We start from the raw sequence: 144,179 nt of genomic DNA on the forward strand, positions 1-144,179 counted from the left end.
TGCCTAGGCATCATGTCTACTAGTTGTTGCCAGTAATTCTGCACAACTTACATAAATACATATATATAAGTACATAAGCGTTGCCATAATGGGACAGACCAAACATCCATCAAGCCCAGCATCCTGTTTCCAACAGTGGCCAATCTAGGTCACAAATACCTGGCAAGATATTTGTGATTTGAATTGGCTTAGCACTGCCAGAACATATGACTTAACATAGCATTATTTTGTTGACACTTAGGGCAGGAATCTGTATCCTTTAGTTGTGTCCTATACACCACCATCGTAACACATAATCTCATCACAAGTTTACATTGAGGCATATTTTCAAAGCACTTAGCCTTCAAAGTTCCATAGAAACCTATGGAACTTTGGAAGGCTAAGTGCTTTGAAAATGAGCCCCATTGTAACTTGGAGTATTGTGTTTAGTTTTGGAGGCTGTATCTTGCTACAGACGTAAAAATACTGGAAGCGGTGCAAAGAAAAGCTACAAAAATGGTATGGGATTTGCGTTGCAACCGTACAAGAGACTTGCCGACCTGAACATGTATACCTTGGAGGAAAGGAGAAACAGGGGTGACATGATACCGATGGTCAAATATTTGAAAGGTATTAATCCGCAAACCAACCTTTTCCGGAGACGGGAAGGTGGCAGAACTAGAGGGAATGAATTGAGGTTGAAGGGGGAGCAGACTCAGAAGTAATGTCAGGAAGTATTTTTTTCACGGAAAGGGTGGTAGATACATGGAATACCCTCCGCAGGAGGCAGTGGAGATGAGAACGGTAATGGGAATTCAAACATGCGAGGGATAAACACAAGGAATCCTGTTTAGAAGGAATGGATCTACAAATCTTAAGAGGAGATGGGTGGCGACGCCGGTAATTGGAGAGTAAAACCAATGCTGGGCAGACTTCTACAGTCTGTGCCCTGATTGTGGCTGAATAGATATGGATGGGCTGGATTGTAAATTTTAAGGAGCTTCGACGTTAGCTTTCAGATCTTTTAGTACAGGAACAGTGGTAGGCAGACTTTTTACGGTCTGTGCCCTGAGAAAGGCCGGGACAAATCAACTCGGGTACACATATAAGTATCACATACCATGTAAAATGAGTTTATCTTGTTGGGCAGGTCTTTATTCCGTTCAAGTCTTTATCTGCCGTCATTTACTACATTATTATGTAACTACTACTATTGTATATCATCAGTAACTCCTCTCACTCCCATCACACAAGATTCGACTGTTAGCTCCACTTGCAGTTTCTCTATCCACAGAGTAACCAAAGGGGTGTAATTTATCTCCGGCATTGTCTCCTGTAAATATTGCCAGCAGCACTTTCAGTTGGGAGCCAAGGATATAAGCTGCAAATAATGTTACCCAGTTCAAGCGTAGATGCAAACATATCAGTTCCTAGAATGGAATACTCTTGTTGTAGGTTTTTGGAAAGGTTTTATTTCCCTGGTTATTGCCTGGTACAAATAACATATTCCTTTCTCCTCTCATCTTTGAAACACTCTGGAGAAAGGCAAGGTTGTGTCTTATAGACAAAGAAAGGGGTTACCGCTGTGGAAAACCGATGTATTTTGCAAAATCCAACTCCACCAGTGCTCACAGGGAACACAAGATCACATAATCTTTCAGTATTTTCGTGGAACTCCTGCTAAGTGAGCAAAATAGACAGTTGAAGTGCGCTTTAGCAGACAGCCTAGTCTCAAGCTGCATGACCAAAAAGTCACATTAATGACTGGTACAGAGGCACCCGTATCTCATACCTCACACTACTGTCAAATATCTCAAATTCAACAACCCCAAACCTCTCTGGTTGCCTTGCAATAAATATTTTTGGAGCGCCCTATGTATTATCTTGTCATCTTTAACTTTTAAAAATAAGGGGAGCAATTGAAATATATAAAGCCAATGGAGGCATCACTGTCATATTAAATAAGCTTACTCGTCCCATGAGCATTAAGGGGTAAACTTGCCATTACTTCAGTTTCCTTAAAAAACCCCCGAGTAAGGGTTGTGCATTTTGATCATATAATGTGGACAATTCAGTCAGGACCAAAGCTCACAGATATTTTAATGCATCTATCTCTCAAGATAATGGGAACTCCCTCATCCAATTATCTCTTACCTTTGGCAACAGAAGAACTTATCCTTTTGTGGTAACGTGAACAATGATGTGCCCAGAGTCCAGGTAAGACAGACCCATGCAGCAGTAGCAGTTGAAGGAAATTGGCAGGCGAAGAAAAGTAACATTCATTAAAGCAATTAGGTCAGGGGAGCTGTTCCATTCACAGGTAGGAGAAAAAGAAATGTAAAAAAACTAGTCCGTCAATGTAACAATGTCCTTGTGTGGCCAGCTCCTGCAGGGCCACTCTGTACTTTACTGCCTCTCAGCACAGCAGCACATTACTTGTCCCTGGCCTGGATCCTCAAAGCTACCAGTCTAGTCTCTAGCAACTACTCTGGTCACAAATACAAAAGTCTACAAGGTTCCAAGTGGAGTTGGCCTACCTGTCTGTAGCAGTTGCAGTTAACACTTAGGTGGTGGAGGTGTAATGCCCTATGGTGTTGTTGCTGCCCTCTGGCCTCCTGCCTTGGCTTATATACTTCCTGGATCCAGCCCTCTGCCCTTGGTGGGACTGTAAGTTTTAAGGTGACTCTGACACTGAGGGAGTACCATCAAGGAAGAGGAGCAGAGCCCTCTAGACTCCCTCAAACTCTCCTAGACTCCAGAAAATAAGACGATTAACCCCGACACTTGCAGCAGGTAAATTATAAAAGCCATGGCGCAACATTCAACCATTACAGCCACATCTAGGCGACCAAGCTCCGCCCAGGTAGACTGCTCAATTAATATCCCTCCATTTTCATGGCATCAACATGGTGCCATTCTGAAGTGCTGTTGCTTTGACATCACATACCATAATACAAATTGATATCCTTACCCTACAACCATTGTAAAAAAGGAGTATAGCACAGCATCCCCCTATCCAAACAGCCTCTCCCCTCCCCCACATACTCACAGAAACCAATCCCTTTAAAATCCCTATTAATTCCTCTGCCGCTCATGTGTACAGAGAGTCACACTATAAACCATGCCCCCCAACCTCAGCTATCTCCATTATGTTTTCAATATAAGCACATCAAAAAAGCAACCGTTTCATTTCCCACAAGTGTGTTAACTGCAAACCCCAAGAGAAAAATTTTAAAATGAACATAGACAGACATTTGAGTAAGACACAAACCCAAACTATTAAATCTCATTCGTTTATCAGCAAATTGACCCTGAATGTAACGCTTCCATTAACACAATGGTTTAAGCTAAACCTGTTTTGTTTAATTTTGTTTAAGATTGTTTTGCTGGTTAACATATATAGTTCGCTATTAATTTGTAATTGGAGTGTTTTGGGAATACACAATATAAAAATCCAAACAAAAATGTTTCCATATGTTTTCTTTACATCTGTTCCAGCTTCCTGGTGTGAAGCATAACGTTAATATGTAATTATCTGCCCCCCCCCCCCCAGTAAACTCTGCAAAGAAATATGAGAAAAATATAGCTGATAACCTACAAATTAATAATGAGTTATGCATCTTTTTGTTAATGATCATGATTTATTAAGATATTAGTGAAAAAGGCCCATTTCTGACAGAAATGAAACGGGCGCTAGCAAGGTTTTCCTCGGAGAGTGTATGTTTGAGAGAGTGTGTGTGAGAGTGTATGTGCGAGTGTGTGTGTGTGTGTGTGTGTGTGTGTGTTGTGACAGAGAGTAAGAGAGACTGGGTGCGAGTATGTCCGCGAGAGAGAGAGTGTATGTGAGAATCAGAGTGTGTGCCAGGGGCCCCGCTCTCCTCCGTTCCAGTTCCAGGGTCCCCCCCATCCCTCCCTCTGAGTTCCAGGGTCATCCCCCTCCCTCCGAGTTCCAGGGTCATCCCCCTCCCTCCGAGTTCCAGGGTCCCCCCCCCCACCCTCAGTTTCAGGGTCCCCACCCTCCCAGTTCAAAGGTCACCTTCCCTCCCTCCCTCCCAGTTCCATAGTGCGCCTCCAAGTTCCAGGGTCCCCCTACCAGTTCCAGGGTCCCTCCCCCTCCCTCCCAGTTCCATGGTCCTGCCCCTCCCTTCCTCCCTCCGGAGGTGCTTGGTGGTGTGGGGGAGTTGCTATTTGCTGTCAACCTAAGGAGACACTGCTTCTGGCGTCTAGCAGCTAAGTCCTGTCGTGACCCACAGGCATCTGGAGCTCCCTCATACTCTTTCAGTGACACACATTGACAGGGAACGGCTGGATAAACTGTTTTAGTGATATGTAGTTTAGATTTTCATGATATTGATATGTACAGATGTGTAGCTGTCAAATAAATGAAAAAGGTGTGCAGTAAGAAACCAAAAACAAAAAACTTTGTCCTTGACCTGTAAGGCGCAGTTTATCCAGTAGAAACAGCTTTAGACATGTTTCAGATGGAAGAAGGGAAAAAAACAACAATGTGTATCAGCAGCTCATAGGTGTGCTTGGTTTTGACTGTATGGGAATGACGGATGTGTTGGGGAGTGGAATAGAGATTAACCAATGGGCCTCGTTGCTTACATTGTAGTTTGATTAGGGTCAGTTCCACTCGTGTGTAGTAATCGTCCTGCTGAATGGGCAGAGTCGGAGAGGAGAGGGGGGTGCGGCGGAACGGTGAGCGAGCGGCTGCAGTAGGGTGGGGGGGGGGAGTGTGGGCGGGGGAACGGGTGCAGTGGCGATTTTGTTTGGTTTTGAGTGAAAACGACAATGTGTATCAGCAGCTCGTAGGTGTGCTTGGTTTTGAGTGTATGGGAAGACGGGCTGTGTTGGGGAGTGGAAATAGAGATTAACCAATGGCTTCCTTGATTCGTTGAGTGTGTTTGCTCCGCCCTCGACATCATCACGTTGTAACGCGAGGACGGGCAGACACTCATGGACAAACCGGATATCTCGGCCGCCTCAAGTTTCCGGCTTGAGGCTTCATTCGAACGTTGGAGGTGCCTTTTATATATAGAGATATTTTATTTAGATTATTTGTAACTAGCTGGTATATTTTTTAAACTTTTGTATTGCTAAATTATAACTGCTTAGGTAAATTTACTAATACGGTCCTGTTTAGTAAGCCGCACTTTTTTAGTGCACGCTAAACGCAAGAGACACCCAAAGGAATACATAGATGTCTCTAGCGTTTAGTGTGGCCAAAAACAAACGCTAGTGCACCTTAGTAAACAGGGCCCTTAGTTTTTGTGGATTGGTTATATTTTAAACTGCTTTGGTGGCCTGTGGTGTAATGTGGTATATCTAATTATTAAATGAAATGTAAGAAAAAAATGTTTTGAGGTATAATGATTACAAAGAATTTTTAGGTGCTGAGAAGATATACTTCAGACCTGTTGAGCAATAAAGTTTCTCTACGGCATGCACTTATATAATGCCTCTTTATACAGCATTTGGAATGTAGATCAGTAACTTCCCAAGTTGTAAAAACCTGAAGTATAAATCAACATACGCATCAAGTTTCTCCTACATATGCACACTGCTCTGGAATACACTACCAAACGCTTGAAATCCACGAATAATCACCTTGAATTCCGAAAATAACCTAAAAAGACTCACCTTTTCAAGAAGGCATACCCCACAGATTTGACATAAATACCGAATAATGTAATATGGCAATTTAATCAGGAAATGGACTAGTACTCAACCCTGACACATGATCATTCCCTAGCATTTTGATTGAGATGAACCACCCCAACCTATTTACTGATATTTCTTTACTGTATTGTCACTGTAACAGTACCCCAAAACTGTATTTGTTCAAACCGGAGTCTGTAACCACCTCTCCAGAACTATGTAAGCCACTTTGAGCCTACTAATAAGTGGGAAAAGGTGGGATACCAAACGTAACAAATAAATAAATAATCTTAAAGATCATTAGAGTGGAAGAGTGGCCTAATTGTTACTGCTGGATACAACAACCAAAGATCCACGCAATATGAAATAGGCTAACAGCACACCAAAAGTAAGGCACTTAAAAAAATGCTTATACTCCAATGCTCACGATATATAATGGCAAAACTTTAATATTTTTTGTTAAGAGAGTACCCTTAAAAAAACCACCAATTTTAAGGGTATATGACTGATTTCAACCCCGGTGGTATAGCACATCTTTCATAGGGCTAACTCTCAATTATGAATATAAGTGCTATTGTTACTGCAGCATGCTTTGATCCTGGCATTCTGGGTTTGACTCCCACTGCAGCTCCTTCTGATCCTCTGCAAGTCACTTAACCCTCCATAGCCTCAGGTACAAAAACAGAGATTGTGAGCCCTGTAGGGACAGAGGTAGTACCTGCTTATAATGTGAGATTGCTCTCTGCTTTGGAACTTGATGGTTAAGGGGATTATAAATGCCAGAATTCAATTACAACATTAAAAATTTTTAATTCTTTTTTTTTTTTTTTGGGGGGGGGGGGGGGGTTTAGACTACATTAATTACCCACATCATCAGTGATGCTTCTTTACTTTGAGATGAGATTTTGAAATTATAGTGCAGTAACAGCCAGAATTAATGCATAGTAACTGTACAGGATCTGTATCAACTCCTGGGACCATTCCCAGCATCTTCATAAACAATGAAACCAGAACAAAGGGGTCCTTTTACTAAGCTTCAAAAAAGTGGCCTTAGCGCACCCTTACCTTACACCGAGGCAATTTTTATTGTAGCTATAAAAATAGCTTTTTTTGTATTAATAACCATGTGCTAATGTTAGCACACAGCCATTTTGAATAATTACTACATGTGCATTACTGCCACCAATTTGGAGGCAGTAAGGTTCACACAGTATCAACGTGGAGTAACGTAGCTCCACTGTGTAGAGTAGGAATGCCCACTCTCTGCCCCTGATGTGTGAAGGCACATTTGACACTTGCTGCAGGATGCCCGAGCATATCCACAGTATTCCATTTTAAGCTGCATTAAGCGCAAGTTAGCACCTAACACGCTTATTAAAAGGACCCCAGAATTCTTTACCGCACCTTACCTGCACTGCAGAGAATATGGTTCAGTTAGCTACATTGACCAGTGGCGTAGCTATATGGGGCCACGGGGGCTGGGCCCCACAAATTTCCTTCTGGGCCCCTGGTTTTGCTGGTGTGGGTCCCCAACCCCCACCAGCTAAAGCCTTTATCCAGCGCCTGTCTCCGGTGCCGCAGCGTTGCCTGTCCTGCTCTCTTCCCCTCACATCCAGCATGCTCCTTTTAGTGAAACTGAGAATGCTCATTTCACTAAACGGAGTGTGTAGGACGTCAGGGGAAAGAGACAGCAGGGCAGGCAATGTGGCAGCGCTGGAGACTGGCACTCGACAAAGGCTTGAGCTGATGGGGGTTGGGGACCCCCGCCAGCCAAGGTATTTGCAGCGGCGAGGTGGCAGGGGAGCGGCAGGGTGGAACACCAAAATGGGTCGCCCTCCCACCGCAAAGTCTGGGTATGCCCTGACATTGATGTTAACACCACCATGTTATCTGTCACAGTTAAGGCACAAGTAGCTGCCATGCATAACAGGTTAACACAATCAACATGTGATTCAGGTAAAGCAGGATACTCACAGATGTACAGAACACCTTTTAATCCACTCTCCCCAAAGACCATTTTTACTTTCACAGATATCTTCTGCATACTTTTTTTTTTTTCAAATTATGCTGCACCATTCCTCTGACCTATGACTTCATATATGCTCTTTAAAGTGTTTCTATGCTTCAGTGGTGTAATTGGTTTGGTCAACATGAATGTCTGCTATTCTGTTTGCTTGTTACAAAGCATTTCTCGTCCTCTGAAGAAGCTATTCTGCTTTTCAAGGCAGCATTTAAAATCACATCATAATCAGCATCTTATGGAGCTTTTCCACTTAACAAGATTTACACAGTGATTACAGTCCCAAAAAACCCACAGTAGTGAACTCTGATCAGATATTTTGATTCCTCTTTAAATTTTCTACATTGGCTAAACCTTAGTAGACATTCAGATGCCTCCAAAAAAAAGCACAGGCTACTGAATGCTGAAAGTGACAGGGAGATAATCAGAAGCAAACGCCGGGGCAAGAGGCTGTTAGCGCCATACTAGCGCCGACGTTTGCTAATGCCCCATGATCAGAGCCCTCGAGTGCGTGAAACAACGCGCTTGAGGGCTCTGAATGCAACTAGCATGTAAATGCATGCTAAACACGGCTAAACATATTCATCCCCAATGATCAGCGGCCAATTCGCCAAAGATTGGGTCGCTGGCCGTAGCAAACCCTATGCCAGCTCCGAGCTGGCGTTAGGGTTTGCAGATCATTGGGGAGGAATGGTGGGCCCTGTCCAGCATGCATTTGCATGCTGGCAGAACCCCATTTCCCCCAACAGCAAACCTGCCAGCGACAGGGGGCTGGAGGTCCGGTGGACCTCTGTCCCCCCCCCCCCCCCAGGTTCAGGGAGGGCCGGAGATCTGGTGGGTCTCCACCCCCCCCCCCCCAACTCCCCAGCAAAAGGTCCCTGGTGGCCTAGTGGGCAACCAACCAACCAACCCCCCCCCCCCCCCCAGCAACAAGGGGGCTGAAGGTCCGCTGGACCTCTGGTCCCCCCGATCTCCCCCCCCCCAGGTTCAGGGAGGGCTGGCGATCCGGTGGGTCTCCAGCCCCCCCCCTAACTCCCCTCCAATACCGCCCCCAGGTTCAGGGAGGGCTGGAGATCCGGTGGGTCTCCAGCCCCCCCTAGTCCCCCAGCAAGGGGTCCACCAATACCCCCTACCCCCCCTACCTTGTGTGTTGGAGGAGGGAGGGTAGCCTGCCTCCCTCCTCTTCCTGTGACGCTGCAAAATGGCGGCGCCCAGCCCTGCCCAGCGTATCCTGGGATGCGCTGGGCGGGGCTATACATCATATAAGGGAGAAACTCTTATATGAGAGCTTAACATGGGAGCCTAATTAAGATCTCTTCCTACAGACACAAAATGTGCACAGAAAAAAAAAAAAACGTGCATTTGAGAAAACTGAAGAATCAGAATGAAAGATTATTTTTGACTAAAGTTAAGTGAAATCTATTTTGGCTGTTTTTTTTCTGTGCAGTTTTTTTTTTCAGGGAAAATATTTAAGTGGTTTGGTAGCAATACTGTTGGACATTGTGGCTGGGATTGTACTTTTTAAAAGAGGCATATTTTCAAAGCACTTAGCTTTCCAAAGTTTCATAGAAACCTATAGAACTTTGGAAGGCTAAGTGCTTTGAAAATACGCCTCATGTAACATTTATTTCAAACTCTAATTTTCTCAGAAGTCTCTCATGAGGAACTTGGTCAAACGTTTTTTTGGAAAATCTAGATACACTACAATCAATCGGCTCACCTTTATTGACATGTAATAAAAGTATAATTGAGCTCTGGAATTAGTTACCGGAGAAAGTGGTAGGGGCAGTTGGCTTAGTGGGGTTTGGGGAAGGTTTGGATAACTTCCTGGAGGAAAGGTCCAAAAGTCATTATTGAAATGGACTTGGGGAAAATCCACTGCTTATTTCTGGGATGGGCAGCATGGAATGTATTGTACTGTTTTGGGATCTTGCTGGGTGCTTGTGGCCTGTGTTGGCCACTGTTAGAAGCAGGATGCTGGGTTGATGGACCTTTGGTCTGTTCCAGTATGGCAATACTTATGTACTTATATATGTTTATTCAGGCCTTCAAAGAGAAGAAGCAAATGTTAGACAAGACTTCCCTTGGCTGGATTCATGCCGGCTCTGTCCCATTAAACCTTTGCCGGAGGATGTGGTAACAGCAATTAGCATATCTGGGTTTAAAAAAGATTTGGACAAATTTGTGGAAGAAAAGTCCATAGTCTGCTATTGAGACAGGCATGGGAAGCAACTGCTTGCCCTGGGATTTGTAATACAGAATGTTGCTACTCTGAGATTCTGCATGGAACCTTGTCACTCTTTAGGATTCCAGAATCTTGCTATTATTTGGGGTTCTACATGGAATGTTGCTACTCTGAGATTCTGCATGGAATCTCTCTATAGGATTCCAGAATCTTGCTATTCTTCGGGGTTCTACATGGAATGTTGCCACGATTTGGGTTTCTGCCAGATACTTGTGACCTAGTTTGGCCACTGTTTGGAAATGGAGACGAGTTCCTGAAGGTCCTCCTTATGAAAAATCCGGACCACCGAAAGATCTTCTCCTGGAGGCAAGGGAGCCACCATGGGATCGGAAGGTAGCTGGTCTTCCCAAAACTCTTCGTATAATCCTTCCTCCTCTCCCAGGAAAGGGTCCAGATCCTCTTCCAGGTCTAAGCAGACTCGAGGTCTTTTAGGGGGAGCAAAGGGTCTAGAGGTCAACTCCCCTATCCCTGCAACTCCCATCCCTGCCTTTTTCATGAGGAAAGTCTGGTACATCTGGAGGACAAACTCAGGGGGAAATCCTCCCCCTGAGACCCTCCAGACACTGCCTCAGGCTGAACTGAAGGCTGTGCAGCAGATGGGAGCTTGCGTGCTGCAGAGGCTGAAGTTGCAGGCAAAATGGCCATCTTCCCTGCCACACCCGACAGGCCAGCCAGCTCCGCGGATGAATGGGCGGACGCTGAGACAGGCGAAGCCTGAGAAGCGTTCCAGGGAAGGGGCGGCTGTGGTACAGCAATTGTGGTGCAAAATTTACACGCCCCGAGCGAACCTACTCCCCTGCGCTGGCACACAGCACAACGCTTTAACTTTTCTGCCATAGCATCGTTCGCTCCGTGCCCCTAAGTTTGTTTGTTTGTTTTTTTTACAAATACAGCCAACGCTGAACTCAAGGAAGAGAGACAGCTGAAAAGAAACCTGCAATCACAGCAGAGCTGCTTGCTCATTCGTGCCACAGGGTTTTTTGGGGTTTTTTTTTTTTCAAAACAGGAGCCGAGAGACGAGAGGAACTGAAGCAGACTCACAAAACAGTGCAGCATGACGGAGCTGCTTGCTCGTTTGTGCCTGGGAGAGAGGAAAGGTAACAAATGGTGCTGCTCTTTTTTTTCCCCAATCAAAAAAGAAAGTGGCTGCCTCTCCCAAAGGCTAAACACCTTTCCTCCAAAAGAGTTAGCCCTTCCCTGCACCAAAGGGAGATGGGGAGGAAGTGGGGGAGGGACCCGGGACCCCTGTGTTTAGCACCCTAGAGGTTGGAGAGGAAAAAATTGCTCTCTTCCTAGCCTCTATTCAGGATTCCCCAGGCCCAGAAGGGCAATCTTATTTTTTTTTTCCAAGTAGAGAAAAAGAGACTAATGGGCTCACCTCCTACCTGCTGGAGACTGAGAAAATACTGGGGCTAGGGTCACATGGCCATGGCTCTTATTGGCTCTCTAGAGTCAGAAGTTTCTCAGTCTCCACCTGCTGGAAGGTGTGCACAACCCATCAGTTCAATCCTGAACCGGTCCGGAGGGACGCTAAGGAACAGGATACTGGGCTAGACAGACCATTGGTCTGAATCAATATGGCTACTCTTATGTTATGACCAGCTGGTTTTTCTCTCATTGAAGAGTTTTTTTCCCCCTACTCTTTTTCCCAGTGCCTATTAAGACCTATGATAGTAATGGACTCCTACAGGCGGTTCCAGTTTTGTTGTGGTGCCTGTGGAGATTTGAGGTCTTGTTTACTATATTTATGCTTTCTGGCCCCAACTTCTTACAGTAGTGCATAGCAAAAATATTTTTTGGAGTGCAATGAAAATCTGGATACAGCTTTGGTCAATGGTACTTGTTCTGGCAGTAGCAGGTAAGGCCATACGTTTTTAGTTTAGGGTTTTTGACATGGTTGATCTATAACATTAAAAAAGGACTTTTATACTTTGTGTTTAATGTGCAATTCTTGTATCTGAGTGGGTTGTAACATTATATTATGCATGCTTCAGTTGGTCGCAATTCACCTTGAGACAAATGTATAAAACAGCTTCCATCAAATATTCTGTCATTTGGATAAAACATTCACAGGGACTCTTCATAGGACCTAAAAATATGGCCAAAAATAGAAAAAAAACACTTCTGATTTCGAAGGCTGAAGAACAATGTTGGACAGTACCGACAGCAAAGTTTTTACGTACCTATAAAAAGAAAATGCTTGCAGGATGAATATTCGAAAAGGGACCATAGACATGTGGAAATATATGTGCTGCAGAAGCCTGAATGTCAAAAAATTTACAAAGGTGTATGTGATAAAAAAAAGGTGTGGGGTGCTGCTATGCATATCACAAGCAATTTAAGATAAAAAACACATTAAGAGGCCCTTTTATCAAACAGCAGTAAAAAGCAGCTTTGGCACACCCTTACATGGGTCATTACCGCACACTAAAGCCTTTCTTACCACTGGGGTAAAATGGCCAAAATTCAAATTTTTAGTATTAACAGCCATGTGCTATTTTTGCGGGGGTGACACGAGCGATGATGCAAAAACAAAACATCCAATGGACTCAGAGTTCACATCAGAAGCTTTTTATCATTTATAATTTTTCATTTTACAAGGGTCACTTGCAAACAGTAATACAGAGATGACTGTACATTAATACAATATTAGAGGAAAATAATCTCAACTAGATAAATGGATTATATACAATCTTTCTCTTTCTTAGACCACAAAATAAATAGGGAGAGTGAAACAAGACAAGGAGATCAATTAAACAGCAGCATCAGAAGCTTTTTTAAAAATGTAACGGACTGAACAGGAATCGTGTTTCGGCCAGAGAGGCCTGCTTCAGGAGTCCCTGTAAGTCATAGTAACATAGTAGATGATGGCGGAGAAAGACCTGTACGGTCCATCCAGACTGCCCAACAAGATAAACTCATATGTGCTACTTTATGTGTATACCTGACATTTTTGAATTCTGTTACTGTTTTCATCTCCACCACCTCCCACGGGAGGGCATTCCAAGTATCCACCACTCTCCCCGTGAAAAAATACTTCCCGACATTTTTCTTGAGTCTGCCCCCCCTTACCAAGTCTGGTAATATGGTTACTCAGCGCTCTTACAGTATAGAGAATGGGGTAAAAGCCAGTAAAAAAGTGCGTTGGTAGCTAGAGTGCTAACATTTAGAGTCGCTGCTAGACAAACGGCATACAGTATAGGCTATGCTGTTTGTTTCTGCATCATCGCTGGTGTCACCACCGCTGTGTTTGCTTGGCTTGGATTCCCTGTGTGGACATCTTTTGTATTTTGTCGACACATGCTAATTTTGCCATTAGCGCACGGACATTAAAACAGATTAGTGTGTGAGCCCATACCAGCACCCATTATGTATGCGGTAAGGGCTCACGCGCTAAGCATGTGCTATTCAGTTACAGGCATGTTTACTAAGGTGTGCTATAGGCGTGTTAGCGTTTTTAACGCATGTTAATAGCTGATGCACGTTAAACGCTAATGTGCCCACAGGAACGTATTGGTGCGTTAGCGTTTAACATGTCTTAACTTTAAAGGCACGTTAAAAATGCTAACGTGCCTTAGTAACATACCCCTTAGATTGGGCAATGTTGATGTTAATTCTATATTCCCATCAAACACCTTATAGGTTCGGAATGGATCACAATTCAACTTTAGCCAAATCAATAGAACTGGGAGCTCACATTTATAAAACAGAACAAAGTTAGCATGATATAATATCACATCAATGTTTAACTATATTACATAAATCTTCTAAATAGCACTGCTTTTAGAAGTTTAGAAAAAGTCAAATAAGATTGAGATCTCACCAAAATTGGTAAAGAGTTCCAAATTTGAGAGGCTTGACATGAAAATAAAGCTGTAAAACATTTCTTTGAACATAAACCTCTATATGATGGAACAGAGAGGTTTAAATTATTTCTGGTGTTAGACTTAAAAGTCATTATATTCATCATGGTGCCGTGCCCTTCAGAATCTTATGAACAAAACAGCAACGATTATAAAGAATTCTGGCCTCCACTGGCAACCAATGGAGCCTTTCATAACATGAAGAAACTATCAAATCTGCCCAAGCCACATATAAGACGAACTGCTGTATTTTGGACTAGTTCTAAGTCATCTCAGTAGATTTTTCGTACAACCAAGATATATAATATTGCAATAGTAAGCTTTGTAAGAATTAATGCTTGCACTAGCAGCTGAAAAGACTCTTAGGTAAAATATTTCCGAATACGTCTTAATGTAGCTGAACTAACCAACTACCACAGAACACACCCACTCTCTGCCAGAATCCCAGGGGAGAGCAGTCTTTCTACATGAGCAACCGGTGATTTCACTTAAGAAGCCATTGGCATCAGGTTGCTCCAACCGGGGATCACAAGGTAAGTAACAATACTTTTGAACAATGTTCTGTGTATTTTGAATTCCTATTCCTTATTACAAAAGCTGGCTATTATGGTTTTTATTACTGCCTGATGAGTGGTCAGGGCACATTAAGCACTACTAGCACATTAAGAACATAAGAAAAGACATACTAGATCAGACCAATGGTCCATCTAGCCCAGTATCCTGTTTCCAACAGTGGCCAATCCAGATCACAAGTACCTGGCAGAAACCCAAATAGTAGCAACATTCCATGCTACCAATCCCAGGGCAAGAAGTGGTTTCCCCATGTCTTTCTCAAAAGCAGACTATAGACTTTTCCTCCAGGAACTTGTCCAAACCTTTTTTAAACCCAGATATGCTAACCACAGTTACCACATCCTCCAGCAACAAGTTCCAGAGCTTGATGCACTATATCACAAAAGAGAGAGTGGCCCAATGAATGAAGTGCTATGTCACCCGTTAGTGGTCTGGAAGGACTACCACGTGAGTGTTTGAATCTCTGAGGGCGCTCCTCTTAATATATATATTTGTTAGATTTGTCTGCATAAGTACACTTTCCTGGTTTTATTCAGTATCAGCTAGGAATCTTACCAGTGAAACTGAGGGGGGGGGGGGGTTAGCACTCTCTGCCCACGACATGCCCCCTGTGCCAAAAACAAAAATATTTTTTCATATATATTTTTATTGATGACCACAGAATTTGTAAACAGAAAGATAAATACTGTTACATTGTATACTTTAGACACAAAGTATCCTGTGGTCCTCAAACTAACAACAAACATCTTGCAAAATGCACCCAAAATAAACTCCCCCCATCCTACCCCACCACCCCTTCCACCAACTCAAAATCTACTCCAAACATGAGAACTATTATCCATTCAGTATTCTACTACGAACAAATGGAGTCAGAGTATCCCAAAATGGGGACCAACATTGCAGAAAGCGGTTTCCCTGCATCGAAGTCAAATATATTTTTTTAAGAAGTGGGTAGCACATGCACATGGCAAAATTACTGCGGAAGACCTCAGCGCATCCCACGGTACGCCCTGTTTTTCTGTGGTATTAGTGCTTACTACAGCTTTGAAAAAGAGCCCCTAAGAAAGATGAATCCAGTCCAAAAGGTACCAAGATCCCCAAAGGAGGCCAAATGAATAAAGCTCAAGCCATTGACACCATCCAACATTCATTCATAACACAATGTTTTACAAAACAAAATACCTCCTAACAAAAGGGTTCTCTTATGAACACACAGATGAATTATTAACTTTTTGAGTACCTGCTGCTGCTTTTACTATACAAACAACTTGCCTTGAGTTTAGTTAACCATCAAATTATCCCAACTGACTCTCTAACACACATCTTGTTCTCATCATGTATCTGCTCTTGGCCCCTCAGCTATATGGTAAGCCGTATTATAGAAAATCTTGAGCATCATATCTATGTTAGTTGAATGTTCTAATGCTTATTAGCTGTATCATTAGTATTATGCTAACACTGTATTATGTCTCTGGTATTTGAATTCCAGTGCTGTTATGTATATGTTTGATACTGTTTCACTGTAGTTCTGTTATTAGGTTTCAATTTACTGTTTACACGTTTACCTCATTTATTATATTTATTCTTGGTTATTTTACTATTGTTATGCTGTTAACAAAATTGTAAGTTTTATGTTAAACTGTACCTGCTGTACATTGCCTTGGGTGAATCTCTTCATAAAGGCGCATAATACATCCCAATAAATAAATAAATATTTTCTGTGAAACAACCTCTGAACATTATATGCAACAGCAGCCCTGGAAATCTAAATGAGATAGAATGTATACTATTAAATAAAGAATCAAAAACAACAAAACAAGGCAGTTGCAAGATGATATGAGAACAACATCTGAATGCTTTGGGAATCAGATATAATGCTCAGGAATCAGAAATGTACAATTAAATTTGTACTGCACACCACAATGAGTAGTTTGTGTGGTATATAAAAATAAAATTGGAATTGACATTTGTTCTGAAAAGCCTGTGGCTCTGTAAATAATCCATTAAAGATTTATAGCCTGCTTTTTCAAACTGTGCTTAACTGCTGAAATTTTAGTAAGTTTCAGCTGTAAACCAAAGCTATAGCTGTGGGTGATATAGCGAGTTTGATAAATAAAACTAACACACATAACCCAATATTCAGTAAAAGAAATACATACAAGAAAATCTAAAAACAGGAATTGAATGAAATACAGTACAACACCGATTTTCCGAATGTCCAATTATCTGGACCGGCACTCAACAGAGTACTGTACATACCGATGAGCCAGAGTGGGAACAGTAGCAGCTCGTCATCTCCCTGTCTCCATTTCCCCAGCACACAATATACCTGTTATACTGTGTGCTCTATATGTTCAACCATCTGGATTTGTGATTATCCAGACCACCACCCCCCTGCCAAGGACAGTCCGGATAATCGGAATAGTACTGTACAAGCCAAAATAAACCCATCAAGCAAAAATCAAAAGAAAAAATATATACTTTCAAATTAGTTTTCTATAAACAGATCGAATGGAGTGGTAGCCGTGGGTAAAAATACAAATTTAAAAAAAACAAAAAGATACCTTTCTTTATTGGACTAGCTTAGGGTCTCTTTTACCAAACCGAGCTAGCGATTCCCACACAACAATGCCGATGAAGCCCATTTAAAGTGAATGGGCTTTGTCACCTTGCCACACCAGGAATCACTAGAATGGTTTAGTAAAAGAGACCCTTAATGTTTTGATGTTTTTTGTTTTTTTAACTAGCTTTTGAAGGCAATACCTTCTTCTTCAGATCAGATCCGAAAACAGTGATCTCATCTGATGGTGTTGCCTTCAAAAGCTAGTTTTAAAAAATGATGATTGTCTAATAAAAAGAGTATCATCTTATTTTCGTTTTCTTTTTTTTTTTAAATTCATTACCTACAAAAGATAAATGCATCCTTGCTAAACAGCCTATAGGGGGAAGTCAATAACCTACAGTAAAAGCTGCCATTTGATCACAGATTAATTAATTTAACATAACAGACATGGCTTAACTAGGCCCGGATGGGCCCCGTGCAGAAAAATTGAGATAGGCCCCCTATATAACACCATTGCTCTCAAGGTAGTGGGGACCGGGAAGGGAGGTGGAGAAGGATGCACATTTCCCAAAGCTGACGTATTACAATTAATAAATTCAGAAAAAAAAATACTTGCTGTCTGGGCATTGCTTTGCTCCTAGTGCCTTTCTTGCTTTTCTCTATTTTTAATTTAACTCTCTCCAGGGTCTCCTCTCAGTTTGACATTTCTTCTCTCTCTACAAACAGCAAACTTTTCTATGTGTTCCTATTCAACCTGTCCAAGGTCTCTCTCCTGTGTCCCTGTCCCTATGCTCCCTCCACAACCAACATCTCTTTTGTGTCCCTGTCTGTCCCCTATCCAGCTTCTCTCTCTCTTTCCTTCCTCCTGCACCCCCCCCCCCCCCTGTAGTCCGGAATCTCTCTCCCCCTCCACTGGTCCAGGATCTGTCCCCCTGGTCCAGTCTCTCTCTTCCCTCCACTCCCACCCTTCCCCCCACAGTGCAGTAGTGCTCCTTCTCTTTCCCCTCCCCTTTTGTCCAGGTCTCTCTCTTCCCTCTGCTCCCCACCCAGGTCATAAGTACGTAAGTAATGCCATACTGGGAAAAGACCAAAGGCCCATCAAGCTCAGCATCCTGTCCCCGACAGCAGCCAATCCAGGTCAAGGGCACCTGGCAGCTTCCCAAATGTACAAACATTCTATTCATGTAATTCCCAAAATTGTGGATTTTTCCAAGTGCATTTAGTAGCGGTCTATGGACAGGTCCAGCATCTCTTCCCTTGTTTTCCCCTCCCCCTTTGCTCTAGGTCTCTCTCCTTTATCTGCAGTCTGCGCCCACCCTCCAAAGTACAGTATCTCTCCATCTTTGCCCTCTCCCCCAGTAGGTCTAGCGTCTTTTATTCCCTTTGCCCCCCCCCCGATGGTCCAGCACCTCTCTACCCTCCCCCCCCCCCCCCGAAATGGTGCAGAGACACTGGTGAAACTGGCCAGCGAAGCCTTTCCTCTGCTGTGTCCTGCCCACAGGAAGCAGGGCCACCAAGGGGGGGGAGGGGAGACAAAATTCCCCGGGCCTGGGCCTCCAAGGTGCCGCAGTCCCACCCGCCCTCGCTCGGCTCCGTCGTCAACCATCGGCCACCGGACAGGGCCCCCTACACTGAAATCACAGTGCCTCTCACCTCCGTGTGAAAGCGCTGCAGGCAGCAGATCGTCTCCCTTCGGGCCTCCTTCCCTCCCTGTGTCCCGCCCTCGCGGAAGTTACATCAGACGAGGGCAGGACACAGGGAGGGAAGGAGGCCTGAAGGGAGGCGATCTGCTGCTGCCTACAGCGCTTTCACACGGAGGTGAGAGGCACTGTGATTTCAATGCAGGGGGCCCGGCCCGGTGGCGGAGGGAGGGGGCCAGGGGTGGCAGCGACCTCGGGGGGGGGGGGGGGGAGAGTGGCAGCCTTGCCCCGGGCCCAGCCCAGTCTCTTGGCGGCCCTGACAGGAAGTTGCATCAGAGAGGTGAGATGCAGGAAAGGAAAGGCTCCGCCGGCCAAGGCAATCAGTTTGTAAGGCTGCCTCTACCAGCAACCCGCTGCAGCGTTTCGAGGAGTGGGGGAGGGGGGAGAAGCTAGAGAGCTGCTGGCATAGGGGCCAGGGTGGGAGTTGAGGAAGGGATGAAAACAAAATGAGAAGGTTATAATGTCTTTGTATCACTCCATAGTGAAACTGCACCTCGAATACTGTGTGCAATTCTGGTCACCGCATCTCTAAAAAGACATAGCAGAATTAGAAAAGGTACAGAGAAGGGCGACGGACATGATAAAGGGAATGGGACGACTTCCCTATGAAGAACGGCTAAAGCAGCTAGGCCTCTTCAGCTTGGAGAAGAAACAGTTGAGGGGAGATATGATAGAGGTCTATAAAATACCGAATGGAGTGGAACAGGTAGACATGAATCGCTTTTTTACTTTTTCCAAAAATACTAGGACTAGGGAGCATGCAATTAAGCTACTAGGTAGTAAATTTAAAACAAACTGGAGAAAATATTCTTCACTCAACATGTAATTAAACTCTGGAATTCGTTTCCAGAGAATGCGGTAAAAGCAGTTAGCTTAGCAGGGTATTAAAAAAAGGGTTTGGATAATTTTCCTAAAAGTCCATAAGCCATCATTTAGATGAACTTGGGAAAGTCCACTACTTATTTCTAGGATAAGCAGCATAAAATCTGTTTTACTGTTCTGGGATCTTGCCAGGTACTTGTGACCTAGATTGGCCACTGCTGGAAACAGAATACAGGGCTTGATGGACCTTCACTGTGTCCCAGTATGGCAACATTTATGATCTTATGATGCCCGACCCAGGCAGAAGGTGGGGAGAAAGGGTGCAACTTCAGGTGGCCTTTACTTTTGTGTGGCCCTGGGCATTTTGCCGGGCTTACTCAATGGTAGTTATGCTCCTGTAGAAGAGTCACTAATCTAGAGACACTCAGTACCAGAGGTTAATGACTCTCACTGTTAAGAACAACTTGTAATCAACATTGCCCGATGTTCTTACAAAGCTAAAGATGCCAGAACCCCTCACCCCAAAACATCCCTCGCCCCAAAAGAACACCCTAAAGCACCCTTAGACCTACCTGATCCAATCCCTGTTGATTCAGCAAAACGGAGTAGGAGCAAGCCCTAGTCGCGGTTCTAATTGGTAGCTGCAATCCCTAGCAGTAATCTCTCAGTACTACTTCTAGGGGGTCAGGCTGGAAATATAAGAACATGGCAGCATGACCTCCCTAGTGGTAGGACCACAAGACTACTACTACTGTTTGTGGCCGCTATTTTGAAAACAGAGACACAAGGGATTGCTCCTACATAGTCCCATTAGACCTGCAAAGGACTGGATCATATAGGCCAGGGTAGAAAGTGAATGATACATACCTGTAGCAGGTGTTCTCCGAGGACAGCAGGCTGATTGTTCTCACGACTGGGGTGACGTCCGCGGCAGCCCCCACCAACCGGAAAAAAGCTTCGCGGGACGGTCGGCACGCAGGGCACGCCCACCGCGCATGCGCGGCCGTCTTCCCGCCCGTGCGCGACCGCTCCCGCCAGTTGAATGACTAGCAAAAGATGAAACACACAACTCCAAAGGGGAGGAGGGAGGGTAGGTGAGAACAATCAGCCTGCTGTCCTCGGAGAACACCTGCTACAGGTATGTATCATTCACTTTCTCCGAGGACAAGCAGGCTGCTTGTTCTCACGACTGGGGTATCCCTAGCTCTCAGGCTCACTCAAAACAAGAACCCAGGTCAATTGAACCTCGCAACGGCGAGGGTACAACAGAAATTGACCTACGAAGAACAACTAACTGAGAGTGCAGCCTGACCAGAATAAATTCGGGTCCTGGAGGGTGGAGTTGGATTTACACCCCAAACAGATTCTGCAGCACCGACTGCCCGAACCGACTGTCGCGTCGGGTATCCTGCTGGAGGCAGTAATGAGATGTGATTGTGTGGACAGATGACCACGTCGCAGCCTTGCAGATCTCTTCAATAGTGGCTGACTTCAAGTGGGCCACCGACGCTGCCATGGCTCTGACACTATGAGCCGTGACATGACCCTCAAGAGTCAGCCCAGCCTGGGCGTAAGTGAAGGAAATGCAATCTGCTAGCCAATTGGAGATGGTGCGTTTCCCGACAGCGACCCCTAGCCTGTTAGGGTCGAAAGAAATAAACAATTGGGCGGACTGTCTGTTGGGCTGTGTCCGCTCCAAGTAGAAGGCCAATGCTCTCTTGCAGTCCAATGTGTGCAACTGACGTTCAGCAGGGCGGGTATGCGGCCTGGGAAAGAATGTTGGCAAGACAATTGACTGGTTAAGATGGAACTCCGACACCACCTTCGGCAGGAACTTTGGGTGGGTACGGAGCACTACTCTGTTGTGATGAAATTTGGTATATGGAGCATGAGCTACTAGGGCTTGAAGCTCACTGACCCTACGAGCGGAAGTAACTGCCACCAAGAAAATGACCTTCCAGGTCAAGTACTTCAGATGGCAGGTATTCAGTGGCTCAAAAGGAGGTTTCATCAGCTGGGTGAGGACGACGTTGAGATCCCATGACACAGTGGGAGGCTTGATAGGGGGCTTTGACAAAAGCAAGCCTCTCATGAATCGAACGACTAAAGGCTCTCCAGAGATGGCTTTACCTTCCACACGATAATGGTAAGCACTAATCGCACTAAGGTGATTCCTTACTGAGTTAGTCTTGAGGCCAGACTCTGATAAGTGCAGAAGGTATTCAAGCAGGTTCTGTGCAGGGCAAGAACGAGGTTCTAGGGCCTGGCTCTCACACCACACGACAAACCTCCTCCACTTGAAAAAGTAACTCTTTTTAGTGGAATCCTTCCTAGAGGCAAGCAAGACCCGGGAGACACCCTCAGACAGACCCAACGCAGTGAAGTCTACGCCCTCAACATCCAGGCCGTGAGAGCCAGGGACTGAAGGTTGGGGTGCAGCAACGCTCTGTCGTTCTGCGAGATGAGAGTCGGAAAACATTCCAATCTCCACGGTTCCCCGGAGGACAACTCCAGAAGAAGAGGGAACCAGATCTGACGGGGCCAAAAGGGCGCTATCAGAATCATGGTGCCGCGGTCTTGCTTGAGCTTCAGTAAGGTCTTCCCCACCAAAGGTATGGGAGGATAAGCATACAGGAGGCCGGTCCCCCAATGGAGGAGAAAAGCGTCCAACGCTAGCCTGCCGTGTGCCTGAAGTCTGGAACAGAACAGAGGCAGCTTGTGGTTGGTCTGAGAGGCGAAAAGGTCCACCGAGGGGGTGCCCCACTCTCGGAAGATCTTGCGTACCACTCTGGCGTGGAGCGACCACTCGTGCGGTTGCATGACTCTGCTCAGTCTGTCGGCCAGACTGTTGTTTACGCCTGCCAGGTACGTGGCTTGGAGGAGCATGCCGAACCGACACGCCCAACGCCACATCCCGACGGCCTCCTGACACAGGGGGCGAGATCCGGTGCCCCCCTGCTTGTTGACGTAATACATTGCAACCTGATTGTCTGTCCGAATTTGGATAATTTGGCAGGACAGCCGATCTCTGAAAGCCTTCAGTGCGTTCCAGATCGCTCGGAGCTCCAGGAGGTTGATCTGCAGATCCTTTTCCTGGAGGGACCACAGACCCTGGGTGTGAAGCCCATCGACATGAGCTCCCCACCCCAGGCGAGATGCATCCGTCGTCAACACTTTCGTGGGCTGTGGAATTTGAAATGGACGTCCCAGTGTCAAATTGGTCCGGATGGTCCACCAGAGCAGTGAAGTGCGGCAACTGGTGGAGAGGCGGATGACATCTTCTAGATTCCCGGTGGCTTGGAACCACTGGGAAGCTAGGGTCCATTGAGCAGATCTCATGTGAAGACGAGCCATGGGAGTCACATGAACTGTGGAGGCCATATGACCCAGAAGTCTCAACATCTGCCGAGCTGTGATCTGCTGAGACGCTCTGGTCTGCGAAGCCAGGGCCAGGAGATTGGTGGCCCTCGCTTCGGGAAGGTAGGCCTGAGCCGTCTGGGCATTCAGCAGAGCTCCTATGAATTCCAGAGACTGGGTTGGCTGGAGATGGGACTTTGGGTAATTTATCACAAACCCCAGCAGCTCCAGAAGCTGAATAGTGCACTGCATGGACCGGAGGGCTCCTGCCTCCGAGGTGTTCTTGACCAGCCAATCGTCGAGATATGGGAACACGTGCACTCCCAGCTTGCGTAGGTAGGCCGCTACCACCACGAGGCACTTGGTAAACACTCGTGGGGCAGAGGCGAGCCCAAAGGGCAGCACACAATACTGAAAGTGCCGTGCGCCCAGGCGGAATCTGAGATACTGTCTGTGAGCTGGCAGTATCAGTATGTGAGTATATGCGTCCTTTAAATCCAGGGAACATAGCCAATCGTTTTTCTGAATCATTGGCAGAAGGGTGCCCAAGGAAAGCATCCTGAACTTTTCTTTGACCAGGAATTTGTTCAGGCCTCTCAGGTCTAGGATGGGACGCATCCCCCCTGTTTTCTTTTCCACAAGGAAGTACCTGGAATAGAATCCCTGCCCTTCCTGCCCGGGTGGTACGGGCTCGACCGCATTGGCGCTGAGAAGGGCGGAGAGTTCCTCTGCAAGTACCTGCTTGTGATGGGAGCTGAAAGACTGAGCTCCCGGAGGACAATTTGGAGGCAGGGAGGCCAAATTCAGGGCGTATCCGCACCGCACTATTTGGAGAACCCACTGGTCGGAGGTTATGAGAGGCCACCTTTGGTGAAAAAATTTTAACCTCCCTCCGACCGGCAGATCGTCCGGTACGGACACTTGTAGGGCGGCTATGTTCCCGTGGATCCAGTCAAAAGCCCGTCCCCGGCTTTTGCTGTGGAGGCGCAGGGGGCTGCTTAGGCGCACGCTGTTGACGAGAACGAGCGCGCTGGGGCTGTCCCTGTGCCTGACGAGGCCTTCGGGCCGGCTGGTTGTACCTACGCTTCGCAAAAGAATAGGGTGCAGCCTGCCGGGCCCGGGAAAAACGTCCACCTGTGGAGGTGGATGCTGAAGGCGCCCGGTGGGAGAGCTTGTCGAGAGCGGTTTCCCGCTGATGCAGTTGGTCCACCATCTGCTCGACCTTCTCACCAAAAATGTTATCCCCCCGGCAAGGGACGTCGGCCAGTCTCTGCTGGGTGCGGTTGTCCAGGTCAGAGGCACGCAGCCATGAGAGCCTGCGCATCACTATACCTTGGGCCGCAGCACGAGATGCCACGTCACAGGTGTCATAGATACCCCTGGACAGGAACTTTCTGCACGCCTTCAGCTGCCTGACCACCTCCTGATAAGGCCTGGACTGCTCCGGCGGGAGCTTCTCGACCAGGTCCGCCAGTTGTTGCACATAGGTCCGCATGTGAATGCTCATATAGAGCAGGTATGATTGGATGCGGGTCACGAGCATGGAGGATTGGTAGGCCTTCCTCCCAAACGAGTCCAGAGTGCGAGACTCCCGCCCCGGGGGCGCCGAGGCGGTATCCCTCGAACTCCGTGCCCTCTTGAGAGCAGAATCCACGACCGCTGAGTCATGGGGCAATTGTGGCCGCATTAGCTCTGGGTCGGAGTGGATCCTGTACTGGGACTCTGCTTTCTTGGGAATGGTGGGGTTAGTTAATGGTCGCACCCAGTTCCAAAGCAGCGTCTCCTTAAGGACATTGTGCAGCGGCACCGTGGAGGACTCTCTAGGTGGTGATGGATAGTCGAGGACCTCGAGCATCTCGGCCCTCGGCTCTTCCACAGAGACCACGGGGAAGGGAATGCTAATAGACATATCCCGCACAAAGGAGGCAAAGGAGAGACTCTCGGGAGGTGAGAGTTTCCTCTCCGGTGAAGGCGTGGGGTCCGAGGGAAGGCCCGTAGACTCCTCTGAGGAGAAATATCTAGGGTCCTCCTCTTCCCCCCACGAGTCCTCATCCTCGGTGTCGGACATAAGCTCATGTAGCTGAGTCCTGAACCGGGCCCGGCTCGACGTCGAGGCACCAAGGTCTCGGTGTCGTCGAGCGGTGGACTCCCGCGCCGGCGGGGACGGAGCTCCCTCCATCGACGTCGACGGGGACTCCACCTGCGTGGCGGTCGAGACCGGCGCCGCAAGCGGCGGCGGTGTCGACGGCCCCGGCGCCAGGCTAGAGCTCGCCGGCGCCACAGTCATCGGCGCCGAGGGCGCAAGCACCCCCGGCGCCGGCACAGCCTGGCGCATCAGCCCTTCCAGGATCCCCGGAAGGATGGCTCTGAGGCACTCGTCCAGGCCCGCTGCCGGGAAGGGCCAGGAGACGGCACCGAGGTGCCGGAACCCCGACGCGTCGGTACCTCCACCACCGACGGAGACCTCTCCTCTCGACGATGACGCTTCGGCGTCGCCTCCTCTCCGATATCCGGATGCACCGAGGGCGACCGGTGACGACGCTTCTTATCTTTCTTACGATGCCCGTCACCGGCGCCGGAAGGCATGGAGGAGGAGGAGGAGGTCGATCCCCCTCGGTCTCGAGGTACCGGGTCAGACAGGGTTCGGTCCCGTGGCCCACGAGCTGAGGGAGTGACCGGGGCCGACTGCCCACGCGGCCTCTCACCCCCCACTCTCACCGGAGGACCGGCGGGCCGACGGGACCTGTTCTCCTGGGGTCGCTGCCATCGGTGCCAATGTCTCGGGCATCGATACCGATGCCTTCGAGGTCGACGTCGAGGGGCCGGCGCAAGTTCCAAAAAGACGGTCCCGCAGAACTTGCCTCGCAACCTGAGTCCGTTTCCGGAGACCGAGACACAGAGAACACGACTTGATATTGTGCTCCGGCCCGAGGCACTGGAGGCACCAAGCGTGGGTGTCGGTCTGCGAGATCGGCCGGCCGCAGCGACCACACTTTTTAAATCCACTCGGGACCTTCGAGGACATCGACGGAAAAATTGCGTCGGCGAAGTCAAAGTCGTCAATGGTGGCTGAAATCACACCACGAAAAGGAAAACGACCGTGCGGCCACTAGGCCGCAATGTAGCGTCCCCGCTGGAAGCGAGGGAAAAAGGGAGCGTGTGCTCCACACGCGCAGGGTTTCTTTTTTTTTTTTTTTTTTTTTAAAAAGAAACCGGACGGTAACTAAACCTAAATAAACAAAGAAAAAGCACGATCGGCGTAAACGCGATCGAAATCCGGCGGCTGAATCAGAGAGAGCGGCGAGGCACGACTCTCTCCAGACGCGGAAAAAAAGGAACTGGCGGGAGCAGTCGCGCACGGGCGGGAAGATGGCCGCGCATGCGCGGTGGGCGTGCCCTGCGTGCCGACCGTCCCGCGAAGCTTTTTTCCGGTTGGTGGGGGCTGCCGCGGACGTCACCCCAGTCGTGAGAACAAGCAGCCTGCTTGTCCTCGGAGAAGAGTAGCAACTACCAAAAGAGCTCTGGCCCTTTTCCTATGGCACCAGGGAGCACCAGTCCACACATTAGCGATTTGATTCTCCCGGGCAGGAAAAAACACCAGCTTTGAGCTGGCATTTCTGCAAGGAATAAGCTTGTGGGGTTCAAAATCTCATGATTAGGCACACCACGGTAAGAAACTAATGTACATTAAGGTAAAATAATGCATTTTATTTACAGAATTTATGGCGCACCTATCAAAAATCTAAGTGGTTACAGGCTGACGTATATAATCATAAATACAACAGAAGCATATAAAACAAAACGTGGCCTGTCTACAATAAATATATCACAACACAGCACTTTAGTGTGCAACAACTGAGGGGGGGAGGGGGCGCTTTTACTAAGCTGCACTATAAAGGTGGCCTGCGCTATGACTAGCACATGGGTTTCCCTTCGCCACAGAGGCCAATTTGAGCGCAGCTGTAAAATGGGATGATTTTTCATTTCCTGTATTAATGGTCACGCGCCAATTAGCGCAGGAGCCCTTGCCGACACCTATTTAGTAGGCAGCAAAGACTCACGTACTAATCGGTAAGCGCGTGGCGCTGTAGTTGCACTAATCGATTAGCCCTGGGCATGTCTACTCTCCACCCCCAGCCTGCCGATACTGAAAGAACAGGATATTATCCAGACTGGATTACTGATACTGACAACCCCTGACACAGGCGTTTCGCTGAAACACAGCCAGTGTTGGGTCCTTCAATAAAGTTTGGCTGTCAACCCACTTTTAGAGGCCCACTGCACTGATATTAATGTGAAGGTACTTACTGCCTCCTATTTGGTAGGCGGGAGGTGGTTCCGCATTAACGTATTAGTTGATTAACATGTGGTAAGACACAGTACAGCAGAGGCAGCGATCTGCAGACAATCACAGATTGCAATAGCAGAAAAGTGCAATTTATTCAAAACAACGCACCCAACGTGGCCACATTTCACTTCAACAGGCTGCATCAGGGGTGGGACTAAAGGGGATTTTTATCAAAGCCTTTCCCTAAAGCCAATTTCAACCCTTAAACAGATCCAGAATTCTTCGCACAGAGCAGCGATACTTCTCAACACCAGCAGGTCAGCGCATTAAGGGCCCTGTTTACTAAGCTGCGCTAGCGTTTTTACACCCATAGGAACATTTTGGGCATCTACACGGTTACCGCGGGCTAAAAACGCTAACATGCCTCTAGCGCGGCTTAGTAAACAGGACCCTAACTGCCTTACACACTCCATGCCCTTGCCCCGCTTAGTCACACCCTTTTAACATTTGTCCATTAGCTGTGTGCGCGCTAAACCAGACGTTAACAGCCTAACACAGTTTAGTAAAAGAGGACCAGAGGGTGTTTTCTTCAACCATTTCTAAATCCTTAAAACCTAATTTGTGGGAAGCATGAATCAGAGGATCTGGTAAATAGGTGGAATCCTGCACGATTCATTGCTTATCAGGGAAACATCTAAAAGTCTGCCAGTGAATTGCGTTTATCTTTATTACCCTGTTTCCCCGAAAATAAGACATCCCCTGAAAATAAGACCTAGTAGAGGTTTTGCTGAATTGCTAAATATAAGGCCTCCCCCGAAAGTAAGACCTAGCTCCAAATTGTATCTTCCGCCTCCCGCCTCCCGCCCCCCCCCCCCCCCCCTAAGCCCACCCTCAACTCCCCGACATATTACCTTCCATTCCGTTCTGGACACACCACCCTGCGTTTAAAGCTCAGCTGTTATTTTAAGTCGTTGCGGCAGCTCGAGTCCAGTCTCTCCCGTCAGTGTCCCGCCTTCCTCTGATGAGGTATTTCCTGTTTCCGCGAGGGCGGGGCATTGAAGGGAAAGGCTGAAGTCAAGCCGCCGCTGCCCTTCCCCACAGACGTTCGGCAGCCTCCTGACATCTTTAAAACTGGGTGAGTGTCCCAACAGAAGGTACATGGGGGAAAGGGGGAGAAGGGGGTATTAGGAACCCTAAGGACTAAGCTTACTTAGAATGCTGTACTTATCTTACGGTAGGTAAATGGAGATTCTGTGCACTGTATTGCTCAGTCTCCTTTTCGTTGTAGGGGGATTGTTGTGCCGACTCATGTTTCACCAAGCTGTATCAAGGCTTCCCCTTAATTTACTTAATGCTGACTTCTTGTCCTGCTGCTGTGAAATTAAAAAGGCTGCTGAAATTCTAGGAAGCTACTGCTAAAAGTTGCAGTGGCCATTTTCTCTAAGAAGCTGCAATTTTACTGTAGTACGGTATTTTGAACAGCTTGTAGCCTCTGCAGCTGATATTGAGGTAAGCCTTGGCGTAAAGAACTGCAATAATCCAATCATGTTACCGTGTTTCCCCGAAAATAAGACCTAGCGCATCTTTGGGAGCAAAAATTAATATAAGACACTGTCTTATTTTCGGGGAAACAGGGTACTGGCTGGAGAGGAAGGTCATTCCTCTTGAGCTCCCAATTCATTTCTAGCTACTACCCTGCTCTTCAGCAGTCTTGTCCTGAGGGCACTCCAGCCAGTCAGGTTTTGAGGATATCCCCAATAAATATTCATGGAGATATCTGCATGCACTGCCTCATGAATATTCATTGTGGACAGCCTCAAAACCTGACTGGCTGGAGTGCCTCCAAGACCAAATTTAGGAACCACTCAATCATCTTTTCTAAATGCATGAGTGTTGGAGGCAAAACTGACTTGTTTCTGTTGCTAAGGTTTAGGCCTCTGCCAAGAGGAAACTGAAATATGTAACATCACAGACAAGCTATCTTTATTAATTGCCATATGTTTTGCTTTTTTTATTTTAATTAATAAAAATCTTAACTTTTTGGTGATTTGTGACTATCTACTTTAGCTCTTTGTAGGAAAGGTGCTTTTGATGACATCTTTGAAATATTTAAGACAGGTAACCCTTTTTGGGTAAGGTTACTTTTTTTTTTTTTACTATGTTTAATATTTATTATTCATTTTTTGCATCACTGGTATTCTTATTCCTAATTCTCCTCCCCCCCCCCCCCCTCTCCTTTACCCCTTTAACTGAAGGTTTCACCACCTAGTATAGTCTTCTACTAAATTTCATCTGGCTGTCCACAGTTTGGTATCAACTGCGTTAAATTTAAGTCCCCTCATACAGGCTTGACACTGAAAGATGTCAGGCATTTGATTCAGGTATGAAAATGTTTAACATACATATTTTATGAGAACAATATTGTTTATGAAAGGTTTTTAATAAAATTTTTACAATAAAAATGGTTCACCTCACTCACTAGTTCAATTGCTTAAGTTTTGTATGTCCTTGCATTTCTATTTTTTCTACTGGGTGTCCAGTGGGATTAGGCTATGTTTAGTCCAGCGGTAGCCACATGCAACACAGCTCTGAGGTCACGCAATGCATAAAGAGCAGACCCAGCCACCGCATTTACAGCTTGGCAAATGTCAATTCTGATATCACAATGGTTACATACAAAGGGCTCCTTTTACAAAGCAGCACTAAAAAGTGGCCTTAGCGTGTCCACACGTGGGTCTTCCCCACACACAAAGGTCATTCTTAGCACAGAAGTTGCATGGCGGATTTTCAGATTTTTGTATTAATGACCACACACTAATGCTGCAATTAATACGTGGCCATTAAAAAAAAAAAAAAAAAGATTAGCACATGAGCCCGTACCGCCTACAAAACAGGTGGCAGTAAAAAAGGCTCCCGCACCAATCACTCGCTAATCACTTAGCACGCAGCAATGTAGCTGTGCTGTTTACTGAAGATACACCCCCCCCCTCCCGTGGTAAAATCACTTTTTACTGCATGGTGTGCATGCACTAATCCGGAACTTACTGTGACCCATGGTAAGCTCTTTTAAAATGAGGTAAGCACGTGTTAGCGCTTACCACAGCTTGGTAAAAAGGAGCCCACAGTGCGGACCCAATAATGATCCCCACATCTTAGACTTTTATTTTTAATGAAAAGGAGGTACCAACCAAAGACATTTAACATGCTCTTTTACTAAAGTGTATTAAAGCACACGTAAGCTTGACGCACAGCAGGACAGGGAAGGAGGTGGGAAGGAATCACTGCGACTGTGCTTACCACAATACATACCACAGATCACTCAAGGCCCCTTTCATAAAGCTGTGGTAAAGGTGGCCCTGCAGTAGCGTCAGCAAATGGATTTGCCGCACGTCGAGGCACCTTTTACCGCAGCATTTTTTGGGGGGGGGGGGTTCGAAGTAAATGTCCGCACAGCAAGCTTGTACTTACCACACAGCCATTTCCCGGGGGAGCTCTTACTGCCTCCTATTTAGGAGACGGAAAGGGCTGCTGCGGTAACCCCATGGTAAAAATAAAAAAAATTTTCAGGCAACGCTACAACCAGCTCTCGCAGTAGGCCGGCGGTAGTGCCAGATTGGCGCGCAACAATGCTGTAGTAGCTGTACCGTGGCGTTGTAAAAGGGCCCCTTAATGTCAACTCAGTGGACGGTGTTTAGTGCATACAAATTGTCTGCCATGCAGTTCACGGGCAGTAAATGCAACTTCCTTGTGTTAAGTGCATGGGAATATGCTGAAAATGACTCCAACATAGAGGCTCTGAAGTTATCATTAGCTTGCAGTAACTACAAAAAAGTTATATTTAGAAGAAGGGTCCCTAAACTTCAATCATAGTAACATAGTAGAAAAAGACCTGCATGGTCCATCCAGTCTGCCCAACAAGATAACTCATATGTGCTAATTTTGTGTACACCCTACTTTGATTTGTACCTGTGTTCTTCAGGGCACAGACCGTATAAGTCTGCCCAGCACTATCCTCACCTCCCAACCACCAGCCCCGCCTCCCACCACCGGCTCTGGCACAGACCGTATAAGTCTGCCCAGCACTATCCCCGCCTCCCAACCACCAGCCCCGCCTCCCACCACCGGCTCTGGCACAGACCGTATAAGTCTGCCCAGCACTATCCCTGCCTCCCAACCACCAGTCCCACTTCCCACCACCGGCTCTGGCACAGACCGTATAAGTCTGCCCAGCACTATCCCTGCCTCCCAACCACCAGCCCCGCCGCCCGATCTTGACTAAGCTCCAGGATGGAGCTAAATTTTCACTTAGCCAAAGAAGCTTTGATCCTAGTTCTGAGACCAGAAAGAAAGAAAAAAAAAAAAGGACTCCAGATAGATTTGCAGCTTAAAATGGCATCCCACAGTAAACCACAAAAATGCACGTGCTACTCATATGCTAAAAAAAATTTTTTTTTAGCCAAGGGGGCATGTTTGAGGGGCAGAGAGACAGCATTTCTGTACTGATCAGTTAGCACATTACCGCACGGGATTAGTGCGTGAGCAGGGGGGTCCAGAGCCCAAGGTGAGGGGGCACATTTTAGTCCCCTTGGCGCCGCCGACCTCCCCATTTTTAACCCCACCCCGCCATTTTTTACCTCCCCACTGCCACCTTTGACCCCTCCCCAGCGCCAACCCTTTCAACCCCCTCTTCCCACTACCGCCAACCCTCCCCTGCTGCCAGGTACCTTTGCAGGATGTCAGACTCACAGAAACAGAAGCCTGCCCTTGCAGATCAGCAACGCGGCCGCGCCGGAGAAGAGGACTTCGGCTGGCGGGGGTTAGGGACCAACGCCAGCAAAGGTACCCGACGGCGGTGGCGGGTTGGGGGGGCAGGGCCAAATCTACAGGGGCCCATGCCCCGTGGCCCCACATAGCTACGCCCCTGGCGTGAGCCCATACTGCTTACAAAATAGGTGGCAGAAAGGGCTCACGCACTAATTTTGGTTAATGGCCGCACACTGATGGAAATAGTAACATAGTAAGTGACAGCAGAAAAAGACCTGTACGGTCCATCCAGTCTGCCCAACAAGATAAACTCATATGTGCTACTTTATGTGTATACCTGACCTTGATTTGTATCTGCCATTTTCAGGGCACAGACCGTAGAAGTCTGCCCAGCACTAGCCTCGCCTCCCAACCACCAGTGCTGCCACCCAATCTCTGCTAAGCTTCTGAGAATCCATTTCTTATTATATTAGCGCATACCATTAAATCAGAAAATGCGTGAGAAAGACCCGTGTAAGCGCGTACTAAGGCCAATTTTTTGCCTCAGCTTTGTAAAAGGGCCACAAAGAAGGTAATGGCATGCAAATATATTTCATGCATATTCATTAGAGATATTCTGAAAACAAAGCCTGTAATAAAGGGTTGTTTTCTGCTTTTTTTTTTTTATAGTTTTGTTTTGTAAAGACAGGATGAACTGAGGTAACCTTTAGGAATTTGGGCATAACACCTTCTTGAAAAGATACATTAAATGCAAAACAATTCTGTTTATCATCTTCCTTTGGATATCAGTCAAGTCAGACATGGCTCCATCTGGTAGATTAAAAGCCTTGTTCTCTGTACCTAATCTGTACTTTGTTTCAACAAAACGAAACTTAGTCAAAATACAAAACATGCAGTCTTTCCCATCCAAATGAAATAAAGAGGTCAACAAAAAAACTATTCTCTGATACCATGATTATGGATTGGTTTTGAGAGTTATACTCTGACTAGAAGAAAATTAGCTCACCGTTACTGAAGCTCAAATACACAAACGCTAGGCTGGTTTACGGCACTGTTTATTTTATTATTAGGATTTAGCTCCCAACCGTTCTCAAGCATAGCTCAAGGCGAGTTAAATTCAGGTACAATAGATATTTCCTTGTGCCTCGAGAGCTCGCAATCTAAGGTTCCCTTTTACTAAGATGTGCTAAGCCCTAACGCAGGCTTAGCAGTCCTACCGCTGGGCTCACCCAGGAGCCCAGCAGTTGCTCCTGGTCTGCCACACCCCATTCCTGGCGCTAGAAAATATTTTTTATTTTCTCTAGTGTCCATGGGGGGGGGGGGAGGGGCATGCCTGATTACTGCCGGAGCCCTCACCGCCTCCTAAATAAGAGGTGGTAAGGGGTCCAGCAGTAAATGGCTGTGCAGCAATTTTTTTTTTAAGTACCACACGACCATTTACTGCCTTCTTTTTTTTTTTTTTTTTAAATCCCCTTTTACCCACTGTGGTAAAACGTGGCCTCGGCACGCAGCAATCCCACCCACTGACACCAGGGGCTACCTTTTATCGTCGCTTGGTAAAAAGGCCCCTTAGCAAGCCAAACAAGGCTTACCACAGGACATGCTAAAGAACGTTGTGCTAATTTTTTTCTATTTGCATGTATGTGGTAATCACACAAACTATTTTTTAATTTTTTTTTTTTTGAGAGGATGTGTCATGAGTGGAGTTTGGACATAGAAGCGCTAACCAGCTGGCGCGTTTACATTACTGCACGTTAACTGGTTACCGAAGGGTTAATGCGGGAGCCCCTACTGCCTCCTAAATAGAAGGCAGTAGACATTCCCGCATTAGTTTCTTTCAGTTGCCAGGGGCTAATGCCAACATCAGTGCACAGCCTGAAAATAAAATAATTGCAAAAGGCTGAATTTATAAATGGATTAGCGTGCAGGAAAATCCCTCATTAGGGCACACTAAGCCCATTTACTAGCACATCTTAGTAAAAAGGTCCCTAAGTTTGTACTTGAGGCAATGGACATATAGGTTGCCCCAATCTGTCTGACCTATCAGATTAACTGTACATTTGTCTTTTAGATTGTAAGCTCTTCGAGCAGGGACTGTCTTTCCATGTTAAATTGTACAGCGCTGCGTAACCCTAGTAGCGCTTTAGAAATGTTAAGTAGTAGTAGTAAGGGGATCTTTTACTAAGGTGTGCTAGCGTTTTCAGGTCACGCTACAAATCAGCTGGCGCTAAACACTGATGCCCACAGGAATATAATAGCTGTCTCAGCATTTAGCTCCAACTGAATTTTAGTGCAAGCTAAAAATGCTAGCGCACCCTAGTGAAAGGCCCCCTACATGACTTCCCAATGTCAGCAGCTGCAGTGGAATTTGACCTGGGCTTCCTTCGCTGGTTCTCAGCCCACTGCTCTTAATCATTAGGCTACTCCTCTACGGCTGTAAAGCAAAGGCTACCAAAAAGATGCAAGATCTACACAAAAAGCCATTTCACATAATAGTAAGGACTCGCGTACGTAAGTACATGCCATACTGGGAAAGACCAAAGGTCCATCAAGCCCAGCATCCTGTTTCCAACAGTGGCCAATCCAGGTCACAATATACCAGGCAAGATCCCAAAAAAGTACAAAACATTTTATACTGCTTATCCCAGAAATAGTGGATTTTCCCCAAGTCCTTTCAATAACGGTCTATGGACTTTTCCTTTAGGAAAGCCAGCCAAACTTTTCTTAAACTCCGCTAAGCTAACCACCTTTACCACATTCTCTGGTAACGAATTCCAGAGTTTAATTACACAATGAGTGAAGAAACATTTTCTCCGATTAGTTTTAAATTTACTACATTGTAGCTTCATCGCATGCCCCCTAGTCCTAGTACTTTTGGAAAGCGTAAACAGACGCTTCACATCTACCCGTTCAACTCCACTCATTATTTTATAGACCTCTATCATATCTCTCCTCAGCCGCCTTTTCTCCAAGCTGAAGAGCCCTAGCCACTTTAGCCTTTCCTCATACGTCTTCCAGGAAGAGAGTAGAGGCAGGTAGGTGGAAAGTAATGGAAATATTCTGACACATCAAAAAGTATAAACACAGCACATGGGCCTGCCATGCAAACTAGTCAATTCTTCTCAGTTCAGTACTTCATGCATGCATACTGTGGTTGCAAATGTTTGTAGACTTAGCATGTCTTACCTGCTCAATTTTCTGTTTTTACAATGGGAAAGACAATTTACTGATAAAACAAAAATGAATGGTACAACTCAAAAATAATAAGGCTGTTAGAACTAAGCAGGTAATATATACACAGAAACGCAGTCAACAAACATGAACGAACAACATACACCACGCGAGGAAAAATAGACCCCACAACATTCTGGCAACAGGTCTACCAAAACGAATGGTCAACAAATACAGACACCATTCAATTCCTCCAAGAATGGGATGACATATGTAAGACAACATTAGACACAATTGCACCAATCCAAACCAGAACATCACATAGGAAAAAATCTAATCCATGGTTCACCGAAGAGCTGAAAGAACTCAAAACACAAGTCAGAAAACTAGAACGCGCATGGAACAAAAAGAAAGATGAACACACACTGAATGCCTGGAAATCACTTTGGAGGAAATACAAATATACCATTAAACAGACTAAAAGACTACACTACAAAACAATGATTGGACCAAACTACAAAGACACACACAAACTCTTCTACCTTGTAAATAAATTGCTAGACACCACACCAGTTACAAATAACAGCAAAGATACACCAGGGGTCGACGACCTCGCAAAATACTTCAAGGAGAAAATCATACAATTACGACTTAGAATACCCACCAGCCCTATTGAATACGCAACACTCCTAAACTGTCTAGACCCAGAAGACAGAATATATCCAGCAGACAGGATCTGGACCGAATTCGAATTACTGTCAGAGGACCTCATCTCTAAAACGCTCAAAAGATTCGCCAAATCCCAATGCAAACTAGATATCTGTCCAACCAACCTCATGAAATCAGCTCCTCAACAATTCATAATAGACCTAACGAACCACATGAACCTCATGCTACAAAACGGACTTTTCCCAAAGGAAAAATGTTACTCACCCCAATGCCCAAAGACACTAAGAAAAACGCAAGCGAAATAACTAACTACAGACCAGTAGCATCTATACCACTAATAACCAAAATAACCGAAGGGATGGTAACCAAACAACTCACAAACTATCTCAACAAGTTCTCCATACTGCATGATGCCCAGTCAGGATTCCGGTCAAATCACAGCACAGAAACAGTATTAATTACCCTAATGACCAAATTTAAACAAATGATTGCAACCAGCACCAATATACTCCTCTTACAATTTGACATGTCAAGTGCCTTTGATATGGTTGACCACGGAATCCTATTACACATTCTTGAATATTTTGGCATCGGAGGCAATGTTCTAAACTGGTTCAAGGGGTTCTTAACCTTACGCTCATATCAGGTCACATCAAACTCAACTACGTCTGCTGCATGGACACCTGAGTGTGGAGTACCGCAGGGATCCCCCCTCTCGCCAACTATTTTCAACCTAATGATGATCCCCTTGGCAAAACTTCTATCAAACCATAACCTTAACACATACATATATGCCGATGATGTAACGATATATATTCCTTTCAAACAAGACATTAAGGAAATCTCCAACGAAATCAACCAAAGTCTACACATCATGAACACCTGGGCAGATGCATTCCGATTGAAACTGAACGCAAACTCAATGCCTCATACTTACCTCCCAATACAACACGAATAAATTTACCACTATTAACACACCTAAACTAAATCTGCCAATCTCAGAAACTTTAAAAATCCTTGGAGTCACTATTGACCGCCACCTAACACTTGAGACTCACGCGAACAACACAACCAAAAAGATGTTCTACTCCATGTGGAAACTGAAAAGAATAAGACCATTCTTTCCAAGATCTGTCTTCCGCGACCTAGTGCAATCACTCGTACTCAGTCACCTGGACTACTGCAACTCACTATACGCAGGCTGCAAAGAACAAATACTGAGGAAACTTCAAACAGCCCAGAATACAGCAGCCAGACTCATCTTCGGAAAACCAAAATACGAAAGCGCAAAACCCTTGCATGAGAAACTACACTGGCTCCCACTCAAGGAACGTATCACTTTTAAAGTATGCACCTTAGTCCACAAAATCATTCACGGTGAAGCCCCTGCATACATGTCTGATTTAATAGACCTGCCACCCAGAAACGCTAAAAGATCATCCCGAACTTTCCTCAATCTCCACTTCCCTATGTGCAAAGGCATAAAATACAAAGTACTGCACGCATCAACCTTCTCTTATATGAGCACGCAATTCTGGAATACACTACCACGCAACCTGAAAACGATCTACGAACTAACTGACTTCCGCAAACTATTGAAGACTCATCTCTTTGAGAAAATTTATTGCAAGGATCAAAACACATGAAGTCCATACACACTAATAGAAATGCATCAATACACTCTCTTCTGAGTTCTCTTCCCCCGTATTTTCACCACACTTAAAACTCTACCCACAGATAAAATTGTTATACCCTAATGTTCTCTTGCTATTGCTTTATCGCCCTATCAATTCCCCATTGTTACATTCCATTGTTCTATTCTCAAATGATATTTTGACTTTGACTTTGTCTTCCTATAACTCTTCACAATGTAACCCATAATCGCACTGCAACAAATTGTATTTCCATCATTCACAATGTCTTGTAAGCCACACTGAGCCCGCAAATAGGTGGGAAAATGTGGGATACAAATGCAATAAATAAATAAATACATAAATAAATAAAATAAACAGGGCACCTAAGCAAGGAACCCACACAGGCATGTATGTTTGCTACTTTTGTAAAGAGCTACAAAAAAAACAAAAACAAGAGCAACAATTCCCCAATGCTAAAATATATTCTTCTCTCTCTAATTTTCAGTGGACCCCAGAGGGTGGAAATCTTTGGGGTCCTTTTACTAAGCTGCAGTAGCATCTCATGGTAATGTTTGCATGTGCACGCCTTACCCACTCAGTAACAAAGTAGATTTTATTTTTTAGTGCTGGGCAGTAAGTGTGCTTTGCACTAATCGGTTAGTGCAGCTACATTGCACTACAAAATAGGTGGCAGAAGGGTCTCACACGCTAACAGAAAAATAAGCGTGTTGCCATTAAATGAAAAAATAGAAAAAATTGTCCATTTTACCCTGGCTTTAGTGCATGGGAATTACCTGTGTAAGCACGTGCTAAGGCCACTTTTTAACTGCGGTTTGGTAAAAGGGCAGGATGCGCTCAGGTGTCCCGCGGTACTTTTGAAGTTGGCGTACATTAGATTTTATTTTTTAGAGAAGGGGGCACATTTGGAGGCAGAGAGATTAGATCGGAGGGAGAGGGGAGACAGGCTGCAATATGTGGAAGGGAAGAGAAAAGGGGAGACAGGCTGCAAATATATAGAAGGGAAGAAAGAGGGACAACAAAACAGATTTGAGAAAGAAAGCTGAATGTGAAAGATCAGTATCAAACAGACATAGGGCAGGAGGTGAGACAAGAAACTGCACAATGAAAGGAGGCCCAGGAAACAGAGTTAACAGCACAGACAGAAAAGCAGAACCATAGATTGGGAACAAGATAATAACAATCACCAGGCTACAAAGGTAGGAAAAATGATTTTATTTTCAGTTTTATGTCTGAATCATATCAGTGCTGAGAACTTATATCTGTCGGCTTTATTTTGCACTGTACAGGAAGGACATGCATTTTTTTTCTATTTTTCTGGTGTTGCACAACATGCAGAGACTGGTATGCCTGCATGTGTTTTGTGGTTCCCTATTTTGTATCAGATAAGAGTCATGTTCTACATCTGCAAATGAGGTGAAGGATGCTGCTGGTATGTTGTGTCTGTGTAGGAATCTGCAACAGTCCATCTTGTTCCAGTTTCCCAGTAGCAGGTATATTGGTGCTCTAATGTATTTCAGAGGCATAATTAAATGAAATAACTATTTCTGAAGGTTACAGGTATGGGTGTGGATGGAGGAGATTACTTGCAGGGATGGGTGAGCATAGAATTGACCTTACCGGGGCCAGACGGGTATGGGTTAGATTGCAGTGGTGTGCCTTGCAATTATTTCACCTTGTAAGTGTGCCACGAAATGAAAAAGGTTGAAAGTCACTGGCTTAGTAAAAGGGCCCCATAAAATGTAAACTTAATATTTATATTTTCTGTATTTACTTTTGCTGTAGGTCACACCAAAAACAAAACGCAAAACAAATAAATAAATAAATAAAATGGATATGCAGAATTATGACATTGGATACTAACATATAATTTAAGGGGCTCTTTTACCAAACTGCGGTAAAAAGTGACCTTCGCCCGTCCTTACATGGGTCATTCCTGTGTGCTAAGGCCATTTCTACCACTGGGGTAAAATGGTTGATTTTTGTATTTCCTGTATTAATGGCCACACACTAATTTCTCCATTAGCGCGGAGACATTAATGCGTGTGCCCCTACTGCTACCCATTATGTAGGCGGTAAGGGTTCACGCGCACTGTAGCTGCACTATCCAATTAGCGCAGGACATGTCCAACTCTCCGCCCCAGCACTAAATAAATTTTCTTTTTTAGCCCATAGGTAGCATGAGCACATCCAAAGGTTACCATGGAACGCCTCAGTGTGTCCCACGGTAAGCAATTTTTTGCTGCAGTAAGCGTGCATTAGTGCTTACTGCAGCTTAGCAAAAGGACCCCCCCCCCCCAATAACTGTGTAATGAAGAGACAGAGGGTCCTTTTACTAAGCTGTGGTAAGTGCTATTGCATGCTTCCTACGCCTTAAAAGCGCTTACTGCAGGACGCACTCAGGCATCCTGTGGTAAGTTCCCAATTGGTGCGCTCTACCTGCGCACTAACATTTTTTAAAATTTTTGCACGGGGGGGGGGCCTGTCTAGGGTGGAGAGTGGGTGTTTCTGTGCTAATCAGGGCATCGTTACTGCATGTTAATTAGCGCATGATTACCATGTGAGCCCTTACAGCCTACAAAATAGGTGACAGTAAGTGCTATCTTTGTAATCTTTTTTAATGGCCGTTCGCTAATGGCGACATTAGGGCATGAAAAGAAGGAGTAGTGTAGCCAGCAAACCTCTTCCAAAAGAACAACGGGAGGCCAACTGAAAAGAAATTAATCTTTTATTATTGAAAAAGACCCAACACGGCACCATGTTTCAGAAAAATGTCCGCCTTAGGGGTCTGTCTGAAAGATCACATTCAAACGTGGCCTATGCTGGTCAATTGAAAGACGCGATACATATGAGCACCAAAAAGTCCAATCAATATTCATGCGCACAGCAGAGCAAAAGCAAAATCGGGCATGATCATTAAAGGAAAAAATGGGAAATTGGCCATTTTACTACTGCAGTAAGAATGGCCTTTGCGCTCAGAAAACACCTGCGTAAGGGCATGCTAAGGCCACTTTCCACCACAGTTTAGTAAAAGGACCTCATAGTACTTCCCGAGAGACATAGTCTCTTGATTGTTGCAGAGATTGTGCATTTCCCCATTTGACTATGGGAATTTATTTTGCATGGGTGCTGGAGGTATTATCAGAATTTCTTTTGCATGTGTGCCAGAGGTTAAGACTGATTAAATTACTTTGAAATCTAACATTGTCTGCCTTGCAAGCTCACACTTGGACAAAGTAGCTTGGAACCCATGTCACAATAGAGTCTGACAGCTGGAGTGGGAGGGAAGAACATCAGAACACTAAAACAATGATACAAGAGAGCATCCATACACTTTGCGATGAGAAGAGCGTCAGTGAGTGCTCTATATCACAGGCTTGCTCCCATCAAATACAAAGTTCATTATTTGGGGATGCAGGTTAGAGAACGAAGGGCAACAAAATCCCTCCTTAAAAAGTTAATCGCATCTAACACGACCTGGTGAAAGATGTGTAATTTTCTTTGCCACCAAAGCTAAAGCTTTTGAACCATTCCCGAACAAATTCAAACCCAGAAAACGATCTGAACACACATTCACAAAAACTTTAAAAAAATTTTTTTTCCTGCGATTGCAACCTGTCCTTATCTAAACCTAACCAAAGAAAAGAAAAAGAAACCACAGCAGCAAGGAGAAAAAGAAAAGCAAAACCTTCAACCCTACTTAAACTCTGAGCTTTCATAGGAGTGTTAGAGAAATGAATGGAAAAAAAATTATGTGAAAACAGAGGAAAGCAACGACCTAGTATGAATCATTAGTAACCGACAGAGAGGGCGATCTGTTGATACCCTTGGGGGGTTTTTCACCAACATGTGCGCTATAATAAGTCATTTCCTAAAGCTTTTTTTGTCTTGGCTACACTGTAAGCTCCACAAAGCAGGGACTGCCTCATACGAAGTGCTGTACAGTGGCACTTGGGAAATAAGTACTAGCATGGGACCCCAGTATGTGAACTGGAAGGGCTGATCACAGCTGCACCATTAAAGTAAAGTCAAAGAGGCGCAGCACCCCTTCCCTCCCGACGGGTGAGCCAGCGCTATCGCCCCCCCCCCCCCGCTCGGAAAAGTACCGAATTAAAGGGGGCGCCGGACCGTTACAGGACTGGGCACAAGGCGACACCCCCTCCCCCCGCGTGTTTACCTTTCTGTCCGCTGAAAGCAGTGTACCAGGAAAGCGAGAGGAAGGCGCAGAAGCAAAAGACGAGCAGCGTCAGGAAGGTGCCATTGCGGAGCCTCATCTCCTCCTGCTCCTCAGCGGCGGCGGGGGCTGCATGTCCGGCCGGGCAGTCACTCCGTGTCTCCGGCCAAGTCCTGGGTGGGCGTGGTGGAGGGGAGGGAGAGAACAGGCGGCCGGGTTAACGCGGCGGCCTCGCTCCGTGCTGCACGGCGAACGCCGCGAGGACGGCACAGACCGCACAGTGCACTCAGGAGAGGCAGCTCGCGCTCACCACCCTAGTCTCTGACAGCAGCGAGACAGCGCGCAGCGGGAGATAATAATGGAGCCGCGCGCGCGTCGCAGCTTCTCAGGTAGCGGGTCCCGGGTACCTCCCCGAGCGCGCGCGCGCGCGCCAGCCCCTTCCAAATCCCCTGGCGAATGCTGAAACGAGGAGCTCGCGTTGTGGGAGGGGGCACAGGAAGCGCGCGGCTAGGACAGGGAAGACCGCAGGTTGGGGAGAGGGTTACGTTTAAAGAGTCGCATACTACATATCTAGTACAACGGATGCTGACGGCACATGGATTTGAGACGTTTGAAACTGGATTTAAATGTACTACTTTTGCAAGCCAGGCCCTTAGTGATAAAGAGCTATTTACAGCTAATGTTGAATTCAGGCATATATATATCCCTGAAGTACTGGATGGAATTGGATGCTAATTGCAAAGAAGGTAATCAATTGATAAACATGAATATTTTTTATGTGCACAGCAAGAGTGACGTGACATTTTTGTATCTTGCTGCAAACCTAGTGCTATATTTAACACAAAGCTGTATAGTAAATAGACTAACACATTGGTGAAGTTTGGGTTGAACATGGACCTGCTCCCCAGATGTTACAGGTGCTAATGTTGAAGTGGTCCCCTCTCCCATTTCCATTATAGCTTTTTTGCCCTTTCCCACCCAAAGTAAGTAGACAAATTACACTAGCAGTAGAATAGAAACAAAAATCAGAGTGGTAACAACTGGTCAGGATAGGTGAGATGAACAGCTTTGGGGTTCAGTCCTGGGGAAAGGAAGAGGGGAAGCAGGCTAGTGCAAGAGTACTGGATGCCCTAGACCAGTGATTCTGAACCCAGGCCTCAGGGCAAAGCCATATTTGCAATGAATATGCATGAGATTCTGCATAGAAGGGAGACAGTGCATGCAAATCTCTCTTATGTAGCAGTAGTTGTACCATGAGACTATCACTAGTCACCTGGCACAGTTTTGCTAGAGGGAGGCACCAGGGCAGAAATGAGTAGAGATTGCTATAGAAATGCTAAATAGTAGTAGTAGTAGATCCTGCCCCTATGGTTTCTAGACACCTTGAATGACTTGTAGTCCTGGGAAAGGATTAGGGGGATTGGGCCATGCCTTTGGTGGGGAGACAGACCAGGGCAGTGGAGCAGCTTTTTGGTTGGAGGAGCCAAACAAACCAATCCCTAGTCCTTGCCCCCAAACATTCTAGTTGCTGATGCTGCATTGGGCAAAATATTAGTTGGGCCATAGCCCCAGTGCAACAGTCTGTTTTGCCTATAGAGGGGATATATTTAAACATTTTAGCTCTAAGTGGAGCTGGGGTAGTTGGAGGGCAGTTGGACCAATAGGGTTGTGAGGTCCGTCCTGGGGGAGAGTTCCAGGAGCCACTTTGTAATCATTTATGCCCTGAGTTGAGGCTGATGGGTGGGGGCTGCTAGATACCAAGAATCAGAGTTCTCCTCCTGACAAGAGTATGTGTGTGTGGGGGGTCCAACTGAGACCATTAGAGCCCTTTAAATCCTGCCTCTCTTACAGGAATGGGACAGCTTTTATTTTAATTTCTTTCACATTGCCACAGCAGGAAACATGGAAAGTTCCTGGCTGTGCCTCATATGAGAAATCTCTCATAAAAGTTTGCTAAGGGATGTGAATAAATTAAGAGTTCATTTGCACTGGGTAGTTAAATTTTGCAAAACACGTACTAACCCACAAACATATTTTGCAGGTCATGGGTGAATACATAAAGACTAAAGAAAAGGGTGCATGATTAGGAATATAGAGAGTGAGAGGAGGTGCCCAAGTGGAAAAGGAGTAACATGGGTTCAGTCATGGTAAGTCTTGCCTCACCAATTTACTTCATTTCTTTTAAGGCATGAATAAACATGTGGATAAAGGTGAGCCGGTTGATGTAGTATATCTAGATTTTCAGAAAGCTTTTGACAAAGTTCCTCATGAAAGACTTCTGAGAAAATAAAAAGTCATGGGATAGGAAGCAATGTTCTGGTGTGAATTAGGAACTGGTTAGTGGACAGAAAACAGAAGGTAGGGTTAAACGGTCATTTCTCTCAATGGAGGAGGGTGAACAACGGAGTGCCTCAGGGATCATTACTGGGACTGGTACTATTTAATATATTTATAAATTATATGGAAATCGGAATGATGAGTGAGGTGATTAAATTTGCAGATGACACAAAACTATTCAAGGTTGTTAAAACACATGTGGACTGTGAAAAATTAAAGGATGGCCTTAGGAAATTGGAAGACTGGGCATCCAAATGGCAGATTAAATTTAATGTGGACAAATGCAAAGTGATGCACATTGGAAATAATAATCTGAATCATAGTTACCTGATGCTAGGGTCCGCCTTGGGGGTCAGCACCCAAGAAAAAGATCTAGGTGTCATTGTAGATAATACACTGAAATCTTCTACCCAGTGTCTGGCGGCAGCAAAAAAAAGCAAACAGGATGCTACGAATTATTAGGAAAGGGATAAATAAGACCAAAAATACTATAATGCCTCTGTATCGCTCCATGGTGCAACCTAACCTTGAGTTTTGCATTCTGTTCTGGTCGTTGTATCTCAAAAAAGATATAGCGGAATTAGAAAAGGCTCAAAGAAGAGCAACCAAAATGATAAAGGGGATGGAACTCTGTAATACTAAATGTTTATTTCTTTTACATCTTCATCATTCATGATGTATTGTAAGCCACATTGAGCCTGCAAAGAGGTGGGAAAATGTGGGATACAAATGCAATAAATACATAAATAAATATGAGGAAAGGCTAAAGAGGTTAGGGCTCTTCAGCTTGGAAAAGAGACAGGTGAGAGGAGATATGATTGAGGTCTACAAAATCCTGAGTGGTGTAGAATGAGTAGAAGTGAATCAATTTTTTTACTTGTTCCAAAAGTACAAAGTCTAGGGGACACTCAAGGAAGTTACACAGAAAAACTTTAAAAACAAATAGGAGGAAATATTTTTTAAATTAACGAATAGTTAAGCTCTGGAACTCTTTGCCAGAGGATGTAGTAACTACGGTTAGCGTATTTGGTTTAAAAAAAGGTTTGGACAAGTTCCTGGAGGAAAAGACCATAATCTGCTATTAAGACAGACATGAGGAAGCTACTGCTTGCCCTGGGATTGGTAGCATGGAGTGTTGCCACTATTTGAGATTCTACATGTAATGTTGCTCCTATTTGGGTTTCTGCCAGGGACTTGTGACCTGGATTGGCCACTGTTGGAAACATGATACTAGGCTAGATGGACCATTGGTCTGACCCAGTATGGCTATTCTTATGTTCTTATGTATTACAGATCTAAAGTGTGCAGCGTTTGAATGTAAAATTATTCACTCCAGTTTTGAACTGTTCTAGGTTTTTGCTCTATTTGGTAATTATTTTGCAGAGTGAGATAGGGAACCAAAGGGTGCATTGCTTGCCTATAAGTAAGACTGACAGATAATGAAAGCACTGCTCTTAATGCCAGGGGATTTGACCAGTTTGACTAGGAGCACAGGCTAGCTGAGCTCACTGTTAGTGTAAAAGATATCAAACATATAAACGGCAAGTGACCGTACTCACTTGCAAATGCGCAGTACAGACTTCCCTCTCTGTCCCGCCCTCGCATCAAGATGTCATGACGTCAGAGGGCGGAACAGAGAGGGAAACGGAGTCGAATTGTTGGACGTCGCCGCTGCCGCCTGGAAAGGAACATCGCGTGAAACAACCTCCACCCTCCCCCCATCCCCGCCGTCGCCCCCCTCCGTATCGGGCCCCCTGCACTGACCTGACAGCGCCTCTCACCTCAGGGGGCCCGGCACGGAGGGGGGAGGGAGCAGCAGCGATGAGGGTAGCTGGACATGGGGGGGAGGGCAGGGGGGAGAGGCCATGGTTGCTGGACTTGGGGTGAGAGCAGGGCAGAGAGGAGGGTTGCTGGACATGGGGGGAGGGAGGATTGGTGGACGGGGTGAGGCCAGGGGAGAGAGGAGGGCTGTAATACTCGCCCGTTTTTACGGGCTTAACGGCTAGTATACTTATATATCATGCAAAGGTTACATTTACATGCCAAGTATTGACAGATAATTTCCATATAGGATAAACAAATGATAAGAATGTTGTGTGTTTTTTTTTAATTCCAATACCACATAACGTAGTAACATAGTAAATGACGGCGATAAACTGCACCCTTTGAATCTATATTGTCCTCATCTGAGCCTCTATTTTGTGAAATTTGGAGCTATATACAAATTAGACACAATAGTAAATCTCGGTGGGAAAAGACAATCTCCCTTTTCCCACCAGAACAATCCTGAATATTATTTAGTCACCTTAAAAAATACCATGTTCTGAGCTTCCCTAGTTAATCCTCTGTGTGAGCAAACTGAGGCCTATCACATTACGTATACACATGCACTCAAAACATGTCTCTGATTTAGGAGTTGCAATATATTTCAGTTAAACATTACACAGCTCATGGAGGAGAGGGTGGAGAGAAAGCAAAGTGATGCAAACATCCCTTTCTAGGCCCACTTTGGAAATGCTGGGAAAACATCAGGAGGCAAGAGGGATTTATTAATCGCCTTTATGAAGAATTCGCCTTTCTCTGGGTACAACCAAAGTGGTTTACGTATACTATTTGCAGGTGTTTTTTCTGTCCCTAATGGGCTCACAATCTAAGTTGGATTTTTTTTTTTTGTACATGGGGTAATGGAGGGTTAAGTAACTTGCCCAGGGTCACAAGGAGCTGCAGCAGGAAGTGAACCCAGTTCTTCTCCATGTTCTCAGCCCACTGCACTAACTATTAGGCTACTCCTCCATATTAGACTGCATGGATGGTGCCAGAGAGAGCACTTTGGCTTTCTTGACCATGGGATGCTTTTCTAAGACCTAGTGAACAGAGATAAGCACATAAGTTTTGCCATACTGGGAAAGACCAAAGGTCCATCAAGCCCAGCATCCTGTTCCCAACAGTGGCCAATCCAGGTCACAAATTCCTGGCAAGATCCCCAAAAAGTACAAAACATTCTATACTGCTTATCCCAGAAATAGTGGATTTTCCCCAAGTCCATTTAATAATGGCCTATGGACTTTTTCTTTAGAAAGCCGTCCAAACCTTTTTTAAATCCGCTAAGCTAACCGCCTTTACCACATTCTCTGGCAACAAATTCCAGAGTTTAATTACACCTAATTACATCTAACAAAGCAGGGACAAAATGTGTTCTGTAACAGACTGACTAATGTACTAGAGAGGGCTTTAAACTAGATTTGATGGGGATTGGTGAGAAAAGCCCTGAAGTCATTAACAACTCTTAGGAATGTAAGATATCTAAAACTTTTATAGAAAAGGGAAAAAGAGCAATATCTGGAGAGCCTTGTATACCAACGCCCGTAGTATGAGAAACAAATTTCTGGATGGTAGAAGCCGACTTGGATTTAGTGGTGGTCACGGAGATGTGGTTCAAGGAGAACCATGACTGGGATATAGGTATACCTGGCTACAATCTATTCAGGAAAGACAAGGTAGGAAAAAAAGGGTGGAAAAGTGGTATTATATGTTAGGAATAGTGACAGAATTGCCGGACATATGGGGTAAGGAAGAAACACTGTGGGTTAATCTGGAAAGAGGGAATGGAAAAAGTATTTGTGACCTGGCTTGGCCACTGTTGGAAACAGGATGCTGGGCTAGATGGACCATTGGTCTGATCCAGTAGGGCTACTCTTATGTTCTTATTTACATTGCTGTGATATACAGGCCTCCCACACAATCGGAAGAAATGGACAGAGATTTAATCAAAGACATTCACAAGATAACTAGGAAAGGGGAAAGCACTACTGATAGGTGATTTTAATATGCCAGATGTTGATTGGGGCATTTCTGTTGCGGGGTCATCTAGAAGCAAGGGAATTTTGGATTTCTACAGGAAGAATTGTTCCAGCAGTTGGGAATGGAATCCATCTACTATAATAAAACTCACCCTCAACGTTCTGAGGACACTGACGTCAGTGAAGCCAAGCTCTGACTGCCTTCAAAAAGGTTCGAAGGTTCGTGGTGGTGAAGCCACCAAAATCGCTCCGGGCCCCACCCTCGAGGGCGGAGCAATGGCAGAACAACAAAGGGGTTGGCAGGGAGGGAGGCGGGGGGTGGGAAATCGCTCCGGGCCCCGCCCTCGAGGGCGGAGCAATGGCAGAACAAAAGGGGTTGGCAGGGAGGGAGGCAGGGGGGGTGGGAAATCGCTCCGGGCCCCGCCCTCGCGTCTAACGTCATGACGTTGGGGGCGGAGCAATGCCAGAACAACGAAGGGGTTGGCCAGGGAGGGGGGTGTTGGCGACGAAAACCTTGCTAGCGTCCGTTTCATTTGCTCTGAAACGGGCTTCTTTTACTAGTGTGGAATAAAGCTATTGTGGACCTGGTGCTTACAAACGGAGAGTTTTTCAGATGTTATGGTGGGTGATCATTTGGCATGAGGAAAGGGCTTATTCAAGATTGAAGGTTCTAGATGTATAAATAAATAAAATATCACCTGTGGGGAACAGCTGGCTTTTCCCGTGTCCAGTCTGGGTCTGGCAGGGTATTTTTTGGCACGTTTAAATTTTATTGGTGGCCAGTGTTCCCGGCGACCGGGAGGGCTTCTGAGAAGGTCCACGGCTGCAGGGCCCTAAATCATGGCAGCTGCAGCTAGCCTTGACCTGCCACAAAAGCGTGCTGCCTGCGAGTGCGGGGTAGGCAGAAGGCAGCTCTGCAAGAAATTGGCCGGTTTGAGGCCTGCCCTGCTGGAAGGGAGTATACTGAGCATGTGTGGATTTTCGCTTATGCTCAGTATAACTTTGAAGATCGGAGTAGGCTCAAAATAGCTCTGGAGGTCTGAGTAGGCCCAAATTCAAGCTGGGTCCTCGATTTTTGGTTACCCGGGGGAGCTCTGGTGAAATTCGAGGGTGTTTCCCCAGAGCCACGGATGGTGCATCCGAACCGGATTTGGAGAGAGAGGTGGCAATACTATCCCTAGGGGAGTCAGTTAAGAGATCCTTTGGGACTGGGATGTTTTTATTTTAATTTTGAAATAGCATTTTTGGGTTGTGTTTAACAGGGCTCTGGGAAAAATTTTAAAAGGTTAATTTTTGGTGGTAGTGGTCTCAAGGGACTTTTCCCTAGGTAGTCTGTGGGGGTCTGGTCTTGAGAAAATTGTGTGTGTGCCTGTGAATTGACAATTTCAGGGTTGGAGGGCTAACACAACTTAGGACGCGCGGCCGGGAATTTTGTTGGTTATAGTTGATAAAGGGGAATTTTTGAGAATTATTTAAGTGATGGGCAGACTGGATGGACCGTACAGGTCTTTCTCTGCCGTCATCTACTATAGTGAGTGAATTTTATTGGAAATTTTGGGAGTTTTATAAGGAAAATGTGTGATGTCTGGGGAATTGTTTATTTTTAACATTTAGAACCATAGGGGGTTTAGGACTGGGATAACATATTAGAGTAGCGAATTTAGTGAAGGTTGACTTTAATTTCATGATTAAAATATAAAATTTACATTTTTTCCATTATAATCTATGGAGATTTAGGGGTCCTTTTACAAAGGCGTGCTAGCTTTTTTTGGCGCATGCTAAAAATAAGTATGCACTAAAGAAAAAAAAACCCTTAGTGATTCAAAATGGCTCTAAGAACTACAGGCGTAGAGTTCCGTGGTTCGGTGAGAAACTGTAAGTTTTGTAAATTGGGTCTGATTGGCTGATTGGTAAAGAAATTATGTTAGAGCCAGTCTGGTTGGCATGGCAACGGCTTGGGTAGCTGGTGAGCAGTTGGGAGTTAGCGTTGGGACCAGGGGCGTAGCCAGACAGCAGATTTTGGGTGGGCCTAGGCAAGAAGTGGGTGAGCACCAAATGTTCTCTACCCCACCCCCACATCAAAAAATATCTCAGCTGGTGGAAAAATGCTTCTTTCCAGTCTCCACCTTGGTAGTCTGCAGCAGGCATGCACTGAAAACTGAGCATGCGAAGGTGCCAGTATTGTGGAGAGCAGCATTTTCATTACCATGTGCTACTGTTGGATGGGCCTGAGCCCTAAGTGGGTGGGCCCCGGCCCACCCAGGCCCACCTGTGGCTACGCCACTGGTTGGGACAGAGAGTTTGCTGTAGGTAGCGGCAGCAGGGAAGTTAGGCCTTGAGCCTGATCAGGACTTTGCCAAAAAGGAAAAAGTAGTACAAAAGTACTCTTTTCTTTGAGCAGTACTGTCCTGATCTTTGGCAGCCTTGCTTGAAGCAGTGGCCAAGCATACAGCTCTGGTAGATACAGGTACCTACAAGTGAAAGCTGAAGGGTTGAGAGTAGGGGCATCCTACTGCCCTAGCCCGGGAGAGACATTGTTTAACAGGGTTAGAGAAGAAATAGGGACACAAGCTTATTTTTTTATTTACTTGGGACAGCTGCTTACAATTAGGATCCTGCTGAGAGGACAGGATATACTTTTAGCACTACACAGGATTTTTATTAGTAAGGTAGTAGGTACCTCGACTTTGGTCCTGGTTCCTGCTCCTGGCGCCTGTTCCGGATTCCCATGGTACCCTCTGCAAGCAAGTGATGAGCTGGTGAAGAAAGAAGGTTTAATTTAAAATGACTTTTATTAGGGCAGTTGGTTCACAGGTTCAGGGCTTCAGTGTTATCTTAACGTTAGGGGCTAGGTCATAAGAGCCCATGACCTTCCCCTATAATGGTATGTTGGCTTTTGTTTGATTCTGCAATACACCATTGTTTTTGCCTAAGTGTATTTTTATATTACCTCAATAAAATGATTTCAAATAAAATGACTTTTATTTAGTGTGCACACTTTTTTTTTTAAGTCCTTGTCTTTACAAAGCTGAGTACTCGGGTTAATTCATGCGGATTTTCATACATGATCAGTATAGCTCCAGAAGTCAGAGTAGGCCCAAATTCTATATTTACCTGTATGTGGGAGGCATAGCTGCTTCGGGCAGTAGATAGCCTGAAAGGAAGCAGACGTAGAAGAAAAGGGAGTTTACCACAGAGTAACAAATACTTAAGGAAAAAAAACAGTAAACATGAATTAAGAACCAAGTAGAACCAAATACTTATCTGAGTTTGCTGACTGAGTAGCTACGAAACTGGGTTTTGGTGCAGGACATAATCCAGTGCCTCACTTCTTTAAATGCTGAGCTGGGAAGGGAAAGGGAGAAGCTGGTTAAATACCATTACAAAAAAAAAAAAAGTGTACAATTGATGTCTTAGAATTTTTAGAATATTAGCAGGAAATACTTTGAATTTTGCAACTTAACCAATGTTAACATTGAAAGTTTAAGGAATCTCAGTTAATTACCCATTTTGTTTGTTCCCTGTAAGAACTGTGACGAAAGGGTAAAATGTAATAAAGTATAGTAGAAATAAAAGAAAATCTATTGTCTAGACTTCTGACTCATGGTAGCAAGAGCTGACACATCCCTGAACACAAATCAAGTTCTCTAACAACGTAACGCTTGTGTGGAACTGTACCTTTTATCAGGGGAAATCTGCCAACCGCTTTCACTATGACGAATGGCTGTTTTGCCATTACACTGAGAAAAGGTGCCGCTGAAACCAAGGGGGTATTACATAGAGGGGCATAATTGAAAGGGGCGTCCAAGTTTTCCTGAGGACGTCCTCGAAACAAGATGGGTGTCCATCTTTTGTTTCGATAATACGGTCGGGGACACCCAAATCTTGACATTTAGGTCATCCCTAGAGATGGTCGTCCGTAGACTTGGTCATTTCTGATTTTCGGCGATAATGGAAACTAAGGACGCCCATCTCAGGAACAACCAACTGCAAGGCCTTTGGTCATAGGAGGAGCCAGCATTCATAGTGCACTGGTCCCCCTGACATGCCAGGACACCAACCGGGCACCCTAGGGGGCACTGCAGTGGATTCAGAAAATCTCCCAGGTACATAGCTCCCTTACCTTGTGTGCTGAGCCCCCCAAAACCCACACCCCACAGCTGTACACCACTACCATAGCCCTTATGGGTGAAGGAGGGCACCTAGATGTGGGTACAGTGGGTTTCTGGTGGGTTTTGAAGGGCTCACATTTACCACAAGTGTAACAGGTAGGGGGGATGGGCCTTGGTCCGCCTGCCTGAAGTGCACTGCACCCGCTAAAACTGCTCCAGGGACCTGCATACTGCTGTCATGGAGCTGGGTATGATATTTGAGTCCGGCATAGAGGCTGGCAACAAAATATTTACTTTTTTTTTTTTTAGGGTGGGAGGGGGTTAGTGACCACTGGGGGAGTAAGGGGAGGTGATGCCCGATTCCCTCCAGTGGTCATCTGGTCAGTTCAGGCACCTTTTTGTGTCTTGGTCGTAAAAAAAAAAGGACCAGGTAAAGTCGTCCAAGTGTTTGTCAGGGGGACACCCTTTTTTTTCCATTATGGGTCGAGGACGCCCATGTGGTAGGCACGCCCAAGTCCCGCCTTTGCTACGCCTCTGACACGCCCCTGGGAACTTTGGTCGTCCCCGCGACAGAAAGCAGTTGGGGATGCTCAAAATCGGCTTTAGATTATGCCAATTTGGATGACCCTTTGAGAAGGACGCCCATCTTCCGATTTGTGTTGAAAGATGGGCGTCCTTCTGTTTCGAAAATAAGCCTGATAGACTTCAAAAGATATAACTGCAGAGATGGGGGACTATCTCAAGGAAAAGTTAGTTGGATGGGAACAGCTGAAGGAACAGAACAGCAGTGGGCAAAACTAAAAGGAGCTTTTTTAAAGGCAACAGCCCTTGATGTTAGAAAAGTACATAAAAGGAAAAGAAGGCCTCTTTGGATCTCAAATGTAGTAGCTGAAAAGGTAAGAAAAAAAAGATTAGCCTTCATAAGTTACAAGTCACAGAAAGAGGAGGACAATCAAAAATACCTAGAAAAGCTAAGAGAAGCTGGAAAAGCTGTCGGGAAAGAAAAGATTGCCAGTATGATAAAACTGGGGGACAAGACATTTTTTAGATATGTAAGCGATAGGAGGAAGTGCCAAAATGGCATAGTGAGGCTGAAGAGTCAAGGGGAGGAATATGTAGAAGCTGATGAGGGTAAAGCTGAACTACGTAATTATTTCTAAGTACATAAGTATTGCCATAGGACAGACCGAAGGACCATCATCCTATTTCAAACAGTGACCAATGCAAGTTACAAGTACCTGGCAAGATCCCAAAACAGTACAATACATTTTATGTTGCTTACCCTAGAAAGAAGCAGTAGATTTTCCCCAAGTCCATTTTAATAATGGCTTATGGAATTTTCTTGGTTATAGAATGCACCCATTCTGTGTGTAATTGAGGAGTCTGCATTTACAACAATAACTGCCTGTCACGCGGATGAGCACTCGATATATTCTATAAACCGCATGGAAATTTAGGCTTATTCTATAAAGTACAGGCTTAGAAACCCACTGTTTCGTCACAGTATGCCTAGGCTTATTTCGCTTCAGCACCAATTTTTTGGACGTCATATATAGAATCTAATCCGCTGTAAAAGCTTGGGAGACAAGCCAGGCTTTCACCTGCTTCCTGAAGTACAGGTAGTCTCGAATTAGAACGCATGTGGAGGGTTTGCCTGGTGGCCAAAGTGTCTTCTGGGAGTGCCTCCGGATGGGAAAGCCAAAGGAGAAATATGAGTACCTGTGATTTTAGTGGCCAGTAATAGGACTAGCACATTTGCCAGATCCTGGTGACAGGAAGGAGGGCCCACAATCATTATGTGGAAGAAGGTATATGGGAAATTAAAATATTATGATAAAATCACAAGTGATCTTAAAGGGATCTGGAAAGTGATCATTAGATGGATGAATATTCATACAGAGGTAAACTCTCAAAAGAACGCTAAACATTAGGTGCCAGAATGATGCATGCTAAACGCAAATTCTATATCGGCAGTTCCGCATAGAACCGTCATTATAGAATTATAGTACAAGTCCAAAGTTTTGCGCTTAAAAGCTGGTGTAAGTGCTTGCATCTATCTGTTGGCAGTTAGGTGTGTAACCCATAGGCACACCCGTGACCTGTCCATGCCCCTTCCATGGCCATGCCCCCTAGACGTTGTGTGCTATAGAAATTGCATGCGCAGCATCTAGAATAGCAACTAAAGTCAGTTGCGTGTGCAACTGCGGATTGGTGCCAACTAGCGCTAGTTAATTCTAATTAACAGCCAATTATTAAATTGAGTTGCACATGCAGTTGACCTTATTCTACAAATTGTACATACAACTTTGCGCAGTAGGGGCTAGATTTTATATATTTCACCTAAAAAATCAGTGCCGAAAAAAAGCACTATTCTATAAGTCGTGCTTAAAGTTAGACACAGCTTACAGAATAGCGCTTACACCCTGGAATCGAACAGCCATCTGCACCAACTGAAACGCAGTGCTAATGTAGCACGTATCACCGTTATTCTATAATAACATACATAAATGCTAGAAACACCCTGTTCCACCCATGACCCTCCCATTTCTGCTCCCCTTATTTTCACTCAGGTGTAAAATGTAGGCGCGCAAGTTCAAATTAAATGTAATTAGTGCCAACAGTTGCTTGTTAAAAAGCCATTTATTGGCACTAATTGGTTCATTATCCAATTCAACTGCATGTGCAAATTCACATGCACAGTTTTTTGGTGACTTTTATCAAATTTGGGGGTAAGCGTAAAGTTGGATGTCCAATTTTTGTTAGAATTAGGGGGATAGTGTGTAGTGATCTGATATTTGTAAAATGTTCTCTCTTTGTACCCTGTAATTGTTTAACCCGAGTTGTTTGAAGGCTCTGAAAAGATATACATATATATACATACAGGGGGAGGGGAGAGATACAGTTGATAATATATGTTATAGTATATAATTTTGTTCTGTACAGTAAAATCTTAGCAGAGATTGGGTGGCGACGCCGGTAATTGGAAACAAAATGGGAGCTGGGCAGACTTCTATGGTCTACGCCCTGATCGTGACTGAATAGATAGGGATGGGCTGGAGTGTAAATTTTAAGGTGCTTGGATGTTAGCTTCAGAACTTAGTACAAAAACAGTACTGGGCAGACTTCTAGTCTGTGCCCTGAGAAAGGCAAGGACAAATCAAACTCGGGTGTACATATAAAGTATCACATACCATGTAAAATGAGTTTATCTTGTTGGGCAGACTAGATGGACCGTACAGGTCTTTATCTGCCGTCATTTACTGTGTTACTATGTTCTTTCCTTTGGGTTCTTCCTGATTTGTTTTCATCATTCATATATATTTTATTTTGTTGTTGTTTCCAATTGCAATTCATTTACTGTAATTTGTAGGCATGTCTTTGTTTAATTTTGTTTACTTCATTTGTTGAAACTTGAAGTTTACCCGTCTTTATGAGGCAGTGGCTGTACTTAGGTAGTTTATAATGTTAAGCTTTTAACATAAGAAAGCTGTCTAACCTGTTCTGTACAATGGTTTATCGAAATCAAAATCTGAAGTTTCTAAAATAAAATATTTCACAGCTTGCTATTCTCCCCCTCACTCGCTGTTTATGTAAATAAGGGAAGCTGTAGCCAGACTGAACTGTAGTAGGATCTGGTGCCTAGTGATACATTATGCTGAGACGGCAGCACCACCTGCTGTTTTCAGCCCATCTCCTGGCTCCCGCAGAGAGGAGACACAGCAGCTCACAGATGGGGATGGATGGCACATTCACATTGCTACACTGAGTCACTGCTGACTGCTTTTGTTTTAGAAACTTTCTATTGTATTTATGAAAACAAGGGTATGCCTGAAGCTGGATGACAAAATAAACTTTATTGGTTTCGGGTTTTTGGAAGTGATATTACAAGGTGATAGTGCACTCTCTGCAGTCTTATATCTGCAGACTTGCTTTGCTGGTGTGACATACCTCTTTCTCCGCCTGTCTGATGTAACTGCAGCATATTGATTCCATATCTTCCCTTTAGCCAGAGAGACCCCCATTCGTGCTATAGGATTTGATTGGAATGTATTGTTCACCTTATTTAAAGCAGATCTTTGAACTTATTCAGAGTAGTATCAAATAGAGAAGGACATGGGGACAGGGACCCACAGTAACCGCGGGGATGGGGTCAAGGACAGAGCCGACGGGGACAAGCTTTGACCCATGTCATTTTCTACTTTGAAGCCTGTTAATGAACTGGACTGTTATTTATGTTTGAGTGATGCAAACGATATTTTTATTTTTTGGAACAACAAGCAAACATGCTGGCCACAACTAGCAAAATTTGCATGGGGGATCCTGTACATCCTACTACCAGCACATCTTCTAAGAAGACATCTTCTATTGCAGGAGGGACTGTGGAAGACAGGAGAGCTAGACTGAATCCTGAGATTGTTGATGACTTCTTATTCATCCACAGATTAAAAAATCATAACAGTGCTTTGTAGGACATATTTCTCCCCGCTAGGGCATACAGAATGGGTTGTACCCCTGTACATTTTAACAGGGTGGATTAGGATTCCTTGGGGTAGTAGAAATCGGCTAGGGGTTGGAAGGGTAGGGGGTGATGGGAGGGTTATTATAGCTGCTCGCTGTTATTATTTTCTATTTGTACAGTAATTTATACACAATAGTTGCACAGCATATTGTTCCTTTTTATCTAATATAATAATTTATACCGTCAATGTTCCATGGCTGGCTGGCTGGCTGGGTTCATAACATCCTGACATCAGCAAGCCTCCAGTGTTCCCTTCCCTCTCACTGTCCCGCTCTCGTGTAAAGATGAAATGACATCAGAGGGCAGAACAGTGAGAGGGAAGGGAATGCTGGAGGTGAGCTAACGTCAGGATATTACGAACGCAAGCAAGTGAAGGCAACAGATTGGAATGCTGGACATGGAGGGGAGGGCAGGGCAGAGGAGAATCGACATGGATGGGATGGGAGGAGAGGAGAGAATCACGGGACACGGATGGGAAGGCAGGGCAGAGGAGAATCGTTGGATGGAGGGGAGGCAAGGGCAGAGGACAATTGCTGGACATGGAGGGGAGGGCAGAATCGCAGGACACGGAGGGGAGGGCAGGGCAGAGGAGAATTGCTGGACATGGAGGGGAGGCCAGAATTGTGGGACACCGAGGGGAGGGCAGTGGAAAGGAGAATCGCGGGACACAGAGGGGACAGCAGGGCAAAGGAGGATCACTGGAACAGGAGGGGAGGCCAGAATCGCGGGACACAGAGGGGACGGCAGGGCAGAGGAGAAACACTGCACATGGAGGGGAGGTCAGAATCGCGGGACATGGAGGGGATGGGAGGGGAGGGCAGGGGACAGAGGAGAAATTGCTTCGACGAAAGCCTTAAAAACATAATCACCATTACAAGATAGCACCCATTTCATTTTTTTTTGAGAAATGGGCCTTTTTTACTAGTACTTTAATAAAAAATATTTAAATATAAAATCATAATTGTTCAAGGCTTCTGCAGATGAGGACAGAGCCCATGGGGACGGGGTGGGGACGGGGACAGGGCCTGCGGGGATGGGGCGGAGACAGAGACAGGGCCTGTGGGGATGGGATGGGGATGAAGAAAGAACCTGCGATGATGGGGTGGGGACAGAGACAGAACCCACGGGGACAGGGTGGGGACCCCCCCCCCCTGTCATTCTCTAGTATCAAACACAGTGCTGTTCAAATGCTGCAGCACAAAAGGATAACATTTTCTAATCATGGCATTGTCTCATTCATTCATTTCTTTTAAAGTCACCCTTACCTCATGGCCCATAGCAGTGTAAATAATTGCAGAGAACAACAATGTACATCACAAAATCAAGACAGTCAAACATAAGCACCCCTTCATATCAACTCTTCCCTCCAAAACTGGTCTAAAAAACATGCTTTTTACCTGCTTGGAAAACGCTTGAATACCTGTTAACCTAATTTCCTCATCACATATTGGAACCAAAAGGCATTATTACATTAATTCAATTTAGCAGACACTAATACAAAAAAAGCCCATAACAATGAACAACATTATATTAACAGTGGGAATTCCTTAAAATCATCCCCCATCTGGCTGCAAATAACTCTCTGAAGATTTAATGGAATGGGTTGAAATTTGATATAAAGACAAACCTGGTAAAAAGACACATTGAGTTTCAAAATAGGTTAAATCGGACCAAGATTTCCAGAAAAATGCCTCCCCCCCCCCCCCCCCAAACTGTCCCAATGCATTTCTATGGCAGGAGTTCCATCTTCTGTAGCATAGAAAATTTAACAGAATGGGATAAAAATCAGACATGTGGAAAACACCAGTAAAAAGACATATCTAGTTTAAAAAATTAGACTGGGGATTAAAAAAAAAAAAAGTCCCTCCCAGAGACGAAACTAGGTGGGGGTTTGCAAGGGGATCAGCTACTCCCTCAAGCAGATTTTGAATGGTGGTACCTATGCAAATTAGGTTTGCTGGCTCACACTGGTTCCTATTTTACAAAAGGTCTGTTCCCCCTGACATCAAAATCTGGCTATGCTTTTGGCTCCTTCCTCCCCCCCCCCCCCCCCCCAAATAGCAAGTGCATTCCTATGGGGAAAAAAAGAGTTCTAGCTTCTGTAGCACAGAGACTTACATAGCAGTTAGGGAATTCCTCCTTTCAAACTGCCTTGCCCCATTCTCTACTCTTCCAAACTGTCCCCACAGCCCCAAAACTGCCCTCTTCAACTGCTTCATCACCTAGCAAACTACCCGAGCCCGAATACACCCTGCAAGTGCCATAACACAATAAACTATCCCTATCACCTAAAGCTAGTTCCACAGACTGCCCACCCTGAAGAAAACTACACCCAACTAACTTACTATCCTGTATTATTATTATTTTTATTTTATTGCATTTGTATCCCACATTTTCCCACCTTTTTGCGGGCTCAGTGTGGCTTACAATACATTATGAATGATGGAAATACATTTTGTTACAATTCGGTTATGGATTACATTGTGAAGAGTTATACGAGACAAAATCAAAGTATCGTTAAGGAATATATCAATGGAAAAGAACGTTGAAACATTGGAAGGAAACAACGAGGAGCTAAGGGGCAATATATCATAACAGAAAACATATGATATACATTTTTTTTTTTTGTGAGTAGAGGTATGAGTGTGGTGAGGTTTCAGGATAGAGAATTCATAAGTGGATGTGTTGATGTATTACTGAACAGTGAGTGTGGATTTTATGTGTTTTGGTTCTTTCCATAAATTTTCTCAAAAAGATGTGTTTTCAATAATTTGCGGAAGTTGGTTTGTTCGCAGATCGTTTTCAGGTCACGCGGCAGCGCGTTCCAGAACTGCGTGCTCATGTAAGAAAAGGTTGACGCGTGCAGCGCCTTGTATTTCAGGCCCTTGCAGTTAGGGAAGTGGAGGTTGAGGAAAGTTCTGGATGATTTTTTAGCGTTTCTGGGTGGTAAGTCGATTAACTCAGACATGTAGGCTGGGGCTTCTCCGTGAATAATTTTGTGGACTAGTGTGCATACTTTAAAAGTAATGCGTTCCTTGAGTGGGAGCCAGTGTAGCTTCTCTCGTAATGGTTTTGCACTTTCATATTTTGGTTTTCCGAATATGAGTCTGGCTGCTGTATTCTGGGCTGTTTGAAGTTTCCTCAGTATTTGCTCTTTGCAGCCTGCGTACAGTGAGTTGCAGTAGTCCAGATGGCTGAGTACGAGGGATTGCACTAGGCTGCGGAAGACGGATCTTGGGAAGAATGGTCTTATTCTTTTCAGTTTCCACATGCAGTAGAACATTTTTTTGGTTGTGTTGTTTGCATGGGTTTCGAGTGTTAGGTGGCGGTCGATAGTAACTCCAAGGATTTTTAGTGTTTCTGAGATTGGAAGGTTTAGTTTTGGTGTATTTATAGCGGTAAATTCCTTCGTGTTGTATTGGGAAGTAAGTATCAGGCACTGAGTTTTTTCTGCATTTAGTTTCAGACGAAATGCATCTGCCCAGGTGTTCATGATGTGTAGACTTTGGTTGATTTCATTGGAGATTTCTTTGATGTCTTGTTTGAAAGGGATGTATATTGTTACGTAATCGGCGTATATATACGGGTTGAGGTTATGGTTTGATAGGAGTTTTGCCAAGGGGATCATCATTAGGTTGAAGATGGTTGGTGAGAGAGGTGATCCTTGTGGTACTCCACATTCAGGTGTCCATGCGGCAGACGTGGCTGACTTTGATGTGACTTGGTATGAACGCTTGGTTAGGAACCCCTTGAACCAGTTTAGGACATTTCCTCCAATGCCAAAATATTCGAGTATGTGTAATAGGATTCCGTGGTCAACTATGTCGAAGGCACTTGACATGTCAAATTGTAGGAGGAGTATATTGTTGCCGGTTGCAATCATTTGTTTAAATTTAGTCATGAGGGTAATTAATACTGTTTCTGTACTATGATTCGATCGGAATCCTGATTGGGCATCATGCAGTATTGAGTATTTATTTAGATAGTTGGTGAGTTGTTTAGTTACGATTCCTTCGGTTATTTTGGTTGTTAGTGGTATGGATGCTACTGGTCTATAGTTGGTTATTTCTCTTGAGCTTTTCTTTGTGTCTTTGGGTAGTGGGGTGAGTAAAATTTTTCCTTTTTCTTTTGGGAAAAGTCCATTTAGTAGCATGAAGTTTATGTGGTTCGTTAGGTCTGTTATGAATTGTTGAGGAGCTGATTTCATGAGGTTATTTGGGCATATGTCTAGTTTGCAGTAGGATTTGGCATATCTTTTAAGTGTATCAGAGATGAGGTCTTCTGATAGTAGTTCGAATTCGGTCCAGGTTCTGTCTGCTGTAAACTGTCCAACTCCAAGAAACTACCTACCCCACCACCAGTCAAACTGCCTTATTCCCAAATTTGTAAACCTGTCCTAAGGGACACTCCCCCCGCCCCCCCAGCCAGTCAGATTTTAAGGATATCCACAATGAATATGCAGTGGAGGCAAATGAATATTCATTGTGTGTATTCTGAAAACCTGACTGACTGCAGTTCCCCAGGAAAGATTTGGGAACCACTGGCCTAGGGTGTTATAAAGGGAATTCTAAGAAGTGCTTGATGTTATCACTTCGTCAGTAGCTTGATTTATGCTGAGTACTTTTAAAATGCGAACATGAATTTATCTATGTATAATATGGTACATCTGTAGAGCATATGGAGACCATCCCGATCTGTTCTGGCAGTTAAAGTGGCAGTATTATCCAAAACATTTTTTACATAATTTTGCAAGTTAAAACAGCCTAATTTGGAATCTTTGTCATTCAGATTTTTGTGTTGCTCCTAAGCAGATATTTTTCACTGTTTTTGAAACCTCCTTCTTTGTCACTCACACCATTATTAAATTCAAAGTGCTGCCATCCAAGCTGCAAAGCGGAACAGTGACTCATGCAAATTGTAGATACATCACACACAGAGAAATGTTAGTAAAGTCCTAACTATACTACTATTTTTAACTTCAGTGATTAGAGGTGGAATTTAAGGGCCCTGTTTACAAAGGCACACTAGCGTTTTCAGCACTCGATAACTGTGCAGACGCCCATAGGAATAATATGGGCATCTACATGGTTAGCAAGCGCTAATTTTTAGCATGCGCAAAAACCGATAGTGTGCCTTTGTAAACAAGGCCTTAAATCTAACACCTTTACCCATTTAAGTAATTGGAGCCTCCTGTCCAGCACAGGACCCCAAGCCAGAAGGTACGCTGCCTACACCCACTCATTAATATCCCCACCCACTTAAATACCCCACCCATGCACTATCCTAATCCAGATCACTTATTTTCCCACCTGTTCACTAACCCCCCACCCCACCCCGACCTTGCTCTATTCATCACTAGCTAATGAATGACTGGGGGTGAGTTAATGAATGAGTGAGGGTAGATTGGTGGACAGGGAGAGTCTCAAGGCTGAGTCCTTCTGACTCTGGGATCCCAGGACAATGTCCTTACTTGGGATTCCTAATTCATGTACCTCAGTGCTTAGCCCATTTATTTGGGATAGGAGAATTTAACTCCAGGGTCAGAGGTGGAGTAAAGTTAACTCATGCCTATGGGGCTAGTGTTAGTCTGTGGTGCTGTGTCAGTGTGGTCCCCAAGAGATACAAGAGATACAAGTCCAAATGCTAATTTTTCATACCTTCCAATGACCCCTAATTAGCTGGAAAATAAACACATATTTTTTTTACATTTTTTAAACATTTAACAACATAAGCCATAAATATAATAAGGCAAAGAGAAAAACCTGGAACCAAGCCCAGAAGCAGGAGCAATACATATAGGCCTGGTAACCTGAACCATCTATGAGGCACATTGATTGAAATGAGGACATGAATTGAGGTTGCAGGGGGATCAACTTAGGAGTAACATCAGGAAGTACTTTTTGATGGAGAGGGTGGTAGATGCCTGGAATGCCCTCCTGCGGGAGGTAGTGGAGACGAAAATGGTAACGGATTTAAAAAATGTGTGGGATAAACACAAAGGATATCTATGTAGAAAAAGAATAGAATCAAAACAGAACTTAGCGGCGCTTAGATGGCAACTCCAGTAATTGTGAAGTAAAGCCAGTGCCGGGCAGACTTCTACGGTCTGTGTCCTGAAAATGGCAAGGACAGATCAAGACCAAGTATGCATATGTTATATCCAGTGGTGTACCAAGGGTGGAGTGGTAGGGGCGGTTCGCCCCAGGTGCGCGCTGCAAGGGGGTGCAGGGAGCAGCCGCTCATCTGTCAGCTTCACCAGTTCCCTGCTGCCTCTAACGTTACTTTCTGTTCCGGGGCAGGGAGCTGGCGGTGACAGATGCTCCTTACACCTCCAGGAGGTGATGTGCTGGGAGGAGGGGTGGAGCTAATGCACCGTGGGGGTGGGGGTGGAGGTGTTACACCGGGGGGGGGGGGGGGTAATTGAGCGCTGGGGGGGGGGGGTGCCCCAGGTGGCAGCTGACATAGGAACGCCACTGGTTATATCTCATCATACCATATGCTATGAGTTTATCTTGTTGGGCAGACTGGATGGACCGTGCAGGTCTTTATCTGCCATCATCTACTAAGCTACTATGTAAATGTACTAGCACACATTGCTGTACATTGTTAATCTCTATACATCAATGTGGTACTAACACTGTAGAAACAAAGTCGCACTCTTCCTATGCAACTTTCATCATAGTGAGAGAGAAAAGCAACGTGCTTTGGAGGAAAAAGCCTCTGTCTATCTGTAGTCAAAATTTACTTTTCACTTTCAGAACCACAAATCTTCATCGGCTACAAAAAACCTCCAGCATTTTCACTGCTTTATTTCTTCTTCTCAATAATTATCTGTCTTTTATTTTTATTTTTCATATTTTAAAATATATAGCACTTATCTTTTAAATCCACATCCGACGGAGTCCCATTTTACCCGTCTATATCTTCAGGCTTTACAAGGAATGCATCGTGCAATACTCCTGAAAAATATTCAAACCCAGCATTCTTCTTCCTCGCTGGTTTTGTGATCCCCGGAAGAAGAACGCTGCGTTTGAATATTGTTCAGGAGTATGGCATGATACTTTCCTTGATAAAGTTTGTTTGTAGCCCCACAAGGCGTACCAATCCCCAGCCCTGGCTGACCCCTTGCACCCGATACCTTCGCTCCTGCGCCCGTTCGGCTGAACGCCACTGGAGGAAATCTCGCGCCCATAATGACTTCATTCATTTCAAATTCATGCTATCCTCCTTCCAATCCTCCCTATTCCTCACTAAACAGGACTATTACACCCAATTGACTAATTCCCTCAGCTCTAAACCTCGTCGTCTCTTTGCCACCCTCAACTCCCTCCTCAAAGTGCCCTCCGCTCCCACTCCCCCCTCACTCTCTCCACAATCTCTGGCCGACTACTTCCATGACAAGGTCCAGAAGATCAACCTTGAATTCACCACTAAACCTTCTCCTCCTCCTATAACCCACTCTCTCAACCAACCTACCCAGGCCTCCTTCTCCTCTTTTCCTGCTATCACCGAAGAGGAAACCGCCCATCTCCTCTCCTCCTCGAAATCCACCACCTGTTCTTCAGACCCCATCCCCACCAACTTACTTAACACCGTCACTCCTACTATCACCCCCACCATCTGTCATATCCTCAACCTCTCTCTCTCCACTGCAACTGTCCCAGACACCTTCAAGCATGCCGTGGTTACACCACTCCTCAAAAAAACATCACTTGACCCTACCTGTCCCTCCAACTACCGCCCCATTTCCCTCCTACCCTTCCTCTCCAAGTTACTTGAACGCGCCATTCACAGCCGCTGCATTGATTTCCTCTCCTCTCATGCCATCCTCGATCTGCTTCAATCTGGTTTTCGCCCCCTACACTCGACAGAAACAGCACTATCTAAAGTCTGCAATGACCTGTTCCTCGCCAAATCTAAAGGTCACTATTCAATCCTCATCCTCCTCGACCTATCCGCCGCTTTTGACACTGTCAATCACAACCTACTTCTCGACACACTGTCCTCCTATGGGTTCCAGGGCTCTGTCCTCTCCTGGTTCTCCTCTTATCTCTCCCATCGTACCTTCAGAGTGCACTCTCATGGCTCATCCTCCTCCCCTATCCCGCTCTCTGTTGGAGTTCCCCAGGGTTCTGTCCTTGGGCCCCTTCTTTTCTCAATCTACACCTCTTCCTTAGGCTCCCTAATCTCTTCTCATGGTTTCCACTATCATCTTTATGCTGACGACACCCAGCTTTACCTCTCCACACCAGAAATCACTGCAGAAACCCAGGCCAAAGTACTGGCCTGCCTATCCGACATTGCTGCCTGGATGTCCAACCGTCACCTGAAACTAAACATGGCCAAGACGGAATTTATTGTGTTCCCACCCAAACCCACTTCTCCTCTCCCTTCACTCTCTATCTCAATTGATAACACCCTCATCGTCCCTTTCTCATCTGCCCGCAACCTTGGTGTCATCTTCGACTCCTCCCTCTCCTTCTCTGTGCATATCCAGCAGATAGCCAAGACCTGTCGCTTCTTCCTCTATAACATTAGCAAAATTCGCCCCTCCTCTCCGAGCACACCAATCGAACTCTCATCCACTCTCTCATTACCTCTCGCCTTGACTACTGCAACCTACTCCTCACCGGCCTCCCTCTTAGCCATCTATCCCCCCTTCAGTCCATCCAGAACTCGGCCGCACCTCTTATCTTCCGCCTCAACCGATATACTCATACCACCCCTCTCCTCGTCACTTCACTGGCTTCCGATCAGATACCACATGCAGTTCAAGCTTCTCCTACTCACCTACAAATGCACTCGATCTGCAGCCCCTCCTTATCTCTCTACTCTCATCTCCCCTTATGTCCCCACCCGTAACCTCCGCTCTCTTGACAAATCCCTCCTTTCAGTACCCTTCTCCACCACCGCCAACTCTAGGCTTCGCCCTTTCTGCCTCGCTTCGCCCCATGCTTGGAACAAACTCCCTGAGCCCATACGCCGGGCCCCCTCCCTACCCATCTTCAAATCATTGCTCAAAGCCCACCTCTTCAATGTCGCCTTCGGCACCTAATCACTACACCTTTTCTCAGAAAATCTAAACTACCCCAACTTGACATTTCATCCTTTAGATTGTAAGCTCTTCTGAGCAGGGACTGTCCTTATTTGTTAATTTGTACAGCGCTGCGTAACCCTTGTAGCGCTCTAGAAATGTTAAGTAGTAGTGTAGCCGATGAAGATTTGTGGTTCTGTAAGTCTTAAAGTGAAAAGAAAATTTGGACTACAGACAGACAGAGGCTTTTTCCTCCAAAGCACGTTGCTTTTCTCTCTCACTATGATGAAAGTTGCATAGGAAGAGCGTGACTTTATTTATTAGGATTTATTTACCGCCTTTTTTAAGGAATTCACTCAAGGCGGTGTACAGTAAGAATAGACCAAACATTAGCAATAGGTAATTAGAGCAGTAAAAATATTCAAAAACATGGTATACTACTTGCAATGTCAACACAATACGTAATAGAACATTATAATTGATAGTGAAGGGTAAAGCAAAGATGTATCATATAGATAGGTAAAAAAGTAGGAAGAGTTAGGAAGTAAGGTGATTGATTTAAAGAAAGTTGCACATGAGGTCCGAGAAATGGTTAAATATTATCTCAACTAGGGTAGGAGTGGATAAACATGTCACACTGCACTATGTTTCCACAGTGTTATTACCACATTGATGTATAGAAAGTGATTTTTATCCAAAAAAAAGTGGTTAAGTTCCTTATGATTAGAAGTGTACATTGTTAATCAGCAGACCCCATTAATTTCACTGGGGTCTACTGACAAAGCATAGTAAACATGCATTGGTGCATTTTGATAAACATGCCCCATTGCATCTCTGCCTCTGACCCAGCCCCCGTGAGCCTGAGGCACTCAGAGGAACCTCATTACTTGCTTGCAATCTGTGGAAGATAAGATGAGAAGGCCAGGTCCTTTTGCTCAGCCTAGATTAAAGGGGCAGGGCAGGGTTTCTGCTTTCATAGTAAGGGTGCTCCCAGTTTCCATAGCTTCTGGTTTCCTTAGTAACCACTGTAACCTCCTCTATGCCCTAAACACTGCCTATGGCCCAGAGGCTTGTGGAAAAACATCAGCTGATAAAACAGTATTGAATGTCTTGAGCGTAACATGAGACGTGACTGGAGAGAATGCTTTTTTTTTGCCCATTGCCGTGTGTGACACAAAATCCCATGGCAGATCTACAAGGCTGATGTGTAAACCTCTACAGAACTTTAGACAATGTTATATAGCAAAGAAGGAGTACAGATCAGATGGAAGAAAAATTGATTTGAGTATCACTTTGATGAGGGGAGCAGGGATCAAGCAGTCTAATTTAAATTTGCCCCAGCTGCAGGAGATTAAAATACTGTGGGTCTGACATTCAAAAAAGTTTAACCAGGTAGGAAAGGTTCTTGCCCAGTTAAACCCAGGGGCATAGCCAGACCTCGTGGTGGGAGAGGGCCAGAGCCTAAGATGGGGGGGGGGGCACATTTTGGTTTCTGCCCTGCTGCCGCCCCCTCTCCGCTGCCTCACTGCCCCCCTTTACCGCACATTGCCGCTGCAAATAGCTCGGCTGGTGGGGGTCTCCAACCCCCCACCAGCTGAAGACTTCGTCCAGCACTGCTCAGCGGTGGCGCCACATTGCTTGCCCTGCTCTCTCTTCCCCTCATGTCAAGCACACTCCTTTTAGTGAAACTGATCTCAATTTCACTAAAAGGAGACGTGAGGGGAAGAGAGAGCAGGGCAGGCAATGTGGCAGCACTGCCGCAGACCAGCACTGGACAAAGTCTTTAGTTGGCGGGGGTTGGGGACCCCCTCCAGCCAACCAGGGGCCCAGAACAAATTTGGGAGGGCCCAGGCCCCCATTGCCCCACCTAGCTATGGGGGCCTGAATTGTGCAGTTGTGTGCAAAAGTTTAGGAACCCATGCTTAAATTTATGTGCGTAAATACCAATTAAATCTAGTGCCAAAATTACTTGCTAGAAAGTCAATTATTGGCGCTAATTAGCTCGTTATCCAATGAAATTGGGTGTGCGCCCAAATTTCTGCACACAATTTTTGGCGACTTTTATAGAATTAGGGGAATTCTTCTAAAGAGTGTGCGCATGGGCCAGAGCACGCAGACTTTAGAAAGAATGCGCACTGTTTGCAAAGTGGGCACACTCACAGGTGCTAACTTTTCAAAATGATTGGGTGTGTCAAACACAATACAAATTGTCCTCCCCCACCCCGACACAACAAAAGTGCTTGCTCAATATTGGGTGTACTCAGGTGGCTCTTTTGTGCATAGTGTCGGAGAATAAAGCACACTCTTCTGAAAGAGTACACCCTACTTGCAAATAGCACACAGTCCTTCTGAAGAGTGAACAATAGTTATGATATTGCCCCTAAAATGACAAAAAATGGAAACATGAAAACTCCCATAAATGACATGGGAAACTAAACAAAACAAGAATATTTTGGTGGCTGCACACTCCTACATATACATGAAACAAAATTGTCTAATATCCAAATATGCATTTTTAAAGGATCATTGTTAGTGGAGAGGTGCTGAATGATCATCATATTTGAATTTAATTATCAAAACCTTGGTGGGAAGTAAGGAGAGGGTCAGAGGGCCCTGAAAGTTAACTGAGAGGGGAAAATTTGGCTAGGATGTCTAATATCATTGCATCAGCCCTGATGCCGATGTCCAGAAAGATCTTGAACTCTCACAGCTGTTTTGTGGTTGTACTGAACTAAAAGCTTGGCAGTAATCCGAAGGTCTGTAAAGGGCAGAGGGAAGTGTTTCCCATAATGCAACGGGCCTAATTTCCTGTTTACTTTGCTAGTTCTTGTCATCAGTGCCTCTGCTTGAGGTAAGAGCTTGGTTTATTATCAAGCTGGTCTAGGGAAATTGAAAATGTAATTAAGTTAGTGATGTTTTATTATGCTTAGAGCTCCCATGTTTTATTATGTGCAGCTCCCATGATTTAAAAGGATTTCTAGCATCCTTGTTAAGTCAATTCCAAAATAAACTCACTGGAATATTGTATGCAGCGCAGACCACCTTCTATAAACCAGTACATTCAACATGATATGAATTGTACAGTTGTGTGCAAAAGTTTAGGAACCCTTAAACTTGTATGTTTCAGCAAATCGCTAAGTGAACAGAAGCTGGCATAACCTCTACATATAACCTCTACATGGTGCAAAGTTAAACACAACTGAGTCAATATTCAGACAGTGGCGGTCAGCGTTTTTTTTTAAACACTGACAATGACTGGCTAATTCATGGCTAACTGTTCCAGTATTAGCCACCGGAGTTTATGTGTGTTCCAGACGATATTCAGTCGGGGTCTGCATAAGACATTTAAGTGGGCCCCGGCTGAATATTGGCCGGGACCCATCTAACAAAAAAAAAGTTCAGAGGCCTTCTGATGCCCCTCTGTTAGTACATCTTAGTAAAATGGACCTCAAGGGGACTATTTTAAAGAAAGTTGCACATGAGGTCAGTATGTACAACTGGTGTCACTCGTGTTTGTGTGTGTGTGTGTGTGTGTGTGTGTGTGCGTGTGACTAGCAAGTTAGTTACTTCTTTCAAATATGCCCTATGTAAGTTAAGTAGGTATTTGCAGAATAGCACTTTCATGCATAGGTACACATATGTGCGTAAACACTAGTATTCTAAAAATTTCACATACATAACACATGCGTAAATGTTAGCGCTTCATTTATAGAATTGCCCCATATAAGGAAAATATACATTTTGTTTATGCTTGCTTAGTAGCATCAGTGGCAGCTCTGAACATATTGTGCATATATTCAATGCCACTGACTATAAGTGCAATATAGTGAAATAATTTAAATAATAAATAAATGCTGGAGCCTGCATTTCAATTGCTGCCACCACTGAAAATGCAGCAAAACATTTGTTTTGTTTTATAAATTTTTATTGATTTTCAACAAAAAAGGTAACATACAATAACTCTGGAACAATTTCAACAAGCAGCAATAACAACTGATAAACATGAAATTTCACATTACCTTGTTCCTCTTTCCATTTTGTGATTTGTACTCCCACCCTATACCCAGCACAACATTTGCTATCTTTCTGAGCCCTAAATTTGAAGATTTTCACAAGCGGCCAGACTCCTCAATAAGCAATAATATACAGCATCAGATTGAGGGATGCAAAGCTGCAACCCCGCAATGATTTGTTTTATAAAATAGTCCATCGTCGCAAGATGGCGTCCGAGTGAGACGTGTAGGAACCAGCTCCTTTCCCAGCTTCTATCTTTTGTTGGAAAAAATATATTCCTCAATACTGTTGCAGGAATGGATGCATGAATTTATGATACTTCAGGAGTCAGACAGCACACCAGTATGAGAGAGAAATCTTCTTTATTTGCCAGCAAACAAAGTAGAACATCAGCATTAAGTCTCTTCTTCTCTTTCTCAGCTCTCTTTGTCTCTCTCTCAGCTCTCTGTGTCTTTCTCTCAGCTCTCTGTGTCTTTGTGGCTTCTGTCTCAGCTGCTTCTCTTCTTATGCTGTCTTCTCCTTCTTCTGTCTGTTCCTTCTGTCCTTCTCTTTCTTCTGAGCTCCTTCTGACGTAAACTGCTTCTTCTCCCACTTAAATACAGTTCTATCTAGCCTAGCCTAGCCCCCTTACTCTCCAATTGGTTAAGGAATAGATTGATTACCTTGCCTCAACCAATCAGCTCCATACAAATATCAGTTACATAGGTTCCAGACATCCTAAACTGACCTGTGACCTGGGGCCCCTTACACCAGACATTTGGGCTCCAGTCTCTTACATGTTATTATGATTGATTTCTCATCTATAGCTTAACCTGGGTTCCCTTAGAGGATAATGGATATTCTTACATTTATTATTCTCATATTCCTAGTACTAACTGCTAACTAAACTCTGGCATTCATTAAAGGGGTCAAGGGCCAATCTTACTTAATGGCATACATATCAGGTTATTACTTTCAAGACCATTTCTACATTTTACCTATAATTAATCAAGGAGAAGAGAGCTGACTAGTCCTGACCTTTTTCACCTATCAGCTTATACATTGAACCAGCCAGAACTGCAGATAACTTAAAACACATGTTGGCCTCTTCACTGCAGTCCTTGCTTGACCTCTCAAACAGCAGACAAAGAGTAATACAGAATTTAACAGACATTCTACACAGAATTATTAATTTACACAGAATACAGCATATTCTAAAGTAAGCATCCTTATAAGACATATTCTACATACTTATAATGGTCTATATATCTATATCTAAGCTATCTCCTTATAACAAAATCTACATATCAAGAACTTCTAAATAGTATTTCAGCTTTAAATTACAGTATGCCTAACAGTATACAGATGTTGAGCTAGCATTGGCAATTCACAAGGGTGAAAGAAATTCCTGTCTCTGACCTTTTTAACCTTTTGCTCGGCAAGCTAGACATTGAAATAATATGAACCATCTGGCATTTCTTCACTTTAGTTGCAAGGTAAAAAGTTAGAATTCAAACTTCAAGCTTTTAATATCATTTCTTATGTATATAATTTCTCAGAGTTAACACTTTCTTTGCCCATGGCTGCCTCAATACTAATGCCTAAAAGGAGAGGAAGACAACGCGCCAGCCCCGCAACGCCTGTCTTACCTGTTGCTGGAACGATGGATCGATTCCTTATTCCGGGTTCCAAACAGACCCAGTCCTTTTCACACAACTTTGCAGTTGTGCATTCTGCACAACACAAAGCCACATACAGGATCCAAGCATCTTATCACAGGTTTTAAAAATGTTTGGTATGTCTTGTAATATGAGTGAATACCAGTTTTCACTGTTAATACCCGGTGACAGGACTGAAGCCATTTAAAGAACTGGCTAATAACTTTCATCCATATTTCTTGGAAGGTCATAAACTTTTTCTAAGCTGTAACAGATTAGTCATCTTCCTAAGATTTAAAGGAAGACATTCCACAACACTGGGCCAGCCAGACAAATACAAGAGTTGCTCAAGGGGTGTGTTGATAGTCTTTCCGTTTAATTTTCAGTGATTATTGTAACAGTAGATGATGGCAGATAAAGACCTGCACATCCATCCAGTCTGCCCAACAAGTTGGCCAAAGCCATATTATTCTGGCTACAGCGTAGTCATATTCAACTCTAATACTATTGCTAACATTTTACTTGCTAATTTCAACCTTAAGATGTTTTCCCCTCCCCTACTGGGATACAGGGCCACCCACACTCTTGGCATATGTGATATAAAATACCCCATACTTGATTCTGATCTGTATTTGCCATTTTTGGGACACCGACTGTACTTGGAACTACACATGGGTTTTTCAGTTATTTTAAAAGACACACCTTCTCCCCATTCCTAGTTTGGCCATTAGAGCAGTGGTTCTGAGGCCAGGGGTCACGCATCAGAGCTCCCTTCACGACTCTCTGTCTTGTTCTGTAAATATGACAACCAAGAGTCTCCCAAATGACAACTGCAAGCAGTGGCACAGCTACAGTTGGGTCTGCTTGGGCACAGGCCCCCCCATTCTTGATTCAGGCCCACCCTGTCTGATCCCCCAAAACTGTTCAGCAGCTGCCACCTGACTCCCCTCTTTTCCACTCCTGGATCCAGCATTTGTTGTCGTCGTCATCTCCCCCCACACACAAGGCATGGCAACTCCCCCCACCCCACCCCCACGTCCCCAATCTACTTCAGCACTTTCTTGGGCAGCACCAGCAAGGCACATTCGCTGCCTGTGCTGGCCCCACAGGCTTCCCTCTGCCATGTTCTGCCCTCACTGACATCACCTCCTGTATCCTCTGGCAGGATGCAGCAAAGGAAAGCCTGCAAGGCCGGTGCAGACAGAAGGTAAGCATTGCTGATATCACCTGTGAAGGTGATGAAGTAGACTGTGAATGTTGAGCCATGGCCAGGAAGCAAATGCTGGATCCAGGTGTGGACTAAAGGAAGGGAGATGCAGGATGAGGAGCGGCAGATTTTAGAAGGCCCACTAACTCATCTTAACTGTGGACTCACCCAAAATCACAGTTCCGACTATGCCCCTGATTAGAAGAGGGTGTGAACAGTGCTTGCACAGCATCCCCAGCTCCAGCTCAGGTGCAGAGGAGCTGATCTGGAAATTGAATTTGGAATCCTCTGAATGACAGTGTACAGCACAGCCATTTCAGCAGCCCAATTTTGTCTTTTGACCCATCACTTTCTACTGCTTTGGACTTCAGCTCAGTCAAAACCTGGTCTGGAAATTAGTACCATGATCCTTTGCTTCCAACTATCCAAGAACTTCCTTCATCCCCCATTTTATATCTCCTCCCATTTTACTTTAGTCAAAGCATTGCAGTGACAGACCTCTGCTAGTGGCCAGGACTTCTGCAACCCTACAATTATAGTCCTATTTGGCCACTAGGTGTCACCATTGTGTAATAACTTATGTCTCCTCCTTTCTCAGAGACTGTGAACCATGGAATTACACAGGGATCATCTCCAACCAGCACAAATTACTCCCCCTCCCTCCATATGGGTGGCAAAACTACATTGTTGCAAGATATATGCATGGTGGTACAGCAAAAAGTTTGGGAAGTTGACTTCTTCCCTATGCTTGTTCATTTTAAATTTCCAGAAGGCAATATGTGGAGGTTTATTTTTTTCCCAAAGGAGGTAAAAGTGAACAGTCCACTTTCTTATAAAAGTTATGTGGAAAAACTATATGTATTTTTCCATTGGCAAGCCGGATTGAGTCAAGCACAAGTGGATGACATCCAATGGCACCGGGACGGAACTGCTGTGCCAGCACTCATAGGCTTTGCCATGTGTAGCTCCTCAGTTTTGATTTTTCTGTTCAGCCGAATGGACATGAAACATGTAATTTGTTCTACAGCACTGGTTTTTCTTCTGGTTCTTCTGTTGCTGAGTCATCCATGACCAAAGTGCGGCAGAAAAATTCAGAATTCTGACACACACACAGAAGGCATTTGGATTACAGGTGCCCTGAGGCCATGCAGTAGGAGCCTGTTCTATATTTTTAAAAAAATCTGAGCGCCCAGGTTCCTTTATAGAATACAAGCAGAATTTAGCATCGGTGTGCCTAACATTTAGGTGCCCACAGTTAGACCAGCCATAGAGCTAGAAAAAGGGGGGGAAGGGTGGCTAAATGTGGCAGGAACACACATGTAACTTGCAGAATTCTGTAAATTATATGCATTAGCGGGGCCCCCGCCTGTGTCCCACATACACTCCTTGAGCAGTGTTTACTTCTGCACAGAGTAGTTGAGAATTTTCTATGGAGAAGACTTTGACCTCTAGGAGCAGTGACTGTAGGAGTCCTGACACCCAAAAGCAGGGCCATCGAGAGACTGAGCCGAGCCTGGGGCAAGGCCACAGCTGGACCCCCCCAGAATCATCATCACCACCGCCGTGCCCCTTCCTCAAAATTGTTGCTGCCGCCAGGCCCCCCCCCAGGATCACCCGGGTCCCGTCAGGAGCAGGAGAGAGAGAGACCCTGGCACCGGGCCCCCCCTTGGAGGCCCAAGCCCGTGGAATTTTGCCCCCCTGCCCTCCCTCTCGGCAGCCCTACCCAAAGGGCAGAGACTTGCAAAGCAGCCACTTCTTGAGCAGTATTTACTTCTGCACAGAGCAGTATAGAATTTTCTGTGGAGAAGCCTTTGACTTTTAGGCGCAGTGGCTCTAGGAGTCCTGACACCCAAAGGCAGGGCTGTTGAGAGACTGAACCGGGCCCGGGGCAAGGCCGCAGCCAGCCCTCCCAGAATCATCATTGCCGCTGCTGGCCCCCTCCAGAATTGTCACCGCCACCACTGTGCCCCCCCAGAATCACCGCCGCTGGGACCCCCCCCCCCCCACATGATCACCTGGGTCCCATCGGGAGCAGGGGAGAGAGACATTTTATACTGCTTATCCCAGAAATAGTGGATTTTCCCCAAGTCCAATTTAATAATGGTCTATGGACTTTTCCTTTAGGAAGCCATCCAAACCTTTTTTAAACTCTGCTAAGCTAACCGCCTTTACCACATTCTCTGGCAACAAATTTCTGAGTTTAATTACATGTTGTGTGAAGAAACATTTTCTCCAATTCATTTTAAATGTACTACTTTTTAGCTTCATTGCATGCCCCCTAGCCCTAGTATTTTTGGAAAGTATAAACAGACGCTTCACGTCTACCCATTCAACTCCACTCATTATTTTATAGACCTCTATCATGCTTTCCCTCAGCTGTCTTTTCTCCAAGATGAAGAGCCCCTAGCTGCTTTAGCCTTTCCTCATAGGGAAGTTGTCCCATCCCCTGATTCATTTTCGTTGCCCTTCTCTGCACCTTTTCTAATTCCACTATATCTTTTTTGAGATGCGGCAACCAGAATTGAACACAATATTCGAGATGCGGTCGCACCATGGAGCAATACAAAGGCATTATAACGTCCTCATTTTTGTTTTCCATTTCTTTTCTAATAATACCTGACATTCTATTTGCTTTCTTAGCCGCAGCAACACACTGAGCAGAAGGTTTCAACTTATCATCAATGACGACACCTAGATCCTTTTCTTGGTCGGTGACTCCTAACGTGGAACCTTGCATGACGTAGATATAATTCGGGTTCCTCTTTCCCACATGTATCACTTTGCACTTGCTCACATTAAACATCATTATTTTTCTCTGTTTCTATTTTGGTGTGGAAACCAGAACAAAGAATCTCCAACAAAACATGTAGAAAATTTGATTAAAGGCTGTAAACAATGTATCTTCTCCAAGGATCTCTTCCTGAGAGAAAAAGCTTTTATGCAGTGCTTTGAAGTAAATTATTACATCACACAGTTCTGATGCAGATTCAGACCATCTGGAGAACATGTTTCTAATAATGGATTATATTCTCCAAATTTACTTTAGCAGACCCCCAAAGCCCTAGTACAAAAATGGATTTTTTATGGTGAATGTCCATCCCAAATTCACACAGACTAAGGATGAAATTTTGAACCAGCTTTGTTGAACAGTGAAAACAAGAAACCACCTGCCAGCCACAGGGTAATAGAAGGTGTGAAAATTCAATCATCCATACATGGCATTAGAGAATGCTATCACAGGGGAAAAAAAAGAAAGAATATGATTGGAATACTTGCCTGAATAAAATCATATTTATAACAATACAATTCACAGCTCTATGGGATACATCCTATTTGCTATTTGGTCAAGATAGTGTTTCCAACTGAGTAGATGGCTTTCACAGAAGAAAAAATAAATAAATTACAGAGACTTTAGATGATTAGGTGTTGGAACATTGTAGAAAATAACAGGAATGTTGTGAAACTGCCGCAGGAGAATCTGAAAAGGATGGTCTATGTCAAAAGCAAATGTTTGACCAAAAAGAGGTCATTGACTGGGTATTTATAAAGAAGCAAATTTATCCAGGTAGAATTAATAAATAAAAATGAAACAAACAAAAACAGAGTATGTAGACTAACAATACATTTTTTACTAGCTTTCCATAGGCAGTGGAATGGGGTGTGCAGCAGGGGCCATAGACCCAGCAATATTTTGCCCAACACAGTATCAGCAACTAAAGTACTTGGACGGGGGCTGGAGAAATGTTAAGTAGTAGTAGTTGTACGGTAGTAGATTGGGTTGTTTGGCATCTCCAGCCTAAAAGATGTTCCACTGTCTCCTGTAGCTTGAAACTTCCTTCCTCAGGACAGGATAATAGCAAGTAGACTTAAGATTCAGCATATTTGAAATCAGACCCCTACCTACTAAGTAGTAATTCATGTTTTCAAACCATATAATTCTACATTTAAACTAGAAAGTAAGACAGAAGAAATAAAAGTTATACTCAAAATCAAATTAGGCAAAGTCTCCTGGTCATTAGAAGAAAATGTTGAAAATAGTTGAGTGTATCTGACAAAAGGTAAAGAAAATAGTAATTAAAACTAAAATCATGAGATGGCAGAAGAAATCACTGAAAAGATTCCTGATATGGTTTGGGGTCATGAATCAGACAGATAAAGATAAAACAGTTATTTCCATTTATATTATGATGTTAATCAAAATCCAGAGATTAAACAAATATTACCAAATTCTCAGACTAGAGTTTCTCAGAAGGAATATAAGGGGAAAATACCATCCTTCCTAAGGCAAGGTTACTGCTTTCATTCGATTAATTCTTAGTTGACTATTGACAGAAAACCAAAATTGGTTATTTCATACTCATCTTTGAAGGGAAACCAGGTAATTTGTAAAATATTTTTAAAAGAATGAACAGTCAGAAAAATATATATCCCAGTCGAGGAATCCTCCTTTTAATTTTAAAGGGTCATGGATGGAGATTTGCTTAATAGTCTAATCATCTGATGTATGTATTTTTCTTGTAATATGTTTCTTTTATTAAATGAGTAAATGCTGGTATTTGTAGACGATAGAAATTAGGAATTCCAAAAATTAAAGGTCCCTTTCCTAAAACATATTCCAAAAAGCTTAAAGTGAGAATACTAAAACAACATTTTAAAGCACTCCAGGAATGGAAGACATTTGAAGCATCTCCGTTGCTAATTAGGCTACCCTGGCTCCCAATAAAAGCTAGAGTCACCTTCAAACTGTGTATTAATCTACCAAATATTGTACAGCATGGTCACTATATACATGCAACCACTTATCGAATTTCCTTTATGTAATGCTGTCCTTGGAGCAAGAGACTACTTAACACTTCACTTCCCCAACTGCAAGAAAATTATCTATAAATCAGTTCTATCATCTGATTATACCTGTCAGGGCACAAAATGGTAGCAGTCCTTACTGAAATCAATTAAATATCAACATAACTACTTGAAGTTCTGCAAATCTTTGAAATCGCTTCTCATCATAAAATTCCTATCAGTGGAAAATTAACTCCCAGTTTAATCAATAAGACAATAACCTGCCAATTATTATATTTTGTGTACTCAGCTACTGAATCCTTATACTATAATCTGATTTTCAATGCATTGTATTTATAATTATTGCCTGTTGCTGAAATTCTTTGCCTGCCTCCTTTTCCTGTGCATGTAAAACATTGAGGGATCCTTTTACTAAGGTGCGCTGAAAAATGGCTTGCGGTGGTGTAGGCGTGGGTTTTGGGCGCACACCAATCCATTTTTCAGCGCGCCTGTAAAAAAAGGCCCTTTTTCAAATTTTTGCCACACGTCCATTTTGGGTCTAAGACCTTACCACCAGCCATTGACCTAGCGGTAAAGTCTCACGCAGTAACCAGGCGGTAATGATCTACGCATACCAAGTGCCACTTGACGTGCATAGGTGATGCGTTCCAGAAAATAAAAAATATTTTTCGGGCGCACATAGCAGACGCGCGCCAAAAATGAAATTACTACAAGGGCCATGCGGTAGCAATGTGGTAACTCCATTTTGGCGCACATTGAGCACATGTAGATGCTTATGCAGCTTAGTAAAAGGGCCCCTGAGCCTCCACACCAGCTGAACCAAGTTACATGTGTCACTTAAGTCAGTGCATATATCCTCACACTCTCCAAACTAATACTTATTAGATTTAGATGATGAGTGCATATCCATATTATGACATTCGACTGTCCATGTGCTCATTACATTTCACTGAACATTTTTGGAAAACTTTTCCCATTTCTCAAAGGCACTATAGGACTCCATTTTGCTTGTACAGTAAATTGTCACACACATAAATCAAACTTCCAGTAACAGAGACCTGAAACTCTCAACCTATATAAGCTTCATATGAACCAGCTCACAGTAAGTGTCTCAGGATGATTATATTAACTGCAAATCAAAAATCAGCACGCAATCTCTTAACCAGCAAAAGAGCACAGAAACCACACCAGCTCACTCTGGTTGTCTCCTTCAGCAGATATAAATCACAGGGTCTACATTTTGTTCTGTGAAAGAGAATCAATAAAACTTTGTAGGTTTGAAATGTTTTGCTGTTATTATTCTCGGTGACTTTCATCACTGCTGGATAGAGTAACTGAACTTTGCCTTCAAATATTGAAATTGCTCTTACATTGCCAGAATCATCATCTTATTCTCTGCTAGGACTTTGCTTAGATCTGTGAGAATCAATTTTTTTCTTTCCCCCTTTACGGGTGCACATAAATGTCCCCCACAAGATTTTGATATTTAAACAACTGAATTGCAATCAACTACACCTTCACCCCAAGAAAGATCTGTTATATATATACTTTTTTAGATGAGGTGACCAAAATTGAACACAATATTTGAAGTGCAGTCGTACCATGGAGCGTTACAGAGGTATTATAAAAATGTTAGTTTTGTTCTTTTTTCCTTTCCTAATAACTCCTAACAATCTATTTGATTTCTTAGCCTCCTCCATAGGAGCCCACATTTCAAAAATATTGTGGGTGCTGAAGCCAACAGAAATTACCTCTGAACACAGTCAAGAACTTTCTTCAATATTAGGATTGCTTAAACACCCACAGAGCTGACTCCTGTGGCAGCCGCTGCACACTGAGTAGAGGGTTTCAGTGATGATACCTAAATCCTTTTCCTGGGTGGTGACTCCTAATGTGGAATTTTGAATCATGTAGCTATAGTTTGGGTTCCTGTTCCCTGCAAGCATCACTTTGCATTTGCTCACATTTAATGTCATCTGCCATTTGGATGCCCAGTTTCCCAATCTTGTAAGGTCCTCTTGTAATTTTTCACAATTCTCTTGTGATTTAACAACTTTGAACAACTTTCAAGCTCATTTTCAAAGCACTTAGCCTCCCAAAGTTCCATAGAAACCTATGGAACTTAGCCTCCCAAAGTGCTTTGAAAATATGCCTCTTTGTCATCAGCAAATTTAATCACCTCACTCTTTATTCTCATTTCCATGACAGAGATTGTAGGTAGGATCCAGCCAATGGGAAAGTAGTGGGGGCAGGGCACCGGAAGACAGCTCTAGCCACAGTAAGGCCCTCATGATCAAAAGCCCTGCGCTGTTCCAAACAGTGCCCTAAAAATAGCGCTGGGACAGTGCAGGGCTTTTCTGCATCGATGATCAAAGATAATGCATTCAAATCTAAGCAGCGCTATTATCTTTGATTATCATGTTTAAAGTGCAGGAGAATTGCGCCTGAGCATGCGCTCAGCACAATCCTCCCGCACTTGTTTGACAGGTCTGGGCTGTCAAAAGCCCAAACCTGTCAAACAGCCTGCCGAGGCCCGAACCCCCCCTCCCGAACCCCCATAAATCGTGGTGGCCGCCTCCGGCCAAACGCTATTGCACCCTCCCTCCCATTCAGCGATGGGTGGGGGGGCTGGAGGTTCGGTGGGTCTCTAGCCGCCCAAACCCCCAGAAATCGTTGTGGCCGCCACCCTGTTATCCATCGACAGAGGGGGGGGGGCTGGAGGTCCGGTGGGATGCACTGGGCGGGGCTACAGACCATGTAAAGGAATCGCTCCCTTACATGGTCTGTAGCCCCGCCCAGTGCATCCCAGGATGCAATGGGCAGGGCTGGGTGCCGCCATTTTGCAGTGGCGTCAACAGGAAGAGGAGGGAGGCAGGCAGGCTGCGTCCCTCCTCCAACAAAAGGTAGGGGGGCCAGCGGGGGGGGGCCGGCAGGGAGGGTGGGTGACCACGGACCACCAGGGATTCAGAACGCTGGGTGGGAGGAGTTGGGGTGGGCTGGAGGTCCACCGGATGTCCAGCCCCCACCCCCCCCCCCTCCGTCGATGGATAACAGGGTGGCAGCCACAACGATTTCTGGGGGTTTGGGGGGCTGGAGACCCACCGAACCTCCAGACCCCCCCCCCGTCACTGAGTGGGAGGGAGGGTGGGATAGCATTTGGCCGGAGGCGGCCACCACGATTTATGGGGTTCGGGGGGGGCTGGAGACCCGCCGGATCTCCAGCCCTCCCTGGGCATGGAGGGGGTCGGATCGTCCCCTGTTTGCGTTTGCTTTGGGGGAGAACGGGGGCCTGCCAGCATGCAACTGCATGCTGGACAGGGCTCACCATTCCTCCCCAATGATCTGCAAAGTCTAACGCCAGCTCAGAGCTGGCGTTGATTTTGTCGCGGCCAGCGACCCAATCTTTGGCGCGCTGGCCGCTGATCATTGGGGATGAATGCGTTAAGCGCTGATTAGCATTGAGTGCGTTGTTTCAGGCGCTCGAGGGCTCTGATCATGGGTCGGCTGCAAACTCCGGCGCTAGTATGGCGTTAACAGCCTCTAGCGCCGGAGTTTGCTTTTGATCATGAGGGCCTAAGAGAGGTGTTGATCTGGAGAAAATTCCTATGCTGTAACATAACATAGTAACATAGGTCTTTATCTGCCGTCATAGACTATGTGGTCCATCCAGTCTGCTCAACATGATAAACTAATGTCAATGAGAAGAAAAGGGATAGGTCTGTGAAGGGAGTGTTAAGGAGTTGAAAATGGAGCTGAGGAAGAGGTGAAAGGGGTAATGGAAAGCTAAGAAGTGGGTAAGATACAGAAGAAAGGGGCTCAAGCCAGGGGATAGGGTGAATAATGGAAAAAGCAGGGTCTGGTGAGGGTAGAGCCAGAAGAAAGTAGATAAGGGAAGGGAAAGAATTGAGAATAAAGGATGAAAACAGGTAGTAGGAAGTGGGTAAAAAACAGGAGTAAATAAGGAAGATGGGGAAAGAAAGAAGGGGTGTGGAGAACTAGGAAAGAGATTAGTGTGGGAGCAACAGGCTGGGAAGGAGATGATGGAGGAAGATGGAGAGCTGGTTGGTAGAAGAAAAGAAGGAAATAGAAGATGAGGCATGAAATATAGCTTTAAGTGAAGTAGAAGAGAGAAATGGAGAAGAGAAAGGCAAGGGAAAGATCAATGTTAGAGATGTTGAAGAGGAAGTGAAATAGGCAAAAGGAGAGAGAAGAAATAGGAAATGGAAAGGAAACCCTGGAAAAAAGTGTTAGGATTAAACAAGTAGGAAGCAAACCCAGATCTTTGTTAAATTCTTTCTTGTTGGTGACAACATATTTTTATTGTATTATTTATTTATTTATTTATTTTCCATATTATCCCAAGGATTCTTGAGTTCAATGTGACTTACAACAAAGGTTAATTGTAAGAACAAGAATAAAGATGACTGTAATACAAATACAGTAGATAAATCTCTGTCTGGACTAACTTATTTACAGAGTGTAAAGGCTTCCAGATATCTTTTGGGAAAATGCAGCAAGCGCATAGAGAACCACCCATTTATGCAACTCCTGGTCAATTTACTTCTTGTCCTCAGATGTGCCTTATTCAACTATATTAATAACCATGACCTCATTTGAGAATCTTGGAGAAAGGGTTTGCGATGCCCAATAGAGTAAGGATCATATATGGGGATATGTTCTGTGTTGTGAGAGTTGTAAAAATGAACATGATATAGATTGGATATCACATCACAGAACGTACACATTTAATATTTAATAGTAATCTCTTTAATTTTAATAATGACTGCAGAAAAAGACCATCTGGCCTATCCAGTCTGCCACTTGCTCTGTCTATACTGTTAGAAATATATCCCAGTTGCCAGCTACAGAGTGCTTTCAGCTGCAGGCTAGTGACAGGATTCCATAGCAAGAGACTAAGATAGGTAGTGGGAAGCCTTTGGAAAGCTCCTGCTACCAAATACAGTGCTGCCTGGGGGTGGGGATGTCATAGGGTGAGTTGCATTGGTTATGTAGATGTTGCACTGCTGTGGAACAGGATCATGTAGAACCAACATTGCTCGGTTCATGCAGAAATGGGTCTGGGTTACTTTTCACTGAGTGAGCAGGCTCAGAGGCTTATGCTAAGAATGGACTTTATTGTGGTATTGATGTTTCTGGATTTCTTCAGCAGTTGAGGGAGGGGTTTGGGGTAGGACTGTGACAGAACTCTGGATTAGCTACTCCACATGAGGTTTTATTATAAATTTATAAAGATGCTATCATTTAGAAAACAGCCTGTGTGTGTAAAGGGGACTAATTTTAAATAAACAGGGAGCTGTCCCAGGTTCTAAACCCAATCTCAAATGGTGTAGGGCAGTGGTCTTCATTCCCAATCCTTCAGGGCCACTAGTGGGTCAGGTTTTCAGGATATCCATAACGAATATGAATGAGAGAGATTTGCAAACAATTAAGTTAGTAGGTGTGCAAATCTTACTCATGCATATTAATTAGGGATAGCCTGAAAACCTGACCTGCTGGTGGCCTTCAAGAACTGGAAGTGAAGACCAAGGATGTAGGTGATTGATTGATTGAATGAATGAGATGAGACTTGGTTGACTTGTTGTAAGGTGTGAAAAAGCGATTATTTAAAATTTGAGCAGAAGCATGAGAAAAAAATTGCCGTTCCAGTAAAATAATATGAATAAGAAAGAGAATGGGTTGGGGTTGGTTTTTTTTGTTGGTCGGTTGATTGTTTTTTTCCCCACTAGGTTCTACTCAGCTTCCAGTTAGGTAGAGGGATGTTCGGCAGGGGGAGTGGGGGATAGATTTCTAGCTTTATTGCCTTTTTGATTGTTATATGTTTTGGGGGAGGGGGAAGATAGGGAGAAGAGCTTAAAGGGGTTATTCTAAAAGCTGGAATTAATGGTTTCTATTGTTGAAGGTGTGTTAAGTTCCTTTCTTCATACTGGTTTGTATTTTACAGTTGTTTGTGAACTTTCTGGTTCCATCAATAACAATTGTTGAAACATAATACAATAAAATGTCAATAGAGGGTGAGGGAGGGATTATGGGATTAAAATGTTGTTGTTTGCAGTCTGGAGGGTTATAAGAGTCCAAACCCTTCAGATTCTGATTGCTGCTTGCAGGGGCGGAGGCGGACTGAGAGTGGTCTGGGCCCCCCGCCTGGCCACTGCCCGATGCCCCCCTACTGCTGCAGCTGACGCCCCCACCATCCCAGTTCTTTCCTACCCGCTGTGCTGCTGATACTCCCCCCGCCCGGATATGCAAATTTCAAAAACTGACATATTTCAATCACTATACTATAGGTTAACAAATACAAATAAAACAAAAAAAATGGAAAATATGATGATACCAATTTATTGGATCAAATATATTTTCCAGTTAGCTTTCAGAGGCCACAGCCTCTTTGCTCAGGACAGTATACTGCTATTAAGGTATTCTGTTCTGACTTGAGAAAGGGGGGTTGGGTCTCCAAACATTAGCAAAAATGTATTAAAATTAGTCCAATAAAGATATCATCTTATTTCCATTTTCTTTGTTAACACAGCTACCACACTACTTTATACTAAACTAAAAATAAAACTCATTTTTCCTACCTTTGTTGTCTGGCCGTTTACTTTTCTCTAATTGTGTTCATCCCAGTCTCTTGTTTCTTCTTTCCTCGATCTCTTCTTAACTCTCACCAGCGTCTATCCCTCTCTCCCCCCCTTTCCATCTAGCATCTGTCCCCCTCTCTCTCTTTCCCCTTTCTGTCCAGCATCTGCCCCCTCTCTCTCCTATCCAGAGTCTCTCCTCTTTTTCTCCCTCCTCCATCCAGCATCTGACCCCTCTCTCTCTTCACTTCCATCCACCCAGGCCCCTCTCTCTCACCAGTTCCATCCCATATCTGCATCCTCTCTCCCCTTTCCATCCAGCTTCTATCCCCTCTCTCCCCTTCATCCAGTGTCTGTCCCTCCTCTCCCCATTTCCATCTAGCATATGTTCCTTCTCTCTCTCTCATCCAGTGTCTGTCCCTCCTCTCCCCATTTCCATCTAGCATATGTTCCTTCTCTCTCTCTCATCCAGTGTCTGTCCCTCCTCTCCCTCTTTCCATCTGACATCTGTCCCCTCTCTCCTTCTCATCCAGCATCTGTCCCATCTCTTCTCCCTTCCATCCGGCATCTGTTCCCCCTCCCCACTCCATTCTCCATCCATCATCTGTCCTTCCCCATCACCCAGTCAACCTGTACCTGGGGTCCTCCTTATTCCTGCTCAATTTATATGTCCCCACCTAATCCCCATATCCCCACTCTTCCACCCTACTCTCACTTACAATCACACCCTCCCCCTTCCATACAGTGTTACAGTCTTTTTTTTCAGCCCCACCCAAAATCTCTTCCCCCCCCCCCCGGACACCACCACTACCACTGGCACACCAGGACCAAGCTATCCCCACTCCCACTCAATACCCCCTACCGCGGCCACTACTGCTTCTGCCCTGTTGCTGTTTCAGCAGTGGCGACAAAAATAGAAAAAAAAAGATTGCGGGGCTGCACCATTCCCTTCCCTCTCACAGCTAACCGGCTCTGCCCTGGAACAGAAAATTGTTAGAGGAAGGCGAGACCGGCAGCCACGAATAGGAGCAACAGTGCGGCTCCGCGATCTTTATTTCTGTTTTTGCCACCACTGCTGTAACAGCAGCAGCAGTGGTGGCCGCGGCAGGAAGGTAGTGTGTGGGAATGGGGAGAACAGCAGAAGAATGGCGTGGAGAACGGCAGGCATCTGGGCAAAGCCTCTTGGCCCCCCGCATTGCCCGGTTGCCCGAACGGTCAGTCCGCCCCTGGTTGCTTGGTTCTGGGGATGGTGGAAAGAGTATGTTTGAAATTGTTGGAAATCTTGAACATATATGTATAAGATTGTTGTCATGTATTTTATTCATGTGTTCAATAAAAATTGTTTAAAGAAAGAACGGGACAAAAAGATACATAAAAATTAAAACTGCTTCCTCTTTAAAAAAGAAAAAAAACAGTCTCTGATCTCAAACTCTGTAACATATAAAATATTTGTTCAGGCACATCGTAGACTGTCTGCAATGTACAGCTCGGTATAGTGATATTACATATACAGACAGCTGGCCAAACCCTTGGCTGTATCCTTTGTACTTCATGCTAGGGCTTCATTCCTACCTACTTCTTCTTCTGTGTTATTTTATGGGAAATCCATAGAACAATAACCAAAGAATAGTTAGTACAGCAAAGTGCAGTAATAAGAAGGAAACCAATATACAGATTCAACAAGAATCAAAAGGAAAATAATTGTATCAGTAGACAATAGTTCACAATAATCGGGGGAAAGAACGTAAGATAATAAGCAATACATTAATAAATCATAAAGGAAAACAAAAGCATGCACAAATGCTAAACGTCAAGCCATTTTATACCAACATCTCAAAGTGCAGCCAGAGGAGGATCAGGAGCCAAACCTGACAATTAGCGGTTAAAAAAGTAGATAAATGAGTTGGATCAAATAAAATATAATACTCAATATTCAAAGTGATTTAAGTGGGCAGGAGAGGCTCCTGCCCACTTCAATCATGCTCTGCAGGCTGGCCGCTGAATATTGCCCTGATTTGCATAGCTTCAACGTAGCAGCTGACGTTGCGGGATGTGCCCCCCCCCACCCTGATGCCCCTCCCCTGTGATCAGAGCTCCCCTCCTGAACCTCCTCCCCACCAATTCCAACCCCCCTCCAAGACCTTCTCCCTGAGGCTGCCCCCTCTGAGACCAGCCCCCCACCCCCTTTCAGGGCCTATCCATAACCCTAGTGGTCCAGTGAGGGTATCCAGGACTGGAGCGATCCCACTCACACCTGCCTCTAGCAGCTTCATGTGTTAAAATGGTTGCCACATATATGGAAGCCTGATCTCTACTGTTAGAGCTCATGGCAGGCACTAACCATTAGACCACTCCTCCACTCATATCATGCCATAGTCCCCAGTCTTTCCTCCCAAGAGCTTCAAGACTCGTTCTGCCTCCTAGAGACCCTCTCTGTCTCACCTCCCTCCCAGCGGTCCTAGCCCTAACGTAGCCATTCCTCCTGCCTTGCCACCAGAATTTCTTCTTTCCTTTCCATAGTCTAGGGTATGTGTGTGTGTGTGTGGGGGGGGGGGGGGGATGTTTACAGATTATCTGTTTAAATAATGAGGTGCCCTGCAACTATGGAGTCCCCTACAATTCAAACTGCTGACGTGTGAAGCACACAAGCCACAGCAAGAAGAAGAGAGGTGCCAGTGGCAGGTTAGAACTGCTGCAGGGGCGTAGCTACCATTGAGCAAGCCTGGCAAAATACCCAGGGCCGCCAATGGTAGGGGCCACATACAGCTGAACCCTCGCTTCCTCTCCTTGCCCCCCCCCCCCCCGGGGTATTGGCACCTCTCACCCTTCCACCAGTCCTTCAAAGGCTGTGCAGAGCAGGGTTTTTCCTCTGCTGGGTCCCCCCCACAGGAAGACAGAAAGGGGCAGCTTTTAGCATTATCTGCCACATCCTTTGCAGGACCAGCGGATGGGTGAGTGGTGCCAGACCTGGGCACAGGGGAGGGGAGGAGGACATGCAGAGAGAGAGAGAGACCCTGGACCTTGGAGAGTGGGAGGGAGGGAGACACTGAGATACCCTAGAGGGAAGGGGGAAGAAGCAGAGGGAACACAGAGAGAAACCCTGCTTTAATGTATTTTGCAGTAGCCTGTTTTTCACACACTATGCATTCATTCATTAGGGCTTAATGCCCTTGAATAAAAGGGCCCCTTAGAAGTGGCAGAGTGGCCTAGTGGTTAGAGCACTGGTCTTGCAATCCAGAAGTGGCCAGTTCAAATCCTGCTGCTGCTACTTGTAATCCAAAAGGGCCCTTTAATGACTAGAGCAGCATTACACAACTATGACTTTGTTTGTACTCTCTGGATCTGTTTTATTTTACTGTGCAGTTAACTTCAAAATTCATTCTTCCACTTCCTTATGATGGTGCCACACCTCAGCACTTACGTGATTGACTGATTTTTTTCCCCCTAGCATTTTGCATGCCAACTCCTTTACAAAGGTTGGATGAGATGAGACTGAAAGACCTAATATGTGTATCCTAGGAAAGGAAAGACAGGAGGGAGAAACTTTTAAATACCAGACAGGTATTAATGCACAGGAAACAACCCTGTTTCAGTGGAAGGGAAGTTGTAGAAATGAAGGGTATGACATGAAGCTGCAAGAGGAAAGATTCAAAAACAACGGTAGGAAATTTTATTTTCACAAAAAAAAACACAGAAGATCCAGAATGACAAGAAGCTGGAAATCAAGTAAATGTGGAGGTAATCTGCTTGGCATAATGATTACAACCCTAAACAAAAAAGATTGTGCCAGGGGTTTTGTTTTTTTTTTTTTGTTACATTTGTACCCCGCACTTTCCCACTCATGGCAGGCTCAATGCGGCTTACATGGGGCAATGGAGGGTTAAGTGACTTCCTCAGTTCCCCAGGACCAAAGTCCACCACCCTAACCACTAGGCCACTCCTCCACCCAAAAGCACTGGATAAACTCCAAAGAACAGCAGTTACAACCCTGAACAAAAGATTGTACCAGGCCTCCCAAAAGCATGGGAGTGAGTTCACAGAACAGGACCAGCTCAAGAGGTTCTGGTGCCCCGGACCAACTTTTGTTTTCATGCCCACCCCCCACCTCCATATGTACCTGGGCTTCCAGAAGCATAGGAGTACTCCACAGAGCAGCACTTACAACCTTAAAGAACTGTAGTGTGATGGTCTCAAAGCATTTATTTATTTGCAAAATGTAACAGGTGTTTGAGTATTCCATAATATATCAAATGTTATTTATTCATTTTTATTTGGCATACATTTATATCCAGGGGAGTGGAAAGCTCCATGATTACAACAAGCTGTTTTAACACTAAACTAAATCTCCTGAGGCATGAGAAAAGGGCATTAAAACATCGGCCAAAGGCACGGCTCCAGAAAGTCTGTGGGATAAGGGAAAACAGATGTAGCATGTTCTGCACATGAGTAACAGTTTGTGGTATTCAGAGACTTGCACAGGGATGTTGTATAGTCAGATGCCAAAGAAAAATGCTATATAAGACCAATGAGAGATCTGAGCAGTAAGCATTTTGACTCTTTTGCCTTAAGCATTCTGTATATAGCATTCTGATTTCTCTTGTACATTGCTTGTTTATATTGCTTATAAAAGAAATGCTTCCTGAATACCCAATTAATGGTATTCAGTTTGTAAACTAAAAAAGTGAATAAACTTTTTATATTAAATAGGAAATTCGTCTGGCCTTTTCTACAAAAGTGGCGACCGCGGCAGGACTGAAGATTTATGCCGCACACGGAAAAGAGAAGGCGAGACGAATGACAAATTAAGTTTTTGTTGTTAATGAAAGTTTTTTACAGGATTGTGAGAGCAAGCGTTGTTTAAGCCTGATTTCTGTGTACCACTGATTTGGGAGTGATCAACCTACTGACGTGGACATACGGGTGACGACTCCTGGGCTTGCTAAAAAGAAATAAGAAGACGCGTGAGTAAGCTTACATTGTGGACTTATTAGTGGTATATTTGTTTAGCTTTGTAGTTTTCTTTTTTGTATATTTTCTTTGTTTAAGTGCATTAGTATATTTTTGTAGGTTGTGGCTTTATAGGAGAAATTGTAATAGTCAGAATAAAATGGAAGGGAAAGGGGCAGATAAGAAAGAAAAGCCTCCTGTATATGCTTTGTATTTAGATTTAGATAGTTCAAAAAAATGTACTCCTTTGCAGCATGTCATAGAATTATTCCCATTAGAAAAAAAACAGATTGAAAAAACACATGAGAAATGGATCAAATATGATGCAAAGGATTCTTTTTTGAGCTGGTCTCAGTATGGATCGTTTGAAAAAATACAGCAAGAACAGGAAAAGCAGCCTTTGGTTCAGCCTGAAGGTTGAGGAATGTCATCTGGTTTTGATTTCTCGGGTGTACAGGTTAGAAAGGTCAGGAAGAACTGAAATTTGTTTTGTTCCTTTTAAAAGATTGTTTTAGATTAGATTTAAATAAGTTTGATTTTGTCTTATAAGGTGATCTCTGTTTATTTTAAAATATGTGTTATTCTGTTTAATTAATAAGTTCTAGTTCTCTATGTGGAATGTCTTTGCAATTTAACTTTGTTTGACCCTTTTTTAAGTGAGATTTCTGCAGTTTTAAGAGATCATCTGGTTTGAATTAGTCACAGTCCTAGCTAGTTTTGTGTGTAGGGCTAATAGGTGAAAGAGGTGATTTAAAATCTCTAATAACCTCTGAACAATATGATTTGTCAACATAATTTGAGGCTGAGGGACGGCTACGGGTTAGTCCCGAGACCTCAACAAAAACCAAAGGTAATCCTGTTCAAATTGACACCCAGACCGTCAAAGGCAATTTTTAGGGAAACCCATGTAGCTGCAGAGCTTGTGAGAATGGATAAAATCAAATGTGGGGAGTTACTAAAAACCTGTTGGAAGTTAAACATCTCCCCTTCCCCCGTGACAAGGGAGGACCTACATCACTTGAGGATGTATAGAATGAGGCATACAGGTGGACTAGGATGCCGCAAGGCTTTACTGATAGTCCATCGGTATTCTCAAAACAACTAATGATGGATTTAAAGGATTTCAGGAGTCAATTGCCTGACACGGTGTCATTGTTTGTCTATGTAGATGATATTCTATTGTCTGCTGAGACTGAAGCAGAATGCCTAGAATGGACTAGAAAATTATTTTTGTTATTAGGAGAGTTAGGATATAAATGTAATAAGGAGAAATGTGTTATAGCCCAGTCTACTGTCACCTTTTTAGGACAAAATGTGTCAGCAGCACATAAGGTCATTATACCGGAAGTTATATCTATTTTAAATGAGACCCCGGTACCGCAAACAGTTACCCAGTTACGTGCTGTTTTGGGAATGTTAAATTACTGCAGACAATGGATACCAAATTATACACAAAAAGTAATGAGACTTTATAAACATTTGAAACTGCCCGCAGCCACACCAAAGAATACACTAATTGTGTTGGAAGAGCAGGATAAAATAGTGCTAGCTAAGATTGTGAGGGATCTGTTATCCCCAGGACCTTTAGCAGTAATAGATATACAATCACCTGTGCATTTGTGGGTAAAAGACATGGGAAACAGTTGGGCAGCTATGATTAATCAAAATAATGAAGTAAATACACCAGTAGCTTTTTTATCAGGCTCTTTTAATCATGTGGAAAAGGGAATGAAAGAAATACCAAAGTTATTGACAGCTATTGTGGCAGCAGTAGGCAAATGGAGAGCACAAATGCCTTTTGTTCCTATTGTAATACATACCAACCACAGGATTAAAACGCTGTTGAGCCCTAGCCAGACGGCATTGACAGCCACTAGATTTGGAAAATATCAAGCAGTACTTTTAGGACAAGATATAAGAATAATACCATTAACTAAAGAACAGAGAAATAAGATAGATCTGCTTTTTCCTGTCGATCAAGAGGGTGAGATCGATACTATAGAAATCCCTACATTTCACTGTCTTACTTTTGAACCCTTATCTGATGGGTTAATATGGTTTACAGATGGAGCTTGTGAAAGGACTGTTGCAGGCTTTGCCTGCGTGCAGGTAGATGAGAATCTAAGAAAGATAATGCAAGTACAATATAAAACCCCTCCTGACCATACTGCACAGCATGCTGAACTTTTGGCCGTTATTACGGCCTTACAACACACTGATATGACTCAAAATGTCACTATATATACTGATAGTGGTTACGTTGCAAGTTCACTACAGTATCATATATTAAAATGGCAACGTAGGGGGATGATAACCAGTGCAGGTAAAAATCTACAACATTACACATATTGGAAATTGCTGTTTGAAATTTTGGCAAGAAGGGAACGTGAAGGTAGAAAAACTGCAGTTGTGTGGACCCCGGCCCACACTGAAAGGCCAACCTTTGAGGCACAAGGTAATGCAATGGCTGATGCAGCAGCAACGGAGGTGGTTAAGCAAAGTGAAAAGATTTTGTATAATACTAGACAGACACAGGAAGGACCACTTACGAATGTAGATAAGATTGAAATGTGGCAGCCAGAGGGACAGGAAAGTGAAAAATGGTTGAAGAGAGGATGTATGAAATTGGGAAGTGAATGGTTTAATGAGGAAGAAGGATTACCTTGCATGCCAATGAGCCAGGCGATTAAGGTATTGATTGGGTGGCATGCAACCATGCATTGGAATAAGGAAACAATGAAACAACAATTTGAGCAAAGATTTTGGACTTTAAAAATTGATAACCTGATTCAACAGGTTGTGCAAAATTGCATGGTATGCAATATTAACATACCTAAGCGAGGTCCTAAAATATCACCTGGGACACTTCCAATACCAGAAGGCCCAGCAAAAGAATGGTATATTGATTTTACTGATATGATTGTTCCAGTGCAGGGAAAAAGATATTTGTTAGTTTGGGTGGATGCTTTTTCAAGGTGGATAGAAGCATTTCCATGTAAAAGGGAGACAGCACATGAGGTGGTACAATGCCTGGTAACTCACATTATGCCAAGCCATGGGTGTCCGTCTAGAATAATTTCTGATAACGGGACGCATTTCAATAACAGTGTTTTGAAAGAAATGGAAATGATTATGGGTTTAACACACAGAAAAGTATCAGTGTATCGCCCCACCTCCAATGGTTTGGTGGAGCGCTATAATGGCATTTTAAAAACAAAATTGAGAGTCTTACTAAAATCTCTCAATAAAGAAATGGTGGGAAAATTATATACATGGCTTGATGTATTGCCATTAGCATTAATGATAATAAGGGCCCAACCTAATGGGCGTACTAAATTGTCCCCATTCCAAATTCAGACAGGACGTCATTTCTTCCCGATGCAGACAGCAAGTACTGATAATACAACTCAGTACTGGCAAAAGCTACAACCAATGTTGAACCTGACGAGTGATATGATCCGAACAAATGTAGCATCACAGGCAGGGACTACTAATGATGTTTGTGCTTTTAAAGTAGGTGATTTAGTACTACGAAAGAACTTTACACATAAAACGTGGAAGGATCCTGTGTATGTAGGGCCTTTTGCTATCACGGCCCTTACTCAGACCGCTGCCCGTCTGGAAGGTCATACTTCTTGGATACACTTATCAGATATTCGACGAACTAATAATATTGAAATGGACAAAGAATAAACAAACATCATGTCCCTAAACATGATGGTATTGGGATGTTGTTGTTTTGTTGTTGTTTGTTAATGGACAATGAACACATATGAGAATAGACTTGTTACAGCGGCCAAGATGTTGAATTTGACTGATTGTATCATATGTGCCCACTGACTGACATCATCCTTGTCTTTACCAGCTATGATATATGGGACTACAATGATAAAATCATGTCTGTTATCCCAATAATACCTGTGTAAGGGATGGTGGAAACCTTCATTGGACAAATGAGACTATTTATAAGCAAGCCTTGCTTATGGACAAGTACCCACAGACATCATTTTGGTGTCTGATTAATAGTATGACAACTGAAAACATTCCCCCGATAAAGTGCAATTACACGCACAATGTTGTAACAGGTAATTGGTCTATAGGAAGAAGTACAGTGATTGTAAATGTCACAGCCAAAGAAAAGTGTGGCAACAAAATAAGCTGTAATAAGACTTTAACTCAATGATATGTAACAACTGATTCAATGAATGTTAATAACCTTGGAATATGCTTTTAATTTGTGTAATTTTTAATGCCACATCAGCTAATGAAAAGTAAGAATGAATGACAGTGTATTCCCCTTTGATGAAGCTCACTGTCCTATAAATTATATACCTCAAGAGATATAAATTTTGTACCCTAGTACAATTGAATGTGTTTAATGCTGTGTAACATGTGTATTAGCATGTTTGCAAAGATGTGCCAGGATGCTTTTAAAATGACAATGGTAACTGAAATCAAGAATAAATAGAACTTTAATATGTCAGCCAAAAATATTGAAAAAGCGTGCAGAAACTGAATGCCACAAACATGGGGGAGGAGATTTAGAAGGGAGGTAAGGAAACAGACTGGAGCTGAAACAGATGTTTGAGTCCTGGAATACCAGGCCTCAAAGGGAGGATGTTGAATAAAAGCATGAAAGAAGGGGAGTGGAAAGCTCCATGATTACAACAAGCTGTTTTAACACTAAACTAAATCTCCTGAGGCATGAGAAAAGGGCATTAAAACATCGGCCAAAGGCACGGCTCCAGAAAGTCTGTGGGATAAGGGAAAACAGATGTAGCATGTTCTGCACATGAGTAACAGTTTGTGGTATTCAGAGACTTGCACAGGGATGTTGTATAGTCAGATGCCAAAGAAAAATGCTATATAAGACCAATGAGAGATCTGAGCAGTAAGCATTTTGACTCTTTTGCCTTAAGCATTCTGTATATAGCATTCTGATTTCTCTTGTACATTGCTTGTTTATATTGCTTATAAAAGAAATGCTTCCTGAATACCCAATTAATGGTATTCAGTTTGTAAACTAAAAAAGTGAATAAACTTTTTATATTAAATAGGAAATTCGTCTGGCCTTTTCTACAAGACATACAGAGATAACAGCATCATCAGAAAACACATACTTCATCGACCTTACCCACTTCTAGAGCCTCACAAAACATCAGTTTTAACCTCTCCATGTATTAATCAAAAAATGTATTGTTAGTCCAATAAAAAAAAGCTATCATCTTATTTTCTTTTCTCTGTTTCATTTTAGTTCTATTTATTACCTTTAAAAATTGACTAACACGGCTACCACATCACTCAACCTCTCCATGGAAAGTCAACTCATCCCTTTTTCTCCTGAAGAGACTGTGGTGTGGAATTTCAGAGAATAAGACCATTAACAGAAAAGGCCACTATGTGAAGATAACCTGCACTGAACAGCAGTTACAACCCTCATGGCTACAAAAAATGACTGCCTTTTTTAGATTGTCAGTCCTGTTTGGTTCATTAGTGCCCCTCTGTGACTGGATGTTTTTTTTTTTTGAGCTGCCATGAGTCAAAGGTCAGCGTCTGCTCTAAATGTTGCCTCCAATTAATGTTGACATAAACATTTTATCACAGATATTGGCTGACAGACTGGCAACATATTTGCCAACTTTGATTTGCGATGATCATGTTGGTTTCGTTCAAAATTGTCAGTTGGTCACTAATGTCCATAAACTGCTGTTGGCCATGTGGTCTGCTCGACAGGAGCAGGAACCATTGCCGCTGACTAGCCTTGATGCAGAGTGAGTTTTTGATCAGGTCCACTGACCTTTTCTGTTTCGGATCCTTGCTCATGTGGGTATGGAGGGACGGTTCTGCTGGCTGGTGGGAACACTTTATTTTTCTCCCTGGGCCTCCCTACTGGTTAATGGGCTGCAGACCATGCCTTTCCCTATTGCTAGGGGCACTCGGCAGGGCTGTCCCTTATCCCCTCTACTTCTTATTCTATCTCTACAGCCCCTGCTTTGTAAGCTCCATGATTTCTCTGTGGTTTCCGGGGTCCAGGTCTATGACACCTTCCTAAAAGTTTTAGCGTGTGCTGATGACTTGTTGCTGATCCTTTGGGACCCTCAGTGGTCAGTGCTGGCGATGCTTCATTTAGTATCGAGGTATGTATGGATGGCTGGCAGGTTTCTTGTTGAACTTGGACAAGTCAGTGACAATGCCTTTGGATTCCAGGATTCAATCTGCCTGGGTGGGGGAGCTCCTGCTTACTTGGGTTGAGACACAGTTTAAGTACTTGGGCATTTACATACCCTTGGATGTCTCAAAATTATATGAATATAAACTCTCGCCATTGATTTGAGAGACAAAGTGGTTGCTGGGCACTTGGCATGACTATCCCATCTCCCTCTTGGGAAGAACTGGGCTATTTAATATGATTCTAGCTCCCCACTGGCTTTATCTTTTTCAGATGCTTCCCTTATACTTAAAAGCGCATGATGAGTGCTTATTACATAGGGAGCGTCAAAGATTGTTATGGCAGGGTTGTCGTGCCAGGTTGCCGATAGCAGGCTTGCAGAAGCCTAAAGAACTGATTTGGCTGGGACTATTGAATGTATGTTATCTATCTGTGGTGTGTTTTATGTGCCATATTAATGATTGGTATCAAGGTTCATAGGACTTTTCTGAGACTTAACTGGAGAACTCTTTTTCCTCCACTGAGCATTTTAGCTGGCAGCTCCATACCATTCCAGGGGTGTCTCCTTCTACGCTTCGAGGGAACCTCATTCTGAAAACTGCTCATGCTACCTGGCACTGGCTATGCAGGTGGCATCATTTTATGCCGGCCGTGACTCCTTTTCTCTCTATTTACCACAATGTGAATTTCCCACCAGGCTCGGATTCAGCAGCGTTTGTATTGGCTTTTAACTGATGATGGATAATTGAAACCTTTTGTGGAGCTCCAGGCCGCTTACTCTTTACCGATGTCCGATTACTTTGCCTACCTGCAGTTTGGTCATTATGTGTGCAGCTTGGGTTGAGTTAGTGTATGTGAAGATGTACAAGACACTATTAACACTGCCCTCACCCTTGGCTCCCAGAATAAGTTCCCATGAGATATCACCATAGATTTCTGAAGGACACGACCGAGGAACTTGATTTTGGAAAATTAGCCCAACAGTGGTCGCTGGGACTGGAAGAACGAATTGCTGGGATTCAGGTCAAGGCTTGTATCTTGGGTGCTCAAAGGCATTTTAGCTCTGTTCAGCTGTGAGAACTGCAATATAAATTTGCTCTTTGTATGTACATCACCCCCAACAGTGCATTTAAAGCAGCGTACAGTCCCGCATCTGCTTGCCCTAAATGTCAAGATTCACCAGCTACTCTCAGTCATATGTTTTAGCACTGCTGGTGTATTCAATCCTTTTAGACTCAAATTTCGCACCATACATCGTTCCAATGGTGTCGACGGGTATCTCTGACATCGCTGTCCCTCTTTGATGTTTATGATATTTCTAGGCCTCTACCGGCAAAACTGTCCAGCGTTCTTCAGAGAGCGATATTAATAGACAAGAGATCTACTCTGTTGTAATGGAGGGGGCCTACAGCGCCTACTTATGAGCTTTGGAGAGTGCAGATGGTTTCATTATTGGCCTTGGAGAGGTTGGATATGCAGGATCTTTCCTTTGATCAAGAAATGCCAATGTAGAGCTGAGTTGGGAGAGAGATTAGAAAAATTAAGAGAAAAATTATATCAGAAATGCTAAATCTGGCATTTAGTCTATGAGTAGAGGTAAGATGGCTTTGGGCAGTGTAGTATTGATATTATGACAGAGAAGGAAAGCAGATATGAACATAAGAGTAGCCATACTGAGTCATACCAATGGTTCATCTAGCCCAGTATCCTGTTTCCAACAGTGGCCAAGCCAGGTCACAAGTATCTGGCAGAAACCCAATTAGTAGCAGCATTCCATGCTACCAATCCTTAGGGCAAGCAGTCCAATAGCAGACTATGGACTTTTCCTCCAGAAGCCTGTCCAAACTTTTTTTTTAAACCAGATACACTAACCACTGTTACTACATCCTCTGGCAAAGCGTTCCAGAGCTTTACTATTCTTCAAGTGAAAAAATATTTCCTCTTATTTGTTTTAAAAATGTTTCCATGTAATTTCATTGAGTGTCCTCTGGTCTTTGTACTTTTTGGAATAGTGAAAAATCAGTTAACTTCTACCCTATACCATTCAGGATTTTATAGACATCAAGCACATCTTCCCTCAGCCATCTCTTTTCTGAGCTGAAGAGCCCTAACCTCTTTAGCCTTTCCTCATACGAGAGGAGTTATATCCCCTTTATCATTTTGGTTGCTCTTTGAACCTTTTCTAATTCTGCTATATCTTTTTTGAGATACGGCAACCAGAAATTAATGCAGTACTCAAGGTGCAGTTGCACCATGGAGCAACATAGAGGCATTATATTATTTTTGGTTTTAATCACCATCCCTTTCCTAATAATTCCTAGCATCCTGTTTGCTTTTTTGACCGCTACCACTCATTGAGCAGAGGGATCAATATTTAACACTAGTGAAAAAGGCCCGTTTCTGAGACCAATGAAACGGGCGCTAGCAAGGTTTTCATCGTAGTGTATATATTTGAGAGAGTGAGTGTGTGAGAGAGAGAGACAAAGTGAATGTGCGAGTGTGTGTGTGTGAGAAAGAGTGAGTGTGTGCCGCAGGGGCCCTCCTTCCCCCTCCCCCCTTCCCCCCTTTCCTTTCCATCCCCGTCCCATGTTTGTTCCCAGCGTCCCTCCCAGCTTCAGGTTCGTGGCCCCCCCCTCCCTCCAGGATCGTGGCCCCTCCGTCTCCTGGCCTTTTTCCCCATCATAGTGTGTATGTTTGAGAGAGTGTGTGAGACAGTGAGTGTGTGAGAGAGACAGAGTGAATGTGCGAGTGTGTGTGACAGAGTGAGAATGTGTGTGTGAGAGTGTGTGTGTGTGAGAGAATGAGAGAGTGGCGCAGGGCCCCCCCTCTGTCTCCCTGCCTTGTTCCCCCTCCCCCCTGTGTTCCCTTTTCCCCTGTCCTTCCCCTCCCCCTCCCAGCTTCAGGGTCATGGCCCCCCCCTCCCTACGCCTTTCAGGATCGTGGCTCCTCCGTCTGCTGCCCTTTTTCCCCCTCCCCCGTCTTCCCTCCCCTCCCCTTTTTCCTGTTCTTCTCCCTTCCTCCCTCCCAGCTTCAGGTTTGAGTGCCCCCTCCCTCTGCCTTTCAGGGTTGTGGTGCTCCCTCCCACTGTGACGTTCAAGCTGGCTCCCTTCCTCTGACATTGAGGCGGGCAGATTGGCTCCCTCCGACGTTCAGGCTGCCTGCCTGCCTGCGTCCCTCCCTCCCTCCGATGTTGTGCGGGGCGATATTATTCGCCCATTTGTGCGTCCCTCCCTCCCTTCCTCCGATGTTGTGCGGGACGATGTTATTCGTCCATGTATTGCAGGTCATCGATGGCGCTCCGTCAAAATGGGCGCGGAGAGGGGGAGATGAGATCGCGTTTCATCCAGTCATTCCGTGGAAATGGCCGCCGAGAGGGAGAGATGATATCCGGTTTGCTCAACAGTGTCTGCTCCGCCCTCGACGTCATCACGTTATGACGCGAGGGCGGGGTAGACACTGCTGGGCAAACCGGATATCTAGACCGCCTCAAAGTTCCGGCTTGAGGCTTCATTAGAACGTTGGTGGTGCCTTTTATATATAGAGATGTTTTAACTGGCCAGAAACAGCTCTTGTCCAGTTAAATTGCCTGTCCAGGGCTAAGCCCTAATTCTCAACAGCACTTAACTGGTTAGTACTGCTGAAAATAATCGGTTAGCGACAAACTGGAAACCAGCTATTTTGGGGGCATTCTGGGGGTGCAGTCGGTACTTAGCCAGTTAATTGCCAATATCCAGCATTTAACCAGCCAGGTTAACCGCATAAAAGTCAGTCTTATCTTTATGCGGTAATCTAAGCCAGTTAAGTGCTGAATATAGACTTAACTAATTATGTGTTAGCCGACTCTACAAAACCGAATATTCAATGCCAAAGTCTGGACATGGCCCGGCGTGAATATCTGGGTTTAACTGCTGGCAGTGAACTGCAAAACGGCAATTGCCGCCAGCTGAATGTTATCCCCAGAAGTTCCAACTTTGCAAAACAGGCCAAAATCATTCTTTCCAACCCTTCTCCACAAGAAATGTCTCTTTCCAGGCACAGCATCTCATAACAGAGGGTCAGTCTTTCTTTGATAAACCCATAGGGATTCTGCTGCTCAAACCTCTTTAGATATGCAGGCCAACACTGGATGTTCTCAAAAGGAGATCTGGTGAGAGTGAAGAAATAGACATCACTCTTATTAATGTATTTGGCCTTTACAAGCTGAAATCAGATCATGATAAATTAGTATCAATAATACATAGCCTTAATGTATCATAGTGAGAAATGGAAACTTCTTATCCCAATCTGGTGGAGCTGTGCCTCTCATTAGATTTTTACTGCACAAAGAAAATGGTTTTTGACAATAAATTGGAAGATCAGAGAAAGTCATTTTAGGGAAGCCATATTTCATGTAAAAAAACATTCAAATTCTTTGTCAAAATAAAATTAAAACTCTAATAGTGTATAAAATGAAGGCTTAATATAAGCATTAATCTGTATTTAAGAAAGTACCAATGTCCATCCTGTATTCTGTTAACAGAGAGGTGGAAAACTCTGCTCCTTGAGGGTCAAAGGCCTCTGACTAAGCAAGTCATATAAATGTTCTTAGATTAGATATATGCAAATCTCTCTAACCAAAACCAGGAAGAGGCTGTAACCGCTACTGGTACACAATGCTGGATTTGATTTTATTGAAGGTTACTTTGTTTTTCTTCAATCACTATACAAGTCTGGTTATTTGCTGAATTTTAGGGGTAATTAGGTTAATTTGGGCTGATTGGGAAAGGGACTTGATATACTGCCTTTCTGTTGTTACAGTCAAAGTAATTTACATATTACATACAGGTACTTATTTTGTACCTGGGGCAATGGAGGGTTAAGTGAATTGCCCAGAGTCACAAGAGTTGCAGTGGGAATTGAACCCAGTTCCCCAGGTTCTCTGTCCACTGCAACAACCACTAGGCTACTCCTCTTCCTCTCAGCAGCTGTTTTAGATTATTTTCTATTGTTATCAATATGTTTATTGATTAGTGTTTGCTTTTTAATGACATATTTATTGATTTGTTTGTGGGTTGTAATGTTAATGTCGCTGGATTTATTTTATTGTATTTTATGTTGGATGTTATATAAACCACTCAGAACAGTTTTTGATGAGCAGTTAATAAATGTTGCTCATAATAATAATAATGCAGAAAAGTTAGCCATATTGGTCCCAGGTACTGGATATCAGCAAATGTAAACCTTTTCCTGAACCAACAAAGAGATTTTACAAATATATGTTCAATATTAGCTCCCAGGGCCTTTCTTCTGATTGTGTACATATTATTTTCTGGTCTGTTTTCAGTTGTGTGTGCCAGAGTCTTCAAGAGATTCAGCAAATCCCTAGTCCTAATTGCCTCAACACATATGCCAATGCTGCCACTGTTGGTGGGGGTACAATTATGAAGGCCTAGATCATGCGGGTCCAGTGCTGGTACTGTTTAATATAAAGAAAAACCATCATCTATAGACTGTGAAGTGTGGAGACATTTGTTCTTTTGTGGATTATAAAACCAACAAAGCCATTTGGTGCCTAGAACAAGCAACTACCCCCCCCCCCCCCTTCCTCCCCTCTTCTGGCCAGGTAACTGAAAGACAATGAGTTATGCAATGCACTGGTTTCCATAGGTGTGTTCAAAGAGGCCATTTGGAGACTATTTGAATGCAGCAGGTTTCCATCTGTTGAGAACTAATTGCCATTTGAAGGGAGCAAGGAGATGGACATGGGGAAGAGGCAACAGGATTCCTGTTTAGCTGTAAGACAAGGGAGGAAAAGACATATTGTGAGGGTGAGGACTCTGTGAGAATAGGACCCTGACCCTTTGAAGTGAGATAAGGGTTTGTTTGTTTTTTTGTTGCTTTTTTTTTTTTTTTTTTTTTTTTTACTGAGGATGTGTTTAATTAACAAAAGGACTGAAATGTATCTTGTAAGGAAATGTAATTTTTTTATGTACCTCTTGCAATTATACCAAAGGTATGACATAGCCTTGAAAAACCAGTGCTTTGGGCTGAGAAACTCTATGAGTGCCTGGTCTGAAAGTCAAGGGTGGGCACTGACAGTCCTGGGTCTCTGGGGAGCCAGAGGCTTAGCAGGTGCCTCACTTGCTGTTTTCCCCCTTTGCTTATGTATCCAATTTCCCCCTGCTTATTCTTGCTAAGAAACTAGTTTGTGCTTTGCTGCTAATTTTGTAAGAATAAACAGTTGCTAACATAAGATTATTTTGTTTATAGTTATCTTTTTGTGGCTGACCAGGCTGGTGTCCAACAAAAATATAGCTGAGGGTATTTGGTTTGAGTAAGGGGTTCTGTGATCCATCTGCCCCGACAGGCCCGAACACCACCTCTTCTTTTCTCTTTGCTGCTGGCGTGTGAGGTGCATGAGGGGGAGATCTTTCATATGTCTGCTCACTGTGCTGCTCAGACTTTATGCATCATTGCCATGACCACAGGCTACCTTATGTTTGTGAACCTTATTCCTGAATCACCTGCAGCCTTAATTTTGGAAGCCTCTCTCCCCTCCAAACCTCTCATGGCTGAACAAAACTGACAACCTGATGGCCATAGTAGAAGGTGGGATGGGACTAAAGAGAGAGAGTTTTTTTTTTTACTGAGTCTAAAACAGGAGGTTATTATTATTATTATTATTATCAAGAGACCTGAGGATTAGTCTACTAAAGGTGGGGGAAGAGAGAGTCTGTGGAGCATACTAGTTCTGTGTATCAGGAGGGAGATGGGAGAGAATGGGACAAGAGAGGAAAAGCAGGGGATATAAGAAGAAGAAAAGACAGAAGGAACTGGCTGAGGAATATTAGTACTGAGTAAAGAGTATGGATAGAGAGAGGGTCGAGCAGGAGGAAAGGAGAGGGGAATATGGGGAGTGAGAGAAGGGAACAGAATGTGGGGTGGCATCAGGAGGGCAAGAAGAAGGGAAGTGGAGGCAAAATGGGGCACAGAGGGGAGTGTGGGGTGAGGGGTGTGGAGTTATGGGCAGAAAGAGGGGAGTTTGAGGAAAAAGAAGAAAGAAAGAAAGAGGGTAGAGGACAGCAGGGCAAAAAGGGGTGTTAGGGTGTATGGAGTGAAGGGGTGAGAGGCAGAGAACAGGAGATGATTATTAGCACTGATTGTCCCTGATGAAGAAAATATAAAAGACTAGTAAAAAAGGCCTGTTTCTGTTTGAAAGGAAACGGGCGCTAGCAAGGTTTTCCTCTGAGTGTGTATGTTTGAGAGAGTGTATGTGACAGTGGCGTAGCCAAGGGTGGGCCCGGGTCGGCGCAGGCCCATCCAGTTTCAGCACACCTATGATGTGGCTGGCAGGGATTCTCAAGCCCCACCAGCTGAAAACTTCCAACAACTGTATCTCTTGCATACTTTGTAAATAGCAGATCTTCACCTGCAGCAAACAGTGACTGATATGTACTGCTAGCTCCAGCCCCACAGCCTTCCCTCTGACATATTCCCGCCTATGTGGAAACAGGAAGTTGCATCAGTGGGAAGGCTGTGGGACCAACATAAGCAAAGTGTAGTAGTTGCTGCTCGTTGCTGGTGAAAATCTGCTATTTAAAAGGTATGCGGGAAAGGGGGGTGTTTGAGAGACCATATGGCATGCTGGCAAGAGAAGGAGAGACCAAATCACCTGTGGGATGGGGTGGGGTTCTTCTGCCCACTCATCTTGGGCCCAGGCCCACCCAAAATTGGATGTCTGGCTACGCCCCTGGTATGTGAGAGTAACTGTGTGAGAGAGGCTTCTGTTCCTGCTGCTGTGCATTCCCAGTGTTGTGCTGATTCGCTGCTCCCTGTATCGTGGCTCCACCCCTCTCCCTTCTACTGGCCAATCTGGTGTGGGTTGTGTGACGTCACTATTATCTACTACATGAGGGACACCACCTTCAGCGGAAACAATGGTTCCAGGCAGCCTCAGAATGTTGGTGAGAATTATTATATAGGATGTGTTCAGCTTAAATAAGTAATATTTGATATATAAAGATGAGTATAACTAATAATGAAAGATAAGAACGTATTAAGTAAAGGGAGATGCTTTTCTGGACAATGATAGAGTGAGGGGGGAAGGGATACTAGTGGTGGTGTTTTTGTGGAAGTGGGATGTGTTATGTTGGGATCACCAAAACACCTTTATTGCATCTGCAGGGGCAGGAGATGTTACACTGGGAGCCCTGGAGAAAGTGACTTTCTAGTGAAAGAAAATGGGGAGAGGGAAGGAGACTGCAGGTGTGAGTGGAGAGGGAGACAGCTGAGATGAGAGAAATTAGAAGCAGAATGTGACTGTTGGAGATGGGGTTTTGTAGAGAGAAACTGCTCAGAGTCCTGGGTCAAGGGGGGAGGGGGCAGAATGTTCCTGAAAGAGTGAATGCAGGGGATGGGGGCTGGTTTGAACCATGAGAAAGAGACTACTTGAACTGAGCAATTGAGAGAGTTAAGAGAGAATGCTGGGGATGGGAAGATAGGAGAGACAGCTAGCTGGGTATGGCCGACTGGGGGAGAGGTCCAGGACTGAGAGGGAAGCTGACTGTGTGCTGCATTGATTATCCCCACACAACACTAATATCTGGTGCATTTACTGAATCCCTGACCATGAATGTCACTGCATACCACTGGCTCTCTGTCAATCATGATTACTCTCCGAGAAACCTAGTTTTCCTGACAAGTCATCGGCCTACAAGGCCCTGCTAATGACACTGACAATGACACAGCTGAATTAATCTGCTATTGTGTGGTGAGACTAAGCTTGTTAAACCAGCTTAAAAAAAACATGAAACAGTTATGCAATGTGGATGAGTCAGTCAACTCTTCTAACTGTGCCTTCAAGTAATTGAAAACCAGATAGCAAAGGTTTTCTTTTTTTTTATTGTGCAATTACTTAGAAGCCTCTAGAAAGGACATGAAACAATAGAGAGGTGTAAGATAGGTGTAGGATGCATGACACAGTAAATTTGATTCTTGGTTTTCACCCAGTGACCTTCATAGGAACCTCATAGATCATGTGGAAATACTCCAGGAAGATCTCAGATTAAACTTTATACATCTTTCAGTACAATACAACCAGTGGTGTGTTGGTAAATGTTTAACAACAGGCTCTCTCCCCGGTCCACCTCTGCGCCCCCCCCCTGTCCACCTCTGCGCCCCCATCCATCCAACTCTGCGCCCCTCGTCCACCTCTGCGCCCCCCCCCCCAAATTGCAGAGCTGGCTATAGCCGGGGAGAGAGCCTGGGGGAGGGGGCAATCTAATTCATGTTTAATGTGGGATAAAATGCCATAAATAAGTAATAAACTTTTAATGTTGAGCACCTGATTCTCAAAGTGGACATATTCCAAACACTATAATGAAAATAAAATGATTTTTTTCTACCTTTGTTGTCTGGTGACTTTGTTTTTCTGCTCATGCTGGCTCAGTATCCGATTCTGCTGCTATCTGTCCTCTTAACTCCATTTCCAGGGCTTCCTTTCCATTTATTTATTTACTTTCCTTCTTCATTTCTGGTCCTCAGCTTCTGCCTATTTTCTTCCTCCATGTGCAGTTTTTCTCCTCTCTTCCTTTTCCCTCTTCTCATCTCCTCCCTCACTCTTCCCTCCCCTCCATTCATGTCCAGCATTTCTTCTCTCTCCCTTCCCTCTCCTCCATCCATGTCCAGCAACCCTCCTATCCCCCCTGACCTCCATCCACCTGTGTCCAGCGACCCTCCTGTCCCCCCTGCCCTCCATCCACCCATGTCCAGCAACCCTCCTTTCCCCTGCCCTCCATCCACCTACCCACGTCGAGCAACCCTCCTCTCCCCTGCCCTCAATCCACCCACCCATGTCCAGCAACCCTCCTCTCCCCTGCCCTCCATCCACCCACCCATGTCCAGCAACCCTTGTCTCCCCCCTGCCCTCCTCTCCTCCATCTACTTTCTTCCAGCCCTCCCCACTCCCCTGGTCATCCATCTGCCCTCTGCAGCTGTGCTCCCCGATAGTAGCCCTGGTTTCCTTCTTGCCCCGCCGCCCTGCCTTTAAAATTGTTATTTTCCCTCGAGGCGCGCCAGCGTTGAAGCAAAGGCAGCAGGCTCAGCTCGGTTCCAGCCTTCATTCTGTTCCTTCGCATCATGGCTCCGCCCTCGCCTGACATATTTCCTGTTTGTGCGCGGGCGGAGCCATGATGTGAAGAAACGGAACGAAGGCTAGAACCAAGCTGAGCCTGCTGCCTTCACTTCAACTCTGGCGCGCCTCGAGGGAAAATAACAATTTTAAAGGCAGGGCGGCGGCACAAGAAGGAAACCAGGGCTACTATCGGCAGATCTGCAGAGGGCAGACGGAAGATGGACGAGCGGGGGGGCCAACAACCGGCTCGCAAGATGCCAGTAAATTTAACAGCCGGCTCCAGCACACCACTGAATACAACATTACTAAAATTTGTACAAGACAGAAAGACTGCTTTAGTGGAACATTCCTTAAGTATTAATAAACAAATCAGACAAATAGCTCAGTTTAACTGGCATTGCTGGTTCTGAATACTGTGAGGGTGATTTTTTAAGGGCACCAATGGCCATATTTTATAATCTAACTCTCCCGGCACTATGCCCAAACTCTACCCCTGTACATGCTATCGGCAAAGTATATACCATCATGTCAATATGTGTATTCTTAAGTCTGTTGGAATTTGTTAACTTTTACTCTTGTTGGAATTTTGTAACTTTTATGCTTGTTGAAACTTTGCATGAAAATTACTTCATAAAATAACCCCCTCTATGACCAGATATAAACAGGCCTCTATTCAAAGGGACTTTACACATTTAGAAGCCACAGTTAAATGTATGAGTCCCCTATCTGTGAATTTTCACTGGCACTAATGATGGTAATTCCATAAAAGGGTGCCTATTTTTAGAGCCCTATCCTATAAAGAAAAATAGGTGCATACTTTTCTTTACAGAAAACTGGAATAATAAGTTATGGTTTAAAAACTGGAATAATAAGTTATGGTTTATGCTTTATTTAAATTTGCTATACCGCCATGACTAACTGTCAGCTCTCTGCAGTTTACAATAGTTCAGAATACAAAAGGGGGGAAAAAGAAGAAAGGAACTAGAAAAATTGATAGGAAAGAGAACAGATTAAGCACACAAAGCTCAAATGCATATATGTTTTTAGGTGTGAGCAGTTACACCAGCCATAGAACTGTATAAGCATATGCATAAATCATTCTATTCTATAATTTATGCAAATAATTGGGCACCCTACCTGAATTCCACTCATGTGGATGCCCTCCTGCAAAATGAGCACCATGAAAAATTGTGCGTACTCACAAAATGGTGCATAGCCGTAATGTTGTCATTAACGCACACATATGTTCACATGTGCATGTAAATAGCTAAAATACCAGAATTCACACTTGCCACCTACATCTAGGCGCAGCTCCTTACAGAATTACTCCCAGATTCTATAGATGACGACTAAAGTTGTGTGTGCAAATCGGTGCGTGTAGCCGACTTGCGCATGCACCTTAATTGCTTAACAAGCTCATCAGCACTGATAATTGACCACTACGCATATTCTGTAAAGTGGTGCGCATAAATTCTAATGCGCAGATCACAAAATGGGGCATGGCCATGGAATGGACATGGGCAGGTCGTGGACAGTCCTAAAAATTAGGCACACTATTATAGAATTCGCCCGATCTGCACCTAAATTCGGTGTGGGCATTTACACCAGGTTTTACTTCGTATAAATGGTCGCATCTAAATTTTAGTTACAGGGACAGGTGCTATGGAGGAGATTCTATATATGACGCCTACAAAATCGGCGCTGAAATCAGTGCCAACTAAGTGTATTCTATAATCGGCAGCTAGATTTAGGCGCCGATTATAGAATATGCTTAGTTGATATTTCAGCACCGATATCAGCGCACATCCATTTACGCCAATGAAAAAATCTGGTGTAAAACTCAGCGAGTAGATTTAGGCAAACTGGGCCATATTCTATAGCTAGGCGCCTACATTTTGGAACACCCATGAAACGCCCATTTCCCCATCCATAACCAAGCCCCTTTTTGCTTCCACGCATTAGAAATTCAGCACACATCGTTACAAAATACACATGGAGGGGCATAATCGAACGGGGCGCCCAAGTTTTCCTGAGGGCGTCCTCACAGGACATCTCCACGAAGGGCTGGGAAACCTGTATTATTGAAACAATTTGGGCAGCCATCTTTCGTTTCGATAATACGGTCAGGGACGCCCAAATTTTAACATTTAGGTCGACCTTAGAGATGGTCATCCCCGATTTTCGGTGATAATGGAAATCAAGGATGCCCATCTCAGAAACGACCAAATCCAAGCCATTTGGTCATGGGAGGAGCCAGCATTCGTAGTGCACTGGTCCCCTTCACATACCAGAACACCAACTGGGCACCCTAGGGGCCACTGCAGTGGACTTCAGAAAAAGCTCCCAGGTGCATAGCTCCCTTACCTTGTGTGCTGAGCCCCCCAAAACCCACTCCCCACAACTGTACACCACTACCATAGCCCTAAGGGATGAAGGGGGGCACCTCCATGTGGGTACAGTGGGTTTGTGGTGGGTTTTGGAGGGCTCACATTTACCACCACAAGTGTTACAGGTGGGGGGGGGGGGGGATGTGCCTGGGTCCGCCTGCCTAAAGTGCACTGCAGTACCCACTAAAACTGCTCCAGGGACCTGCATACTGCTGTCAGGGAGCTGGGTATGATATTTGAGGCTGGCACAGAGGCTGGAAAAAATATTTTAAATTTTGTTTTTTTTTAGGGTGGGAGGTGGTTAGTGACCACTGGGGGAGTAGGGGGAGGTCATCCCCGATTCCCTCCGGTGGTCATCTGGTCATTTAGGGCACATTTTTGTGGCTTGGTCATAAAAAAAAGGACCAAGTAAAGTCGGCCTACTGTTCATCAGGGACGCCTTTCTTTTTTCTATTATTGGCTGAGGACGCCCATGTGTTAAGCACGCTTCAGTCCCGCCTTCGCTATGTTTCCGACACGCCCCGTGAACTTTGGTCATCTCCGTGACGGAAAGCAGTTGAGGATCCCCAAAATCGGCTTTCAGTTGTGCCGATTTGGGCGACCCTGGGAGAAGGATGCCCATCTCCCAATTTGTGTTGAAAGAAGGGCGCCCTTCTCTTTCGAAAATAAGCCTGTTAGTGAGTTGTGCGTCTAAATTCTAATCAATGCCACGGGGTAGAGATAGAACCAGAAGATTATTACAGCATTAGAGTCATAGGTTAAATTCTTTGGAACGGACAGGTTTGAATAAAACAATGGTATGGGCAGTATTTCTATAGTGTTTTTTTGTGTTAACTCCTCCCAGTATTATTATTGGTTCCCTTTAAGTAAATTTCTTTTGAAAGACGAGTACTGTTGGATTAGTCTTTAAGAAAGAGGGTTTTTGGATTGGTTGTGATGAGCATTGCATTTATAAGTGGACATTTAAAAGCAGTATGAAAGGTTGAAAGTATGTCAGAAAGCTTGGAGATGTGAGTATGTGATTTGGAGTAGTAAGATACTGAGGGGCCCTTTTACTAAGGTTCTCTGAAAAATGGCCTGAACTTGTGTTGGCATATGTATTGGACGCATGCAGGTCCATTTTTCAGCAAGCCCGCAAAAAAAGGTCTTTTTGCCAAAAATGGACATATGACAAAATAAGAATCACCGCGTGTCCATTTTGGGCGTGAGACCTTACCACCACTCATTAACATAGCAGTAAGGTCTCACATGTTAACTGGGCTGTAATCGTCAGCGCACATACACTGCTAATTACTGCCTGGTTAGTGCCACATGGTAGAAAATATAAATTATTTTCTGCCTTGCGATTTGGATGAGTGTCAAAATTAGAATTACCGCTTGGGGCACACAGTAGCCTGGCGGTAGTTCTAATAATTGTATGCGCGTAGGCGCCCACGCGTCTTAGTAAAAGGCCCCCTGAGTTAGATTTTGATATAGAGTAATTGTTTATGGTTTTGTTTTGTTTTTTATAGATGATTATTGAGCACTTATTGTCCCTGATGAGGAAAATATAAAAGATAAGTGTTCTGCTTAAATAAGTAATGTTTGGTATATGAAGATGAGCATAACTAATAATAAAAGATAACAAGTATAAAGGGAGAGGTTTTTCTGGCCAATGATAAGAGTTATGGTCTGTAGGGAGTTACATGAAATTTTGCGTACCACAGATCGTCTGTAGGGTGCTGTATGAGCACAGACATCTGAGGCCTTTTTCTCCCCTTTAGTGGCTTGCTATATGTAATTTTCCACTGTCTAGGTGTGGTCTTGGGTCAGTAACAAAACTACATCTAGGCATGATCACTTATGCCACGTCAATAGCAGGTATAAATGTGGCACTTACGCACATAACTTGCAGTATTCTGTAAGTTACACCTGTGAGAGACACACCTATGGCCCGTGCATGCTCCTTCTCCTGTGAACACCCCCTTGATTTATGCGCTATGCTGAGTGCATGCCTAGCACTTACCTGCTTAACTATTACAGTTAAATGCATAAGTGCTAATATTCCATAATTTATGCACACAATTGGCATCTAACTTTATGTGACCTGTTATAGAATAAGGGGATATATGGATAGTGCCACCAGAAATTCCTTCTATGCTCTGGCTCTATCGGAGCAGTGTTAAGAGGAGTCAGGTAGAGATTTATTTCACTCTCGATGCCTCCAACATTTTTTGCAATCTCATGCTGCCAGTCAAAAAGATGTATTCCCCCCTCTGGCCTTTGTAAACACTTGTTTCTAGCTAATTGGTTAATGAACAAGTAAGATGATTTAATAAAATGCAAGAGGAGGGAAATCCCTTTCCTCTGGCTGATTGATTCCATGTGTCCTTCAAGCCACTAAAAGACTGTCATGAGACCTGATGACTCACAGTCAGCTGACCTCAGCTCCTTCAAGCAGTCATGGCATGGGGCCCTGTCAGGGGGGACTCCAGCCAGCAGAGCAGAAGGTAGTTTCATTCTGTTTGTTTTGCTGCTGCTATAGGAAACCTCTGGAAGAACTTAACATGACATCACCTTCACTTATTTTCTAGGCCTAGAATGACTCAGGGAAAAACAGTGCCACTACCAATTTACACTAAATATCCCTTTACCTAATACCCTCATTAAACTAATCACCTGGTCAAATGATGATTCCCTTTACTTTAAACATCTTCCAAGTTGTAATCAGAAAACTCCAACCTGGATAAATATCACTTATCTTGTAAACAGACACAAGTGTTTGTGAGAGTTTACATTTGCTGTGTCTGCTTCCTCTTTCTTCTCATATTCTACATGAAAAACACCATGCCTTTATTTCTGTAATATAAGGCCCTGGTCTTTATCCTTAATGCATCCTGGGAGAACCAGGGTCTTAATAATTTCACAATAAATTTGCGTATTTCTTCTGTTCTTTCCAGTTTCATAATCTACTGGACCTAGTGTCTTCAGAACCCTATATGGTGGCTGGGCAACAGTTTATAATGAGAGATAGGAAGGAGTACTAGCACTTGATCCCCTTTATCTGTATCTCCCACCCACCCCCCCCCCCCCCCTGAGCCTGTAACAAATTCTGTCTTGCCAAGGATGCCATTTAACTAACATACCTAGCTAACCACCTTTCTTTCCTCAGAACCCATCTGATCCTCTTCAGCTATATCCAGTAGGCTCTATGGAGACCTTCACTTCCTAACATTAATACTAAAGAAGAAACCCTGTGGAACTTCTCTGATATCAAATAACATCAAGAAAACAGTTCTATACTACGAATTTCTTTAGCACTTTCATTAGTGTTTGCTTCAGTCGGGCCACTTACCTATTGGTCTGTGGGTGAAGGCTGCTGTCTTAATTACCTTTACCTGAAACAACTCACAAAACTGTTGTATAAGACTCAATGTGAAGTTAGTTCTTTTTTTTTTTTTTGTAAAGTTTATTAAAACATTACACAGAGAGAAAAACATTACAATTCCACATCCCTCTCTACTTTAACATCTAACCTGACCAAATCATAACCTTGGGATACAAACATGCAATCATGAAATGGTATCAAAACCCGTTTCCACTCCCTTTTTCTCCCCTTATTCACCCCCTGCCCCCCGCCCTCTCCCACTACCCATTCCCTCTCCCTCCCCCCTAAGCCCCCTCTTCCTCTTATCCCAGTCTTGTTCCACTCATTACCCCCTCTCGTGAAGTTAGTTCTTATGGGATCCCCACCTCTGAGAAGATCAACTCAGAATTAGTTAAATTTCAGAAAATTATTGAAGACCGCCATGTTCAAAAAGGCATACCTTCCAGACTCAACCTAATCTTAATTTTTCCTGTTTTCAGTTAAATCCATGGACCTTATTATCTTGTATTACCCTGTACTATCTTTTGTTATCTCTGTTGTTTTATATTATACCTATATGCTTAATAACCTACTATTACATTGTTCATTTATACTTTCTGAACTGTAGCCTACCCTACGGTTATGTGTAAGCCACATTGAGCCTACAACTAGTGGGAAAATGTGGGGTATAAATGTATTAAATAAATAAATAAATCATCATTTCTCACACTTACCCGTTCATAGAAAAACAGAAAATAAGAATAGATTAAGACTATATGACCTATCCAGTCTGCCCATCCATACCAACTACTAAGTTCTACAATCCCTTCCTGTCCCTTACAGTGCTGGGTGCTTCCCAGGGCTATTGAGTGGCATAGCCCATTAACTCCAACAAGTATTTATAACCCCTTTTGCTCCTGTTATGCAATTTTACTATATCTAATGCCAGTCTTATCCCTGGCTTCCTTGCTAGAAGAACATAAGAATAGCCATACTGGGTCAGACCACTGGTCCATCTAGCCCAGTATCCTGCTTCCAGCAGTGGCCAATCCAGATCACAAGTACCTGACAGAAACCCAAATAGTAGCAAGATTCATGCTACTGATCCCAGGGACAAGCAGTGGCTTTCCTCATGTCTATCTCAATAGCAGACTATGGATTTTTCCTCCAGGAACTTCTCCAAGCCTTTTTTTTTTGTACTTTATTTTTTTTTTAACCAAAACCACAACAACATCAACAAGATGGGTAAAAAAGCTTCTTTAAACCCAGATACACTAACTGCTGATACCACATCCTCTGGCAATGAGTTCCAGAGTTTAACTATTTGTTGAGTGAAAAACTCTTCCGCCTGTTAATTTTAAAAGTAGTACCATGTAACTTCCTTTAGTGTCCCCTAGACTTTGTAAAAATCAATTTATGTTTACCCATTCTACACCACTCAGTATTTTGTAGACCTCTATCATAGCCCCCCTCAGCCATCTCTTTCCAAGCTGAAGAGTCATAACCTCTTAAACCTTTCCTCATATGAGAGGAGTTCCATTCCCTTAATCATTTTGGTTGTTCTTCTTTGAAGCTTTTCAAACTCTGCTATATTTTTTTAAGATACAGTGACCAGAATTGCACACAATATTCAAGGTATAGTTACACCATGGAGCAATACAGAAGCCTTATAATATTCTTTGCCTTATTTTCTATCCCTTTCCTAATAATTCCTAGCATTCAGTTTGCTTTTTTGGCCGTCGCTACACACTGGGCAAAAGATTTCGATGTATTGTCCACAATCAGGCTTATTTTCGAAAGAGAAGGGCACTCATCTTTCGACACAAATCGGGAGATGGGCGTCCTTCTCCCAAGGTTGCCCAAATCGGCATAATTGAAAGCCGATTTTGGGCATCCTCAACTGCTTTTCATCACGGAGACAACCAAACTTCACGGGGGGGGGGGGGGGGTGTTGGAAGCATAGCGAAGGCGGGACTGGGGCGTGCTTAATACATGGGCGTTCTTGTCTGATAATGGAAAAAAGAATGGCGTCTCTGACGAGCACTTGGCCGACTTTAATTGGTCCATTTTTTCTTGCGACCAAGCCTCAAAAAGGTGCCCGAACTGACCAGATGACCACCGGAGGGAATCGGGGATGACCTCCCCTTACTCCCCCAGTGGTCACTAACCCCCTCCCACCCTAAAAAACTTTTAAAATATTTTTTGCCAGCCTCTATGCCAGCCTCAAATGTCACATCCTGCTCCCTGACAGCAGTATGCAGGTCCCTGGAGCAGTTTTAGTGAGTGCAGTGCACTTCAGGCAGGCGGACCCAGGCCCATCCCCCCCTACCTGTTACACTTGTGATGGTAAATGTGAGCCCTTCAAAACCCACCAGAAACCCACTGTACCCACATCTAGGTGCCCCCTTCATCCCTTAGGGCTATGGTAGTGTTGTACAGTTGTGGGTAGTGGGTTTTGGGGAGCTCAGCACACAAGGTAAGGGAGCTATGCACCTAGGAGCTTTTTCTGAAGTCCACTGCAGTGGCCCCTAGGGTGCCCAGTTGGTGTCCTGGCATGTGAGGGGGACCAGTGCACTACGAATGCTGGCTCCTTCCACGACCAAAGGGCTTGGATTTGGTCGTTTCTGAGATGGGCGTCCTCGGTTTCCATTATTGCCGAAAATCGGGGATGACCATCTCTAAGGTCGACCTAAATGTTTAGATTTGGGCATCCCCGACCGTATTATCGAATTGAAAGATGGACACCCATCTTGTTTTGATAATACAGGTTTCCCCACCCCTTCTCGAGGACGTCCTGCGAGGACACCCTCAGGAAAACTTGGGTGCCCCATTCGATTATGCCCCTCCAGAACACCTAGATCTTTTTATTGGATGCTGACTCCTAGGGTGGACCAAGCATCAAATAACTATGATTTGGATTATTCTTGTCCACATTAAATCTCATCTGTCATTCGGGTGCCCAGTCTCCCAACTTCCTAAGGTTTTCCAGGAATTTTTCACAATCCACATGTGTTTTAACAACTTTGAATAATGTGGTATCATCTGCAAATTTAATCACGTCATTCATCATTCCTATTTACAGATCACTAATAAATATGTTAAATATCGCTGGTTCAAGTACAGATCCCTGCGGCACTCCACTTCACCCCCTCCACTGAAAGAATTGGCCATTTAACCCTACCCCCCCTGTTTTCTATCCGTCAACCAATTCCTAATCCACAACAAAACATTGCCTCCTATCCCATGGGTTTTTAATTTTCTCAGGAGTCTCTCATGAGGGACTTTGTCAAATGCTTTCTGAAAATTGAGATACACTACATCAACCAGCTCACCTTTATCCACATGTTTATTCACACATTCAAAGACATGAAGCAAGTTGGTGAAGTAAGAATTCCCTTGGTTGAATCCATGTTGCCTCTGTCCCATTAAACCATGTTTGTCTATGTGTTCAGTGATTTTATTCTTTATAATAATTTCTACTATTTGCTTGGCACTGATGTCAGGTTTAGCAGTCTGTAATTTCCTGGATTACCCTGGATCCCTTGTTAAAAACAGGCATTAAATTGGCCACCCTTCAATCTTTAGCTGCTATGGACGATTTTAACGACAAGTTATAGATCACTAACAGCAGATCTGTAATTTCATGTTTGAGTTTGAATTTGAGATCTAAAGGTAGAGAATTCCACAGTCAGGAATATGGCACTAAAGTGTTCCTTCAGATTGAGACAATAGAGTAGTAGATGGGAATTCAAATTGGTTTTTATGAATCATCCATTTAGATAAAAGACCAAGTCTTACCTTTCTGAAGGCAGCATGTAAGGTGGACATTGGTTATATAATAACTTAAAAACAAAGCACAAAATCTTAAATTCCAGAGGAGCCACAACAGTACACAGGAAGATGTTCTCAGATTTCTTTCTCTGGTGAAAGCAGTGATCAGGATAATTGCACTGGTATTGAGGAGACTCTAATGCAGTGATTCCCAAACCTGATCAGGTTTTCAGGATATCCACAGTAAATATGCATGAGGTAGATTTGCATACCAAGGAGGCAGTGTATGCAAATCAATCTCATGAATATTCATTGTGATTATCCTGAAAACCTAACTGATTAGGATTCCCCCAAGACTTGTTTGGGAATCACTGTTCTAATGACAGCAGGTGCTCAAAGAATGTGACACACTCATAATGCATGAGGCTTGGCATCTCTGCCGCCCACCCATTTCCAAATTAATTCCTGAGTTTCCATCCTCTCCTACACCATCTTTTCTTCTCCTCTGCCCCTCCCCAGTTCCCTGAGTTCCTGCTCTCCCACTCTATCCTCAGCCCACCCAGTACCTCCTCACCCCCCCACCCAATTCCCATCTCCTACTCTCCTCTCCCCAGGCCTTTCTTTCTCCCTGCAGCTCACGCTCTGTCCTCTTTACCTATATCTGGTCTCTCCCCTTCTGCTTTCCTCCTGAAACTTCCAGGCCCCACTCAATTCATTTCCTACACCGCCAATCCCTGAATCCCCCCCCCCCACTCTTTCATACTTTCCCCCTCATCCCCATCACTTCTTCATCCTTACTCACCTTCCTCCGGTCCCTCAACTCCCAGGGCATTTCTGTCTCCTTGTACCTGTTCATCTCCCCCCACCCACCCACACACACACATGAGTCATCACCAGGCCTTTCTTTCTCCCCAGTCAACACTCTCCCTCTCACCTCTGTTCAGCAATGTCCCATGTAACACCCCTGCCCCCCCCCCCCCCCCCCAGCACAGAAATGTGATAAAATCTTGTGGTGTACTGGTCTGTCAGCTGAGATGACTCATTTAGTAGCAGGCTCACAACAGGAAATAAACAGTATTTGTCTCTGGGCTGCAGGCAGCAGATACTTTGTTTGTTTTTTTGGGGGGGGAGGATGGGGAGGAAGAGCTCCTGGCAGGACAGCATTCTTTTCTTTCTTGTCTCCTGCACACTGATGGCTTCACACACACCACACACATTATACCTACCCATGTGGCTCAGCTTCTCCCATTCTTATGCAAGAAGTAAGAGATTGTGCGCTAGCTGGGACTCAGGGGCATAGCCAGACACCCAATTTTGGATGGGCCTGAGCCCAAAATGGGTAGGCATGACAACCCTGCCCCTTGCCGCCCCCAACATTTCTCCCTCCCCCCAGGCAATCTGGGAGGTCACGTAACTCTGCTCCCCTGCCCTCCAATACCTTTAAATTCTTTGGGTTTTCGCCAGCAGTGAACAGCAACTCATTTCTGTTGCTTGCCGCAGTGAGCACAGCACAGGGAATGTGTTGCTGCTTGCTGCTGGTGAAAAACTAAAGGATTTAAAGGTAAAAAAGTTATCAATAGAAATCAAACAAAATAAAACATTGAAAAGAAAATAAGATGATACCTTTTTTATTGGACATAACTTAATACATTTCTTGATTAGCTTTCGAAGGTTGCCCTTCTTCGTCAGATCGGAAATAAGCAAATGTGGTAGCAGATAGTTTATATAAGAGAAACATCAAAGCATTACTTTGACAGTCTGACAGAGTGGGAGGGTGGAGGTATGCATGGGGACATCAAAGCAATAAAAAAAGGTATCATCTTATTTTCTTTTCCATGTTTTATTTTGTTTGATTTCTATTGATAACCTTTAAGAGTGGACTAACACGGCTACCACACCTCTCTACTTAAGGTAAAAAGGGGAAGGGTGAAGGGAGTGGAGTAAAGGGACCCCCTCCCATGATCTCCTAGAGGAAGAGATGTTGGGAATCTTCAGCTGACAGGGCTTGGGGATCTCCGCCAACCATATCACTGTTGTACCACTGCTGGGTGGGCCTGAGTCCAAAGTGAGTGGGCCTTTGCCCATCTGGGCCCACCCGTAGCTACGCCACTGCTTCAGGCTCTCCCTCACGAGACAGATCTGTGCCTGCTGTTTGACCTGAAACTGAAAAACGCAACACGCATGTTTCTGTGCACTGTTTGAAGAAGCATGTGAGCATGTGCCATGATGCACCTTACAGGGTGTATTCAAAATTCCGGGCCACATTGAACAAATGTTGCAGACTTGGGCCAAGTAGCACTTTGCTCTGCAGGGCTTGGGTCGGGGCCATTTTTAGCCATAGGTAAAAGTGGTCCTGACTTGAGTTAACTTTCACCCTGAAAGCATCAGCTCACTATTATTTATTTATTTATTTATTTATTTATGTATTTGTTACATTTGTATCCCGCATTTTCCCACCTATTTGCAGGCTCAATGTGGCTTACATAGTACAGTAGGCATTCGCCAAGACCGGTAGAGAAACAAATACAAGGTGATATAGTGGTTGAATAATGGTACATGTGTTTCAGGTACAATGGGAATTGAGGAGGGGAGAGGTTAAATAGTGTCCATTACAAGCTTTGGTTTTACTACTATACTTACTTCTTATCATTTCTGTAGCACTACTAGACGTACGCAGCGCTGTACACTTGAACATGAAGAGCCAGTCCCTGCTCGACAGAGCTTACAATCTAATTAGGGCAGACAAACAGGACAAACAAGAGATAAGGGAATATTAAAATCAGGATGATACAATAAGGGTTCTGAACAAGTGAACAAGAGTTAGGAGTTATACTTACTGTGTTTGCAGAGTGTAGGTATTTATGTTGGGTCGGTAGGGTATGCCTTTTTGAACAGGTTGGTTTTTAGTGATTTCCTGAAGTTTAGGTGGTCGTAGGTTGTTTTCACAGCTTTTGGCAGTGCATTCCATAGTTGTGTGCTTATATAGGAGAAGCTGGATGCATAGTTTGCTTTGTATTTAAGTCCTTTGCAGTTTGGGTAGTGGAGGTTTAGGTATGTTCGGGATGATCTGGTTATGTTTCTGAGTGGTAGGTCTATAAGGTCTGTCATGTAGCCTGGGATTTGGCCGCAGATAATTTTATGGACCAGGGTACAGATTTTGAAGGTAATACATTCTTTGATAGGAAGCCAGTGCAGTTTTTCTCGGAGGGGTTTGGCACTTTCGAATCACGATTTGCCAAATATCAGTCTGGCTGCTGTATTTTGAGCGGTCTGGAGTTTCTTTGTGAGTTGTTCTTTGCATCCCGCATAGATTCCGTTGCAGTAGTCGGCATGGCTTAGTACCATTGATTGTATTAAGTTGCGAAATATTTCCTTCGGGAAGAAAGATTTTATGCTCCCAGGGGTTTACTTAAAGGGGTTGTGCTGCTTCCAAAATTCATGGTCAATTAGCTGTAAGGGTGCTGGTCCTCCACCTCCCACCCCGTGGCCAAAGGTGTTAAAAAATTTAAGTATCTGAAGTCCCTTCTCCTTTCCAGAAAACCCTAGAGACCCCTACCCCCATCTCCTCACTCCCAACTCCAGAAACCTACCTTATGAACCCTAGGGATTCTGTGGGGACAGTGCTATTTCTCAACATGGTACCACCTGACTTAATGGTATTTTAGAACACACTGCTATGCTAGAGGTCAGGCTGCCAAATAATTTTACCTTACTTCAAATGTAATAGGGAAGGAGATACCAGAATTACTCCAGTACATGAATCTACCAAAACCCAAATTTTAAGTTGGTTATGGAATGCTTCTCTCTCCTTCCCCCTTTATCTGTTAGTCAGTCCTGCACACACATCCCCCCAGCTACAATCCATCCAGGCTCAGTCACCCTGAAAATGTCACTTCTTGCCAACTGAATAACAAACATCTCTCTCATCTTCTACAGACAAACTGCTTATCTTCCTTCTCATCTGTTCTGCTCCTTGTCAGTGGCGTAGCCACAGGTGGGCCTGGGTGGTCCGGGGCCCACCCACTTAGGGGCTCAGGCCCACCCAACAGTAGCACATGTTTAGCGGTAGCTGGTGGGGATCCCAAGCTCGACCAGCTGAAGACTTCCCCCTGATGGTAACGAAAGCGCTACTCTCCACGATACTGGCACCTGCACCTGCTCATTTTTCAGTGCATGCCTATGTTTTCTCACCAGCTGAGATATTTTTTTGGGTGGTGTTTTTTTTTTTTTTTTTTTTTTGGGGGGGAGGGGGAGAACACTTGGTGCCCACCTACTTCTTGCCTAGGCCCACCCAAAACCTGTTGTCTGGCTAGGCCCCTGCTCCTTGTTCCATCTGCCCCTCTGTCCCTTTCCACCATGTCTGTGAGCATTTTCTATTTCTCTGCTTCTTTTCTAAAGGCCCCTGGTGACTCGGCATCTACACATTTGAGGTAAAGAGTATAATTTCAGCTTGTCTCCTCACTCAGGTTTGCATCCTAGGAAACATCATACTTATCCATTCTTCTGCTACAATTACTTCTGCTATATCTGGCCCTGATCTTCCCCTCCAGCTCCAACAAGTGCATTTCAATTGTTGTGCAATGACTCTCAGTCTAACCACAGCGGGGCTTTGAAATTCCTAAACTTTTTTTTTTATAAACCTCTTGAGACAAACCAAAGTGGTTCAGGGAAGCAACTATCATGCTTTAGAGTCCTGAGCTTGTTCATTAGTTAGTGCCCAGTGTGCTGCCTGCACTTCTACGGTCAATTGTATTTATATATTGCCTTGTTTTAACATAGGCAGCCGAGACCTCTTGTGCCTGCCAAGGACTTCATAATTACATAAATAAAAACAGGACTTAAGGTATTTTATGAACGTGGCAACAACTTGGCCGCAGCTTTATTTAAATACAACAAAAACTTGCACTGAGTATACCCAAGCCAACCAAAGCTTTCCAGTTTTAAAATGCCAACACAGTCCGCCGCCATTAGCAAGACTGACAGACAGTAACCAGAACTCCCCACAGCGCAGCAAGGGGGCTGGACCGGAAGCGCAGCTGTCCCAGCTGTCTAGCATCTCCATCAGGCTTGGGTACACCCACCACCAGCCCGGGGTAGTATTATTTGCCCCGGGCCCCCTACCCATTAGCTGCATCCACTTGTGCCAAAAACACATCTTCTAGTACGTTCTGCAGATCGTTATTGAACAGATCATTTCCTATATTGGACAGATGCACTCCATCCTTCTAAAAGAAGCCTTCACATAGTTCCTCAGCCCATGTATGTGGAGTGGAGGAATGGTCTAGTGGTTAGAGCACTGGTCTTGACATTCAGAGGTGGCCAGTTCAAATCCCACTGCTGCTCCTTGTGATCTTGAGCACGTCACTTAACCCTCCATTGCCTCAGGTGTAAACTTAGATTGTGAGCCCTCCAGGGACAGAGAAATATCCAATGTCACTCACCTTGAGCTACTACTGAAAAAGGTGTGAGCAAAATCCAAATAAATAAATAAATAAAATAAAAATATATTTGGATGTAGCTCAGTTAAGCTACACTAGTGTATTTCCCTGTCCCTGGAGAGTTGCAATCTGAGGGGCCCTTTTACTAAGCAGCGGTAGGGCTAATGCATGGGTAGCGTGCTCCAAATCGGCACTACAACAGGGGTAGCGTGGTAGTTTAGAAGTTGGCGTGCACTGTTTCCTGTAGTAGAAAATAATTTCCTACTGGGGGGGGGAGGGGGCGTTCCCGGCGGTAATCAGCAGTGTAGCCATATTGGCGTGCACTGCCTGATTACCACATGAATGGTGTGTAAGCCCTTACTGCTAGGCCAATGGGTGGCAATAAGGACTCAGGCAGTAAACGGCCGTGCGCTACTTTTAATTTTAGCACGCGGCCATTTACTGCCCCATTAAAAAATGGCCCAGCACGCACCAAAAACACCCACCCACCCAAGGCGGTATACAGCAAGAATAATCTGGATATAGGCAATAGACAATTCCAACTGAAAAAAAAATATTAAAATAACAGTCTCTGGAATCTACTACTTATAACGTTACGACTTCAGATATCGCTATCCTCTTTTAAGGCTTTTTGTTAATTACACCCCTAATGTGGGCAGCCTCAGAACTTCCCCGAATTAGGTTAAGAGCATCCCTAGTGTACATACCCTTCCCCCTACTTCTCTTAAATGTATGGGGTTCTCCCCCTTTCCCCACACTTTCTGTTCATTGTCTATTAGCACTTACTTTTCTTTTGTATACAACTTTGTAAGCCGCCTAATTGGAATTCCTGGGTGGCAGATTAGAAAATATTAATAAACTGAAACTTGTTATGGCTGGTGGAGATCCCCAACAACTCTCACTCCCGTATAGCTTTTAAATAGCAGATCTTCCCACCCTAAGTAATTCCCTAATTCCTTATTTGTCCTGTTTGTCTTGATTTGGATTGTAAACTCTGTCGGGCAGAGTTTGTCTCATATATGTTTAGTGTACAGCGCTGTGTATGTCTAGTAGCACTATAGAAATGATAACTAGTAGTAGTAGTAGCCTTTGGGATTCCTCACAGAATGTTGCTACTCTTTTTGGGATTCTACACAGAATCTTGCTACCCTTTGGGATTTTACACAGAATCTTGCTACTCTTTGTCCTTATCCCTTATTTGTCCTGTTTGTCTTGATTTAGACTGTAAACTCTGTCAGGCAGGGTTTGTCTTTTATATGTTTAGTGTACAGTGCTGTGTATGTCTAATAGCACTATAGAAATGATAAGTAGTAGTATTATCTTCGTCGGCCCCACAGCCTTCCCTCTGACATAATCCCACCTATGCAGAAACAGGAAGTTGCATCAGAGGAACGGCTATGGAGCCGGCGCAAGCAGTGCATATCAGTTGCTGCTTGCTGCCAGTGAAAATCTGCTGTTTAAAAGATAACGTGGGGGAGAGAGGCTGAGAGACCCTATGGCATGCGGGAGAGGGAGAGACTGAATCCTTTGTGAGGCGGAAACAGAGGCAGGGCAGGGTTCTTCTGCCCATCCACCTTGAGCTCAGGCTGTCTGGGTGTCTGGCTATGCCCCTGGCTCATGCATTGATGTTTTGCAATGAACTGTGGATTATGCAGCAGTAATTTGCATGCTTATTTATTACTGCATAGCCATGGTATATTTTTTTGTTTATTTTGTGGTAGAAGACATATACTGAGCCTCCATACATTTGCACTGATTATACAACCCTTGTTCCCTGCATCTGTCAGAGACACTCCCCCTACATATGCAATATGTAGAAATGATAGTGAGAAGGACGATACTCCAGAACTCAGTGATGGGAGTCCAGAATTGAGTGACAAAGGGATACAATGCATGATAAAATCAGACACTGGTGCACTATAGATTATTTTATCACATACACTTATTCAGTTCTTTTAAGACTTGAAACTAACAAAATCTTAATATCCTGAAGCATAAACCTTGGCACACCAGCACACCCTGAAGCCTCTTTCTTTTGCTGATATTTTCTTTATTGCATAAACATATCAATGTACTCACAGTCAGAAGGGATGCTTCATAGCACAGTGACTTCGTTATTCTGGGTTGAACAATGCTTGGAAGTAGAAGTCTCATCTCTCCCTACATTCCTCCCCGTGAACTCCGCTCACTGGACAAATCTCTCTTGTCATCCCCCTTCTCCTCCACTGCTAACTCCAGGCTTCGCTCCTTTTCTCTTGCGGCACCTTATGCCTGGAATAGACTTCCATCGCTACCTGTTTTCAAATCTATGCTGAAAACCCACCTTTTCACTGCTGCTTTTTAGCTCCTAGCCACTACTCAATTGCCCTCCCCTTGTCCCTTCCTTCCTTCTCACCCATTACTTCCCTCACTTGTAACTGTCTTGTCTGTCTGTATTATTTAGATTGTAAGCTCTTTTGAGCAGGGACTGTCTCTTTGTATCAGGTGTTCAGCGGTCTTCAGCTTTCTCTGTTGCTGCTGGTGCAGGAAGCAGTTTAAAATCTGAGATCCTGTTTAATACTGGCCACACCTTGATTCCACTGAACAGACCAGGAACTGTAAGAGCCCAGACAAAGAAAAGATAGACGGCTGGGCCCACACTCGCCACTCATGGACATATGTACCGAAGAGACCACAACCTCATCAACAAAGAAAGGAGGCAGAAAGAGAAAATGCAGTAAAAAGCAGGGAGATCTTTATATGTGTGTACTGCTATGGATTTACAGCCTGTCTCACTGACATAGACTACTCAATTACTATGGATTATTTTGGATTCATATTAGGTAAATGAGAACTTTATTACAGGTTCTAAATCTACAATGATTAAGATATTTATTACATTTGTATATACAATGATTAAATCATCTAACTAAAAGAAAACTAAAAGACAGATATATACATATTATACATACAACATCATTGGTCACGAATTTCAGGCCCTTATCAGCTGGGAGGCCCGATGCAGAGAAAGCCCGAAATCTCCTTATGACCAGGAACAAGTCTTTTCTGCACGATGTGTCCACCCACAGATGAGCCTCAAAGCTCTGCTGCAACAAGCCCCCCTTTTTATTAAGCTAAAGCTTATTTTCAGAGCCAAGGAAAATTACAGAATGCTTGAGAATAGGTAAACAAGCCATACTGTGGGAATGTGGTCACATGTTTTCAAGTCCAGGTGGCCAGTCTGAACTTTGAAAACAAGCGCCATCCTCTTCTTCACATACCAAATTAATAAGAGCTGTGTCTTATCTTCTGCATTCCAACTTATTTTCACACAATCAAGGTTAAACAATAATTTTTAAACATAATTACTTCTAATCAACAATACAGACCCCAAGTGCACTTGTTGGTCAAGGCAGATAGAGTTGAAAAGCAATCTCTAAAATCCTTTTTATTACAATGTGACACAGCAATTGAACCATGCTCTCATTCTTGTGACCACTGAAACACTGTGGGATAAATTCAAGAAAGTACACTAAAAATTAAGCACAAAAATATGGGCATAATTGTGTGAAATTACTGTAATTGATATGTGTGCACCTAACTTTAGGTGCAAGCACTTACACCATGTCAAAGGCTGCTGCAAATGTTCCAGCCTAAAGTTGGCGCGCCTATGTCTAATTCTATAACTTATGTGCATAACTGCAAGACACGCCCCTGGCCTGCCCATGTGCACGCCCCTTTTGTAGTAGCGTGCTCTAGCCTTTAGAAGATAAGTTAATAGAATAGTGCCTAAGTACAGTTACATGCACAATTAAAAATTTGTGCCAATTAGCACAAATTAATGCAACTTAAGGTCTATAATTGGTATTAAGGCTAATTGTTTCCTAATTTAATAATTAAGTCAGGCACACAACTGGCATTATTCTATAACTTGTGTGCTCAAATTTGCATGCAAGTTGGACTTTTGGATGCAGAACTTTATGGAATCCAGTGGGGGGGGGGGGGGGGGGGGGGGGAGGAGGGAGGGATGGTGCTGCATCTTAGCAAATGATTTGCAAACCTAGGAGGGCCTGGACACTCTATTGTCTCTCCGTTTCCACCTTTGTGACCCATTTGCCCAACTCCTATCAAATGGTTTCAGGGAAGGGTTTAAATACAGTGCAATCATATTAAGCCCTGTATCATATATTAAGGAAGCAAGGAGCTACAGCTTCATGGTAGCACTCATTAGTAACTCTAGCTAAAATTATTTCATGAATGCTTCAGTAATTAGCTGTTTGGAAAAAATGTAACCAGGCACACAATTGTCCTACTTAAATGGTTAAGATCTGTTAATCTCTTTGTAACTGATATGGATGCATGAGGCTCCAATTTCCCCACAGTGATGCTAAAATGCTAGAGGCCAGTCAAAAGACAAAATCCAAGGGACAGCCAAACCTTTGAAAGAGGTGGCCCTAAATATAGAATTTTAATTTAAAACATTTAAAAAAATCTTGAGTGAAGGTACCTGCCAGAAGAGTCTCTGAAACTCCCCTTCCCCCAATTCCTCATCAGAAATAGCAGGGGGCTGGGCTGGGAAGTCCCAGAAGTAAGCAAAAAGTTAATATTTAAAGAATGTAGAACTAAATAACCCTGAAACTGAGTGTTATTTTTATCTTCCAGGAATTCAAGGACAGAGATGTTTCAGAGTAGGACAGTTCATTTGAAGCACTCTAGTTTAACCTTTCTTTTTCATTTCAGTGGACACGCTAGTTCTCTCAAGGCTGACTTCTTGTTATAACTTCCCGCAAGGTGTCCGGGGAATCCTGAGAAGTGCTGCCTACCACTGAAGGGGAAGCAGTAAGCCTTGCAGTGGAAAGGAAATTAAAATAGGAGGAAAAGCTAATAGGCATTGATCTGTGTTTATCTTACTTACACATACAGCTTTCAAACAGCCCTCCTGCTAGCTTGGGATCACCTCTGACCTGCTTAGAATACACTGATGGAGACTGTGACCAGCATTAGATAATGGTTATCAGTCATTACCTCTCAGCGGGCTTCCTTCTTTAAATGCCTCCCAGGCCAGATTAAGGCCAATTGATGCCCTAAACACAACCCAGCAATGATGCCGCTGCCCTTCCATTGCTTAACTGACAAGGCATTACGATTCAATAAATGATGTAAAATAACATTTTTGTATGAAACAAAATACCACATATATTTATAATGAATAAAAAAACCACTGAAATTAATGTTGGATAATGGGCGTGGCAGACGGCATTGAAAGAGTTAAGGGCATGATAGGGGGAAAATCTCTGTGGTGATCCCTTCCCTTGGTGGAGTGGAGGAGTAGCCTAGTGGTTAGTGCAGTGGACTTTGATTCTGGGGAACTGGGTTCGATTCCCACTGCAGCTGCTTGTGACTCTGGGCAAGCCACTTAACCTTCCATTGCCCCAGGTACAAATAAGTACCTGTTTATACTATGTAAACTGCTTTGAATGCAGTTGCAAAAAACACTGAAAGGCGATATGTCTAGTCCCATTTCCCTCTCCCTATTTGAGGTTCTATGTGGAATGTTGCTACTATTTCAGATTCTACATAGAATGTTGGTAGAGGAGTAGCCTAGTAGTTAGTGCAGCGGACTTTGATCCCACTGCAGCTCCTTCTGACTGGGCAAGTCACTTAACCCTCCATTGCCCCAGGTACAAATAAGTACCTGTATGTACTACGTAAACTGCTTTGAATGTAGTTGCAAAAACCACTGAAAAGTGGTATATCAAGTCCCATTCCCTTTCTCTTTCCCAAAGCCTTTCCTCTCTGTGGTTCTTCTGCCAGATATCCAGTATCTAACCTGGTCTGTAAGTGACTCTTTCTGCCATCTGCCCAATACCCTTGAAGCAATACCAAAGGGGTTGGTGGAGGAAAACGGGACATGATGCAGGGTCAACAGCATGTAAATTCATAGACACATCTCATTATTCAGCCCAAGGTGAGTTACATCAATATAGTACCCCCCCCCCCCCAAAGAAAACCCAATTCCTCAAACCAATCCTGTTTTCCCTGTGACTTCCATCAACCCCCTCCCCTATCCACAACAGCCAAGCTTTCACCATCCTTCAGAATCTTAAATAATTCTGCTCCTGTCAAGATTGGGCCTCTCAACAATGTTGCTAGGTTGTCGGGAACTAGTAGCCTAGTGGTTAGAGCACCAGGCTTCATATCTAGGGGTGTCTGGTTCAAATCCCACTGCTGTTCCTTGTGATCTTGGGGAAGTGACTTAACCCTCTATTGCCTCAGGTACAAAATTAGATTGTGAGCCCTCCAGGGACAGGGAAATACCTAGTGTAGCTGAATATAACTCACCTTAAGCTACTATTAAAAAAGGTGTGAGCAAAATCCAAATAAAATAAATAAATAAACTATTAAAGCCCATCACAATATCACGCCTAAGAAATCCGACAGAATTTTAAAACAAATGTGGGTTACCATTAACCAATGCAATGTATGTAGCACTGGTGTAACATGATTTTAGATTTTAACCAATAAATACTAATAAAACACCCCAATGCAAAAAAAATGAAGATAGATCTTTATTGGATAAGTATCAGAAAAACACCATTTTCCATAGATCTCTCTCACCCCTCCCCTGACTTTCCTTCTGTCCTCCACTCTGAACTGATGGCTTCTACCAAGCAATAGTACCTGTTGCACAGAAACATCAATAATAACTGTTTTTTTTTTATTTGGCTATAAAATAAACCCTTAACTTTGCTATTTAGAAACACCTAAAAATAGAATCCCTAAACATGGTCTGGTGCCTTTTTTTCTGATCAACACCAGGCCACCATGTTTAATTTTAACTACAAGAGCTTTATCTAACACTTCAGCAGCCCTCAGTATAACACAGTAACGATAGTGAATGATGGCAGATAGTGTGAATCATCTAGTCTGCTCAATAAAGTAACTGCTGCTCCATTTAAGTTATTTATTTATTTGTTACATTTGTATCCCACATTTTCCCACCTACTTGCAGGCTCAATGTGGCTTACATAGTGCCGGAGAGGTTTTTGCAGACTCTGGAGTAAACAAATACAAGGTGATGTTGATTCGGATGTGTTTCTGGTTGGTAGGTTGATCAAGTCTGTCATGTATCCCGGTGCTTCACCGTAGATAATTTTGTGAACCACAGTGCAGATTTTGAAAGCAATGCGATCTTTGATTGGGAGCCAGTGTAGTTTTTCACGGAGAGGTTTTGCGCTTTCAAATCACGTTTTTCCGAAGATGAGTCTCGCTGCCGTGTTTTGAGGGGTCTGAAGTTTCTTTAAGGTTTGCTCTTTGCATCTTGCATATATTCCATTGCAGTAGTCCACATGGCTTAGTACCATTGATTGTATCAGGTTGCGAAATGTTTCCCTCAGGAAGAATTGTTTCACGCATTTGAGTTTCCACATTGAGTAGAACATTTTCTTTGTTGTGGATTTTACTTGACTCTCTAATGTTAAGTTGCGATGTATTATAACACTGAGAATTTTCAGGCTGTCTGAGACAGGGAGGGTGTGATCTGGGGTGTTGATAGTTGTGGGGTTGTCCGTGTTGTGTTGGGATGAGAGGATGAGGCAATGCGTTTTTTCTTTGTTGATTTTTAGTTGAAATGCATTTGCCCAAGAGTCCATGGTGTTCAAGCCAATCTTGATTTCGTTGGCAATTTCTGTCAGTGTAGATCTGTAAGGAATGTATATAGTGACATCGTCTGCATAGATGAAAGGGTTAAGGCCTTGGTTGGATAAGGTCTTGGCTAGTGGGGTCATCATTAGGTTGAAGAGGATCGGCAATAGCGGTGAGCCTTGTGGTACTCCGCAGTTTGCTTTCCATGGTGATGATATGTTTGATTTTGATTTTACTTGATAAGTTACCCCCACCTTCTGTGCCTTTGTTTTTAGGGATGTCACTGCTGCCCCATGCAGGTACCCCTCTCCTTTCTTTGTTTTTAGGGTTGTCACTGATGCGCCGTAGAAGTTACCTCACCCCTCTGTGCCTTTATTTTTAGGGATGTTACTGCTGCTCCATGAAAATAACCCCCACCTCTCATACTGTTGTTTTTAGGGATGTCACTGCAGGTTACCCTCCCCCACCTTTATTTTTTAGGGTTGTCATTGCCACTCCATATAAGTTATTTTACCCTCTCCCCCATGCTTTCTTATAAGTGCAAAAAGTCATTTCACTACTATTTGGAGCTGAGGTGCACAGTGCTTTGTTTGTATCTTCTTACCGTTTAAGGGTCCTCTTCTCTGTATACTTCCCACATCTCTTTGAATGCCATCACTATTTTTGTCTCTAACTGGAGGGCTTTCCAGGTATCCACCAACTTTACCATGAAAAAACGTTTCCTGACATAGTTCCTAAGTCTCCCTTCCTGCAGCTTCATCTCACATCCTCTAGTTCTACAGCTGCCTCCTCCTTTGGTAAATGTTTGTTTGTTCATAATACCTTATAAGTAATTAAACTTCTGTATCATTTCTCCCTTGTCCTGCCACTTCTCTGGGACATTGATTGATAACACTTATACCCTGTACATCTAGTACCTGAGTATTTTCTGTTGCTTATGATTAAAAACACCCACAGAATCCACATAAACACAGATACATGTCTTCCGGTGCAAACCCCACAACATTTTGTTTGCTTTTCTGTTAACTGTCTCTGGCCTCGGGAATTCCAAATGAGGCTTCACCAGTGACCTGAAGAGGAACAGTATCACTTCATCATTGCCCTGAACAGGGGCAATATCATCTCTTTATATAGCCTAGCATCTTTCTGGCTTTGCCACCACCTACCTCAAGATCCTCAGACACTATTATTCCAAGGACTTTCTCCTGTTTTGTGCAAATCAGCCTCTCCCTTCTTCTGCACCACAAATGCATCATGTTGCACATATTTGCGTTGAAGTGTTACTGCCAAACATTAGACCAGTGCTATAAGATTGTCAGTAGACAACTCTGAATGTAATCAGCAGGTGAATCAACACTGTAAAATTATCCTGTGGGACAAAGCCCCTAACACACACCAAATCAGCTTCCAGCTGCCAAAAAGCATCATTAATGGACGGTGAAACTCACTGAAGGCAGTTTTATAAGGAGGTGCCTAGAGGTGCTGTATTTGTGTTTTGAATGTGCGTAACCCGGCATTTAGATGTGTACATTTACTTCTAAATCCTGATTTTAGAGATCTGGGATATACTTATCTAAATCACAAATACCTGTGTATTGCAAGGTGGCGTGGTCTGGGCATGTTTTGAGAGGGACAAGGGTGGAAAAGATGCACCTGTGTTCCCCATTTCGGAAGGGGAATGCTCATTTATGTCTAAACAGATTGATGTTGGGATTTACACCTGCTCCCGGGAACATCTGGATTATAGAAAATTACTTGCCTTTGTGCAATGCTCCAAAAGTAATACTGCCAAATGCTATTGGAGGCTGTGACAGCTTGGGGAGACATAGACAAGTAGAGGATCAATATTCAGCCGTCGGCAGTGAGCGTTCTACTTACTGCTGACAGCGCTATTCTTGGCTATTCATAGCCAGAACCTGTGTGGGCTTCATCTTTGAATATCCGGCTATTTTTAAGCCGGCTAACACATAGCTGCTTAATTCGATATTCATCAGTTAAGCGGCTATGTGTTTCTACATACAAATAGGACAGACATTTATGCAATCCCATTTATGTGCTAATCCTGGCCGCTTAGGCGGACAAGTGCTGACTCCGCCCCAAACAACCCCGAGATAGCTGGGTTTGTGTTCGGCTCTAACCATTATATTCAGCGGCAGTTAGCTGGTTAAATGCTGCTGAATATTAATGGTTATCCCTGACCAAGCGATTTAACTGGTCAGCAGCCAGCTAAATCATTTTGAATATCAGGCAGGTAGGTTTCAAAAATGGCTAGATAAGAACATAAGAACATTAGAATAGCCATACTGGGTAGACCAATGGTCCATCTAGCCCAGTATCCTGCTTCCAGCAGTGGCCAATCCAGGTCACAGGTACCTGGCAGAAACCCAAAGAGTAGCAACATTCCATGTAGAATCTCAGATAACAGCAACATTCCAGAATCCCAAATAACAAAATTCCAGAATCCCACATAGTAGTAACATTCCATGTTACCAATCCCAGAGTAAGCAGTGGTTTCTCCTTGTCTATCTCAATAACAGACTATGGATTTTTCCTCCAGGAACTTGTCCAAACCTTTTTTAAAACCAGATACGCTAACTGCTGTTACCACATCCTCCAGCAACAAGCTCCAGAGCTTAACTATTCTTTGAGTGAAAAAATATTTCCTCCTATTTCTTTTAAAGGTATTTCCATGTAACTTCATTGAGTGTCTCCTGGTCTTTGTACTTTTTGAAAAAGTGAAAAATTGATTCACTTCTACTCGATCTACACCACTCAGGATTTTGTAGACCACCTGTATCATTACTCCCCTCATCCTAACCTCTTTAGCCTTTCCTCATATGGGAGCAGTTCCATCCCTTTTATAATTTTGGTCGCTGTTCTTTGAACCTTTTCTAATTCCGCATATGTATGTGCCGGTACAAATACATTTAGGTTGCCTTTTAACCCTGAAGACATTTTAGACATTGACACATGTAGAATGGATGTTCTCAAGGCACATAACTGGCATATACTTGTCCATTCCTTGTTTCTATGTCAGCAGATCTTGTTTGAAAATACTAACAGAAATGGATACATTCTGACCTAGATGTCTCCGATTTGCATGTCCTTTCTAAAATCTGCCTAGTGTAAATGGCAGAAATACCTACTTTGCAGGTGTGAACACTTACACATGCTCTTGAGCCTGGATTGTGCAAGTAGGCATGGAGATCAACATATTTTAGAATCTATGCATGTACTTGTGAACTCCCCCATGTTCTGCCCAAACTCTGCCTCTGTACCTACCAACACTATGTAAATGGTTCCTCAAATGACTTCTATGTGGCCTAGTGGTTAGAGCAGGGGTTCTCAATCCAGTCCTTTGGACAAACCTAGCCAATCAGCTTTTCAGGATATCCATAATGAATATGCATGACATACATTTCCATGCATTCCTTGTATGCAAATCTATCTCATGCATATTTTGTTGTGTGTGATAGTTTGAAAACCTGACTGGTTAGATATGTCCCAAGGTTAGAGATGTGACGAAACAGGGGACTTGTGTCTGTGACTTCTTATGTGAATACATTACATATTTGTTCCCCAGTGCATTTCCCTTGTTTGGCAAGCAGACAGGGACTGTCTTTTTTTTTGTAAAGCTGTTACAGAAGTGACAGTTTCTTTCTGCCTAAGCACTGAGGTAATCTTTAGTCTTAGTATGGGAACACAGAGGTAAACTGTGACTGTCCTGGGACCCTGTTCAAGGCTTGTGTGCAGTTAATTTCCTGAAGCTTTCCAGGCACTACCCAGATAGTGACAAAGTTTTTAGACAGTTTTAATATTGATCCTTATTCAGTTACCTGTTACTTTTCCATCTGTTTTATATGGTTCACTGTTCTAATTCTGTGATAATAAACCTTGTTAGTTTATTGGCTCTGTTGTCCTGGACTGACTAAGAATCCTGGTGGTTTGTGTGTTGGGTCTGTGGGTGCTTTCCAGGAACTGTGGGACCCCTAAGAGTGTGGCCTCAGTAACCTAGAAATCACCAGGGAATAACTTGTGAGTGGGAGACTCACCCAGAGGCAAGTGGGACCCAGTCGGTGGGGTAGAGGGTGCTAATATAGAGCACAAGCGGCAAGTGTACGTGAGCCTGAGCAGTGCTAAGGGCAGACTCTCTAAGTGGCCGCAGGGTTAGCCTAGGAGTTTCGTGACAAGAGCAATAGGCTGAGAGCCAGGGAAGCTAGGGCTTGAATCCACTGACATCCCTTGTGATCTTGGGCAGAACACTTGAAATCCCATTGCTTAGAATGTAAGCTCTTTGGGGAAGGAATATTTATATCTGAATACAAATCACTGCTGTGCAGCACTATGTATATCCAGTAGTGCTTTAAGAATGACAATTGCCTATAAGCAGCTGCTGTACTGTGTAAACACTTGTTTCATATGCTTCACTGCAGTGCCTCACCAGCTTGTGCCATGGAAAGCAGCCAGGGTAAAAAATCCATTGCTTATACACAACAGCCAGTGGTGATTTTCTTAAAAAAAAAAGAAAAAGAATTTACCAGGTATGGGCCTTGGGGACATAATTTACCACAATTCTGATTGTTCCAAGTTGGCAGTGTGGCATAAGACATGTCAGAAATTCAGCCCTTTCACACAGTTATGCCATGAAGCAAATATATCACCTCTGGGAGTATTAGAAATCCAGGATTTATTTGCATGAGAAGATTAACGTTCTGTCACTTGTCACAGGAGTGGTAGCTCCAGTTCCAGCATGTGAAACATTTTCAGTCTTTTATATAGGTAGGGTATGTTCTAACAATTTTAGGTTTCATGTATTAGGTAGATACTGTTAATTCTAAGGTTCTGATTTGTAATTCACTGGCCTGAGACAACACCTTTCAGCTTTAGCCCAGTACATAAACACAGATTAAGTAGGGCAATCCACTGTTCAAATAAAATGTTTCACCATCTTCCTGCCACGTCTTGCCTCCTGTGAAGTAACTTCCTGTTTTTGCATAAGTGGGACGTGGCAGGTATAAGGATCTATATCCGGTAGAGCAGTCTTTTTCGATCGCTGGCACCAGGTTGTCCTTTGAGGCCTGGCCCAGGGAATCTTGCCACCCTCTTGGCAGACCTGACTGTGCTTATTGCATGGGAGTGGTACCTGAGTGGTGAGAATCAGGTGCTGTAAGGCTTCCAAGGGAGCCAGGCCACACAGCCCCCCTCTGCCCATAGTCAGTGCAATTACTAAAATAAGCATGTTGGGGTGAGGGCATGAAACATAAATAGAGGAAATAAATTCCAGGTAGTACAGACAAAGAATTTGGCACCAGATCCAATCCTGAGCTGGAGAAAAGGAGACAGAAAATGTAAATAACAATACTGTAATCCCATTTTCACCAGGAGAGTTTGCTTTCTTCAAGTTAAATGTTAAGATTGCTGTTGAGAAATCTTGTGCCACCAGATCATTAATAGCACTTTAGCTGTTGGCTATTATTCAACACTCTGAATGTATTGAAAAGTTTCATGTTTAGATAAATCTGGTCTTTATTCTGTGCAATTCAGAAGTAGGCCAAAACTCATGCAAAAAAAGAAATCACTAGAAAACAGAGTCAAATATCTCCCAAGCGGATGAAACAAAATATGCTATAGGCTAAGTATCTCCTGAGATTTCTGTTTCTCAACTGACCTATTGCGAATATAGAATCTGATAACAAACAGTTACAATTAAATGTTTTTTTTTTCCACTTTGCACGGAAAACTATTTGGTAATCTAGTTTTATGCAGTAATTTGATGTCCTATAGACATGTTTAAGTAGTCTGGCATGCTTGGTTGACAAGTAGTCCTCAGCACAAGTTGCAATTGGGAACGTTCCTCTTCAAGGGCCAAAAGATCTTTGTATCTCCCATTGATTAATTACTTATTTGCCTTTTAGAAATAAAAAAAAAAAATGCTCCAGGTGGAATAAATATATAAAAAATAATACAGTTTCACAGAATACGTAGTCTAAAATAATAACAAAACACAAGGAATAAACTTCAGAAAACACATGTGAAGAACCAACACACAATCACACTGAAGCAAACATAAAGAAAGTAATAAAAAGGAATTTTCACGCACACCTTGATAAGTAACATCTTATGAACTCCAGATGGAAGCTGTCTTTGGCACCGTGCAAGCATTGGAGCCGACTCTGTGGGTGCTGTGGGTGCTTGAGCACCCCCAATATTGGAAAAATCCCTTGTATGTGTCCAGGGAGGGATTATTTACATTGGGCTTAGCACCCCCAATAATTTTGAAAAGTTGGCTCCTATGCGTGCAAGTACTATGATGAGCCTTTGCAGCAAATTTGAGAGACTGAGGTTGTACTCCACATACCTTGGCTTAGGAGTGAGGTTCATTGCTGCTATGGTATGCACAAAACTAAGGAGTCCTTTTACTAAGGTGCGCTAATGGATTTGGAGGCAGATGCAGCAACCAAACGTAAAAAAATCAAAATCGTTAAAGTCCCTAACGATTTTTAAAAAACGAAGAATGCACAAAAAAAAAAAGTCACACATGCTCAGATCGGTATTCAAACGTACAATGTATCAAAGAATCACAATACACATCGGTAATCGGCCCCTAAATCATGCGCAGAGCAGCCAAGCGTTTTGCTGGCTGCTCTGCACATGCTGCAAACGTAAAAACAAACAAAAAAAAAAGCCACAACACATACACGTGGCTACCCGGTCAGCAAAATCCAAAAACAAAGGATCGGGAGGGGCAAGGGCGCTCATCAGGAGCATCCTGTATGGACGGCCTTGCCCCCCCCCCCCCCCGCTGCTCCCCACTTTCCGCCGCTCCCCCCCCCCCGAAAAAGCAAAATGCTAGCTGCCCCGGTCCCCCTCCCTTCCTGTTCCTGTGTTCTGCAGAGCTAACTCCGCCTCCCGTCATTCTTTTGCCCCGTGCCCCGCCCCCGCTGCCCCCCCTGAGGTCGACTACGCCGCTCCCCCCCTCCACCGAGACCCCCCTCCCTATTAACGACCCGAGCAGCGCCTCTCACCTCTTTCTGAAGCGCTGCACGGGCAGGAAGATCTATTGTGTTGGTTGTAGAGTCTCCATGACGTCTCTTCTTTCCTGGCCCAGGCCCCGCCTCCTTCTGACATAGTTACTTACGTCAGAAGGAGGCGGGGCCTAGGCCAGGGAAGAAGAGACGTCATGGAGACTCTACAACCAACACAATAGATCTTCCTGCCCGTGCAGCGCTTCAGAAAGAGGTGAGAGGCGCTGCTCGGGTCGTTAATAGGGAGGGGGATCTCGGTGGAGGGGGGGAGCGGCGCAGTCGACCTCAGGGGGGCAGCGGGGGCGGGGCACGGGGCGAAAGAATGACGGGAGGCGGAGTTAGCTCTGCAGAACACAGGAACAGGAAGGGAGGGGGACCGGGCAGCTAGCATTTTGCTTTTTCGGGGGGGGGGGAGCGGCGGAAAGTGGGGAGCAGCGGGGGGGGGGGGGCAAGGCCGTCCATACAGGACGCTCCTGATGAGCGCCCTTGCCCCCTCCCGATCCTTTTTTATTTTTTTTATTTGATGTGTTTTCTGACGTCCTTTGGACCAATCACAGCGCTTTTAGCTCTGCTAATGCGCTGGGATTGGCTCAAAGTTTGTTTATTTTTTCACTTAATGATTTTTCCTGGCACAGAGCTGTCCTAACGAGAGGTCCAGACCTCTCGTTAGATTTCCTGCCTTTTTCCTGCGTAAAGGCAATCGGAAAAGGTTAGTGCATGTCGTTTCAATGGGGTTTTCACACTAATTGCTCATCTCCATTCCGTTTTCGTTAGCTGCTGGCTTCCTCGGTAAAAGCCCTTTGATGCATGCAACGGATCAAATTTTCCTCGTTGGAGGGTCATTAAAGGCTCATTTAGCTTTAGTGCATCTGCCTCTTAGTGTATGCTAAATGATAGGACGCCCATAGGAATATAATGGGTGTCTTATCATTTAGCACATGCTAATCATTAGTGCATGCTACATCTATTATTATGCCTTAGTAAAAGGACCACTAAGTTGTAATATATTATAACATATTTTTGTGGCATCTTATCTACTGCAAAGGTTTATTGGCGTGCATCAGTACTGAGATCTTTGCCTTCCTCTTCTTTTGTATATGCACAAAAGTAAACAATTTGGAGATATTGCCCCCAAGGGGTTTGTGTACTGAAGGGTTCCACAATTTGATAAAAGAACAATAATAAAGGAAAACACCTGAAATCTGGGTGTTTCTGCTCTATCTACTCAATGATGGTAGTGATAAGAACTACAACAAAAGAAAAGAGGTATGCGGGTAAGAATCAACCTTTTTATTAAAGGGACTCTGGCTGATGCAATGGAAAAGGCTTCAGTAGGTGGAAGTTAAACAAACATTGAGGCTAACAGGAAAAAATACCTTCACTGAACCTGGAAGTCAACCAAGCAATGATAGCAAATCATGTGGCACTCCAGCTGTGTGAGTCTACAGAACTAAATTCTTAATACTCCATTTATTAGCTGCAAAAAAAACCAGTTTAGATAAATAGAAATACTATTCTACCAAAATGGAAGAAAAAGTCACATCAAGCTCAGATTAAACAATGATCTTAGGGGCCCTTTTACAAAGGTGTGTAAAGCCCTACTTGCATCCAGCGTATACCAGATCAGCATTACCGCCCGGCTACCATTTTCTACTGCATGGCGCTTACATGGCAGTGAGCATGCCTAGAACCTGGGTAGCACATGAGACCTTACCGCTAAGTCAATGGGTGGCAGTAAGGTCTCAGGCCGAAAATGGACGTGCTCTGGTTTTTATTTTGCCGCACATCCATTTTCTGGAGCCTTAAAAAAAGGCCCTTTTTCTAGGATGGGGCAAAAACTGGCCTGGTGCACTCACACTGCTGCAGGCCACTTTTTGCTGCGGCTTAGTAAAAGGGCCCCCTTAAAGTCATAGCATTGGCTTAAAAAAAAAAAACTCCATTGAGACTCATGAAACCTTATTTTTACTGCCCCAATCATTCAATGTTAAGTTCAGTAAAAAACAATTAATCACTCATCTTAACAAGCTCAGGGCTTCAAAATCCATGACTTCTTCACTTCTTATTAATGTCCATGTCCGAAGATGGCCAGCGTTTGGCTTAGCTACTTCAGGGTGCCATAGACCAAAACGAAATGAACTTCTCTGTGCACTCGTTGCATATGGACATTAATGAGACGTTAAGAAGTACGGACAATGTGGATTTTGAAGCTCTGAGCTTGTTAAAACAAGTGCTAAATTGACTTTTTGTTGAAATGAACATTGAGGGGGCCCTTTTACAGAACTGGGGTAAGGCCAACGTGGGCTTACCACTCGCTCTTCCGGGGCTACCACTGGAACAACGTGGCTGCCAGTGTTAGTCCCACCTTGAGCGCGTGCCATTTCCTGGGGAAATAAAACCCCCCTGGAAATGGCTTGCGTGGCAGTAACCCAGTGGTAATTGGGCATCGATGTATGCTGGCCAGTTACTGCCAGGTTAGCGCAGGAGCCTTTATCACCACCTCAGTGGGTGGCGGTAAGGGCTCTCCGTTGCATGGCCATGCGGTAAGAGTTCTCTTACCGCATGGCCATGTGTGCCTGGGGTCTTTTTACCCGCTGTGGTATAAAGGTCCCTGGTGCACGGGAGAAATGGCCTCCACCACTAACACAGTCCTCTTTTTTTTTCTGCAGCAGGGTAAAAGGACCCCTGAATGATTTGGACAGTAAAAATAAGGTTGAGATTTCCTTGTAAATGTATAGTAAGATATAATGCAGTTAAATATGTATTCATGGAACCCTCTCATTTAACATGTTTTGTTGCCTCAAAAAGATCTTGAGGGGAGTAATTAGAATCATTTAACACCAGTTCTGTCTTAGGTGCAAAGAATGCTTTAAAAATGTTGCTTTATTTCTCTTTTTCATTAATCCTAGAATCTAATAATGTGGACTTGAGTGTCAGTTTATATGTATTATTTAATATTTCCTTAATATTCTTGATTATCACTTTCCTGAACAAGTGTAAATCCTTGATATAATAATGATTGAAACTTATAAATAAATAAAAAAAGGTTTAATGAGTCTCAATGAAAAGTTTGAGATTGATACGCTTTTTGTTTTTCCATTTTGGTAGAATAGTATTTCTATTTACCTAAACTACTTTTGCACCTAGTAAGTGGAGTCATAAGGATATAGTTGTGTATAGCAGCTTTTTGTAACACAGCCCTGAGTATGTAGTGATAATAACTACCCAGATTTGCTTACAAAATTTTGTTCGGTCTGCAAAGGGCTAAATTTTGGGGCATTAGCCTAATAAAATGAGGGACAAAACCTCCAAAATGAGGGGTCATATTAAAAATGACAAGCAGAGGAAGGCTACTGAAATAATGAGGCATTCATGATAAGTTTGCAGGTTGTAGGATTTATGACACCAGTCTGGCCTCAACTAAATTTGGGGCTGCAAGAAACATTTTTTTGTCTAAGCAAACGACATCATGTGATACGGGTTTTGCCAAAGCTGAGAAAAAAATCTTGAATGTAAAAGAAACAGGTAAACTGACTTATAAAATCATGAGTGCTATGGAATGTTTAAATTGGGAACAGTTGTTTGATCTGTCAAAGAAGAGGACACTAATTAGCAGTAGATTGAAAATAAATCATTTGGCTATTTTTTTGCTCATGCTGTGCATAATTAAGCAATGTATATTGCTAGAGGATGTGGTCAAGGAAATCACACAGTGAGGATCAAAAGAGGTTTGGAAAAATTCTTGGAAGGACAGTCCATAAAACTATATTAGCCAGGTAGACATGACCAAAACCGAGCTTCTCCTCTTTCCCCCTAAACCTGCCTCTCCTCTCCCCCCATTCTCTATTTCGGTAGATAACACTCTCATCCTCCCTGTCCCGTCTGCGCGCAACCTTGGAGTCATCTTTGACTCCGCTCTCTCCTTCTCTGCTCATATTCAGCAGATTGCCAAAACCTGTCGTTTCTTTCTCTATATTAACAAAATTCGCCATTTCCTCTCCGAGGACGCTACCAAAACCCTTACCCACACCCTTATCACCTCTCGCCTAGACTACTGCAATTTGCTTCTCGCTGGTCTCCCACTCAGCCATCTATCTCCTCTTCAATCTGTCCAAAACTCTGCTGCGCGTCTTATATTCCGCCAGAGTCGCTATACTCACGTTAGCCCTCTCCTCAAGTCGCTTCACTGGCTCCCTATCCGCTTCTGTATACAGTTCAAACTTCTCCTTTTGACCTACTCTGCAGCTCCTCAGTACCTTTCCGCTCTCATCTCTCCCTACACTCCTCCCCGTGAACTCCGTTCGCTGGGTAAATGTCTCCTGTCATCCCCCTTCTCCCCCACTGCTAACTCCCGGCTCCGTGTCTTCTATCTCGCTGCTCCCTATGCCTGGAATAGACTCCCTGAGCCAGTACGTCAGGCTCAGTCTCTGGCTGTCTTCAAGTCTAGGCTTAAAGCCCACCTCTTTGCTACTGCTTTCGACTCCTAACCATGACTCTGTTACTCAACACCCTCACTTATCACCACTACCACTGCAATTTCCCCACCTCTAGCTGTCTGTTCGTCTGTCCAATTTAGATTGTAAGCTCTGTTGAGCAGGGACTGTCTTTTCATGTTAATTTGTACAGTGCTGCGTAAGTCTAGTAGCGCTATAGAAATGTTTAATAGTAGTAGTAGTAGTAGTAGTAGTAGTAGGTAGAGTGGAAGAGCCATTGCTCATCCCTGGAAATGAACTATGAGAAACAGATCTACTTTTTGGGATCTGCTAGGCACTTGCAACCTAGACTGGGCACTGTCGAAGAGAGGACATTGGGTTTGATAGTCCTTGGTCTGACTCAGCATGGCTATTCTTATGTTCTAATGTTCTACTGAAAAAAAAAAATGAGAAGTCCATCACCAGTTAACAAGTCCATGCTATTGACTGTCTGGATGGAGCAGTGTGTTTGATGTTTTAGTCCAATTGAATGCACAGAAATAAAGGAACAATAAAAAGACTATGGTGATGGCTAGATTAAGTATAGCTAGGTGATGGAGGCAGGAGCGGCTGCTTTCACTGGAGGAGTGGCAAAAGAAGGTTGACCAAATCATGAGTGAGGAATGGTGAGAGGAGGAAACAAGTTTGTTTGAGAAATTGTGGGAGCCGTGTATTGTCAAAATAAACAATGGGGGAGTCGGAGATTGGATGAAAGCCCCAAGACAGGGGGAAAGATGTCTCATCTAGATTCAGTCACTCTAATTGCATTCTGTTGGGACAAAGTAGCAAGGGGATGATTTGCAACTGAGATGGCGTAACTCCTTCCGCCTTATGACATTCGGGAGGTTTGAGGCACAGAAATGTGAACCTGGAAAATTTGATCGTTTCCAGATAAACTCTCTGTTCCCTTCTCCACCATCGCCAACTCCAGACTTTGAGCAGGGACTGTCCTTCTTTGTTAACTGTACAGCGCTGCATAACCCTAGTAGCGCTTTAGAAATGTTAAATAGTAGTAGTAGTATATGTGGATAAGCGTAAGTTTCCTTATGTCTTGCTGTTTTGGACTCAATCTTAGGTTGTGCAAGTCAGAATATGTAGTACATATAACCGCCCAAGATGTATGGAAAGAAAGTGATAATGGGCTACATTTTATATATGCCACCTAACAAATAAGGGCCAACCCCCCCACTTAAGCAGTATTTTATATGCTGTACCTAAAGTTTCTCACGGTTTATAGAATGAACGCTTAAGTGAAGAGGTTGCCATTTGCACCAGTGAAAATGTGGTGCAAACGCCTATGCCTAAATGTACACATGGAGCACCGTTATTCTACCATTACACCTGTAACTGAAAACCACACACCCGATCTGCCCCGAAATGCCCATGACTCTCCCATTTCCAACCTCCCTTTTTTGGGCCGCGTGTAAATTTTAGGCACAGGTAAGTCCCATTTAAATCTAATTAGTGCTATTGCTGGTTAAAAAGCCAATTATTGGCATTAATTGGCTTGTTATTCAATTGTGCACACTAATCGGGGATGTGCCTAGATTTCCGCGTGCAGTTTGTGGCAACTTTTATAGAATCAGGGGGAATATCTTTTTATTGGACTAACTTAGGGACCGTTTTACTAAAGTGTGATAAAATCTGGGTTTAATGCATTTTTAATGCAGGACTTTCCCCATGCGCTAAGTCCAGATTTAACGCGGCACTTTTTAGAGCTTTTAAAAAAATGTGCAGGTCGTGTGCTAATGTCATTAGTGTGTGGTACCTGCATAGCATTAATATGGGAGTACTTATTGACTCCTGTTTAAGTAGTGGTAGGTGCTCCCCCATTAACTCTGTTATTCAGTTAGTGCACTCTAATCCTACTGCACTAGCTGGATAATGCAGAAACACCTACTGTCTGCCCATGACACCATGCCCCTCTGGAAAATATGTTCTACAAATCAGTAACTGAAAAAAAAAAATCCCCTACCTCACTGGTAGAACAAATCAAATAGAACCTACACAACCAGGAAAATGTACCAGCTATATATAGAAGAGAGAGAAGCACCCTTAGAAATGTAAACACCCATTTGGTAGTCACTGAAGACCAGACCACTAACGGATGAAACATTGCATTTCATTTACTGGGCCACTCACTCACAGTGGTATTTTTTTATGTGCAATAATGTGTTATATTTTGTGCATCTGTGTGCCCCAATAGTACTAATAATACAAATGCACTGCGAATAACCAGCTAAGCCAGCATAAATGGCTTCAAAATGTAAGAAAATGTTACTTATCTTGTGAACCCTTTGCCAGTCAAAAAACCTAATGCTAAGGGCTCCGATGATGAAATTGCTCAAGTGTCATGTAGAAAAGACTGCTCTTCCCTAAAATATAACCATGCCCCTGATGCCGCAGGTTTCAGACGAACTGGGACTCGGGTTAGGGCTGTCTCTTCCTTGGATTGTCCGCCAGCCATACACATCAGTAATGCAAGGCTTCCTATGTGAAAACAGGCAAAATACTGCAAAGTGCTTTTTGCAATAACGTATTATTCTGTGCAAAAGGCTTAGCACCCTTTAGTAAACAGGTCCCTTAATACATTTCTTGAGAAGGCCTCAGGAATTATACTCCATCACTAAAAATAAAACAGGTAAAGGGAAAAGACAAAGTTACATCAGGAGGGTTTCTTGAAGTTGAAACCAGCAGAGCTAATTGGACAGGTAAGACAATCTGTAGAGGGAATGTTGCCTACGAGCGATTACCACCAGTTTATACCTGCTCCCCAAAGAATCAGTACTACTTACATTTTTCAAAATAAAACCCCACCTATTCATTTTTTTTTGCTATATTACTTTTTTTTTCTTGTTTTATTTCTAATTCTGGGCTCCTTTCATTGACTCAGTACAGTTTGTTCCTTAAATGTTGTACTTTATTTAAAATAATTACCCATATAATGTTCACACTTTTATTTGCTTCTTCTGAGTATACTCTTGAGTTATTTATGCTGTATCCAAGCTTCATGTTTCATGCAATGCATACATAGGGTTGAGACACAGTAAAAGGATGCTCTGATTTAGGAGGATTCGTAAGAGAGCAGGGGGCTTATTTTCAAAGCACTTAGACTTACAAAGTTCCATAGGTTACTGGGGGGCTCATTTTCAAAAGAGGAAAATGTAAAAAAGTGGTATAAATCTGCATTTGGACATTTTTCTCACAAAATTGTTCAAATGGGTATTTTCGAAACCAATTTTTAAATGTTTTTCTATGAAGTCCGTCAGAAGTGCGTTCAAATCACAAGGGGGCATGTTAAGGGTGGGATCTTGGACATTTTGCTGCCATAATATAGATCCAGCTCAGATCACAGCACAAGAGGAAGTTCTTTGTAATATGAAAGGAAGATAACAGTTTCCTGAAGTTTGAAGTTAAATTGAGAACTGGTGCCATGGTGAGATGAATAATTTTGTCTGACTGCTGCTCGTATATATTATTATTTTTTTTTTTTTGTAATTGTGGTTAACATGTTAAATGTTTTGAATGATTTCACTGTATGTTATTTTTGAAATTGTCTAGAATCATGAGAGTGGTCTACACAATTTTTATAAATAAAAAATTGGAGAACTCTTCTAGTGTAGCAGACCCCAAGTGTCTAATGCGTGTATCTGGTGACGTGATAAGGGGCTCCATTAGGATCCCTGAAGTGTGTATGGCCCAGGAGCCCATCAATTCAACCTGATCCATGCACAGGCAAATCAGCAGCACCACACAGCCTCCTGCTGACCCAACCCAAAGGTGGTGCTGACCTCCTTATGGAATGGATTGCCTAAATAATATTAGAACAGAGGTGATAATTTTAAGAAATTCAAAATTCTTTAAAAAAACATATTATTTTGACATGCGAATCGATAGCAATGGTAAGGTCTACTAGACGCCCTGGGAATTATGAGCCACTATGGTATAGCTTTTGTTTTAGAGTTATTGTGTTAGAATAGCGAAATGATTGTTCTTGTGTGATGAGACAGGCCTTTTGTTTTTTTGTGGAGTTCTTTTTCATTTTATTTTATAAATATATATTTGTATGGATTTGAAAACTGCTTAGATCCGGGTATGGGCCAGGCGGAATATAAAATAAACGTGCTCCTTGACAGAGCACCCCCCCCCCTTCTCAAAGGGTATGTGTGTGGGGGGCGCATACATCCCGAAGGTGGTCCCCTACGTATGTTACTGTAGAGCACCTTAGCACACCTGTCCTTGTAATATTAGCTGAGCAACTGCACCTTCCTCTGATTTGCAAAAAAACAAACCCTGATTTTCAGCGCTTCGAAAAATCACCTCCTAAATTCATGTGGTTCTTTGGGAGGCCCTAACCCAGTTTTGTCGTACAAACACGGCATCTAAATCTGCTGATTAACAGCTATAAAATGTCGTCGCTCTGTTCCAGAATAAAGCAGTTCAATGTACAGTATTACTCCGCTTGGCTACAGGAACCGCCAGCCGTCCGTCGGCAACCCCCTTTCGCTCTCACTTCGAAATACGTATACCGTGACGTCACGAGCCCAAACAAACCCGTGGTAGGGCAGTTCAGAACTGGGCGGCCCCTCCCCCGTTTCTCAACCAAGAGGTGGGACTTTCCCCAGAGTCCTGAAGCCCCCTCTCCTTTCCCTTTCCCCCCTTCCCCGCCCCCCGCAGGGTCCGCCCCGAACGGCGCATAAAAGCAGGAGGTTCGGTCGCGTGTGAATAGAGCGCTTGGAAATTCCCGAGGCTGAAGAGTTGTTATTTTGTATCCGATTTCTAGCTGCGCCACAGCTTTAGCGATGACCGTCACGGTGAAAGCTTATCTCCTGGGTAAGGAGGACGTGCACAAGGAGATCCGCAGGTTCACCCTCGACCCTTCTGGAGATGGGGCCTCCCTTGCTTATGAGAACCTGACGAGGAAGGTCGGTGAGGTCTTCCAGTGCCTGGCGGAGGCCAACTTTCAGATGTTCTATCGGGGTACGTCAGCCTCTTTTTCCTTTTCGGTACTTGGGGTGTGATGGGTGCAGTTACGAAAAAAAAAAAAAGTACACATGTGGCCAAAGAAGACTGTTAGCTGGGGGCATATACTGGTAATTACAGGAAATGTAATAAATGTATAAATAATGAGTGGAATGGATCGGGTGGATGTGAAGCGACTGTTCACGCTATCCAAAAATACTAGGACTAGAGGGCATGAGTTGAAGCTACAGTGTGGTAAATTTAAAACGAATCGGAGAAAATTTTTCTTCACCCAACGTGTAATTAGACTCTGGAATTCATTGCCGGAGAACGTGGTACGGGCGGTTAGCTTGACGGAGTTTAAAAAGGGGTTA

The 144,179-nt window shown here is 44.0% G+C and overlaps 1 protein-coding gene across 2 annotated transcripts in view; it reads left to right on the plus strand.

The window, feature by feature from the left end:
• Positions 1-143,465: 143,465 nt before the first annotated feature.
• LOC115458800 (sequestosome-1-like) overlaps positions 143,466-144,179 on the plus strand; it is a 16,763-nt gene continuing 16,049 nt past the window's right edge. The window contains exon 1 of one of the 2 annotated variants that reach the window (XM_030188613.1): positions 143,466-143,823. In XM_030188613.1, the coding sequence (XP_030044473.1) occupies positions 143,646-143,823 (178 nt within the window). In that variant the 5' untranslated portion in view covers positions 143,466-143,645. The remainder of the gene's footprint in view (positions 143,824-144,179) is intronic. The other variant, XM_030188612.1, reaches the window with a different exon arrangement.

This window comes from Microcaecilia unicolor, unplaced genomic scaffold (genome assembly GCF_901765095.1).
Source record: "Microcaecilia unicolor unplaced genomic scaffold, aMicUni1.1, whole genome shotgun sequence".
NCBI classification, from domain to species: Eukaryota; Metazoa; Chordata; class Amphibia; order Gymnophiona; family Siphonopidae; genus Microcaecilia; species Microcaecilia unicolor.